This window comes from Panthera pardus, unplaced genomic scaffold (genome assembly GCF_024362965.1).
Source record: "Panthera pardus isolate Hobbes unplaced genomic scaffold, ASM2436296v1 HiC_scaffold_13, whole genome shotgun sequence".
NCBI lineage: Eukaryota > Metazoa > Chordata > Mammalia > Carnivora > Felidae > Panthera > Panthera pardus.
This window is the reverse complement of record NW_026526688.1, coordinates 60,171,908-60,316,086: the sequence shown is the minus strand read 5'-3', so window position 1 is coordinate 60,316,086 and position 144,179 is coordinate 60,171,908. Positions and strand designations below refer to the sequence as shown.

The window sequence follows — 144,179 nt, the reverse complement described above, 5'->3', positions numbered from 1 at the left end:
ATATATATATACTATATATAAATTCTTTTAGATTCTTTATTATATTAAAGAATTATATATAATTCTTATATAATGTATTATATTTTATATAAATTCTTTATAATTTATATATAAATTATTATTCTTTTTAAAAATTGTTTAGTTTTTGAGAGAGAGCACAAATGGGGGCAGGGGCAGAGAGAGAGGGGAACAGAGGGTCCAAAGAGGGGTCCATGCTGACAGCAGAGAATCTGATGCAGGGCTCGAACTCACAAACCACGAGATCATGACCTGAGCCGAGGCTGGTAGTTTAACCAACTGAGCCACCAAGGCGTCCCTAAATTATTATTCTTATTCTACATATATGTAAAAATTGAATATATATAAAAATATACATGCGGTTGTGGTTATTTCATTATGTTGCAGTTAGAACAGCATGTGCCTGTGTCATTGAGACTGGTCATTAAGCACCTTTCGAGCAGGGCCAGTGCACCTCTCTTCAGAAGTTCCATGGGCACTTAACAAGGTACTCAGCTCATGACTGGTCTTGAAGAACTGTTTACTGAATTGCCTTTCAGATTGAATCCATCCGCCAATACCTATAACAGACACAAATTGCCTTGATGTTATTACTGAATTAAACAAGAGAAAATCTTACTCTTTAGACATCAAAAAGATTTCCCAAAGTCATAAAGGACAGAAGAATCGGAAATTCTGTGGCCAATACCAATTCTTTTTCTCTGTTCTTTTGGACCATTTATTTCAAAAATGTTTCTAAAGTCAATATACTTCTATACCTGGTTTTGAATAGTATTCCATCCATAATCTGAAGCAGGCATTCAATCCATCCATTTTTGCAGTAAATTTTGTAGATTTAATAAAGCATGTGTGGAGAAAATCTCCTAGTCTTTTTATTCCATAACTATGATTTTCTTTAATTTCTTTTTCAATAGATAGGTGAATTCTTCACTTTTCTCTAGTTTAGCTGTCTCTTTTGGTTTTCTTCAGTAAATTTTTCTGCATTTGTATTCTAAAAGACAAAGAAATAGAAAAAAAAAGTCAAAAATAAAACAGATGTTTCTAGGACAATACATTTGATATTTATGAAACAAATCTTCAGTATCTTGGGCCATTAGTTTTACCATTTAGGACACTGAAGTAGCCCATCGAATTGGATCTTGGGGTTCCCAAACAAAGTGCAAACATCTATATTTTATACAAGCATGATTATTTGCCTTTCCTCTCTGTCTCCTCAGCTATTATTTCCTTAACCCATTGTGCTGAAAATCAGTGTTCCGGGATTCCAAGTCTGTGGGATTGAGTCTAAGAAAAAAAGTCTGTTTGAAACTAATATTCAACTGAGATAGATATCATTTATAAGACCGGACAAATTTTGGCATAATCACAAAAACTGCTCAGGAGTGTAGCATGCTGCCCTTCCTGAAGAAGAAATAGAACTTTTGCCCGGTGATTCCCAGAAGAAGTCTCATTAGTCTGAATGGGGTAAATAGAAGCAGTCATTGCGTCTAATATTTTAATATCTGGAGTACCGTATGCAAGAAAGAATGCTGCCAGAGCCAATATGCGTGACAAACTTTCCTTTCCAGAACTCGGGGTGTGTCCTTATTTAGCTCTCCTTCACTGTCTACCTCCTCAATACGGAATCAGTGGACTCAAGAATTCCTGAGAACAGATTAAGTAACGTTAGCTCCTGACAGGAGTAGCATGGCCTAACTACAGGTGAAAGGATACCCTTGGAGATGCAGATAACACCTTAGAAACAGAAGCTTCCTTCAGCACAAAATAGAGTATGGAGACTAAGAAAATATTTTCATCATATATGACAAGGAATATTATGTTTTAAATATGCATACCTCTTAGCAATGAATAAGCAAAAGGAAAATACTACAGCACTAGTAAGGGACATGAAAGAAATTAATAAGGAAGAGATGCAAATGAATTCTAAATTTTGAAAGGATACGCATGTTACTGGTGTTCAAAGAATAAAGATTAAAACCCCTTGTCGAGAGGAACTTCAGAAAGAAAAAGTAGGAACTGTCATCCACTGATGAAGGTAATCATTAGAGCTGAATGGTCGCAAGGAGCTGGTTCTCGAGTCCAGCCTAAGTCAATGACTCACTAACTGTGTAACTTAGCACAGCGTTTTTCACATAACAGTTTGATAAATTGATAACATATTACTATTATTGCTTGTATTCATATTAAAATAAGGACAAAATTGTTATAGCCTTTTAAATAAGAATGTATCAGTATATATGAAAAGTCCTAAAATTCATCATCTTTGATCCAGGAGTTACTTCTTTAAGTAAATAGAAAAGGATAGGATGATTCATAGCACAGGTTATAATAGCAAAGTAATTAAAATATAATAAAAAATAATATTAATGAATTATATATTCTATATATTATAGAATGTAATGCAAATACTAAAAGGAAAAGTTTATTTCTAGCTCATTGAAATAGAAAGTTCTCCAAAACAGACTGTATAATGGGGAAAAATAATAAAGCCACATGTACATTTTAAAATTGTGAGTATATTTATAAATATGTATACACTGAAATATTTGGAAAGACAGTCACCAGAAAGTTGATAGAAGTAACTTTGGTGGGGGGTAAAATTTTAGTGATTTTTCACTTTTTTGATACTTTTCTAAATAACCTAAGTTTACTAGATGTGTTTGGCCTGTGTCATCTTTTTCTTTTAAGCTGTTTAAAATTTAGGAAACAATGTGCTATTATAGAAGTATACTTAATAGCACAGAAAAAGAATGCCCATTATATATTGATAGGTGGAGAAACAGGTTAAAATATAGAAAGGGATTTTCATTTTTTCATAATTTTAAAAAATATTTTAAAGTTTATTTATTTTGAGAGAGACAAAGACAGTTTGAGTGGGAGAGGGGCAGAAAGAGGAGAGAGAGGATCCCAAGCCGACAGCACAGAGCCCAATGGGGCTCAGATTCATGAACCCAGGAGATCATGACCTGAGCTGAAACCAAGAGTCAGACGCTTAACTGACTGAGCCACCCAGGTGCCCCTAGAAAAGGATTTTCTTGTAAAAAAATACACTATATGAACAAAAATGACTGAAAGATTATATGCCAAAATTTTAATAGTGATTATCTGTGGGAGGTGAGTATAGACTTTTCTTCTTTTTCTTATCTATTTTTCCATATTTCAAAAGGAAATAAGCAAATAATAGCATGGCCAGATTATAGATTACACAGTTACAAAATTGTTTTAAGAGATTTTTAATAATACAAAAGGGAAAATGACTACAAAGAAATGCACCAATATGTTAACAGCACTTAACTCTGTGAAGATCCCATTAGTAGGTTTTTCCTCATTACACATTTCTTCATTTTACAATTATTCCAAAAGGAGAATAAATTATTTTATCTTTGTAATTCATGGATGGTATTTAGAGCATACTTGATTTGTAGCTATTAATTTTTTTAGGAAAATTAGTTTTTCCTTCTCTGAACACAAGATTATCAATGTGTACAATGCTGGATATTGTTAATGAAGCTCTTGCAGGGAAAGGGTCTTAGGACCCCCACCTGACTAAGCCCTGCTAATCAAGAATGTACCTGGTATTTTCTCATCTTCCGCACATAATTTTCTGGAGGTGGCAGACTTCTTTCTCTTAAAATCCTTACTGATCTGTTACCTCCTATCAAAGAGTTTCCAAAGACGTAATAGAAATGATGTAATTTCTGGATTTCTCGTTGTCCTCTGGCATCTTAGGATTTAGCTGTAGGAAATAAAAAAAAAAGTATTAAAATATGCTGACAATGCTATTTATGAGTCTCATTCAGAGAACATTCATAAAAAAGATTTTGACAGATACCGTTACAACTCATATTACCCTAATTATAAACATGTTAGAGATTGGGATATAGAAACTGAAATTATTTGAGCCATATTTAAATATCTTGGAAGGATCTAAATCAGCATCTGTTATTTGTATTTTCACTTTATTACAATCAGCAAGGCATTATGGGTATATCCCATAGAATGAGTCCATGGTGAGCTTATGCCCTTCTTTTCTTCCAGGGCATCAAAACCACCAGAGAAAACACCAGCTCCTTGGCATTTTTGATAACAAGTGGCATAAACTCAAGAACAAACTACATGAACAGTCTGTTAAGAGCATTGGATTTAGAAACAGAATCTCTGAAAACCACCTCAGAATTAAGGCAGAAATAACTGACTAAAAGAATTTAATCAAATTCCAGGTACTATCATAGAATGGACTCTGGAAACAAGGCATTATCAATTTTCAGAACCACTCTTAGTCTGCAGCAATACTGCACACAACCAAAAGGACTATATCCTTTTTCCACATTGATGTCAAAGCAGTTCTTTAAAAATGTAAACCTGATCATGTCTCTCATGTGGTTTGAACATTTCAGTGGCTTCCTGTTGCTCTTTGGTTATTCAAACTCCTCATTAAGGCCTACAGAAACCTGCATGATCCAGACTCATCTCACATCACTCTCTGTACCCCGAGCTCGTTGACCACTTCCTGTCATGGTGTCTCTCTCCTGCCCCACCCCTCGCTACCTCACACCCAACTAATCAGCTTCATCTTTCAGATGTGGCTTGAAAATGCCCCAGTCCTTCTAGCCAACCCTCTTCACACCCTTTGCATTAAATTGTAGTATTCATAATTTTAAAGAAGTATCTCTGTATTGGTTTGTTTAATATCTGCTTTGCTAGACTGTGAGCACTGCAAGAGCAAGAATGTATCTTTCATGTTCCCTGTTGTATTCCCAGAACCCAACACAAAGCTGGGCCCATAGTAGGTCTCAATGTGTAGGTTAGATGTTGAATGAGTGTGTCAGAGACCTGAAATACCAAGCTGGCTGCCACTTCCCAAGCTATAAGAAATCCTAATTGGGTGCAACTGATTTTTAATTTTTCCTACACTGATTTTCCTGCATCAGTTTGAAATCCAAGAAGATAACAAGATGACACAACTATACTGGCCCATGATAACTTACTGACAAAATAATTATTAGATTATTTGAACATTTAAAACTTATTTCACTTAATAAATACCATTACTAGACAATATTTTAGAGCAAATAACTAATGTAATTAGAAATTGGGACAAACAATGAAGGCATTGGTCTTATATAGTAATACAACAGGAATTTTTCACCAAAAAAAACAAAGAACTAAAAGGAACTTTAGTTCTAACATGTAAAGTAATTTGTTGTAGCAATCTAAGAAAAATAAAAAGCTAACGATCTCACCTAGGCAAAACAGTTTTTACTCTAATAGATCGATTGAAATTTCATTTTTCATACTATAGAAACTAGGTTCTTCCCAGTTCTGCTGTGAAAGGTGCTGGGACTGTGTACGGTGGCAGAGAGAGAGAAGAAGAGTATAAATTAGACTTCATTAATGTCAGATGAGTCATTCTTTTCTTATACATATAATTCTATAATAAATAAGAATGGTGAAAATGTTTACTAGAAATTATTTATATTTACCACCACTGTTGTGCTTAGTCCTTTCAAAATCATCACTGAGAGGTCTAGAGGAATCCCAGTGTGCAAGTTAACCAAATTCTTCCTTCTTAAAAAAAGATAGAGGCACCTGGGTGCCTTAGTCAGGTAAGCACCTGGCTCTTGATACAGGTTCAGGTCATGATCTCACGATCATGAGATCAGGCCTGCATTGGGCTCCACAGTGAGCATAGAGCCTGCTTGTGATTCTCTCTCCTTCTCTATCTGCCCCTCCCCCCCCCCTCAGAAATAAATAAATAAACACTTTAAAAGAAAAAGAGAATAAAATTAGCTGGGTCATCACTGAGGGAAAAAAACAAAAAGCATACAGTATAACACACATGTAATTTTTTAGTCTAACCTATGTACTTATTTAATGGGTCTCTATCCTTAATTTTATAATTATGAATAATTTATAATTATTAAAAAGCAAAACATGTTTTTAAAAAACTTAATGCACCTCTTGAAGAAATAAGAAGTGGCTGGAATATCTGTCGAATTGTCTCTGTGGTAATAAAAAGCATGTATTAAGAATTTATTTGTGTGTGGGACTGAAGTAGGTACCAAATAATGTTGAAGAGTATATAGCCCCACCCATAAAATATCATATTTCTGACACTGAGAGACCCTTCTTGATTATTTTAGCTTACTTATTGGTGGGAGTTTGTGTATGTGTGTTTGTAAAATATTTCAAGCACAGAGAAGAGATTAGAGAAAAATGATACCTGTGAACCTACTATTCACTCATTCCAAGCTATTTATTGAATGCCTGCTATGTGCCACGTACTCTTCCAGGCTCAGAATACGTCAGTGAACAAAACAGATTAAAAAAAATTTTTAATGTTTCTGTGAAGTTTATTTACTAACAAAAACTTACAGAAGACAAAGAAATATAAAGACAAAATATATTCTATTCCAGATGATAAAGCGTGAAGGAAAAAAAATAAAGCAGGGAGATAGGATAGTGAGTTCTGGGAAGCACAGATGGTATCATTCTAAGCAAGATGGTCAGGAAAAGCCTTGCTAAGAAAGTATTTGAGCAATGGGTTAAAGGTTGTTTGAGTCAGAACATTTCAGACAAATATAACAGCAAGTAGAAAGGTTGAGAGGTGGGAGAGCAACTGTTGTTTTCGAGAAATGCAACGGCCAAGGCATGGAAAAAACTTAAGTGTCCATCAACAGATGAACGAAAAAGAAAATGCAGCGCATACACACAGTAGAATATTACTCAGTCATAAAAAAGAAGGAAATCCTGCCATTTGTGACAACATGGTTAGACCTTGAGACTAATATGATCAGTGAAATAAGCCAGACAAAGACAAAAACAAAAAACAAAAAACAAGCTCATAGAAACAGAGCAGAATGGTGGTTGCTGGGGGGGCTAAGGGATGGAAAAAGTGGAAAGATGTTGGTCAAAGTGTACAAACTTCTAGATTTAAGATGAATATGTTCTGGGGATCTAACAAACGTCTTGGTAACTACAGTTAACAATATTGTATTGTATACTCAAAAGTAGTTAGAAGAGTGGGTCTTAAAGACTCTCACCACAAAAGGTAATTACGAGGTGATAGATGTGTTAACTAACTTATTACAGTGATCCTTTTGCAATGTATACGTGCATCCCATCATCAGGTTTTACACCTAAAACTTGTACAAAGTTATATGTCAATTATATCCTAAGAAGCTTGGGAGTGGGGGTGGAGGTGGGGACAAAACAGAAAGGAGGCCAGCATGGACAGAGCCAGAGACCTTGGGAGAGATTAGTAGGAAATGAGGCCTAAGAAGTAAAGGAGAGTAGGTTGGAGCATAGAGCAAAAGATCCCAGTGGTCCTTTTGTTCTGACTGACTTGAAACTCCTTGGAAGGCTTTGAGCAAAGGAGAGAAATAATCTGATTTTCCTTCTATGGCATTACTCTGGCTGCTGTGTTGAGAGCTTACTGAAGGAGACCAAGGCAGAAGTAAAAGGCCAATTAGGGGCTAGTGCAATAATCAAGAAATGATGGTATATTGTACAGGATATGAAGGGTAGGCAAAAGCAAGAAAAGGAAATACTCTGTGCGAATTTTGGGGGAGGAGAAATGAGGTTGGCTGAAAGACTGGGTGTGGTATGAGAAATATAAAAAGGACTCAAGGATGATTCCAAGAATTCTGTCCTGAGAAACTGGAAGAAAAGAGAAGATGAAGATAGAAAACACTGAGGGATGACCAGGTTCCCACAAGAAGTTCACGAGTTTGGCATTTACACATTGAGTTTGGGATGTCTATGAGATATCCGATTAAAATCAGGAGTTCAAGGGGCACCTGGGGAGATTTTGACTCCGGTCATGAGTGAGCAGTTCATGGATTCGAGCCCCGTGCCGGTTCAGTGCTGGCAGTGCAGAGCCTGCTTTGAATTCTCTCTCTCTGCCCCTCCCAAGCTCACGCTCTCTTGCTCTCTCTAAAAATAAACTTAAAAAAATTAAAAGAATCAGGAGTTCAAAAGGCTTGAGTCAACAATTTGGGGAATTTACAGCAAAAAATCTGAAGATACGAATTCAAGACTTGCTGATGTGATAGCAAAAAAAAAAAAAAAAAGATATTTAAAACCATGATACTAGGTGACCCATGGGATGACCACTGGCTTTGTCAAATGTTAATAGTTTTCTAGGTTTACTTCAGATCTTCTTTGTTTTAAAGAAATAAATATTGCAGATATATTTTAAGCCTCCTAGTTACCTCTGAGAAACCCTTTCTTCTCTCTTCTAAAAAGGAATTGCCATCTTGTATTTATCATGTCCGTGCAGATTTATATATCGCTGCTAAATAGACTGCACATAAATGGCATCATAACAGGTACATTATTCTCTAAATTTCCGTGTGGCATTAACCATATGATTTTGAGATTCATACATTTGATATTTGTGTGCAGTTATTTATCTTTACTGTGCAGTGTTTCACTGTATTAATTTCCCACAATTTTCTTCTCATTACCCTCCTGCTGGATATCTAGTTTACTTCAACAAAGAATGCTGCAATGATCATTAGTGCAACTTTTCCTTATTTAAATATACAAGAGTTTCTCTAGTTAAACTGCAGGTTGTAGAGAATGCACATCTTTAGCTACACTAGGTTTTACCAATTTCTATTCCCAGGTCAATGTTTAAACAATGTTTCTATTGCTTCCCTACATTGATTCCATTGCCACACATCCTTGGCATCACTAAGTCAGAACTTTTACCAAAATGAAGGATGTTGAATAACAGCCAAATGTAATTGTAATCTTAATTAAATTTAATTTCCTTGATTAACAATGAAGCTAAACATCTTTTCACAGTTTTACTGGCTATTACCACACTTGCTCTTCTATTAATTAACTGTTTCTATTCTTTTGCCCTTTTTCTTCTGTCTCATTCATCATTTTCTTATGAATTTTAGGAATTCTTTGCACTAAGTCCTTTATAGTAATCTCATGCTGACTATATACAATTTTAATATCTCCTAATTTTTGTATTAAAGTATTTAATATTAATAATGTCAAATGTATCACATTTTTCTTAATGATGAAAATTTTATATAGCATTTGAATGCTGTGAATACCTCTACCCTGAGGTCATAAAAATATTTTCCTATATTTTCTTCCACAAATGCAACTATTGTCTTTCACACTTAGATTTCTATCAACTTAAAACTTATTTTGTTGCATGGTGTCATGTAGGAATATGCTTTCATTTTTAAAAAGAAAAGATGTAATATTTGCAAAATAATGTGTTATTTTCACAGTGATTAATTTTGTCATATCTGCCATATATATGCAACTGATAGGATTGAGTTTGCTTCCAAATGCACCAATCTCCTTGTGAGACCACTAATGTCCACACTGTCTCTGCACCATGCACATTTCAGCCTTCCTTGTCTCATCACCATTAACTGCTTGAAAGACCCATTCCCTAGAATAATGGTTAATATTTGGACTACCTAAGCCACCTTTAAAACTAGTTCCATGAGGACGGACTTCTCTGTTCATCTCATTCTTCACCCAACATTTACACTTACAAGGTTACCATCCATTATTACCAGACTCCAATGTTCCTATGACTCTACTTCTATAACCTCACTAAACCTTTCACCGTATCTTCTAGACTTTGGAGACTGCCATCAGTAATTCCTTCTATGCATAAATTATTCTTTGAATATTCCCTTTGCCCAACTTTTCTTGACTAAAATCTGACTCTTGGGGCACCTGTGTGGCTCACTTCGTTAAGCATCAACTTTGGCTCAGGTCATGGTCTCATGGTTCATGGGTTTGAGCCCCGTGTTGGGCTCTGTACTGACAGCTCAGAGCCTGGAGCCTGCTTCAGATTCTGTGTCTCCCTCTCTCTCTGCCTCTTCCCTGCTCACTCTCTGTGTCTCTCTCTCTCACTCTCCCCAAAATAAATAAACATTAATTTTTTCTTAAACCTGACTCTTCCCTGGGGAACTGCTTGCTTCCTTTGCTTCTTCTTCAAGTCTGGCTAGTTTTTCTTCATTTCCTCCCTTACTATTGGGCCCAGAGGCAATTTAATCCACTCCTTTCTCCTCCTTTCTGTTTTAGGACTGCTATTTCCCTTTCCATTTCATTGAAATATATGCCTCTGATAATTCCCAATACGTTTGGCATATAAAAATGTAGGACACATTTGAATTTCAGATAAAGAGTGGATACATTTTAGCATAAATATCTCTCATACAGCCTTACTCCAGTGTCGACTCCAACAACTCTTCCTTACTGAATTATCCTCCTCACTACTCCCTTTCTTTCACTAAAGATATAAACCTAACTTAATGCCTTTCTCTTATTTTTTTCTCTCATTGTTCCTGATGATTTCAAGATGCACATTGATGATTCATTTCACATCTAGCTTTCAAATTCTATATCCTGGCTACCACCATGCCTCAGCCACTCACTCCCTTTAATTATACCCTTAACTTCTCATACCCATTATTGAGAATAAAGGTAAAAGAAATATCTCTATATGTGAGGGATGAAGGAAAGTTGTTTAAAGAAATTTTTAATGTTTTCTAAATCATAATAATCAATTTTGTATAAAGTAAAATTCACCAAAATTGTGATTAAAACTTATCTTCCAATGTGAATTTTAATCATGCATGTACAATATATACAATAAATCCAGCTCATTATACCCAGTGATATATAAGATAAATATCACAAACAAGGCAGTTTTTCTACAAAACTTGCTTAGAAAAGGTAGTTCTGACAAAATATCTCCAGCATAATCTTGTATAATTTCAGCTTTCAGGGAAATGAGTTCTGATTTATCATTTTCTTGATTTTATACTGGTAGTACTTAGAAATACAATTAATATTTGAACACAAAACTCTAATAATAATTTACCATTGTGATGCAAGTGTTTCTTAGATTTTTTTTATATGTTCTTTTTTTTATTTATTTATTTTGAGATATAGAGCAAGCACGGGGCAAGGGCAGAGAGAGAAGAGGGAGAGAAAGTCCCAAGTAGGCTTCATGCTATCAGTGTAGAGCCCAACACAGGGTTTGATCTCACAAAGGTGCCCCACGATGCAAGTGTTTCTAAAAGAACAAAGTTGGAGCTCCTGGGTGGCTCAGTCAGTTAAGCGCCCGACTTCAGCCCAGGTCATGATCTCAAGGTTCATGGGTTTGAGCCCTGCATCGGGCTCTGTGCTGAGAGTTCAGAGCCTGGAGCCTGCTTCTGATTCTGTGTGTGTCTCTCTCTCTGCCCCTCCCCTGCTTACGCTCTGTCTCTCTGTCTCTCAAAAATAAATAAATGTAAAAAGATAAACATAAAAATAAAAGAACAAAGTTAACATTTACTGCAAAACAAATAATTCTTAAACAGGATTGTTGCAAATCAGGATGTTTAAATAAAATGTATATTATAGCTATTAAATCACAATGTAAAAATCTATTGAGTCAATTGAAGTAGAATTTTATTTCTTTTTTAAAAAAATGTTTATTTTTTTTTTGAGAGAGAGAGAGAGAGCACATTAATGAATGGGTGAGGGGGAGAGAGAGAGGGAGACCAAGAATCCCAAGCAGGCTTCACGCTGTCAGCACAGAGCCTGACATGGGGCTCACCCCCAAAATCAAGAGTTGGATGCTTAACCAACTGAACCACCAAGGTGCCCCAAAGTAGAATTTATTTCAACTCAATTGAATACATTTGAGAGACGTCAAGAGATGTCTATGTAATCTGGAAAAAACAGGTATTTATTCTGAACCACAGTAAGAACTATACCTATTTTTCCATGGAACAAAGGAAATAAGTAGCCAAGTTTATAAAAATTCTCTAAATTTAATCATCAGTATTAATAGAATTAAATAGTAAGAAAGTAACTTCTGTATCATTGATTAGTTGAAACTTAAAAGAACCTTCATATATTTCATTTAAATCCCAAATAAAAATTTTCTACATAAACAGTCTGATCTAGTCTGTCAATCACAATCCCTTGAGGTCTACTTAAATACAAGCTGGTTTCTCCAAATATGCTTTAGCAAAATTTTACTTTTTGTACGAAATACAGTAAAGATATTATTACAAGATATCTTCTCTGCCTGGCTGTGGAGACAGACAGACACAAATCCAAATCTTTTCTCTACCACAAAGTTGGTATGTGATTTAAGACAACCTCCCTAGATCTCATCTGTAAAATGAAGTTGATAATAATATGAGTAGGCCTGTTTTGAAAACCAAATAAGAATATCATGTGAAGGGCAAAGCACAATACCTGACAGAATGGGTGCTTAATAAATGTTAGCTCCCTTTCTCGTGTTCTCACGAGAAATAAACAAAATGAACAATAAACAAATAAAACAAGAGGAAGGCAAGAAAGGTGCAATAAGTATGGAAGCTAATTAGCAGGACTAATGCTGCCAAAAGACAAACTTTAAAAAGTCGAATCTATTTTCTAAAAAATGATTATCCTTTTCTGTTAATCCTTTTCTGACATGAATGAGATCAACTTTAAAAAGTTGTCAGTACCTTTGGGTGACCATTTCTTCTGTGTAAGAAATGGTCTGGATGTGGTCCTCAAGGGCATGGGTCTTTCAAAGTCACTATCCCCTTATAAAGTCAAGACTTCTGATATTTCTACATCAAATCATCACTCAATCCTAGATTTAGCCCTGTGAAGAAGAAGAAAATATATTCCAATTGTAATTAATGTCTGAGTGATAGTCATATTTTATGTTTTATAAGGATATAAAAATTATTTCGTAAGTTTATGTCTATATCTCATTTTGAATGCTTAAAATAAAACAGAATAGGTCCTGGCATATTTTTCATATTGGAACTAATGTTATAAGAGAGTAAAGTATCTTTGAACTTAGTTGCTGGTGTTATTATATTTTTCTATTACTCAGAAAACAGAACCAGATAGGTGAATGAGAAGTCAGCCATGGCTCCAGTATGGCAGGTAATGGAGTCAGAAATCAATATCATGCAGAAGGTCATGCTCAGGGAAGTGGAATGAGGCCCAAACTGTCCATCTTCCTCCTTCAGATAATACTCTAACCTGACACTCCTTTTCAATTTTCATAGGAACAAACCTTTACTAAAATGATCAACAGCAAGTTTTATAACATATGCAAAATATCTGATTTATGAGATACATAATAAATGATAACACCTATCATAGTGTTCTAGGGGTAGCTCCTATAGTTTAATTTAAACTCCTTTTTATTTTTTTTCTAATAGTTGGCATTATCTCATAGTCACAAGGCCTTCAATGGAACCATTTACCTTTTGTGAAAATGCAGATTTTCCATAGAAAATATCTGTGAAGAAAGCTTCCTACCCAATTGTAGTTAAGTGATGAATCATTGCCATTATTCGTCAGACACAATTCTCACCCACTCATCAAAAAATGAATAAAAGACTTATTTATACAATTATTTAAAACATACTTCTATTGTATTCAATTTCATAATAAATTCCACAAAATATTACCAGTTCAGTAAGTAAGCCAGTGAAACTCACATTCCAATTATATCTAGACTTTAAGTGTCTTAGGATGAAAAATTTACATTTCTTTAACTGGAAAAAAAATGAAACAAAAAAATAAACTGTAAATGGGAGAAGACATTTGAAAATGATATATCAGATAAAGGGTTAATAACCAAAGTATATAAAGAATTTATACAACACCAAGGAAACAATCTGATTTACAAGTGGGAAGAGATAGGGCACCTGGGTGGCTCAGTTGGTTAAGTGTCCGACTCTTGTCCCACACTGGGCTCCACAGTGAGCGTGAAGCTTACTTAAAAAAAAATGTAAAGAGAACCTGAACAGACATTTATGCAAATAAAATACACAGGTGTCCAACAGACGCAAGAAAAGATGTTCAACATCACTTATCACAAGGGAAATGCAAATCAAAACCACAATGAGATATCACCTGACACCAGTCAGTATAACTAGTATGAAAAAGACAAGAGGTTACAAGTGTTGGTGAGGATAAAGAGAAAAAGGAACACTCAAAGTAGTATTGGTGCGAATGTAAATTTGTGTAGCCACTATGGAAAAGAGCATGGAGGGTCCTCAAAAAATTAAAAATAGAAGTACCATATGATTCAATAATTCCATTGCTGGATATTTACCTGAAGAAAATGAAAACACTAATTCAAAAAGGTATATAGACTCTTATGTTTATTTCAGCATGATTTGCAATAGTCAAGATATGGAAGTAACCTAGGTATCCACCGGTAAATGTATAAAGAAGATATGGTATACATATACAACAAAATATATACTCAGCCATAAAAAGGAATGAAATCTTATCATTTGTGACATAATGGGTAGACAAGAGGGCATTATGCTAAGTGAAATAAGTCAGAGAGAGAAAGACAGGTATGATATGATTTCACTTACATGTGGAATCTAAAAATTAAAACAAATAAAAACAAAAAACCCAGAAGCATAAACAGACTCATAAATACAGAGAACAAACTGGTAGTTGCCAAAATGGGGTGGGAGAATGGGCGAAATACAAGAAGGGTATTAAGAGGTACAAACTTGCAGGTACAAAGTGAGTAAGTCATGGAGATGAAAAGTACAACACAGGGAATATAGTCAATAATATTGTAGGGGCGTCTGGGTGGCTCATTTGGTTAAGCAGCCGATTGTTGATTTTGGCTTAGGTCATGGTCTACGCTGAGCCCTACACTGGGCCCTGTGAGATTCGTGAGATTGAGCCCTACACTGGGCTCTATGCGGACAGCATGGAGAGGGCTTAAGATTCTCTCTCTCCCTGTCTGCTGCGCCCCAGCTCTGTCTAAATAAATAAATTTAAAAAACAATAATATTGTGCTTCCTCTTCTGCCACTCCTGGTGCTGCTTGTGTGCTCGTTCGGTGCAGACCTGCTACCTCTTTTGTGAAGCGGCAGCTGAGGAGACTCCGGCGGTCGCCATGGTGGACGAAAAGCCCAAGGAAGGAGTCAAGACTGAAAACAAAGATCATATTAATTTGAAGGTGGTGGGGCAGGATTGGTTCTGTGGTGCAGTTTAAGATTAAGAGGCATACACCACTTAGTAAACTAATCAAAGCCTGTTGTGAACGACAGGGTTTGTCCATGAGGCAGAACAGATTCTGATTTGATGGGCAGCCAATCAATGAAACAGACGTACCTGCACAGTTGGAAATGGAGGTTGAAAATACAACTGATGTGTTCCAGCAGCCGACAGGAGATGTCTACTAAAAACGGAACATGCTACTTGACTCCAGAACTCTGTTGCTCCAGATCAAGAAGACATTCTCAATTAGAAAACCACAATTTTGTTCTACCACATCCTGACTGCTACAGCATAGTTTTCTCTCTTCTTTCATTTTCCCCTTCCCCATTCCTTTATTGTACGTAAAGTGTGTATGTGCACAAGAATTTTGCATTTTTTTAACTAAATGGCCAATAGTATGTTTTGATCAACATCAAATGGAGATGGGATGGGGAAAAATACTGGTTCTGTGAAAATACCTCCTTTCTCCATTAGTGGCATGCTTGCTTATTCAGCTCTTACCTTTATATTGCAGTAAGTTATTTTGCTCTCACTGGTTAACAAAAAAAGAACAACATAAAAATCCTTGCATACCTTGTTCGATTGGAGAATTTTAATGTTTTTCAATTATCATTGTAAAACCAAGGACAGTTTTATAACTTTTTTATACATAGCTGTTACATGTAGGGCAATCTGTCTTTAAGTAGGGATAAATTACTCTAAAAGAAATGGATCCTAGATAGTTTTCCCTTCAAGTCAAACGTCTTGTTGTTTCCATAAACTTCTTGTTTAAAATGAAAAAAAATAATAATGTTGTAACGACATCATATAATGACAGATGGTAACTACACTTATCATGCAAGTGTAATGTAAGTAATATAAGTATCATGTAAGAGCATTATGTAATGTTGTTGCAGTTCGTGAGATCCAGCCTTGCCTCCGGCTTTGTGCTAACAGTGTGGAGCCTGCTTGGGATTCTCTCTCTCTCTTTCTCTCTCTCCCCCTCTTCCCCTCCCCTGTTCACACTCTCTCTGTCTCTCAAAATACATAAATGAACTTAAAAAATAATGCATAAACACAATTTACATAAATTATTTATTATTTGATGTGGATATATATCAATAGTATTTTTGTTTCTTCAAAGAAATTGTACGATTATCTGGAATTCTTAGGAATATGTACTATTTTATATGTAGTTGAAGTGCTTTTTCTTGTTGAGTACTTGTATACACGATGGGACTATCTTTCCTAGAAACGTGTCGTTTGGTCATGGCAATTTTTAAGATGCATATAAAAAAAAAGCAATTTCTGGAAAAGCAAAGTATTATGCCTTTTAACTTTGGCCTTATTGAATTTAAAATGTGAATTTCCATGTGGTTGACCTACCATTTTTTAGAAATGTTGAAATTGTTTTGTCCCAAATAGAAGTAATAATTCTACTCTTAGCTCCTTGAAACAGAGGCAAGTGTTGAAGGAAAATCCCACAAAGGCAGTGCATTCTGAAAAGATCCGCTGCTTCACTTGGTGTTGGTGGTTTCTTCAAGTTCTAGAAAAACATGAATTTAAAGAGTAGCAACCTCCAGATAGACAATGTAAAAATTCAGATACACAATGATTGCATCTTAAAGTATTTTATCCATAGTTTTTCCATCTGACCAATTCATTTTCTCAGTTATTTTAAGAAAGAATGTAATAAGCATATAATTTATTTTTCTGAGCAGTAGAACTAGCCATTTTGCCTGAAGGAAGATTTTTCAAAATAAATAGAGCCTTGGCATTCACCATATCTAATATTTTCATTGTTTAAAATGGTGGAGGATGGTTACCCATCGAAGGTATGTCTACTATGTATTTATTTATTCATTTATTTACAGTCGATGTATTTATTATGATGTATTTATTTACAATCTCAAAGCAGCAATAAAAAGAGGGTGATGAAGCTTCATATTGTCACAACTGTTTCAATATGGAAGACTAGGACTGAGTAGGAGGTATAATCTGTATACTAGCAGAAACAAACAAAAAAACAAACAAAAATTTGGGTTTGTATCCCAACTCTGCCATCAATTAGCTGTTTGACTCCTATTCATCTATAAAGCAGAACAACAAGACCATCTAACGTGCTAAATGGCTGTAAAGATTAATGATAATGTGAATAAAGTATCTGGTATTAACATATAATAAAGACTCAATAAAAGTTAAGGTTATTAATAGCAACATCACCATTATTATTGGTCTTCTTAACAGAAAACATGGGTTCTGAGCAACAGAGTACATGTATCTTAATCACCACCATAATCGCTGCCTCCAGTAACACTCCTCCCCAACAGCTTTTATAAAAGCTAAATCTCCTGTGGGATGTTACCACCTATGTCTTGAAATTGGCCTATGAAATTTCAGCATCAATGATAATCAGCTGACTCAAGAATAAAATGACACTTATTGTTTGGTCAGGGAATAAAGAGGTGACAAGCTCACCACAGGAAAAAAATCTTAACTTGTTTTGAAAAGAGCCCTACATGCTTTCATTAGAATATGATCAATGTAGTTATCTCAATGCTTATTGATCAAACATGTAACAAACACATATTATCTGTTTAATGATGAGAGTACACCTATGGCTCATATTCATAAGCACTGTCACATGTTTAAAAGTAAAATTAGATACTAATTTTTGAAAAAATGAAAGAAAAAAGAAAGAAAGAAAGAAAGAAAGAAAGAGAAGAAAGAAAGAAAGAAAGAAAGAAAGAAAGAAAGAAAGAAAGAAAGAAAAGAAAAGGAGGGCTGGAAGGAGGGAGGAAGGAAGGAAAGAAGGAAGGAAGAAAAAGAATCTCACCTGTGTGTTATGATTTTTGGTGCATGTATTTAAGCTTTCATGGTCTTCTACATCATATAACATTTTTTATAGAGTTTTGGTATCACAGAGCATGAAACAGCATGACACTTATGTCAGCTCCTTCTGGCCAGAGACTCTGAAGCAAGGAAAAAGTTTGATGTATCTGAAATAGAATATATCTTAAAGTCCTAGTGATTACAAGACATGGTATTCAAAGCTTAAGTGATATTTAATCCTAGAAAAAGGAGTTTTTTCCCAGTAAAATATCAATATTAAAATTTAATCTTTAAAAATTTTTAAAGAAAATTTTGAAGAAATGCCTAAGAAGTGAAAAGAACAGTTAGAAAATATTTAATGGAAATGAGAATGCACTGCATTTGACTAGATTCTAAGTGCCATTTTAATATTAACAATTTCTCCTCCTGATCTGTATACTCACTAACAAATCTGGATAAGCCATGCCCAGTTTGCAAGCCTCTGAATGATTAACCTATAAATTCTTTAGTGCTATCAGGTCAGACATTTTTCAGTGGCCACTGAAGCAAATGAGATAAATACCATGTATTTACCCAATGTTCAACAGCTATCTTCTTGTGGGTTGGTAATTATGAACTACTACTACTAAAAATTATTATCACTACAATGTCTGTACTTTGGGGAGTGTTGGAAAAGAGCAAGAAATTCAAAAGTTCAGCAAGATAATGAGACAACAGAGGGAGGTAGCTATACAGACTTAAGACAGTTTGCTCAGTCTTTGGCAGGGTATCACAGTCTCAGCCAAAAACTTTGCTTCTCCTAAAAACTTAAGATGTCAATTAGACATATCACTTAACATCATCATTCATTATAAAATGGTTTTTTAGTGTCTACATATTATGTAGGGTTTATAGGAATTTTATTCTAAGCTTGATTAACACATTTTCACAGAGTTTTGAGTAGAATGGTAACAAGACATTATATTTATGCTTTTAAAAGATCACTCTGATTACTGTCTAGAAAGTAAATCATAGGAGATCAAGAACAGAAGCAGAAATACAAGTAGGTTAATGTATGTTAGCCTACTGCATTTGTCCATGCATGAGATGACAGAGTCTTAAAGTCACAGTAATGGAGATGGTGAAAAGGTGGCAGGTGCAAGATACATAATGACAGGATTTACTGGTGGATGGCATGTGGGGTATGAGGAAAAGAGTGAAGTCAAGGACACCTCCAAGGTGTTTGTCTAGATAGCTATAAGAATAGAGATGCCGTTAACTGACATGGGGAACACTTCAATGGAATTGGTTTTGGGTAAGGGTCTGTTTAAGCCACGGTAAGCTTGTAGTGCCTATTAAAATCCACATGGAGATGTCTGATATAAGAGAAACTAAGTATATTGCTTGTAAGCATATTGACTCCAGAGTCATATGACCCTGACTGCATCATCCCATCATACCTACTCTTCCAAAAAGAATGATCTGTTGAAAGGAAAACAATGTCAGATAGTATGTTTCAAGAAACCGGAAGGGTAAAATAACCATTGACTTAGGTCATATTCTTCATGAGAGATTACCAAAGAACCAATTGTTTAAGTTCAATTTACTAGCTGCATAGATATTTTTCCTCTTCAGAATACTGGAAAAGTCCTGTCTTCTTGGGATAAAATTCCTTGTGGTCATCCATATATTTTGAGATCTTATAATTATCATAGTCATTGTCTTCAATTTTACTGTGTATTTTAATCTAAGTGGTTTTTTGGGGTTTTTTTTTGTTGTTGTTTTTTGCAGAAAATGATTAGGTCTTGTAATCAATAAATTTAGCAAGATTCTTTCTACCACAGAGCTATGTGCCTTGATGGAGAACACATCCCAAAGATGTAAGTTTATGTAATCAGTAAGAACACGAATGCCAGGAAGGAAATGTCTATCTTCTAGATGGAACAAATCATTAAAAGTATATTACCAAATGCTGAACTTTAGTAATTCAAAATAAATGTGTTATTACCTGTTTCTGCATGTCTCCCAAGTTTAGTTTCAAATAACCATACAGAACTATTTCCATTTCCTGTGACTTCTGGAAATAATCTATTATGTAGGCAAACAAGGCATGTTGCAGTTGTTTCTCATTCTCAAAAATGAAACACACAAGTAAATCTTCTGGTTCAAATAAAAATGCATATTACAAACCTCTAGTTAAAATAAATACGAGGTGGAAAGTAATGTTCATGATCATTTGGCTGCAGAAAAAAAGAATCAGTTAATTCAAGTTAAAATAGACTTTCACCCCTTTTGCTTGGACTGTTCATTGCTGGGATTATTCAAATATAAGAAGAAAATTTTAAATGCATTTATTTCTAATAAAACCAGCCGTTAAGAAATTACTGGTCTTAGTAGTAGTATAATTGCTTTGTATTTCCCCACACTGGCCTCTTATGTATTAAGAAAGAAAGGGGGGATGGTGAAGAAAGGAGAGACTGAAGACTTAAACTATTGGTTCTCTGGTTAATTTTTCCCATATTGTATCTTTCATCTCTTCTGGGAGATTTACCCTAACTTAACCATTTCAAAAAACATTGGTGAACATAACAACTTGAGGCACAGTATCCATGAATTGGGTTTTTTTCCCATAGTATCCATGAATTCTAAGGATATCGACTCTATTCCCAAAGGCTGTAAATATTGATTTTCTTCTAAAAAGCATGAATGATAAAAATGTTTAAAAAGTCTGTTTGACAAGGTGTTATACCCCTTTCAGAGACAATTAGGGAATAAGGATAATATTCTGTAAGAAATAGCTCCCATTCTGGTGACAGACAATTGGAAAATTCTGTATGAATACTGACATCAGTGCTGTGTCCTAAATGTTGAATCAACGTAATACGAAGTGCCAGAAGTTCAGGGTAATTAAAATACATATTTTCTGCATCCTGCAGGAAAAGAAAGTCAATGTTAATCTTAGAGATAAATATACAGTAATCAGTAATTTTTCTAAAGATTACAATTGTGTACAATTGTCATATTAAAATAATACAAACAGTTAAGAATTTCAATATGTTAAAATATATTTTTCTGCTATATATATTTTTCTATAGAAATGTTAGATAAATACTCATTAGCTAATTTCCTATTGATAATACTTGTTATTATTCCTATTAGTAGAGATTTTAATTATAATCTAAAGCAGCAAAATAAAAAATCAATAATTGATCAAATTTTAAAATTATTGAATATTTTTTCTCAGGTTCTATGAGAGGAGAATTTCATAGGCTTTACAAAATAAATTTAATTGTTACCTTAAAAAGTCTATTATAAATTTGGCTTCTTTTGAATGAAATCATGCAGTAATTTTCCACAATATAGAAATAAAGATTTTGCCCTTTCTAGAAGTTGACATTGAAAGCACAAGTGATGAATAATGAATTTCCATCAATCAAAAAAATTCAAGACTCAACAAACTTTAAGCAAATCTTACCATGATGAATAAAAATACAAAACACATAACACAATTATAAAACTAATAGCAGCTTAAGAGAAATTCCACAGTTCAATTGGACTATACAAACTTTCTTCTAACTTAAGAAAAAAATGTACAGAACTAACCACAGTCAAGGGGCCAAGATGACAAAGCAACATGAATATTCTCTGCTTCTCTCATCCCTGAAATGTGACTACATTAGCAACAAACTATTTTCCACACCTAGAAAATTGATCTGAAGATTAACACAAAAATCTGCATAACTTGAGCCATAGAACTCTACAGGTATGTGCCATGGAGAGGTGAACTGGGGGAGAGAGAAGCTGTGGAGGGTAGGGAGTTGTTTTTGTTTGCAGAGAGAGGACAGAGATGGGGAGAGTACAGGAAAAGCACTCCCCCCGAAAGCAGCTAGAGAGAAAGAGAAAGAGTGGAGAGGGTTTCAATACCATTAGGACTCTATAAACAGGGGAGTGCAGAGTCAGAAATTCTGCAGCTCGATACCAGGCAGTCCTCTGGTGGGAAGGGTAAATCCCCAGGAGCAGATAGCGAGGTCCGAGGGGTCCTCAGGTCACATGGGGAGAGGCAGTTCCCCTGCTGGGAAGACATTTGGTAGAGATCCTGAGGCCTTCCCACGGGAAAAGGTCCCATGGACACTGGAGAGCAGCCATGTTTGCTGGTGTTGGAACAAGGACTCTAGGGTGTGGTGAAACATGGCACCAGTTGTGTGTTGTGATTTGCCATCATGATCACATGAATTTTTCTGGGGTGGGCTGGCACCCAGACACAGTCTCTGAGCCTCTGCAGCAGTGCGGTCATGCAAATGTTCCCCAGGAGCAAGCCAGCACCTGGACATTGCTCAGGAAGACCCTCACCCAGAAGTCAGAGTGGGCCCAAGCCACAGGCCCTAAGAAGTGAATGGTTTGGAAACACAGCCCCATCTGAGATCAAATTCAGGAGAGAGGTGATGACTAGCAGGCTGACAGCTTGGTCATGGACAGTGTAGAAACAGGGAGTGGATGGAGGCCAGGGACAAAGAAGGGATGCCTGATGGCCAGTTGGTGAGAACACAGAGTTCAGATGCTAGAGACTGGGAAGCTGGGTGACACCATTTTTGCCTCTCCCACACCTGCACGTACACGCACATGAAGGCCACACTGATCCACCCCAGTAAACTGAGCAGCACCATCTAGTGGAGAACAGAGCCATTATACCAAGCCCCATCCAACTGTGCCAACCAAGCACTGGAGAATGACCACATGTCTCTCCACCTGCTTACTATATGGATTATAAAGTGCTTCACAGTTTGACTTCTAGAGGAAACAATGTAATTGCATTCAGATTTCATTCTGTTCTGTGGTCCATCTACTCATTTTTTTTCTTTTTCTTTTCTTATTCGTGGATACAGAAAGAGAAAACAAAATATTTTTATTTTCTTCTTGTATAAAAAATTTAATTCTTTTACTATAATTTTTATGTTTTTATAAATTTTTATTCTATTTTACTTCATATTATTTTATTCTATTTTTAGTATACCTTTTTAAATTTTTTAATGTTTTTTTACTTTTTCTTTTTTTTCTTTTCTTTTCTTTCCCTTTTTTCTCCATTCTATCAAGCTTCTTTCAACAACCAGACCAAAACATGCCTAGGATCTAGCTTCTTTTATTTGATTGTGTTGTTCTTAATTTTTCAATTTTAATTTTTATTTTATTTCATCCAAAATTACAAAAAGAAGGAATTCACCCCAAAAGAAAGAACAGGAAGAAATGACAGTCAATGATTTAATCAACACAGATATAGTCAAGATGTCTGGACTAGAATATAGAATCACGATGATAAGAATACTAGCTGGGGTGGAAAGAAGAATAGAATACCTTTCTGCAGAGATAAAAGAAGTAAAATCTTACCAGGATGAAATTAAAAATGCTATAACTGAGATGAAGGCTTGAATGCTTGCCATGGTAGCAAGGATGGACAAAGCAGAGCAGTGAGTCAGTGATATAGAAGACAAAATTTTGGACAAAAAAATTAAGCAGAAAAAAAGAGGGAGACTAAGGCAAAAGAGCACGATATAAGAATTAGAGAACCCAGTTACTCATTAAAAAGGAATAACATCCAAATCATAGGAGAACTCAGAAGATGAAGAAAGAAAAAAAGGGGTAGAAGGTTTCTGTGAGGAAATCATAACAGAAACCTTTCCTAACCTGGGGAAAAACACAGACATTAAAATCCAAGAGGCACAGAGAACTCCCATTAGATTCAACAAAAACTGACAATCAACAAGGCATATCATAGTCAAATTCACAAAATACACAGGCAAGGAAAGCATTATGAAAGCAGGAAGGGAAAAAAAGTCCTTAACCTGTGAGGAAAGGCAGATCAGGTTTGCAGCAGACCTATCCACAGAAACTTGGCAGGTCAGAAAGGAGTGGCAGGATATATTCAACATGCTGAATTGGAAAAATATGCAGCCAAGAATTCTTTATCCAGCAAGGCTGTCATTCAAAATAGGAGAGACAAAGAGTTTCCCAGCCAAACAAAAAATAAAGGAGTTCATGACCACTAAACCAGCCCTGTAAGAAATTTTAAAGGGGACTCTGAGGGGAGAAATGATGAAATAAAACAAAAACAACCAAAAGCGACAAAGACTAGAAAGGACCAGAGAACACCACCAGACACTCTAACTCTCCAGGCAACACAATGGCAATAAATTCATATCTTTCAGTACTCATTCTAAATGTCAATGGACTAATGCTCCAATCAAAAGACATAGGGTAACAGAATGGATAAGAAAACAATATCTATCTGTATGCTGTTTACAAGAGACCCATTTTATACCTAAAGACACCTTCAGATTGAAAGTAAGGGGATGGAGAACCATCTGTCATGCTAATGGTCACCAGAAGAAAGCCAGAGTAACCATACTTATATCAGAAAACCTAGATTTTAAAATAAGGACTGTGACAAGAAATGAATAAGGGCATTGTATCATAATTAAGGGGTCTATCCACCAAGATCTAACAACTGTAAACATTTACACCCCCAGGGAACTCCAAAATATATAAATCAATTAATCACAAACATAAACTCATTGACAAGAATAACATAATAGTAGGGGACTTCAACACCCCGCTTACAGCAAAAGATATATCATCTAAACAGAAAAGCAACAAGGAAACAATGACTTTGAATGACACACTGGACCAGATGGACTTAACAGATATATTCAGAACATTTCATCCTAAAGCAACAGAATACATATTCTTCCCGAGTGCACATGAAACATTCTCCAGAACACATCACGTATTGGGATACAAATCAGCCCTCAACAAGCACAAAATGATTGAGATCATACCGTGCATATTTTCAGACCACAATGCTATGAAACTTGAAATCAGCTGTAAGAAAAAGTTTGGAAAGAAAACAAATACTTGGAAAGTAAAGTACATCTTTTTTCTTAATTTTTTTTTAACATTTATTTTTGAGACAGAGAGAGACAGAGCATGAACGGGGGAGGGGCAGAGAGAGGGAGACACAGAATCTGAAACAGGATCCAGACTCTGAGCTGTCAGCACAGAGCCCGACGCAGGGCTCGAACTCACGGACTGTGAGATCATGACCTGAGCCGAAGTCGGCCACTTAACCGACTGAGCCACCCAGGCACCCCGGAAATTAAAGTACATCTTACTAAAGAATGAATGGGTTAACTGAGAAGTTAAAGAGGAAATTAAAAAGTACATGGAAGCCAATGAAAATGATAACACCACAACCGAAAACCTCTGGGATGCAGCAAAGGTAGTTAGAAGAGGGAAGTATACAACAATTCAGGCCTTCCTAAAAAAGGAAGAAAGGTCTAAGATATACAACCTAATCTTACACCTTAAAGAGCAAGAAAAAGAACAGCAAATAAAATCCAAAATGAGCAGAAGACGGGAAATCAATGCTATTGAAACCAAAAACAACAACAATAACAACAACAAAAAGAGCAAAAACAACAACAACAACAACAACAACAACAAAAAACAGTAGAACAGATCAATGAAACCAGAAGCTGGTTTTTTGAAAGAACTAACAAAATTGATAAACCCTAGCCAGTTCAATCAAAAAGAAAAAAGAAAGGACCCAAATAAAATCAAGAAGGAAAGAGGAGAAACCACAACAAACACTGCAGAAATATAAACAATAATAAGAGAATATTATGAAAAATTATAGGCCAACAAATTGGTCAATCTGGAAGAAATGGAAAAATTCCTAGAAACATATACACGACCAAAATTGAAACAGGAACAAAATAGAAAATTTGAACAGACCCATAACCAGTAAAGACATTGAATTAATAATCAAAAATCTCCCAACAAACAAGAGTGCAGGGCCAGATGGCTTTCTAGGGGAATTCTATCAAGCATTTAAAAAATAGTTAACACATATCCTTGTGAAGCTGTTCTAAAAAATAGAAATGGAAGGAAAATTTCCAAACTCATTCTATGAAGCCATCATTATCTTGATTCCAAAAAGAACTACAGATCAATTTTCTTGATTAACATGGATCCAAAAATTCCCAAGATACCAGCGAACTGAATTCAACTATACATTAAAAGAATTATTCACCATGATCAAGAGAGATTTATACCTGGGATGAAAGGCTGGTTCAAGATCCATAAATCAATGAATATGATACATCATATTAATAAAAGATAAGAATAAATAAATAAATAAATAAATAAATAAAAGGACAAGAACCACATGATCTTCTCAATAGGTACAGAGAAAGTATTTGATAAAATACAGCATCTTTCTTGATACAAACCCTCTAGAAAGTAGGAATAGGATAATACCTCAAGGTCATAAAAGGCATATACAAAAGACCCACTGCTAATATCCTCAATGGGGAAAAACTGAGAGCTTTCCCCCTAAGGTCAGGAACACGACAGGGATGTCCACTCTCGCCACTGTTATTCAACAAAGTTTTGGAAATCCTAGCCTCAACAATAAGACAACACAAAGAAATAAAAGGCATCCAAATTGGCAAGGAGGAAGTCAAACTTTCACTCTCTGCAGACGACATTATCCTCTATATGGAAAACCCAAAGGATTCCACCAAAAAACCATTAGAACTGATCCATGAATTCAGCAAAGTCTCAGGATATAAAATCATTGCCCAGAAATTGGTTGCATTTCTATAAATCAATAACGAAGCAGCAGAAAAAGACATCAAGGGTGCAATGGTGCAAGAAATTGCTCCCAAAGCCATAAAATACTTAGGCTAACCAAATACTTCACCTAACCAAAGAGGTGAAAAATCTATACAATGGAAACTATAGAAAGCTTATGGCAGAAAAATTTTTAATGTTTACTTTTGAGAGAGAGAGAAAGACAGAATACAAGTGGGGGAGGGGCAGAAAGAGAGGGAAACACAAAATCTAAAGCAGGCTGCAGGCTCTGAGCTGTCAGCACAGAGCCTGACGCGGGGCTTGAACTCATGAATCACGAGATCATGACCTGAGCACATGTTGGACACTTAAGCAACTGAGCCACCCAAGCTCCCCTCATGAAAAACTGAAGAAGACACACACACAAAAAGGAAAACTATTCTATGCTCATGGATTGGAAGAACAAATATTGTTAAAATGTCCATACTACCCAAAGCAATCTACATATTCAATGCAATCACTATCAAAATAACATCAGCATTCTTCACAGAGCTAGAAAAAAAATATCCTACAATTTTTATGGAACCAGAAAATACCTTGAATAGCCAAAGCAATCCTGAAAAAAGAAGATCAAAGCCGGAGGCATCACAATTCCAGACTTCAAGACAGTATGGTACTGGCACAAAAACAGACACTTACATCAATGGAATAGCATACAGAACCCAGAAATGGGCCTACAAATGTATGCCAACTAATCTTTGACAAAACAGGAAAGAATATCCAATGGAATACAGCCTCTTCAGCAAATGATGTTGACAAAACTGGACAACAACATGCAGAATATTGAATCTAGACGACTTTCTTACACCATACACAAAAATAAACTCAAAATTGATGAATGACCTAAATGTAAGACAGGATGCTATCAAAATCCTAGAGGAGAAAGCAGGCAGAAACCTCTTTGATCTTGACCTCAGCAACTTCTTACCCAAAACATCTCTGGAGGCAAGGGAAACAAAAGCAAAAATGAAATATTGGGACCTCACCAAGATTAAAAGCTTCTGCACAGTGAAGGAAACAATCAGCAAAACTAAAAGGCAACTGACAGAATGGGAGAAGATATTTGCAAAGAACATATCAGATAAAGGGTTAGTATCCAAAATCTATAAAGAACTTATCAAACTCAACACCTAAAAAATAAATAATCCAGTGAAGAAATGGGCAAAAGACATGGATAGACACTTTTTCAAAGAACACATCCAGATGGCTAATGGACACATGAAAAATGATCAACATCACTCATCATCAGGGAAATACAAATCAAAACCATAATGAGATACTACCTCACCCCTGTAAGCCACCCAGGCACCCCTACATCACATTTTTTTTTAAAATAACCAAACTGGTACTGGGAAGTCTTAACATGTTTAAAATATATGAATTCAATCTAAAGGCGCCATTTTGACATTAACCTCTAATGGGTCTTAATTTGTTTTCTAATAAAATATTTTCTCTGCAGACACAAACTACCACCACTATTCTGCCCTAAGTCTAACCTTTAAGTTTAACTTAGCTCTTTGTAGTCAGTTTTTTTTCTTAAATGGTCCCTAAACATATGCACTCATGTTTTTTTTCCTCATCACTTCATCTCTGTACAAGCACCAAACCATCTTCTACTTATGATCCGTGGTTTCTTTTTACAATCTAGCCCCCAGCAACAGTCAGTCACAAGATGGTAGAGTGAGAAGACCTAGAAAGGCAGACAGGTACACTACTCCCCTGATGGAACCACTGGTAGCAGCCTCTTTACACGTCTGATTCCTACCAGAAATGTTGCTGAAACAACTGTTTCAATATACTCCAAATTAAATCATTAACTTTAGTTCCTCAAATATTTGTCTGATATATCTGACATAGTTTAATGGCATCCTAATCCATTCAGTCAACCAGATGAGAAGCCTACCTCCTCTCCTACAAGATTCATACTGAATTCATTATCGGATCTTGTCAATTGTATCTCCTAAATATTGTTCATACCCATCTCTTCTTTCTACACTTAGCATCCCTGCCTTTGTTAAGGATTTTGTTTTATAACTTCTGACTTGACTATTTTAAGGGGCTCCCAACTAGTCTGTGTCTCCAGTATTACTTTTTACTCCAGCCACTACATAATTGAAAGTTTCATTCCAAAAGAGAAATCTAGACTTTTTACCCACTTACTTTACTGCTTCTGATGGATCTCCACCAAGTAGTTGATAAAGTTCAACTGCCTATGTGATATCTTCCTCAATAATTCTAAATACATATAACTGCCACCTCCATGTTCACAAAGACTATTGTATTACATGTATTTATCTCACAAGGATGCTTTAAGAATTAAATGATATATTACCTGTAAGACATTTAGCACAGTACCTAGCATATTATAAGTTCCCAATAAAAATTGTTATTATTATTGTCAGTTGGAAGTATAGTATGGCAGTTAAGAGAGTGCCTTTTCAAGAGAGACTGCTTGAGTTCAAATTCCTCAAAAAAAAAAAAAAAAGCTTTATACTTACTAGCTGAATGATCTTGGGCAACTTATCTAATTTCTCTGGGTCTAATTTCTACATCTATACAATGCAAATAACAATGACATCTATCTCAGAGGCTTATTTTAGTAATTAAAGGAAATAATTTCTATAAAGTACTTAGCACACATCAAGGATAAACTTGTAACTAGTTTTTACTGTACTCCTCCTTTAATGTAAATATCTACTTATCTCAGTCTTCCCACTTGACCAGTGCTTCCTGCTGTGCATGACATAGAGTGAGCATTCAACCAGGATGTACTGAGTTTAAGTATGAATATATGAGAGAATGAATGCAGGAAGGAAGAAAGGAAGGAAGTATTTAGGAAGCTTAATTGGACAGTGACATATACGTTTGTCCATTAGACAAGAACTTGGAATGTAAATTTTTAAATGTATTCAAATAGGGGCATCTGGGTGGCTCAGTTGGTTGAGCATCCAACTCTTAATTTCAGCTCAGGTCAGGATACCAGGGTTGTGGGATAGAGCCCTGCATCAGGTTCTGCACTGGAGTCTGCTTAAGATTCTCTCTCTCCCTCTACCCTTCTCCCCCTACACGTGCTCTCTGTCTCTCTAAAATGAAATGAAATGAAATGAAATGAAATGAAATGAAATAAAATAAAATAAAAGTATTCTAATAATTCAATAGCATAGACCCGGGCAAGTATGGTAGATAGAAAAAGAAAATAAATTTGAGAGACCCTGTGAAGGCTACATCAATAATATGTTAGTATTGTTTGTATAAAGAGGTGGAAAATTCACTGAAAGATAACAACTTTATCATAACAAAGTGAAAGATATAAAAGATCTACAGAAAATCTCATGTAGCAATTTCCTTCTATTGTTATATCATACATGATTTGAAAAAAATGGAACAGCTCCGGCCTTTCAGTACTATGCTGTAGAAACACTAGTGGCAGTTTACTTATAAAACTCATATTTTCTAGTGAAGGAAGAATTGTTACACGGTACAGAGCTAAGAATGCACCACATGCATGCACACAGACACACACACATTCTCTCTGTAATGCACTAAGGCAATACTTCCTCATATTTTCTTTTTCTCTTATGCTTTATATTCGTCAATTCACTTCATAACAAACCTGAAAAGTGATGTAGAGATTTCTTTCATGGAAACATATCAGAAGCCATGGAGGCTAAGGAGAAAAGAAGCCAGAGCTGATGACTGTAACAACTTATGGTTCAGAAGCTAGGAGAAAAACAATAAAAATCTGAAATATTTAATATATGAACCCAGCAAAAAAAGCCAACACTAGCTAAATATATCATTTGTTAAACTGAGTTTTATTTTTTCTTCAGTGTTAATTGACTGCATATCCAACCCGCATAAAATCAGCTAAGGTCAGGGCATGATCATACATTCTTTTATAGGGGACTAAATATGTATGTAGAATTTTGTGAAGAAGGCAAGTCATTGCAATGAAAGAGTCTGCCTTCTTTGGTTTCTAGGACACTGTTCATCTGCACTAGCTATAATAAAGGCTTGTTATCAACTCCAGCGTCACAAGGGTATGTGGTACAAGCATTATCGATCTATTTGAGTAGGAAGTTAGATTTGGTTTCATATTGGTACATCCACATAAGCAATAAGAACTAATTTGGCTTTACAACCTAATAAGGACTTTGACCCTTTGCAATATGATGAAGATGATAGAGTTAGGGCCTTCATTCAACAGGAAGATATAACAAAGATCAAAATGGATATTTTGAGGGAGAGGGTAGAGGGAGAGAGAGAAAAGCAAAAACTGGCTTTCAGAAAATTCTCAGGCTACGGAAGCCTTGCCTCACCTGCCATGAGACTTCCTGAACCACCCACAAATCACTGTTGAATTCAACAATCACTGTTGAAATCATAACAAGTTATGAAGAGGTGAACATTTCCCTTAACCCAGTTACTGATTCAAGTAAAAATTACAGACCCAAACATTTCCCAAGATGTCCATATCTTCCTTTCTTTTAATAAAAATCCAAGACAGGGTAGCCCCATTCCTCCTAGGTCTTCCTTTTTGCAACAAGAACACCTAGACATAACACAAAAAACAAGAATAGGAAACTTGAGACTTGAGAAATGACATGACAATGAGTTCCCTGAATTTTCTTATTCTCTTATCTATCCAAAGGAGATGAGGAGGGGCTAATCACCACTGCACTTCACCCTCTCCAGGTGTCATTGGGCTTCTAACTGCCCTCTGGCCTAGTGCCAATAAGAATAAATAAGGCAGTGTGTGAGATGGGGCTGATCAGAACCCTGCCTTCACCCCCTTCCCTGGTGTGTGTGTATCAGGGAGCCAGGGGTGCTGAATCTCTACCCTCAACCCACATTAGTAGGAAGGAATTAATTGGGGCAAGAGAGAACTAATCACCTCTGTCTACAAACATTTCCCGTGACAGCTGAGCTTCCATCCTCACCCTAAAACAACAGAGCAGTGTGAATCAGCCCTGTTTCTCTTCTCCCTGGTATCAACATGGCCCAGCGGGAAGCTCAGTATACACCCCCATTCAAAGGTAAGGAACAAGACCATGAAGGCACAGTTCCACTTTCACCAGGAAGATGTCACAACGACTGCTGCCAGGGAAGCTGAACTTCAACAATGTTGCTATCTGCATGGAGGCAATGTCAGCTTGTGCTCCTTTAGCTAGAGTGATGCCAACAGGTGTAAAAGAAAGCTGAACCCCCACCCACCTCATCACGCTCTACACTTCAACTCATCTTCTAAATTAAACAGGACCTAGAGTCTCATAGCAAATTATATAAAATGTCCAAATGTCCAAAGGATACAATAAAAAATCATTGATCATATCAATAATTAGGGAAATCAAACCTTGAATGAGAAAAAAACACTGATGCCAATACCAAAGTAAAGCTGATGTTGAAATTAAGTGACAAGGATTTTAAAGCATCTGTCATTAAAATTTTCCAACAAGCAAATGCACATCCTCTTGAAACAAATAAAAAATGGAAAATCCCAACAGAGACATAGAAGTTACAAAAAATGAAATAGGAATTATAGAACGGAAAAATTCAATAAAAGAAATTTTTAAAAATTGCTGGATGAGTTTAATGGTAGAGCAGAGATGACATATGATGGAATCAGTGAACTTTACAACAGATAAATAGAATTTATGAATCTGAAAAACAAAAAGAAAGTAGTCTGAAAAAAAAATGAACAGAGTTTTAGGGACCTGTGAAGCAATGCAAAAAAGTTAACATTCATATAATTGGAGTATCAAAGGAGAGGAAACCTGGGTAGGGCTGAGAATATACTCAAAGAAATAATGGCTGAAAACTTCCCAAATTTAGAGAAAGAGTATACCTACAGAGTGAAAAACGTAAGTGGACCCTAAATTTTAAAAAACATGCAAAGAAAACACCATAAATTCCTAAAAACTAAAGACAAAGAAAAAAATCTTGAAAGCAAACAGAAAGAAACAACACATAACCAATAGCAGAAATACCGATTCAAATTACACTGGGTTTCTCATCTGAAACCATGAAGGCCAGAAGTGGCACACTTTTCAAGAACTGACAATTTTAAAAACCTGCCAATCATAAATTCTACCTCTAGTGAAGATATTTTTTAGAAATGAGGAGAAAATAAAAACTGTCCACTGAACCAAAATTAAGATAATTTTCACTAGCAAATCTATTCTTCAAGAATGGGTAAAGGAAGAGGCACCTGGGTGGCTCAGTTGGTTAAGTGTCTGACTTTGGCTCAGGTCATGATCTCACAGTTCATGAGTTCAAATCCCACATCAGGCTCTGTGCTCTCCGCACAGAGCTTGAAGCCTGCTTTGAGTTCTGTGTCTCCCTCTCTCTCTGCCCCTCTGCATGCTCATGCATGTTCTCTCTCAAAAATAAACATTAGAAAAAATTAGAAAAAGAAAAGAATGGTAAAGAAAGTCCTTTAAACAGAAAGGAAAGGATTATAAAAGAAAGCCTGCACCTTCAAAAAGGAAAAAAATAAAATCAGAATGGGTAAAAATAGAGTTAAGTATAATAATTCTTCTCATGAGATTCTTACATCATATTTAATGATTAAAACAAATTTTAACATTCTGATGTGGTGCTCGATGTATGTAGACAAACATCCTAAGATAGCTATATTCAAAAAGGAGGAAGACTAAAGGGATCTAAGTAAAAGTAGCATAGTAAAACTTGATACCAGTAGACTGTGATAAGTCATCCATGTATATTGCAACCACTAAGAAAACTGTGCAAAGTGATATACTCAAAACCACTATAAGTAAATCAATATGGAATCCAAAGATTTTTAGGTAATTCACAGGAAGGCAAAAAAAAAAAAAAAAAAAAAAAAAAAAAAAGAGAAACAGAACAAGAAACAGAGGAAACATAAATATTAATAGCAGCTTTACTTCTAATAGCCAAAAGCTGGAAACAACCCAAATGTCCTTCAGTGGGTTAAATGGTTAAACAAACTGGTACAACCAACCATACTATCGAATACTATTCAGCAATAAAAAGGAACACACTATCGACACATGTAACAACCCGGATTAATCTCAAGGTAATTATGCTGAGTGAAAAAAGCCAATCTCAAAAGGTTACGTATTGTAAGATTCCACTTCTACAGGTCTTGAAATGACAAAAATTATGGAATTAGAGAACAGCTGGAGGTTGGTGGAGGTTACAGTTGGGGGCAGGAGTGTGGAATTAGATGGGACTCAGGGAGAAGCAGGAGGGAGTTGAGAGGGGAGTGGTTTTGATTATAAAAGAGCAGGAAGATTCCTTTTGGTAACAGAAGTGTTCTGTATCTCGCTATAATGATGGTCACACAAAACTACACATGCAATAAAACTGCTTAGAACTAAATACACAGGAATGAGTGCATGCAAAACTGATGGAATCTGAGTAATGGGTTATATTTATATCAGTTTCCTAATTTTGATATTGTACTATAATTATGCAAAATGTTACCATTTGGGAAACTAGGTAAAGGCTTCATAGGATCTCTCTGTATTATTTCTTTTTTTATTGAGATATAATTGACACAATATATTAGTATACCTAAATGTTTTGGTATTTGTATATTTTGTGTATATTTGTATATTTGTGAAATGATCACAATAAATCTAGTTAACATCCATCACCATACATAATTACAAATTTCTTTCTTGTGATGAGAACTTTTAAGATTTACTCTCTTGGCAACTTTCAAATATACAATACAGCATTATTAACTATAATCGCCTTGCTTTACATTATATCCTATGATTTATTTTTTTTAATTTTTATTTATTTTTGGAGAGACAGAGCGTGAGCAGGGGAGGACCAGAGAGAGGGAGGCAGACACAGAGTCTGAAGCAAGCTCCAGGCTCCAAGCTGTCAGCACAGAGCCTGACGCGAGGATCAAACTCACAAACTGCAAGATCATGACCTGAGCTGAAGTCAGATGCCTAACCAACTGAGCCACCCAGGCACCCCTATCCTATAACTTACTTATTCTACAAGTGAAAGTTTGTAACTTTTTACCCCCTTTACCCATTTTACCCACCCCACCTCCCACTTCTGGTAACAACCAATCTCTTCACTGCTATGAGTTCAATTTTTGTTTTATTTTATAGATTCAACGTATAAGTGAGATCATATGGTCTTCATCTTTCTCCGACTTATTTGACTTAGCATAATGACTGACCTGAAGTTCCATCAGTGTTGTGGCCAATGACAAAATCTCATTCATTTTTACAGCTGAATAATATTCATATATATATCTCACATTTTTACTTATCCATTCATCCATCAATGGACACTTAGATTCCATCCATGTCTTGGTTATTGTAAATAATGCTTCAGTGAACATCTTTTATCTTTTTCATATATCTTTTTCAGTTAGCATTTTCATTTCCTTCAGATAAATGTTCAGAAATGAGATTCCTGGGTCATATGGTAGTTCTATTTTTTATTTTGTGAGGGACTCCCATAGTATTTTCCACAGTGGCTGCACCATTCCCAAAATAGTGCACAAGGGTTCCTTATTCTCCACATCTGCCAACACTTGAATAACCATCTTCCCAGACATGAGGTGATACCTCTTGTAGTTTTGATTTGCATTTCCCTGCTGATAAGTGATGTTTAGCATCTTCTCATGTGTCTGTTGACCACCTGTATGTGTTCTTTGGATAAATGTCTATTCAGGTCATCTGCCCATTTTAATTGGATTATCTGGAGGGTTTTGGGTGTTGAGTTGCATGAATTCCTTATACATTTTGGATATTAACCCCTTATCTGATTTATCCTTTGCAAATATTTTTTCTTCATTGGCATGTTGCCTTTTTATTTTGTTGATGGTCTACATTGCTATGCAGAAGCTTTTTAACTTTATATAGTCCCACCTGTTTATTTTGCTTTTGTTGCCTTTGCTTTTGGTGTCAAATCCAAAATATCATTGTCAATATCAATGTTGTCAAGGAACTTGCCTAGTTTTCTTCAAGAATTTTTATGGATTCATCTTATTTTTGTGTCTTTACTCCATTTTGAATTAATTTTTGTGTAAGGTGTAAGATATTGGTCCAGTTTCATTCTTTTGCATGTGGCTGTCCATTTTTCCCAGCAACATTTATTGTAGAGATATTCCCTTCACCATTGTCTATTCTTGGCTCCTTTGTCATAAATGAATTAACCATATATGCACAGGTATATACATATATTTTTAATATGGAATAGTTCACAAATTTGCATGTCATCCTGGAGCATGTGCTAATCTTCTCTGTATCCTTCCTGTTTCAGTGTACATGCTGCTGAAGTGAGCATGGTATATTATTTCCAGCATTTGCATCTTTAATTTTCTCAACATAAAAATTTTTACAAGTGTCTCTTCCAGAAGACCCTTTATAGACCTAATGCCAATATGATGTTTTCCTCTCATGGGAAAAAATGGGAATAAATTACGGTGGTAATAATGATTCTCCAGTAAATCTTAGCAGGGTGTCTATACATATTTCTCAGAGAGAAAAATTTCACATTATCTCAAGAAATGGAACATAAAATGTTTTCAGAGTTCCTATATAAATTCTCTCTTCAAAAGTTGCTCCATGTTACTTTTTAAAGTTATTGCTAAAAGTCAAAAAGGAAGCAAAGGAAGCTGACCATTAGACCTACCTTAAAGAGGTTAGGTATAACTTCCTCTTTTACTAGAATGCCAGTTTATAGGAAATAATCTTATTCTATCCCTAAAACTTAGGGAGCCAGTTTGGTTCAGTCATGGAAAAAAAAATCTTCATGTATTCATCAGACTTATGAAACCACAAGTGAGAGGTGGAAACCAACGTGACAATTTATTAATATTGTGTATCAGTGTTTCTAGGAGAGATCAGTAGTGGTCTACTGACCATGGAGTGGTCAATAGAAACGGCTTTGGTTTCTATGTATTTTGGTGTCCAGAGATTGTTACATTGCAAGTTTTAAATAATGTGAATGGGTCTAAATCAAGGAAACTAGAGACCCCTAACATGGCATATCCAATAATGGGACATGTCCAGGTAACAGAGTATTCTTTTATCTCCAGACAAAATGAAGCACAGGTGTTTTTCTAAACCAATGTAATATAAACCAATGTAATATAAATAATTTCATACAAAAGATCATCTTCAGGAAGACATCTGGATAGAAGGAGAGAACAGACCTTTTGCTCTGAGGATAAAATACTGAAGTTTAGGGTCTAAAATAGTTTCTAAAACTGTGATCTGAGGCTTAAGGCTAGGGAGTGAAAGTGATTATATGTGAACTATTTATTATATACAAAATGTATATGTGTGTGCAAATAGTCTGAAAGATGCATAGACTTAACACAAAGAGACAAATGGTAAGTTGACTACACCCATTTTATTTCTTTGTGGTTTTTAAGTCATTTATATACAATTAAAATCAAGCCAAATCACAAGTTAAGTGTTGTTTTAAAACATCACAGGATTCATGCCAGAACTCTCATTTATATTTTTAAAAAAAATAGTTCAAGTTTACTACAAGCCACCATTTTAAAAACCACATATATAAGTCATATAATCACATTTAAGTTAATTAAAGAAAATATATTTCAACTTCAGCATACTGTAGTAGCTTATTCTAGCCTTAATAGACTTTTATAAATTATGACATTGAGGCAAAAAATGTTGAGAACGTAATATTTGTTTAGGCCTCACAGAGTAAAAATTGTTCTTCAGTCACAAACAAAATCTACACATTTTCTCAATCAATCCACAAACTAGCTGAAACATAGGCATTATTATTCAACTATATAAAGAAGCCAAGATTCAAAGACATTAAATAACTTTTCCAAGGGTACTCATGAAAGACACGCCGGGTTTGATTATAATTCTGATTCCAAATTGTTACTTCCACTTCATTATACATGTATTTATGACCAAAAATATGAGGATCACAAAATATGACTTGAAAAATGCCCACGGAAATATTTTAAGTGATCTGGATAGTCTTTGTTTTTAAACTTGGTTAAGTTTTTCAAAAAAGGTTTCACTCAATTGTTCAAATGCTAAGACCACATTGTCATCTTCATTTTCACATAGTTCACGCAAGGAAACACTGTAAATGGAAATACACAGCATTTTAGTGAGAGTCAGTACTATAAGAAGGACTTTCTCCATGTGGGAAGAATTAAGAAAATCCCATTACATGATGAAATGTTAGAAAAATATGAAGAATGATGATAAGAAACATGTTTATCTTAAAAAAAAAACTTGAATGGAAAAAATAACAAAATAAAGATAACAAAACAGTTCCCGTACAGTTCCTCTTCATGTCAATTACCAAGAGGATTTTAAAGGCCAACAAATTTCATGTAAACCTATCCCTCTTCCCTTCAAAAGCAACAACACAAATTCCCTTCCTTTCTCCATACACCTCTTTAGAGGCTATTTTGTGATTTTTTTTTTTTTTTGGCTACCTTGTCCAATATATACTGAAACCCACAAGTAACTACTGCTAAGAAGGGAAAAATATTACTTCCTTTACCTAGATATGTAAGAAAATTAAAAAAAAAACAGGGTGTAATAAACAGAATAATGGTCTTCCAGAGATATTTATGTTCTAATCCTCAGAAATCTAGGGCCATGTTAGTTTACATGGCAATGGAGAATTAAGGTTGCAGATGGAATTGAAGTTGCTGATCAGGTGACTTTGAGATGGAAAAATTATTCTGGATTTTCTGGGTTAGCCCATTATAGTCTCAAAGGTTCTTGTAAGCAGGAGAGGGAGGCAGGAGAGAGCTCATCTCAGTGTAAGACTTTCCCCACCATTGCTGGCTTTGAAGAGGGAAGGGGACCATGATAAAAATAATGCCAGCAGCCTCTGGAGCCTGGAAAAGACAATAGAGCAGATTGTCCTAAAGCCTCCAGAAAGAAATGAGCTTTGCCAATATCTTGATTTTAACCCAGTTAGACCCATTTTGGATTTCAGGCTTCCAGAACTGTAAGATAATAAATTTGTGTTGGTTTAAACCACTAAATTTGTGGTAATTTGTTATAGCAGCAATAAGAAATGAATATGCAGGTGAAAAGAAAGGAGAGAGGAAATCCACAAATGAACCGTGCAGCTGCAGTGATAAAGTACTGAACACAATCAGGATCTGACATTTTATCAACCTCTTGTAATTCCTATTACCTTGGTTTCACTAGAGTTCCAGAATTTTTCCTAATGTCTTCATTGACCTACTACAAACAATGACCAGATCTGTATCTGTATCACTGAATTTCCTCCTAGTTACAGACCTATAATTATGACACCGACCATTTCCTCTTGAATGATTTCCCACAGATATTATGTGACATATATAAATTCTAACTCATTATTTTTGGTTCTTAGTCCTCCTCCAACCTCATCCTCACTTCTATGTTTCTTATGTATCATTAACTAAAATAGAAACCTTGTTATCTTCACCAACTACATGGCCTTTATTGACAGTTTCTTTGAATACTATCTCATAAATACTTCTCTAATCATCATTAGTTCTATTTCCTTAATTCAGACCCACACCCACTCTCACCTGCATGGCTGTTATAGCCTTTGAGTTTCTGCCACATATATAAGCCATACACATCTCTGTCACACATATAAACCATAGACCCATATCATACTCATGTCTATGCACTGTCTACACATTATTCAAAATATTAAACCCAAACTCCATAATATGAGAATTAAGACCCTTCTCAATGTATCCAAATTGTCTTTAAAGCTCCTTTAAGCAACTCAGCATCTTCCCCCATCCCTATTACAACTCCCATATTCCCCATGCCATTATAGTGAGATCGAAGCCAATATCTGACATATCAGGCCCTTTCTCATTTCTGTACTTTGAAAACACTATTTCCTCCACCCCCTTAATATACCTTAAGACTTAGTGAAAAAAATTACTTCATTTGAAAATCTTTCTCTGAATCCAAGGTCAAGTTAGTTGCCCCCTTATCTGTCACCCTAGCACTTATTACCTTTTTAATATCTACAAGTAAGTTTCCTCACACTACACTGTAAGATTATGTTTAAAGAAGGGATAGATTTAATGATTAGCTGTATCTGAAATGCTTAAACATATTCCTCAAATCAGTAATGTTTCAATAATTTTTAAAGAAAAAAATGAATGATATTTCTAGGATCAGATTTTGAGACAGCTCCAAAGTCTCTGGAGTTTCTTGAGATGCTCTTGAATAACTATGAGCTACTCAAGAAATACACTACATAGAGATACTCAAGAAACTAGAGCAGTTCCCTCTGCTCTAGCATCCTCATAGTTTCATTCTCTGTATAAAACATCCAAACAGGTCTAACTAATCTTGTATCAAAAAAATAAAAAAACAATGACCTAATTAGCAACAACTTCATGAAGATGAAGAGATTCATGGCAAATTACATGTATTCATATATGTGAAGAAATATAATTTTTAAAGCAAGTGATAGAAAAGGGAAAACCCATAAAGTATTAAGGTACATGCAGAACAGAGGCTTTAGGAAGATGTATATTTAACCAGGAAATACATGATGGGCTTAAGGATGGATCTTCTAATAGAGCCTTAGGATGGGGGTATCCATATAAAGTTTGGAATTGTTTGGGCCCCCACAGAGCTCTGTTAAAGATGAAAACAGGAAGCCAATATGAGAGATTAGTGTCAGATGAAGCCTGGGCAAAACACTGTATAAAGCAAGAGAATCCAGAATATGTAAATTGATACATAACCAGGGACCAATGGAGCCCTAAGGGGCCCTGTGAAGTATCATGTATCTGACAAACACTGGTTATGAAAACAGAATACTAGCATCTAGGAATTCCTGAGGTTTTGGAATATCCTCCTATTATGCAGTGCCTGAGGCTAGGGTTCTGGTCTGAATTAAATCTTACGTCAAATGGGCTTTGGAATTAATTCTATTATAGAATCAGTGCAACAGGGTGTTGAAGAGAAGCTCTGCAAATTGTTTGGGGAGTTGAAAGGCGTGACATCTAAGAAGCTCAGTGTCACTTCTAAGTATAAGGTCAACAGGGGTGCCTGGGTGGCTCAGTCAGTTAAGGATCTGACTACTGATTTCAGCTCAGATCGCGATCTCGTGGTTCATGAGTCTGAGCCCTGCATGGGCTCTGCACTGACAATGCAAAGCCTGCTTGGGATTCTCTCTCTCCTTCTCTCTCTGCTCCTCCCCTATTCATGCTCAAGCACTCTCTCTCTCAAATTAAATAAACTTAAAAAAAGTATGAGGTCAACAAACTCAATTTAATTACCATTAAAATTTTGGAAAATATGAAATCAATATTTAAAGTATATAACATACCTGATAGATCGAATGGTGAGTGCAAAATCTTTCAACAACTCATAAGCAGTTCCTTCATTCATCCTAAACAAAATATCATTTTGAAAATTAATAGTATAAAAACATTAAAGAACTTATTTGATACTGAAATTTTGGATTTGTCAATAAGAGATTACTTTCATCTGTCAAGACATGTTTATTAGAATGCCACAATCCTTAAGGATAATTCAATCAACAGGAGTGATAATTATGAATTCAAATATCACAAGTACAATACGCATAGGAGACTGACCATTTCAGGAGAAAACCAAAGTAGGAAAGTTAAGCTCAGAAGAGTGAATGGGGGCTGGAGAATCAAAAGGGAAGAATCAGACTATTTACTAATGTCACAACTACTTTTATTCATGACAATGAGTCATATTTTTAAAAATATTTAAATATTTAAAAATATTTTTAAAAATGATCAGAAATACATCCGAGGGGGAAGAAGGCAGCAGGGTAGGAAGACCCGAAGCCTGCTTCATCCCATGAATACAACTAGATAACTATCAAAACATCCTAAATACACCAGAATCAACCTGAAGACTGACAAAAAAAATTCCACAACTAAAGGTAGACAAGAGGCCACATCAAAAAAGGTAAGAAGCACAGAGACACGGTTTGGGAGAGAAACATACTGTGGCTGCTGCAATGGGGAGGGAGCCACAGGCATGGAGAAGGACAAGAGACAGACTAGCACATAGGGGATTGTACAAGGAGATGTTTCCCCATACCAACTGGCTTGGAAAATGAGACGGTCTAAATTTCATGAGTTCTTACAACCAGCAGGGCCTAAATAAAGCCTGAAGTTTTAAAGGTCAGTAGCGGTGGCACAGATAGAGCCCAAAGGCATCGGGGCTGCTCTTGGAGAGAAGACAGGGCAAACAGCCCACAGATGCACAGCATGAAAACAGTTACCTGAAGAGTGGCTGCAGCACACAGTGGGGAGGTTATTTGCTCTTCTCAGAGTATGTTTCAGAGAGGCAGTGTTCACAAGAGACCCCTCTGGGAACAAAGAAACTGGCCAGCATAATTTCCTCCCCCATCCCTCAGCATAGGCAAAGGGCCACCTGCAGGAACCAGCACCATGCTAACAGCTGACACTCGCTACCTAACTTGCTCACACCAAGCCTCATCCCCACACACACTCTGTTGGAACCACCCTTCCCAGTCATTCTTGCCTCACTCCCAGTGCTGCAGGTACCCTCCCAAAGAAGACCAGCCCAAACCTGTGCCTGTACCATGTCTACCAACATAGGAGCTCTTCTACATCAGGTCATTACCGTAAAAAACAGGGGAAGTAGCTGAGTTTCCTAACATAGAGCAGGCACAGAGACTTAGACAAAATGAGAAGACAGAGGAATTTGTCCCAAATGAAAAAACAGGACAAGGCCATGGCCTTGAAACAGATATAAGTAACATGTCTGATAGAGAATTTAAAGAAATGATCCTAAAGATACCCATTGGACTTAAGAATGGAAGACATGAGTGAGAACCTTAACACAGAGATAAGTTATAATATATCAGAGATAAAGGGCTCAATAAACAAAAACACAAACATGCATGATGGAATGAACAGCAGGATGGAAGAAGCAGAGGAACAAATTAATGATCTAGAAAACACAGTATTAGAAAGTAATCAAGCTGAACAAAAGAAAAAAAAAGGATTATGCAAAACAAGAACAGACTTGGGGAACTTAGTGACTCTATCAAACATAAAAACATTCATATTATAGAAGTCCCAGGAGAAAGAAAAGGAGACAAATGATTTATTTAAAGAAATAATAGCTGAAAACCTCCCTAATCAGGTGAATGAAATAGATATCCAGATCCAAGAGGCACAAAGAACTCCCAACAAAATCAACAAAAGCAGATAAACACCAAGACACAACTAAAATGGCAAAATATAGTGATAAGGAAAACAATTTAAAAGCAGCAAAACAAAATAAAACAGTTACACACAAGGGAAATCCCATTAGGCTATCAGGGTCTTTTTCAGCAGAAACTTTCCAAGCAAGAAGGGAGTGGCATGATATATTCAAAATGCTGAATAGGAAAAATCTGTAGTCAAGGATACTCTATCCAGCAAGTCTATCATTCAAAATAGAAGATATAAAGAGTTTCCTAGACAAAAACTAAAGCAGTTCATGACCACTAAACCAGCCCTCCAAGAAATATTAAAGAGGATGCTAAGGAAAAATGAAACACCAAAATTGACAGTATGAAAGTGGGAAACACAAAATCAGTATAAATGAATCTTTTTTGTAAAATACCAGCCAAAGAACTCACAAAATTAAAGTATGAAAATAAGACACCATGTACCTAAAGCATGGGGAGGAGAGGAGTAAAGAATGGGTTCAAATTAACTGACCATCTACTTAAGATAGATGGCTATATTCAGAAGATATAACCTAATGGTAACCAAAAATCAAAACCACTAATTAATATGCAAAGAATAAAGAGAAAGAAAGCCAAATATATCACTAAAGAAATCCATCAAATCATGAAAAAGAAAATGACAAGAAAGAACCAGAGAAAATTTTCAGAAAGAACCACAAAACAAGTAATAAAATAGCAATAAATATATATCTATCAATAATTACACTGAATATAAATGGACTAAATACTTGAATCAATGACACAGGGTGACAGAATGGATTTTTTTTTTTTAAAGACTCATCTATACACTGCTTATAAGAGCATTTTTAGTCCTGAAGACACCTGCAGATTGAAAGTGAGAGGATGGACATTTATCATACAAATGAATATCAAAAGAAAGCCAGAGTATCAATACTTATAATGAACAAACTCAACTTTAAAACAAAGACTGTAACAAGAAGTAAAGCACCCAAATACATAAAACAGTTAATAATGAACATAAAGGAATTAATTGATAACAATACAATAAGAGTAGGGGGCATTAACACCCCCACTTACATCAATGGACAGATCAACTAAACAGAAAATTGTCAAGGAAATAATGGCTTTGAATTACACACTGGATCAGCTGAACTTAACAGATATATCTAGAACATTCTATCCTAAAACATCAGAATACACATTCCTTTCAAGTACACATGGAACATTCTGGAGAATAGATCATGTATTAGGCCATAAAACAAGCCTCAACTAATTCAAAAAAGATTAAATTGTACCATACATCTTTTCTGACCACAATGTTATGAAACTAGACATAAACCAGAAGAAAAAATTTGCAATGACCGCAAAGAGATGGAGGTTAAGTAACATACTACTACACACTGAATGTGTCAAATAGGAAATCAAAGAAGAAATAAAAAATACATGGAAACAAATGAAAATGAAAATACATAGGTCTAAAACCTTTGGGATGCAGCAAAAGCAGTCCTAAGAGGGAAGTTTATAGAAAAACAGGCCTACTCAAGAAGAAAGAAAAATCTCAAATAAAAAAACCAAAAAACAAAAAACTAATCTTACACTCAAAGGAGTTAAAAAAAAGAACAATAAGCAAAACCTAAAGCCAGCAGAAGGAAGGATATAATAAAGATTAGAGCATAAATAAATGATATAGAAACTAAAAAAAAAAAAAATAGGTCAATGAAATCAGAAGCTGGGTCTTTGAAAAAAATGAATAAAATTGATAAATCACTCTCCAGAATTATCAAAAAAAGGAGAAAGGACACAACTAATAAAATCACAAATGAGCGGGGAGAAATAAAAACCAACACTAACAAAAATACAAATAATTATAACAGTATATTATGGAAAACTATATGCCAGCAAATTAGACAACCTAGAGGAAATGAATAAATTCCTAGAAACATGAAACCTACCAAAACCAAAACAGGAAGAAACAGAAAATATGAGCAGACTGACTACCAGTAACAAAATTAAATCAGTGATCAAAAAACTCCCAACAAACCAAAGTCCAATACCAGATGTCTTCACAGGCAAACTGTACCAAAAATTTAAAGAAGAGTTAAAACCTATTCATCTCAAACTATTCCAAAAAAATACAAGAGTAAGGAAAACTCCTAAATTCACTCTATGAGGCCAGTATTACTGTCATACCAAAAACAAGTAGAGACACCACAAAAAAAAGGCCAATATCTCTAATGAATATGGATCAAAAAAACCTTCAACAAACTACAAGCAAACTAAATCCAACAATACATTTAAAATAAATTTCATATTAAAAATAAATAAAATAAAATTTTAAGATTAAAATAAATAAATAAATAAACAAACAAATAAATAAATAAATAAATAAATGTAAAAATATATAAAAAAGCAATACATTAAAAAATGTTTCACCATGAAAAAAATAATAAAATAATAAAAAACCATTAACCACAATCAAGTGGGATTTATTCCTGAGTTGCAAGTGTGGTTCAATATTTATAAATCAACCATATGACATATCACATCAATAAGAGAAAGAATAAGAACCATATGATCATTTCAATAGACACACAAAAAAAGCATTTGACAAAGTACAACATCCATTCATAATAAAAACCCTGAACAAAGTAGGTTTAGAGGGAACGTACCTCAACATAATAAAGTCTATTTAGGAAAAACCCACAGCTAACATCATCATCAAAGGGGAAAAACTGAGAGCTTGTCCTCTATGGTCAGGAACAAGACAGAATGTCCACTTTCACCGCTTTTATTCAATATAGTCCTGGAAGTCCTATCCACAGCAATCAGACAACGAAAATAAACAAAAGGCATACAAATTGGTATGGAAGGAGTAAAACTTTCACTATTTGTAGATCGTATGACACTATATATAGAAGGCCAGAAAGATTCCACTAAAAAACAGCTAGAGCTGATAAATGAATTCAGTAAAGTCACAAGATACAAAAATCACCGTACAGAAATCTGTCGCATTTCTATACACAGGGAGGAAGCAGCAGAAAGAGAAATTAATAAATCAACCCCATTTAGAATTGCACCAGAAAACAATAAGATACCTAGAAATAAACGTAACCAAAGAGATAAAAGACCTGTATTCTGAAAACTATAAAATGTTAATGAAAGAAATTGAAGATGACACAAAGAAGTGGAAAGACATTCCATACTTGTGGGTTGGAAAAACACATAGTGTTAAAATGTCTTTACTACCCAAAGTAAGCTAAACATTTAAAGCAATCCCTATCAAAATACCACCAGCATTTTAACGGAGTTAGAACAAACAATCCTAAAATTAGTATGGAACCATGAGAGACCCTGAAGAGCCAAAGCAAACTTGAAAAAGAAAAGCAAAACTAGAGGCATCATAATTCCAGACTTCAGGTTATATTACAAAGCTGTGGTAATCAACACAGTATGGTACTGGTACAAAAGTAGATCAATAGAACAGAATAGAAATCCCATCAATAAATCCACAATTATATGATCAATTAGTCTTCAACAAAGCAGGAAAGAATATCCAATGGAAAAACAATGGTCTCCTCAACAAATGGATAACAAATGATGTTGGGAAAACTAGACAGCAATATGCAGAAGAACGAAACTGGAAAACTTTCTTACACCATATACAAAAGTAAATTCAAGATGGATTAAAGACCTAAATGTGAGACCTGAAACCATAAAAATCCTAGAAGAGAACACAGGCAATAACTTCTTTGACATTGGCCATAGCAACTTTTTTCTAGATAGGTCTCCCGAGGCAAGGGAAACAAAAACAAACATAAATCATTAGGACTACATCAAAAATAAGTAGCTTCAGGGTGTCTGGATGGCTCAGTCAGTAGAGTGTGAGACTTTTGATCTCAGGGTCATGAGATGAAGCCCCACACTGGACATGAAGCCTACTTCAAAAAAAAAAAAAGTAGTTTTTGCACAGTGAAGGAATCAACAAAACTAAAAGGCAACCTATAAAATGGGAGAAGATATTTGCAGATGACATATCCCATAATGGATTGTATCCAAAATATATGAAGAACTTACAAAAATCAACACATACACACACACACACATATCCAATTAAAAATGGCAGAAGACATAATGGACATTTCTCCAAGGAGGACATACAGATGGCCAAAAGACAAACAAGGGGATGCTCATCATCCCTTGCCATCAGGGAAATGCAAATCAAAACTACAATGGGATATAACCTCACACCTGTCAGAATGGCTACAATCAAAAGCACAAAAAACAAGTGTTGTCAAGGATGTGAAAAAAGGGGAAGCTTCTTACACTGTTGGTGGGAGTATGAACTGATGCAGCCACTGTGGAAAACTGTATGGAAGCTCCTCAAAACGTTAAAAGTAGAACTACCCTGCAATGCAGCAATTGCTTTACTGGGTATTTATCCAAAGCATACAAAAACACTAATTCAAAGGGATACATGCACTCCTATGTTTATAGCAGTATTATTTACAATAGCCAAGATATGGAAGCAGCCCAGGTGTCCATCAATTGATGAATGGATAAAGAAGTGGTTTATATATATAATGGAACATTATTCAGCCATAAAAAAGAAAAAATGCCATTTGTGATGACATGGGTGGAGCTCAAGAGTAGAATACTAAGTGAAATAAGTCATCCAGAGAAAGACAAATACCACATGATGTTACTCATCTGAGTAATTTAATAACAAAACAAATAAGCATAGGGAAAAAGAGAGATAGAGGCAAATAAAGAAGCAGACTCTTAACTATAGAGAACAAGCAGATGTTATCAGAGGGGGTGGGGGTGCAGGGATGGGTGAAATAAGTGATGGGATTAAGGAGTGCACCTGTTGTGATAAGCACCAAGTGATCAAAATAAAAACTTTAAAAATATAATAAAATACATCTGCATGAGTGATCTATGAAATATAAAAAAAGTTGATCAACATTTCTCAAGTGTCTGGAGTTTTAAATACTTTAATTCAATAAATACTGTTCAGAATTTTATATAAAATGCCTATTGAATTACTGACTGGTATGACAGAATGTTCCTCCCACATCCACCTGCTCAATGTCTGGGCCAATTTTTCTTCTCCCAGGTAAATCCAAGATGGTTTACCCCTCCTTACTGTTTTTGAAAATGTATTCCCTGCCAAAGAGCTAACACAACTGTCATATGCTCAATCCTCAGATGTGTGAGTTACATACCTTTTTATATACTTCTCTCAGATAATGGTGAGCATGGCACTGTTTGTTATTATTTTTCAGTTTTAAAATATCTCATGATGAATAAAATAGGATAGTAATAAATAAAAACACATCTGTGAGTATGCACAAATATTTATATCTGTAGTGTACATCCTTAGGTCAAGTGAGTCAGCCTAAGTCCCAAAAGTATGTTGGTAAACCACAAAAATAACACAGAGTTTGTTATTCCCTCTTGCCATTAATCTACAGGAAAAAAATTCCAGTATATTTAGCATGATTAACCTGTACTTAAAATTGTAAAAGACTTTGCCTAAAATTCATTAGGTTCATCTGTTAGACAGCAACACAAAGATGGATACGTAAATAGAACCAAAGGTAGAGGTAGAAATGAAAGAGAAAAATGTAAACACAGACATGAATGCAGACATGGAGACAGAAATAAAGGTAGAAGTAGAAATGATTAAAGAACAAGAGAGAGTGGGGGGATAGGTGAGGATAGACAAAACATACCTGTTGTCCTGGACTAGTCCTGTCAAGGAACCATGTTTATAGAAATCAAGTGCATAAGCATTAAGTGGCATTCTTCTTCCTTGGTTATCAAATATCTTTGACCACAGCACAGGAGCCTGAGTGTGATTGATACCAATTGTGCGCAGAATAACCTAAAGAAATACAACTTTTACTGTTATTTATGTATAAAGGAAGTTAATGCTTTCTTATATTGTGCTTTGTAGTTCTTTTCCTTAATCAACATTTTTGAAGCATACTCTTCATGGTGAAGGAAGAGGGTGTCTTTCATACACACTGGTTTGTTGCTGTCCTAAGTACACCCAGATAATAGTACCTATGAACACTGTTAACCTCACAGCATACTCTTGGCAATTTCAACCTTCTAACCAGTAGAATAATAACAAGACTCACTAGGAAATAAAAGCTAATTAAAATTTTTTTCATTATCCTAATTTGTACAGGAGATACTTTGTAAAGAGAGTATCAGAGAACTGGTGCCTTGTTTAAGAGAAGAGTTCAATTGAACTCTAACAATTGTTAGAACACAATTACCAGAATAAAAAGGAAAGGGAGAAAGATGTAGGGGGATAAGAGAAGAAGGAGGAGAAGGAAAAGGAGAAGGAGAAGGAGGAGAAAGAGAAGGAAAAGAAGGAGGAGGGGGAGGAGGAGGAGGAGGAAGAGGAGGAGGAGGACGAAGAGGAAGAAGAAAGAAAGAAAGAAAGAAAGAAAGAAAGAAAGAAAGAAAGAAAGAAGACGACAATGAGGAGGAGGAGGAGGAACAGGAGGGGAGGAAGGAGATGAAGAAGGAAAAATAAAGAAGGAGGAGGAGGAGGAGGAGAGGGAGGAGGAGGAAGAAGAAAGGAGAAGGAGAAGAAACAGAAGAAAGGGAAGGAAGAGAAGGAAGAGGAGGAGGTGGAGGGAAAGGAGGAGGAAAAGGAAGAAAAAGAAGAGGAAGAAGAAGAAGGAGGAGGACGAGGAGAAGAAGGGGAGGAGGAGGACGAGGAGGAGAAGTAAGAGAAAGAGGAAGAGGATGAAGAAGGGGAGGAGAAGGAGGAAGGGGAGGAAGAGGAGGGTGAGGAGGAGGGTGAGGAGGAGGAGGAAGAGGAGACAGAGGAGAAGGAAGTAAACACGCCAATAGCTTTTGATGTCTGCTCATTTTTTGAAAACTGTATAGGGTCAACAGGAAATCTAATATATTAATCAGTAAAACTACTTTCTAAAATAATATGGTAGTAGCTTGGGAAGCTCTTTTATTATTAAGAGTTTTGGAATATTCTTGGGGCACCTGGGTGGCTCAGTCGGTTAAGCATCAGATTCTTGATTTTAGCCCAGGTCATGATCTCATGGTTCATGAGTTTGAGCCTGCCATCAAGGCTCTGTGGTGATGGTTCAGAGCCTGTTTGGGATTCTCTCTTACCCTCTCTCTCAGCCTTCCCCCAACTTGTTCTCTATCTCTCTCCCAAAATAAATAAATAATTTTAAAAAAAGAGTTCTTGGATATTCTTATTCCATTATGATCCAGAAGACAGTTTTGACTGCAAAAATCCAGAAGATTTACATTCAAGGGAAAATGCTGCACATGTATACCAGAAATTTGCAGCAGCCCTGTTTGTAACAGTAAAGACTAGAAAAAAACACAAACAGCTTTTAATAGGAAAATAGATCAATGGGTTTTTTATATTCACACTCTGAAATATTATGAAGTAATAAAAATAAAATTGAGTTTCACATGACAATATGAATGAAACTTAGGGCAACAGCGTTGAGTGCAAAAAAGAAAACAAAACAGCAAAAAACAACATTCTGGAAACTATGGAAACTTTTCATAAAATCAAAAGCAGCAAATATAAAAAGTGACTTTACAATATTATATTTTTAAAAGGAGCATTAAAAACACAAAAGCATTTTAAAAGGAGCATTAAAATTTTGGATAATTGCCACCGGGGGAAAGGGGAGAAGCAAGGGAATAAAATGGAAGAGGAGCACGTAGATCCTGAGTCCATGGGTGTTCATTTTAGTTTTATGCTTTATACCTTATCTCTATGCTATTTAAAGACATTGAGCATAAATATTTAGTATTAAACTAAAATCTAACAAACAATAAAAGCTAAATATGCTTTGAGAGGTTATAACTTACACTAGGAAAGTAAATTTGCATAAAGTGAGTTGGGTAAGGCAAAGGGCATGTTGCCATCATGAAATACGCTGAAAATATCCATCAGTTCAAGATGCTACAAAATAGAAGAAATAAAACTGGCCTCCTCTCTCTAGTACACCACCAGGAACAACAATGAGTCTGAATTAGTTCATGCTCTGTACCTTAAAGATCTCTTCTAATTGACGGTGACTGTGTGGCAATAAGACACAGACATTATACCCTATTATAACTGTATTCATGCCCTCCAAAACCCCAAGGAAAATTTTGCATATGGCAAGGAAACAGAAGTTAATGGTACATACTGATCGTAAGTTAGATTGATCATAAAATAGAGAAAAGGGAAAATTATGTCTTGTTAAAATGTCTGGTTTTCAATGTTATTAGCTATAAACTTCTTACGGAAGTAATTAATTGTTTATGATTCTAGAAATAAAATACAGGGGAAAGAAACAAGCTTCATAAAATCTTACAAGCTAAAGTTCAATCCTCTATTATTTCCATGCCAGAATTTCACATTCCTCCACAATCTGTAAGACACCACTCACATGAGGGTAAAGCCCTATAGCACTAGCCTCAAAGAGCTTCACATAATACCAAGAGCAGTAGTTTCTAATTCATTTTTGAACTATATACCTTTTCGGTAAAAAAAAAAAATCCTTTCCCATCTCTTCTTTCATTAATGTTTTTCTCTCATCTTATAAAACAGAAAGTCTCCTCAAACTTACTATGGTACATTTCCTTGGGGTTTGAAAACGTACAGACTACCAACAAAGAGCAATACGGCTTTCTTATCAAGAAAATGGATGACTTTACAGACTAAGTTAAAAATACTTTTTTTCTTTTAAATTAGGTTGTTTCCAACTATTTGAATTCAACAAAATTAAAGTGGATCTAATTAAGCTATTCATTAAGAGCACATTCAAAATATATTTGTGATAATAGATTGCTAGGTGATTTGGCACAAACTCGGAAGGAATTAGAAGAATTGTATACCACTGTTATAACAAAAGTTGCTCCGTTCTGAGCTACTTATCTATTTGAATAAGGTTTCTCAGAATTCAAATTAAGATTTAATTCTGGAACTCCGTCTCATTCTAAAAATAAGTAAATATTCATCCTCAGTTGTATGGACTAATTTTAAAAGAAATAGCTTCGTCCATCCCATTCGTATATACATTTCTAATACAATATTAATTTTATTCTTAGCAATGCTTCTCAAAATTTGTATTATATTTAAGTTTCTGTAATAAACAGGAAATAACCATTAAACTGAAATTGCATACTATTTAAGCTAAGAAACGTGTCAGGTAGGGTGACTTCATGTTTAAAAATATATTACATTAAGGTAAAATTATGTAGGGGAAGGTACAATCTAAATACAAGAGAAAAGATCTATGCCATATTTGAGATTGTTAAAAATTTTATTCTTGACTGCTTTTAGCTGTACAATTATGGTTATTCAAATGCTTCAGTATTCATATTCTTTTTTATGTATTAAAATGATATGATGGCTTTATTTTAATTTAGCAATGTTTATCTAAAGCTGGAAATTATATCATCAGAAATTATTTGAATTTATGATTAAAATGCATGTGTCGACTTAAAATGCACAAGGGTCTATTTAGGTTTTCAAAATTCTTTTAAGTGATACTGGACTATTTTACATAATAGGGGACTATCTGATTTTGGACTAGGATGGAGTTTTGACACTAGCGTTAAACCATAATATCAAATGTAACAAAAGTTTTTTTCTTCTCAAACCTTGTGTTAAAATATAAATTAAATTTCTACGAGTTTATTCCAACATTAAATGGGTTGTCCAGCATATTCCCAAGGTGTCTAGTTCTTTGCACTGCATTTTGGACACTAGTGATCTTGAATATATATGGCATTGACAGCATCTATAACAATACTGGGAAAGCTTGAAGATAGTTTTATATGCTCTTTTCATGGCAAACTTGCACCAATCTACAAAGAGAGAAGGGAAGTGGTATTACTGGGAATTCTGCATAATGGAGCAGGGTCCCTCAGGCCAACATTGAAAAGCTGAAATCATACTGGCCTCAAAAGTGACATTTCCTGGATAATTCTGATCATACACCTGAAATTTTTTTTCAATCTGAGAAATTTGAATCCTTTCTAAATAGCCTAGAATATAAGTCCAATTCTTTCTCCTTTTTAAAAACACTTTTAAATGTTTGTTTATTTTTGAGACAGAGAGAGAGAGAAAGTGCAGGGGAGGGGCACAGACAGAAGGAGACACAGAATCCAAAGCAGGCTCCAGGCCCTGAGCTATCAGCACAGAGCCCGATGCGGGGCTCGAACTCAAGCACTGGAAGATCATGACCTGAGCTGAAGTCAGATGCTTAACCGACCGAGCCACCCAGGTGCTCCAATCCAACTCTTTCTTAAGGATCTTTTATTTATAAACCCCATTTCCACTTACATGGTTTGGAGTATTTGGCTGAAACAAATCACCATCAGAGTTTCCAGAGAGGCAAGCAAATGGAGAAATAGCTACTCTTCCTTCCTTGCAGTTCATCAAGTGAGACACAAGTTGGGAATCCTCACATTCTTTTCCTGTGAAATCTTGCCATAACAGGTTGGGATAGATTAATTTTTAAAAATCAGACAAACTGTTAAGCTTTATGCACCTATACTAGACCATGCTGCATATGGAGTCCTTCAACTTTCCAGGACTGACATCAGACTGAGATACATCACATAAAGTGAGTGGTACATCTGACATAAAGTGAACAGCACAGAATTCATTCAATAAATGTTAGCTATCAATATAATTATCAATATAACATTTTGCATACTTCAGTTCCTTGACCACCAAGTAATAAAAGACTACATTTAAATTGCATAATCTTTTAACATAGAATTACTGTTATTACCTTGGTGCTTTTTCCTACTGAACTCAGACATGGCCTCAGAATCCTTCCAAGACTGGGTGTTCCAAGAGACCACGATTAGTAGGTTTGAGAATGGTATGTGAGAAGAAATATTCTTTCCATTCTTACTCTTAAAAAGCACCAGATTATGCATTCAGTGTTCACTCTAATTTGCAATGAAGGCAGAATATTCATGCACTCCTATTTTGTCTCCTCTGGGATGCTTACAATGCTTCACTGTTGTCTGCTTTTGTTCATGCTGCTCCCACTTTAATAGGGCCCAGGAAGCTATGGGCCCTGCTTCCTTAACTTTTTCCCAGTTGAGGAGTTACGGTATAGTGAAACTAGGAAATTACTACTCATGGCTCAACTCTTTTCCTTTATCCCAGTCAGTTTTTCCTGTTTACTTTCCCCTAGAAGATTTCTATCCAATAGCTTATGAAAAATAACAGCAAAGATTAATGTGTATACTATGTGCTTAGCACTGTTTTAAGCTATTCACATATATTAACTGAATTACTTAAAGATCACCCAGACTAGGTAGGTAATGTTATTTTCTTTTTTATATATTTTTTGAGAAAATGGAGGCATGAATATGAACTCATTTGCCCAAGGTCTCACTGCTAATAGCAGCAGAGCCAGAGTTTGGACCCAGGCAATCTGCCAAGAGTCTATGTTCATGAACACTACACATATTTCCTCTCAAGAAAACAAGTGACAGAATAGTCTCTTGTTTCTCTTCATCTTACAGATGTCCTTAATGCATGTGCCAGGCTTGCCCCAAAAGCAACCTTTAATCAAGATGGGTTTACAAATGACTCTATTTAATTTTATTCTCCATTACCCTTCTGACTTGTAATAATCAAGAGCTTCTTTCTTTGGAAAGTAGAAAGAATCCCCTTATTTTAAGGCAGACTGATATTTCCCAGGCTCTACCCTTCCTCTGGGAAAAATATTCTTAGAAAAATTACTTTTTCTTTCTAATCCACAATGGGGCTAGGATATACTTACTTATTTTTGACAATGGGAGTTGATATTCCTGTTTCATATCAGCCAATTTAGAAACACTTAGTAGGAAGGAGGCGAAGTCTTTTGTAACGTTCATGTTATACTCATGTAAAGCATCATTAAAATCCTCAGGAAGATCCTCAAGGAACACCTAAGTCAGCAAGAAGATCATTAAGAACACCTAAAGGCCAACTATTTTTCAGAAAGATCTATATATCTTTCTCAAAAACTGAAACTCTGGAAGAATGGCAAAGAACACCGCAATATAATTCTGTAGTTACCTATTTATTCAACAATGTAACTGCTTCATTCCTTCATTTGTGAAATAAAGGTAAAGTTCATTTTTTGTTTCTACATGCATTTATAAAAACCAATACCCTCACTCTCAAAAATCTGCTTTCACACTACTTAATCGACACCCTCTTTATAAAAATTTTTTTAAGTTTTTATTTAAATTCTAGTTAGTTAACGTAAAGTGTTATATTAGTTTCAGGTGTGCAATTTAGTAATTCAACTCTTTTGTAAAATACCGGGTGTTCATCACAAGTGCAGTCCCTAGTCCCCATCATCTGTTGCACCCATCCCTCCACACACCTGCCCTCTGGTAACCATCAGTGTGTTCTGTATAGTTTGGAGTCTGTTTCTCCAAACTCTTTCTCTTTCCCCCCTTTGACACTTCTTTTACATTAGACTTCTGAATATTTCAAAGAATCTAGTAACATGTTTCGAGAGCAAACAACAACAAAAAGTACACTTGCATGCCTGGAATAACTCTCACTTGGTTGGGAAGGTTTTCAAAACCTCACCGGATTCATTTTGTCAATATTTTGTTAATTATTCTTGCACCTACATTCATAAAAGAGATGCATCTATAGTTTTCCTTGTTATAATGTCCTTGTAGGGTTTTGGTATGAATTTTAGGTTTTTCTCCCCCAAAAAAGTGTGTATCCTCTAGAAGAGTTTGTGAAAAATTGGTGGTATTCATTGAATGTTTGAAAGATTCTCCAATGAAATCACCTGGGCCTGTTTTTGTTTGTTCATTTGTTTTGTTTTCATGGAGATTTTTAAAAACAATTGATCACATTTCTTTGGTACCAGACACTGAGGACTTTTTATATCTTCCTTGGTCAGTTTGGTAAAGTTGCATTTTCTAGGAATTTTCCCTTTTTGTACAAATAGCCAGATGTCTTGGCATAAATCATTCATAATATCCCCCTTTTGTTCTTTTTGATGACCGAAGTAAGATCTGTTGTAATGTCCCATTTTCCTTCCTGATATTTGTAAAATTTACCTTAAGTTAGATTTTCTATTTCATTTGTTTGGTTTCCCAGCTTCTTGAGTTGAAAATTAAATCATTGAATTTTTTTTCAGCTTCTATTCTTTCCTACAATATGATTATAAGGCTATAAATTTCCCTACAATCACTGAATGAATTGCATCTTGTATGTGTATGCTTCTTTCACTATTTAATTAAAATATTTTATAATTTCCATTTTATTTTTGTCCTATATGTATTTTTCTTATTTTAATTTTTTAATTTTCTTTTTTAAGGAATTTAATTTATGCCCAAGATGTATTTTATCATAGTAAACATTACAAGTACAATTTTTTTTTTAAATTTTTTTTAACGTTTATTTATTTTGAGACAGAGACAGACAGAGCATGAACGGGGGAGGGGCAGAGAGAGAGGGAGACACAGAACCGGAAGCAGGCTCCAGGCTCTGAGCCATCAGCCCAGAGCCCGATGCGGGGCTCGAACTCACTGAATGTGAGATCGTGACCTGAGCTGAAGTCGGAAGCTTAACCGACTGAGCCACCCAGGCGCCCCAAATTTTTTTTTTAAATCAAATAGTGTTAAAAGGCTTACAACTACATCAGGTCTCTGTATTATACCCATGCTTTCAGTCTCAGAACCATGTTAACTCTTTTGCTATTTCTTCTGATGTCCTACATGTATTTGGAAATGAATCTGTTAATTTTCAGACACTTAAGGTGTTTCTGATTCTTCTGGTATTGATCTGGCATTTTCTGACCTGGCATTTACTTTCAAACTTTCTTGGACTATATAGCTAAGATGTGATTTGTATAAACAGCATATAATTGTGGGGTTTTTTTTCCTTAATACAATCTAAAAATGTTAGTATTTTACGTGATGCATTTAGCACATATATATTCAATGTAGTTACTTACACAGTTGAGTTTATATATACTATTTTAGTATTCGGTTTCTATCTTGACTATATATTATATATTATTTTCTCTGTTCTTGTCTTTTTTTTTATCAGTTTTTCTTCTATCATCATTTATTTGTGCATTATTTTGCTAATCTTTACGCCCAGAGATTACAAAATACATCTTTAATTTACATGACTCTTAATACTGCAAGAACCTTAAAATATTCAAATATATTTACTCTTCCCAACACCTGCATTATAAATGTCATGCATTTTAGTTATGTATATATATTATAAATTTATTATAACATATTACAATTATTTTTAGGTACAGTAGATATTATCTACCCACACATTATCCTTTCTAGTGCACTTCATGCCCTGTTATATTTTCAAGTTTCCCAAGTTTAGATTTTTTGTTTACCTAAGGCATATATTTCTTTTAGCACATACACAAAAACTATTAGAACTGATAAGCAATATTAGCAAAGTTGCAGGATACAAAATCAACATAAAAAAATTTGTGTTTCTGTACATTAAGTATTTGAAAAGAAAATTAGGGCAATCTCATTTACAATAGCATCAAAGGAATAAAATATTTAGGAATAAGCTTAACCAAGGAGATGAAAGGTCTCTACACTAAAAGCTATAAAACACTGAAAGAAATTATAGGGGACACAAATAATGGAAAGGCATGCCATGTTCATAAATTGAAAGAATAATTACTATTAAGATGACAAAACTATCCAAAGTGACCTACAGATTCATTATAATTCTTACCAAAATCCCATGGCATTTTTTACAGAAATAGAAAAATAATCCCAAAATTCATACAGAATCATAAAACACCCTGAATAGTCAAAATGACCTTGAGGGGAAAATAAAACAAAGCCAGAGGCATCACCATTTCTAATTTCAGAATATACATCAAAGCCACAGTATCAAAACAGTATGGTACCAGCATAATGAAAGACATATAGACTAATGGAACAGAATAGAGTCCAGAAATAAATCCATGTATATGGTCGGCAGCTCTTTCACAAGGGTGCCAAGAACACACAGTGGGGAAAGGATAGTTTCTTCAGGCAAAATTTGATATACACATATAAAAGAATGAAACTGACCTTTACCATACACTGTACATAAAAATAAACTCAAATGGATTAAAGGCTTAAAGAAGACCTGAAACTATAAAATTCATAGAAGAAAATATAAGGACATGGGTCTTGGAATTTTTTGTTTGTTTGTTTTGTTTTTTATGACACAAGAAGCATTGGCAACAAAAATGAAAATAAACAAGTAGGACTATATCAAACTAGAAAGCTTCTGTACAGCAAATAATAATAATAATAATGATAATGATAAAGCAAAAAGGAATTTCCAGAATGAGAGAAAATATTTCTAAGCCATCTCTCCGATAAGGGGATAATATCCAAAATATATAAGAATATTCTATAACTTAAGAGCAAAAAAAAAAAGGGGGGGTAAAGGACATGAATAGACACTTCCCCAAAGAAAACATGCAAATGGCCACCATATATATTAAGTCACTCAACTTTTAATGATGGGTATTATCAAAAAATCAAAAGATAAGTGTTGAGGGGAATATAGAAAAGTTAGAATTCCTATACACTCTTGGTTGCAATGTAAAGCGGTGCAGCCACTATGGAAAAAATTTGAAGGTTTCTTCAAAAATTAAAAATAGAACCATATGATCCAGTCATCCCATTTTGAAGTATATATCCAAAATAATTGAAATAAAGATTTTGAAGAGATGTATGTACCCCCATGTTTACTGCAACATTATTCACAACAGGCAAGATATGGAAACAACCCAAGGTCCATCAACCGATGAGTAGATAATTTAATATGGAATATACCTACAGTAGAATATTATTCCATCTTAAAAAGGGAGGAAATCTGGGGCACCTGGGCGGCTCAGTCAGTTAAACATCAAACTCTTGATTTCGACTCAGGTCATGATCTTATGGTTTGTGAAATTGAGCCCCATGTCAGGCTCTGTGCTGAGAGCACAAAGCCTACTTGGGCTCCCTCTTTCTGCCCCTCCCCTGCTCTCTCTCTCTCAAAATAAATAAAAAACATTAAAAAAAAAAAAAGAAGGAAAATTTTCTATTTGCAATAACATGGATGAACCTAGAGGATATTATGCCAAGTAAAATAAGCCAGTTGTAGAAGGACAAATACTTCATGATTTCACGTATTTGGAAATTATACCTTATAAATTTTTATATTCCATTTATATCTTAAATAGTCAAACTCACAGAAGCAGAGAACAGAACGGTGATTGCAAGGGCCTAAAGAAATGGGGAATTGTTTTTCATTGGATATGACATTTCTGTTATACAAGATAAGTAAATTCTAGAGATCTGCTGTACAACAAACTACCTATAGTTAACAATACAATACTGTGCACTTTAAAATACAAGAGGATAAACATCATGTTAAGTGTTCCTACCAAAAAAACAAACAAACAAACAAAAAACACCCCACACACTAGGAAGTTTGGGGATGTGATGAATGTATTTAGTACTTTGGTTATAGTAATGATATCATGGGTATATGCATATGTCCAAACACATTAAGATGTATACATTAATCGTGTGCAATTCTTTGTATGTCAATTATACTTCAATAACAATAAAGCTAAAAAAATAAGGTAGATATATGCATATCTTCCTGATATGTTATCAATTCAATCACAATATATTTACCCTATTTTAAACTATATTTAAAATATATGTACATATTTCTGTATGAAAATAGAGTAGGATGAAATTTTTGCCCATCTTCTTCTAGCTTCCATTATTTTGGTTAAAAAGTTGGCCTTCAATCTTATTGCTTTTTTTCAAGGAAATGTCTATCTCAGCTCTAGCCACTTTATGATTTTCTCTCTTTTTTTGACTTTGAGTAGTTTTTGTTTAATATTTCTTTATATTCAACCTTCTTGAATTTGACTTATAAGCTTTTGAAACTATGGAGTGCTATCTTTTATCAGCTTTGAAAAACTCCAAGTTATTAGTTTTGAATACTCTTCTGCCATTTTTCTCCCTCCTCTTCTTTTTTTTTTTAAATTTTTTTTTCAACGTTTTTTATTTATTTTTGGGACAGAGAGAGACAGAGCATGAAGGGGGGGAGGGGCAGAGAGAGAGGGAGACACAGAATCGGAAACAGGCTCCAGGCTCCGAGCCATCAGCCCAGAGCCCGACGTGGGGCTCGAACTCACGGACCGCGAGATCGTGACCTGGCTGAAGTCGGACGCTTAACCGACTGCGCCACCCAGGCGCCCCTCTCCCTCCTCTTCTTAGGGGACTCCCATTACATAACATTAAACATTTTGAATGTGATCCATAATTCTCTTATGCTATTTGCCTTTATTTAAATTTTTTCTCTTTGTTACCATTTGGATACTTTCTATTGAGCTGTCAGCTCATTGATTCTTTCTTCTGACATATATATTCTGATCAGATATATTTTTCAATTCTTAAGTCTCCATTTAATTAGCTGAGAAAGGGTGCCTGGGTGGCTCAGTTGGTTAAGCATCCAGCTCTTGACTTCAGCTCGGGTCCTTATCTCACAGTTGTGAGATCAAGTTCGGCATCAGACTCTACACAGAGCGTGAAGCCTGCTTGGGATTCTCTCTCTTCCTCTCTCTCTGCCCCTCCCCAGCTCATGCACTCTCTACATAAATAAACAAATATTAAAAAATTATCAGATAAAATTCTAATTATATGGTGAAAATCTCCATCTTTCTGAATTTTGTCTATCACTTCTCCTATTTTCTTTAACATATTAACCATACTTATATTCTTTGTCTCTTAACTCCAGTATCTGAATCATCTCTGTGTGTACTACTATTGCCTGCTTTTCTTCCTGCCATCTGGCCATATGTTCTTGCTTATTCACTTTTTTAGTTTTGTAGCTTTTTTTTTCACCAGAAATTGTTTATTAAAGGACCTGGTAGGCTGATGTCATCTTCCACCAGAGTGAGTTCTCCCCCTTTTGTATTTGGTTAAATGAGTGAAGATGTGATCACTTTGATCCAAGTAGAGATTAAAGTGATATTGTTGGTATTACTAATATTGTTTTCCAGTTTTATTAAATTTCAGTCTATATCCAATTTATCTCTGTTCCTGAGTCATGACCCTCTTGGAACTTTGAGTATAAGACTGGTGGGCCTAGTTTTCTCAGTCCTAAGACTGCCAAAGATTTACCTCTTTCCTACAGAACTTCCTAACCCTTTATATCCTTCAGCTCTAAAAGCCTTCAAAATGTTTTGAGGGGGATACAAGCCTATGAATAAATGCAGAACCTTCCTTTGCATGGGTTTTCTTTTTTTTTTTTTTTTAACGTTTATTTATTTTTGAGACAGAGAGAGACACAGCATGAACAGGGGAGGGGCAGAGAGAGAGGGAGACACAGAATCAGAAGCAAGCTCCAGGCTCTGAGGTGTCAGCACAGAGCCCGACGCGGGGCTCTGTGCTCGCGGACCGCAAGATCGTGACCTGAGCTGAAGTCGGACGCTTAACCGACTGAGCCACCCAGGCGCCCCTGCGTGGGTTTTCTTTAATAAATTCCACAAGACTACAAAAAAATTTTGTGTAGTAACCCAACATTTCATGCAGATCTGGGACTCAGTATAAACATCCTCAGTAAACTCATAGAAATACGATGTCTCTCAAGTTTTTGTCACTTTAGCCCCATGTGATCACTAAAAGCTTTCATAATTTTTTTAATCTCACAGAAGAGGCTCTGTATATGCTAAGAACATTTTCAAACCGTGTCCAGAATCAACAAATTCTTTGGGAGAAAAACCATGGTTAGAGATCCCTATCACACCTTGAATAAGTTCTTGCCATTGTATAATTTTAGCCAATCATTGTTTCCACAGCTCTCTGTTGCAATACAAATGATGACCATTTACTATACCCTACTTGGAAGTGCACAAATTTCCAATAAACTTTAAGAAAAGCGAGAGAGAGTGACAGTGAGAGAGAGAGGAGGTCTTCATGCAAAACCTTCTTTTATTGTGGATTTTTATGATGTCTTTGTGAGAATTCAGATATTGACTTTCCCAAGTTTAATATAAATCATTTAAACAAAACGAGCAATACTTCAAGCGTATACATGTGATGAAAAAAATGTGAAGATGATAGACCAGTAACTAAAGATGTGTTCACTGATCAAGACAACATTGTGTGAGGCCTAAGATTTGTATTTGTGGAATTAGACAATATAGATTAACTCATCTCTTTTTGTTCCTTGTCACCTTTTACTAAGATTATGTAGTATAACCGGACTATCCCACTTTCTCAGATTCTTATAGAGTAAATTGGTAATAGTATTTGATGTTGATTTAAAAATAGCAAATCATGATCAAATAATATTTTTCAAATAAAATCGGCAAGCAGTTTTTTGTTTCTATTCTGTATGAGTCAAGGAATGATTTCTTCAATGACTATTCTAATATTTTTTTCAATGAGGACATTAGAGTTCACAACATATATTTCCTAACATAGCCCTATCTCAACATAAAAAGACCCTATGAGAACTACAGATTCAATGATAGGGACTTTTCTTTAAGTTCATTAAAGTTCCTTCAATGTATAATTATCTACATGGTTTCTTTAGCTGCTGAATGCTGTAATTTGACACTATCATACAAGCAAATGGAAAACATGAACAAAATTCTCGATCTTATTTTTCTTAAGGCAATTGATCTTTTGATAGGTTTATAGGGAGAAGCTTATGAATTTGAGGTTAAATTTAATAGTCATTACAGAAAGAAAAATTATTATTCCACAAAACAAATGAAACCTATGTTGATAAAAATCCTACTGCTGCTGAATCACTTATGATAGGGTCTATTTAATTATACTAATTATTTAATGTTATCAGAAGCATACATTTTACCTTTGATTGATAAAACTTGAGAGTGGTATCTTGGAACTTCGCTGGAAGCAGTCTTCTTCCAAATAGATTTGCCAATACTAACACTAGCTTTTCCATAACATCTTGAGAAAAATGTTTTGAGCCTATATAAAACAAAGTGTCTTGTTACAAATGTAAAAACCGGTATCAATCCCATTTTTAACACTTAAATTGTATGTTCTATTGCATTTCATTTCATGAAAACTGAAAATCTGTGACAAATATAGCAACCAAGGAATGACTCCGTCTGCTGACAGTTTACATCTGTGCCTTCTTTTTCACTCTTGCTACTCCCACTCTAATTCATACCCTAGCCATTCCAACCACAAATTGCCTCATCTCCTTACCTGGATTCTACTCCCCAAATTCGGGCTATGATCAGTTTTCCTGAAGCATTTTATGATCATGTTTCTCACCTATTCAAAAATCTCTGATTGTATCTAATGCCTCATAAACAAAATCCAATCTCCTTAGTCTAGCATTTAAGGCTTTCCAAAGTACAGCCCACAAATCACCTCCCAGCTTTACCTCCCTGTCTTACCTTCTCGCCACTCATACTAAGATACCATCAACTTGACTTACGTTCTATTCTTCACAACACATGAGCACTATACAGTAGTGATTAAAAAGGTGTTGCATTTAATAACTTGGGCTCCAGAATCAGACTCTTCCTATTTCAATCTTGGCTCTGACACTTAGTAATTTGTGTGACCATGGCAATTTATTTAACTTCTCTGTGTCTGAGTTTCCTCATTTACAAAATAGTGATAGCCATATTATGTGCCTCATAAAGTTATCAAATTTTCTATCTCCATGTTTATAATAGCATACACCCTCATACCCCACCCCACCCACACACACATAACAATAAACACAACTGTATTTCCGCTTGCAGGAAATTATTTCTCCTGTTGCAGAGCTTTTGAGGGGACAGAATTTCCTGAGTATCCTTGTTTCACAGAACAATGCATGGTCAGAGCATAGTAACTAAACCTGATAACTGTTGTTATCAATTCATGATAGAAGATAAAGAAACGCTCCGAAAGGCACAGCATTTGCCAGGCATTAGGAACTATAACAAATGTAAGCACAAAAAGGAAAATATTTCTTTTAGGGACGCTGTTTAAAGGTCCATGGTTTAATTATAAAAACCAAAAAGGTTTTAATAAAAAATGTGTTAAATGGAGTATTAGGTGGACATTAAAATGGAATTCACAAAAAATTTACAGGATATTGGCAAAAATATATTTTGGGGAAAGCAAGATTCTAGATTATGCAATTAAAGTAATATCAGTTATTTAAATATACTATATAGTTACAGTCTCAGAAAATATGATTGGAAGAAAATATACACAAACACGGATGGTGAATTTCCTATTTAACATAATGCTTTCCTATATCCTTTTTCTATGAAGAGCATGTGTAACATTTAATTAGAAAAAATATTTATTAAAAAACCATACATTATTTAATAAGTTCTGAATCCTGGAGTCCAGAAATCACTAAAGTTCATAAGAAATTGACATTTTAAAATAGGTGTCACAAAATATGGCTGTCTTCCATACAATTAGTAGGTATATAAAACTTCATTTTATCTAGTTTGGCATCTCTAAATTATCTAAATATTTGTAGAAAAAAATACTCCTCAAGTGTTGGCTTCATATAGTCTCTGTTACTATTTTTAGATTATATACCCAAAACATCAAGCTTACCTTTCCTAGTTGGCTGACAAAGATTACGGAAAAGGCCTTTTACAAGAAAACTGACAAACACAAGATTAGAAGGCTCATGATAATGCAAATGTGATACAAGTCCAGCAAACCCCATCAGTTTACCTTCTTGATCTAAATAGCCCTAAAGAACAAAAATAATTTATTAGTTTGAGTCAACTCACCACAGACATGAATTAATAACGAACTGATTATCAGTTTAAAATAGTACTTAATGCCAATGTAAGAGGGATTGGTAATCATTACCTCGCCAAGTTTTGGTAATTATATCAAGTGTAAGAAATATTAGTCAATGGATAGGACCTTCTAAAGACTATAACTAATTTGGCATGATAAAAATTAAAGATAGTTCCATTCCTTTTCAAAAAAATAAAACAAACAAAAACAAAAACAAAAAAACAAAAACAAAGGGCAGCCATACCTGTTTCATAAGAAACTGCAAAGAAAACAAGAAGTAAAGTTTTAACATCTCCGTGACTCTGGGCTGTTTGAAGGACAACAATGAATGCTTTAGCACTGACAGCACCTTGAAAGAATAATTTACACCATGTTAGTTCTATGAAATTCATTTGTAAATAATAATATGGGTATATTGTAATTCAATTTTTTTTTCCTGTATATTAGGATGTTTTGACATCTTAAAAAAACTTCTCTGGCTGATGAGAGACTGCTCCTCCCAGTGCTGGCTAATTTCTAAACATAATAACAATTTGCCTAAAAGCATGCCTATCATAGGCAAACCAACCAATCCCAAGCACATACCCCTAACTACTTCCTTCAGTGACTCGCATCCACAGAGTCAAAATTTCTTGTATCCTAAATCATCCCAGGGCCAGGTACCAGGCCACAAGAGGCCACCTGTACCGCCCACACAAAGCTCACTAGAATTATTCAAACCAGCCAATGCTAAACTGCTTATCCTGCCCTGTCTTGCTTTTCCTATAGAAACTCTGATAAAAGCAGGCACCCAAACCTTCCCGCTGCTCTTATCCTCTGCCTCCTGACCAGCCTGCTGTCTTTTGTACAGAGTCCTGCAGAGAGTGCCGTGGTTCCTGTCGTTAACACTTACAGTACTTTATTTTCCTGAGCTCCACCTCTGACTCCTCTTGTGGCTGCACCTGACTGACCATCACACAAAAGAATACAAAACAACAGGATAGGTATTACCCAAGACTCAGTCACATTTCATATTGTTTGCTTTACCATCTTCTGGCATGGTACATCCTTCTTTTAACAACCAGAACGTATCAAACAGAATCATCAGAAATGAAACGTACTGCCAAATAATCTGACAATAAATGTGAATCCAGTTTAAGAGTTTACAGCTCTTGGTTTGTTCTGCGAGAAAACAAGATATGCTGTGGCACGTCCTGCAGTACTGTTGCAAAAATAATGGAACTATCTTGATTAGAACCGAAGTAGTAAAAAGATTGCTTGGTTTCCAATATAAAACAGCATTGAGGTAGCAGTTCAGATATCTTTTATGTGCCCACTAAAATGTCTATGAGGTTCCAACAAAAGGAAAACTTCCCAACATCACCAAAATTTAAGCCTGGCCACCATTAAGCCTGAGAGCTTATAGAACCTAGGAAGAATCTGCAATCATTTTAAGGCCAGTGGATTCTGTGAAAAGAAGGGGGGTGGGGAACGTAGAGAGGAGAGAAAGAAGGGAGAAAGGAAGGGAGGTATAGTGGACATCACCTTTACTCTAGGACAATTCTTTCTCAGGGTGCCAAAAATGCCCTTCCTGCTACCTCTTCTGTTGCTCTACATTTAGAATTAGATGGCAATAGCAAGAAAACAGCAGACGACTAAGAGGGTGAGCAATTCATGGTGGTTCACTGTAATCTTAGAGATGTAGACACATAACTAAAGTCTGATTAGGACAGTAAGGACTCTGACAGCAATGCATAATGTAGTTTGTAGTGGTGAATGACATCCACGTGATCAATGTGGCAGCGAGACTGGCAGGAATAGATCAATAAACTTTCAGTCCAGAAGAGATACATAAGTTAAAAATCTACTAAATACTGACATTTGGGCCAAAAGCCATTCATCTAGCTTCAGATTTAAAAGGGTATTTGGGGGTGCGTGGGTGGGTGAGTCGGTTAAGCAGCCAACTCTTGATTTCAGTTCAGGTCATGATCTCACAGTGGTGAGATCGAGGCCCACATTGGGCTCTGTGCTGGGCATGGAGCCTGCTTAAGATTCTCTTCTCCCTCTTCTTCTGCCCCTCCCCTGCCAACACTCTAAATAAATAAATAAATAGATAGATATTCGAATAGCAATTAGGTGGTGAGAGAGAAGCCAGAGTAAAATCATGTATTTTATTCCTTGGCAATCCATAAGATTTATTTCTTTTTTCTTTTCCTGAAATTTATTGTCAAATTGGTTTCCATACAACACCCAGTGCTCATCCCAACAAGTGCCCTCTTCAATGCCCATCACCCACTTTCCCCTCCCTCCCACCCCCCCATCAACCCTCAGTTTATTCTCAGTTTTTAAGAGTCTCTTATGGTTTGCCTCCCTCCCTAACTTTTTTTTCCCTTCCCCTCCCCCATGGTCTTCTGTTAAGTTTCTCAGGATCCACATAAGAGTGAAAACATATGGTATCTGTCTTTCTCTGTATGACTTATTTCACTTAGCATAACACTCCCCAGTTCCAACCACGTTGCTACAAAAGTCTATATTTCATTCCTTCTCATTGCCAAGTAGTATTCCATTGTACATATAACCACAATTTCCTTTATCCATTCATCAGTTGATGGACACTTAGGCTCTTTCCATAAGATTGAAACAAACATACCTGCATTCAAAAGTGACAAAAACCCACAATAGATCAACTCTTTATAAGAAAATTGATCATCTTTCTAAAATTATTGTCATGCTAACAATACTTATTAAATGTGTGCACAAGCTGAGGTGCCTGGATGGCTCAGGCAGTTAAGCCTCTGACTTTGGCTCAGGTCATGATGTCACAGCTCATGGGTTCAAGCCCCATATCGGGCTCTGTGCTGACAGCTCAGAGCCTGGAGCCTGCTTCGGATTCTGTGTCTCCCTCTGTCTCTACCCCTCCCCTGCTCATGCTCTGTCTCTCAAAAATAAATAAGAATTAAAAATAAATAAATAAATAAATAAATAAATAAATAAATGTCTGCACAGAAATTAGGACAAACGTCTTTAGCCACAGGGTAAATGAGAAAATTTCAATGAGAAATATAGAGAAAACAAATAAAAACATGAGAGAGAGAGAGAGAGAGAAAGAGAGAGAGAGATTTGATGCTATATAAAAAGAGATATATGCTATATATAAATGAATAAGGATCACAGTGGAGCAGACAGGAGATACATTTACAATTTAGAAGGGGTGGTAACAGTAGTCTTCACTGAGAGTATTGTTAGAACAAAACCTTGAATAAGGTAAAGCAGGGAGACTATGCACGCAAAGTCATGGTCCTCAGACTGTAATGTACCTGAAGTATCTATGGAGCAGTAGTGGGCTCATGTGGGGGGGAAGAGAAGGGTGAGGTCAACAAGAAAATCAGGGACCAGGTTCTGTAGAACCATCAGGAAAACACTGGTTCTTACTCTTAAACAAAACCAAACAACAACAAAAAGGTACCATAAAGGAAAAAAAGGTCGACCTATAAAAATTGTTTTCTTCATGCAGCAACAAAATTTTTTGAAAAATTATTTGGCATCCTCGGATGTCCTAAGACAAGACCGCTACAAGACAAGGCACAACAACATAAAGTAAGTGGACAATTATAAACTGACATTTAAAAAAATAATATTTTATTAAAATGTGAAAGAGTGACATAAGAAATAGTGAAGAATTTCAGGAGAACTAATATTCCATAGCAGATTTAATATCCACATGTGTATTACTAAAGAGCAGAACTGAAACTCTGGAGAGCAGCATTATCAATGTGAAAGATAAATTTCACATGATTTATCATAATGAAGAAAAACATAGCATTAGAGAACCAAAAAAGGATTTTTGATTTAAAAATTAAAACTTTTCCTGAAAAAGTTGAACAAATTAAAACAGAAGCAAATATCAAAGATCTAATTTAAGAAACCTCTTTTGTATTCCAAAACTACTTGAGCATTGCACAATGCAAATACATTTAGCAATACTGAATTGCACACTTAAAAATGGTTAAGAGGATACATTTTATGTTATTTGTATTTTACCACAATTTAAAAAATCTGAACATGAAGGGGAGCCTGGGTTGCTCAGTCAATTAAGCGTCCGACTCTTGTTTTCGGCTCAGGTCATGATTTTGGGGTTCGTGAGTTTGTGCCCCTCATTAGGCTCCATGCTGACAATGCAGAGCCTGCTGGGGATTCTGTCTCCCTCTCTCTCTCTGCTCATCCCCTGTTCGCTCTCTATCCTTCTTTCTCAAAATAAATAGATAAACATTAAAATTGTTTTTTAAACCTGAACATAAAGTTTCAAAGCTCTTAACATTTAATAACAAAAACATCACTTTAAAAACTGATTCACAGAACAGAAAATCTTGAGGAAAAGAATTTGAAACATAAGGATTTTTTTAAATATTCATATAATTACATAGACAGAAAAAATCAAACTAACTACAAGAAAACAGGAATTAGCATGGCTCCACTAGGGGAGACGAAAAAAATCTACTCCTCTGTAACAGTAAATGCCAGAAGAAAAGAAGCTATCTTAGTTTGATGTGATGAGTAAAGAGAATACTCTAAGAATTTTATGTCCACATTTGAGCCTTTTATGTATAAAGATTAGATAGATCTTCTCAAATATGCCAAGGCAAAGAAAATAAACCAATTCAATAAACTTTCTAAAAAATATTTTTAAAAGGTTACTAAAAATGTGTTTTTCTTTCCTACACAGAAGTAACATTTAGGAATGCAGAAATGGGGAAGTTTTGGTCTAAAATCATATGTGCCTGCTTTGTAAGACCATCAACAACACAAGAGCCAACTCATCACAGAAGTCCTAAAAGAACCCTCACATTGACAAACACATTGACAAACACTGATTTCATTGGGCATATACAAAAACAGGGAAGAATGGGTGTCTTTAACAATGCATCTTCATAAGGATGAAAATCAAATTGGTTTAATTATGAATTTTAAACCTCTCATTGTGGCACTGGACTTAAAATATTTACCTGAGCAAATAAACTTCAGGAAAAGTTTACAACCATATTCTGAAGTCCAATTAAATATATCAGTATTTGAAACCAAATGCATACCTATGCCAAAATACCAAAATGATAATATCACTCACTGTCTTTGGATGATAAAACCTTTTCCTTCTTTCAAACTTTTGCATTATCTAAATGTTCTTTGACGACTTTGGGTTACTACTTTTTTACAAAAAAAAATAAACTTTTATTATGAAATAACAACGAATCCTGTTCCTTTTGAAAACCAGAATCTAACCCACATCTTTTAAAATCTATAGGCAGCATGCTTAGTACTGTAGGATAATGCTGATCACACATGAAAAAGGTAATTTTTAATTCCATATGTCCATCCAGCCATGAATTCTATAATTGATAGAGGAGACAAATAAAACTAATTATTATTCTCCCATTCCACTCCCAACCTTATACTATTTAAGACATTGCAAAACATAAAAAAAACTGATGAAACAGAAGAGTTACTGCTACAGACTTCTAATCAAGAGCAAACCCAATCACAGCGCAGCTAGTAATGAAGACAATACCTCAGAAAATGTCAAGCACGGTACCTTTGCCTTAGCATCTTCTGGGTCATCTCCCTTGGAAGCCAGCAGCATGAGTCGCAGGACCAGGGTTATGCTGAGAGGAAACTGTCCTCTCAGTTCAGGAACATTGGATTTAATGAGTTTTCCTATTTTGGGCAATGGAATATCAAAGAAATATACATCTCCCATCAGGTCTTGACCTCGTCTTCCAGCACGTCCAGACATCTGGAAACAAAATTACAAAGTAAAACCTCCCTGAAAGATGGCAGAGTAGGAGGAGGACCCTGACCTTGTCTCATCTCTTAAACACAGCTAGATCAACATCAAATCATCTGAACACCTAGGAAATCAATCTGAGGATTAAGAGATCAATCCCCATAATTTGAGGGAGAGAACATGGCAGGTACACAACGTGGAGAAGTGAATTGGGGGAGAGAAAAGCCGCCGTGCCCCAGAGAGGAGGGAGCCCTTTTCACAGAGGAGAAAAAGAGAAGGAGACAGGGAGCAGAGAGTATCAGGTTCACAAAAGAAAATCACTACCCCTGAAAAGTAGCCAGAGAGAAAGAGTGGGGGAAAAAAGGAGTGAAAACATACACACAGGAGTGCACAAGAAAATTGTTCCCCAAAACCACTGACAGGGAAAAAGGAGAGGGTTTCAATACCACCGTTTTTTTTTATAAACAGCAGAGTAGAGAATCTGAAGTTCAGGAGGTCGGCACCTGCTGGTGCTGCAGCGAGGAAGCAGGGGGGAGCCCAGGGAGAAGGGAGAAGTGATTTCCTTATACGAAGTGCATTTGGTAGAGGTGATACAGCCTCTCCATGGGCAAAAGATCTGGTGGGCGCTACTGAGCTGCCCCATGGCCTGTATAGGAACAAAGACTCTGGCTGAGGACAGCAAACCCTGGCATCAGCTGTGTGTTGTGATTTACCATAAACTTCAAGCTGCTGCTGCTGTGTGGTTATGCAACTGTTTTATGGGGTAAGCCAGGCCTGGCCATAGCACAGTGAGACCCTCTCCTACAGTATAAGCGTAGGTTGAGCCCCAGAAGTCTCTGAAGTATATGATTTTGAAACACAGCCACAGCTGAGACAAAACAGAGGAGAGCTATACCACCTGACAGGTGGACAGCTCAGACACAGACAGGGTGAAGGTAGGGATCTGACAGAAGCTGGAGACACAGGAGGAATGATTATTTATGTGTCTGGGAGGGTGTGAACTTCCCACTCCAGAGACTAGAGAATGGGACAAAGCCATTTTCACAAATAGCCCACCAGCATTGGTTGACTTCAGTGAGCTAAACTGTGCCACTGGGTAGAGAATGGAAGTGTTACACCAAGCCCCACCCCCGCACCCTCCAGGCACATCTCCATTTAGGCAAATCCGCCTAAGAATTAGAGCAGCAGGCCCTTCCCCAAGAAGACCAATAATGATCCAATAAAAAGATGTACAGTATAAGAATGGATAAAAATAAAGAAGATCCATCTATATGCTGCCTACAGGAGACTCATTTTAGACTAAAGACACTGGCAGCTTGAAAGTGAGGGTATGGAGAACCATATATCAGGCTAATGGATGCCAAAATAAAGCTAGAGTAGCCATACTTATATCAGACAAACTAAATTTTAAAACAGACTGTAACAAGAGATGAAGAAGGGCATTATATCATAATTAAGGGGTCTATACACCAAGAAGATCTAACAATTGTAAATTTTGTGCTCCCAACATGAAAGTACCCAAATATACCAATCAATTAATCACAAACATAAAGAAACACACTGACAATAATATGATAACAGTAGGGAACTTTAACACCCCACTTATAGCAATAGACAGATTACCTAGGCAGAAGATCAACAAGGAAACAATGGCTTTGGATGATTCACTGAACCAGATGGATTTAACAGATATATTCAGAACATTCCATCCTAAAACAGAATACAAATTCTTTTCAAGTGCACATGGAACATTCTCCAGAATAGATCACATACTAGGTCACAAATCAGCCTCAACAAGTACAAAAAAACTGAGATCATACCATGCATATTTTCAGACCACAACGCTTTGAAACTGGAAGTCAACCACAAGAAAAAATTTGGGAAGACCACAAATACATGGAGATTAAAGAACATCCAACTAAACAATGAATGGGTTATCCAGAAAATTAAAGCAGAAATTATAAAGTACATGGAAGCAAATGAAAATAAAACCATGACAGTCTAAAACCTTTGGGATACAGCAAAGGCATTCCTGTGAGGGAAGGAAGTATACTGCAATATGGGTCTACCACAAGAAGTAAGAAGGTCTCAAACACACAACCTAAACTTACATCTAATGGAGCTAGAAAAGGAACAGCAAATAAAGCAATAAAGCATAAAGTTAGCAGAAGAATGGAAATAATAAAGACTAGAGCAAAAATAAATGATATGGAAACAAACAAAAAGAACACCTAGTAGAACAGATCAATGAAACTAAGAGCTAATTCTTCAAAAGAATTAGTAAAACTGACAAGCCCCTAGCTAGACTTATCAGAAAGAAGAGGGAAAGGACCCAAATAAATAAAATCACAAATGAAAGGTGAGAGATCACAATCAACACCACAGAAATACAAACAATGATAAGAGAATACTATGAAAAAATTATATGCCAATAAACTGGGCAATCTAGAAGAAATGGATAAATTCCTAGAAACATACAAACTACAAAATCTGAAACAGAAAGAAATAGAACAGACCCATAACAGCAAAGAAATTGAAATAGCAGTCAAAAAATCCAAACAAAAGTCTAGGGCCAGATGGCTTCCCCGGGGAATTCTACCAGCAGACATTTAAAGCAGAGTTAATACCTATTTTCTCAAACTGTTCCAAAAAATTGAAATGGAAGGAAAACTTCCACACTTATTCTATGAGGCGAGTATTAACTTGATTCCAAAAACCAGACAAAGACCCCACTGAAAAGGAGAATTACAAGCCAATATCCCTGATGAAAATGGATGCAGAAATTCTCAGCAAGATGCTAGCAAATCAAATCCAACAGGACACAAAAAGAATTATTCACCACGGTCAAATCCAACAGGACACAAAAAGAATTATTCACCACGGTCAAGTGGGATTTATTTCTGGGCTGCAGGGGTGGTTCAATATTTGCAAATCAATCAATATGATACAACACATTAATAAAAGAAAGGATAAGAACCCTATGATCCTTTCAATAGATGTAGAAAAAACATTTGACAAAATACTGCATCCATTCTGTTTTTTTCTTTTTTACAGCATCCATTCTTGATAAATACACTTAACAAAGTAGGTATAGATGTAACATATATCAACATCATAAAGGACATAAATGAAAGACCCACGCGTAATATCCTCAATGGGGAAAAACTGAGAGCCTTTCTCCTATAGTCAGGAACAAGACAAGGATGTCCACTCTCACCATTACAATTTAACATAGTACTGGAAATCTTAGCCTCAGCAATCAGACAACAAAAAGAAATAAAAGGCATCCAAATTGGTAGGGAAGAAGTCAAACTTTCACTATTTGCAGATGACATGATACTCTATGTAGAAAGCTGAAAGTCTCCACCAAAAAATTGCTAGAACTAATACATGAATTCAGCAAAGTCACAGGATATAAAACCAACATACAGAATTATTTTGCATTTCTATACACCAATAACAAAGCAACAGAAAAATAAATCAAGGAATTTATCCCATTTGCAATTACACCAAAAACAATGAGATACCTAGGAATAAACCCAACCAAAGAGGTAAAAGATCTATACTCTGAAAACTATACAACACTTATAAAAGACATTGAAGAGGATATAAAGAAATGGAAAAGCATTCCATGCTTATGGACTGGAAAAACATTGTTAAAATGTCTATACATTTTATGCAGTCTACACATTTAATCCAATCCCCATCAAAATATTGCCAGCATTTTTCACAGAGCTAGAACAATCCTAAAATTTGTATGGAACCACAAATGACCCTGAATAGCCAAAGCAATCCTGAAAAAGAAAACCAAAACTGAAAGCATCACAAATCTGGATTTTAAGCTATCTTTTAAAGCTGTAGTCGTTAAGACAATATGATCATTAACTCCATTTTACAATGTAGAAATAAGGACATGGGGAGTAGAAGAAACTTGTCTATAGTTAAACACCAGAAAGTGAAAGGTCCTGAATTCACACCCTGGTAATTGGATTCCCAAGTTCAATTTCTGAAATATTATAACACCCTTGCTCCAGAACCCTAACTCTGTGATTCCCAAAGATGATGTGGGAGAGGAGAGCTCATGCAGACACAGGAGCAGGAGAAGAAATCAGGAGAACGGGGGTAGAGGTTGGTAAAGTGGTGGGCAATAACAGGGGTGTTATATTGGGTAGGAACAAAGTCTATAAGGGAATAGAAAGTAAGTGCTTAGAGGGGAAAAACTTGAATATTGGCTGATATATCGAAATTTGATGCCACTGGCAGAAAGAATCATCAAATGTTCCTGAGTATGGAAGCCTATAAAGACAAACTATACTGTGTGCGGGGCATAGGAGAGTAAGGAGAATCGAAAATCTAGAGAACTGTTTTAATAATACAAAGCCAAGTGCCTGGGTGGCTCAGTCAGTTAAGCATCTGACTCTTGATTTCAGCTCAGTTCGTGATCTCATGGTTTGTGATATTGAGCCCTGCGTCACTCTATGGAGCCCTGTGTCGGGCTCTGCACTATAGCGGGGAGCCTGCTTGGGATTCTCTCTCCCCTCTCTCTGTCCCTTCCCCACTCTTTCTCTCTCTCTCAAAATAAATAAAGAAACATTTAAAAAATAATAATACAAGGCCAAGAATATATGATGAGAGATAGTGAAAACAGAAATTGCAAGGCAAAAATCGAATACCACTACATGTAGGTGAAAGCAGAAATTGCAAGGCAAAAATCGAATACCACTACATGTAGGAGAATAATGAAATGGGCTTGGTAAAAGATTGTGTATTGGGAGAAAAAAAGAGAGAAGTGTTAGCTCCAGAGGCAAAATCATATGCACAGGAAATGAATGAGTAAATGTTTATCCGGCACCTTTGATGTGTACCTTTTGTAGAAATTACTTCATTTAATTTTTACAAATGCTATGGGATAATAATTATTACCCCTATTTTGGAGATAGGAAAAAAGGATCAGGTGGGTCAGATATCTCACCTAAGGTCACATATCTGGTTAGTGATGGCCACACCATTCCTAGCTCACAGGCTTTCCCCTATACCACAGCTAAAAATGACAGTCAGGCATGAATGAATGTCAAGGTGTGCTAGCACACAAATTGCAATATGTTTGTAAACTAACAGCTCACATTTTTTACTATTTTATGGTCCTATTTTCATGATGCAATAGTGAATGTATGCATATTGAAATACCTGTCTGTAATTTAAAGCATCCAGGTAGACTGAGTTTTGAGCAAAAACCACAGATTTACAAGGCATGTTGATGCCTAAAGCAAGTGTCCCAGTAGCTGTCACCACCTAGAGAGAGAAAAAAAAATTATGTCGTAAAATAGCATTTCACTAGAATGCCATATAGTTACTGAAAGTCTTCGAAGTTCAGCTGAACCACAGTTGGAAAATGGTATTTTCCCAAGTGAACCAAGTGGCTAGAGATACTAGCCACGTTGGTAATCTTGTTATTTCACAAACACATCCAGTACATTCTCAGCCCAGGACCATACCAGTCACTGCTCTGCACGTAATATTCTTCTCCCAAATATTCACCTGGTTTGTTCAGTTCTATGCTCAAATGTCAAAGAGAAATTTCTGGTCTACCACACCCAAAATAACCACCCACACTATCCTACATTATTTCTCCTCATAGCATTAATGACTACTAGTATAATAGTAATAGTATTTGTTTATTTCTCCTATACCAGACTCCAAGCCCTATTCACCATTGTATCTCCACACTGAGAAGAATAAATGACAGGTGTTCAGTAACTATTTCTTAATAATAACTAAAAAGGGAATTTCCTTATGACACAGTAATAATACTTTTATAAACCCACTTCTGGGCAATTGCCTACTTCATCCACTATAACTTATTCGTGAAGTTTATTTCTTTGGAAAGAACATATTTTATCATAATACTAAAACAAAGTTTCATTTTTCCCTCTGAATTGCCTTGATAACTGACCAAACAAAGGGGTAGGATAAACTTTAAAGTTTCTTAAATGATCAACTTTTGCTCATTTTCTCATATAATGTTGGGTATTTTAAATGGCTTCTTTTTCTCTTTACATTGACTGTCATATATGCTACAGTTTATTTTTAATATTTAAGTATTTGGAATAATTTTCTCTATTCTGCAACTGAATATATCTGTGACAATGAAAAACACATTTATTAAGAATTTTTCTAAAGTTCTTCAATTAAAAAAAGTGGGCAGAGTAAAAACATTAAATTTATGCTGTAACTAGAAAAAAACACCTTTTTAAAAATGTGTTCTTTATAACAAAGCTATCACTATTTCCATAGTGTCTTTTCTACAGTGATCCAATTATTCATTTATTAAAATAATAGTAATTAAGACACTACCACTTAACATATAGTATTTTAGACACAAGACATACTGATCAAAATAAGTGTGCCTATTTTCCTGAATTTATAATCCTGGAGAAAATTTTGTGTCCAGTTATTGGCTTTTAAAGCATATAAATAGCTTATTATTAGTTAAGAGAGAAATTAAGCAAAGTTGTTAATGACATAGTTTTGTTTTTATCCAGATTAAAAAAATTACCCTTTAATTTTTCTCAACATCTAGTTCAAGATTAAAAGATACTCCTTACAGTAGTACTCTCTCCTCTCAACCCTCCTCCTCTTGCTCTGTCTCCCTCCCTCTCTCTCACTGTGTCTCTGTATCTCTGTGTCTCTGTCTTTCTCTCTCACACACACACAAATGTAATATCCATCATACAAAAATTTTAATATGGATAATTTTTAAAACTCACAGGCTATTTTTAAATATTACTCAAGATGTAAACAAAGAAATTATATAAATCCTCCTTGTGGATTTATCCAGATTATCCCCATGCACCCTCATGGAATGTACTAAGTAAAACATAATAAGAGTTGGTTTTCAAGCTATTTAAAGTAATCTTCCTTTTGTCCATTTCTAGTGATAGGAGAGAGAGCATTTAGGAGTGACTCATTTAGGAATGATTCATTGCCAAGGTATGCAATGGGGCACTGAGGAAGCAATGCATTCTTGCTCTTATTTCAGCTATTAAATTGCGAAAAGATTTGGTCAAAATCCTATCATAAGCGTCCTCCAAGCCCAGGAAAGAATGTCTGTAGCCAAAATTATATGAACAGCTGACAAAATTCCCTAGATATTATAAATGAAACAGAAAGGGGTTGTTCCAAGATCATAATAGGTATGCTTCATTACAGAAATATTTAGAAAAGTATCTGTTTAGAGAATATTTTAATCTCTTGAAAAAGAGAAAAGCTAAATGATAAACTTCAAACCCCCTCCCTCAATTAAATGAGATGGAAGAATATGCAGTGACATTATGGGCTATTTAAAAAAAGATATAATTAGATGAGAAAAAAGTGGTCCATTTTTCATGGACACTCACTTTCCTACACACATAGCTTCACTTTTTGGAATGAAAACATCTACCTACCCTAATAAATCCTTTCCGAAAAAGAATCTCAACTAACTGTTTTTCTTTGAAGTTTAAAGAGCTGTGATGATATCCAATACCCCTTCTTGCCAAAGCCTTCAGTTCTTCACCTTTTCTTGTGAATTTTACTCGATCAAACACCATCTGCAAAGTCTGAAAGAAGCAAGAGTGTTAGGGATTTTGATCATTTCTTATCTAAGTTTAATTTAAATGAAAATAAAATAGTTAAATGAAAATAACAGTCATACTATGCAGTCGTTTGACGAAACGAAGCACGTGCTTGAAATGGACTCTACGTGAGTACAAACAACATTTTATGGCAGCAGCAGTAACTATAGGAAATATTCCAAAATCTTGAACAGACTGTCTCTCACTTTCTCACCCCACCACTCAGGTGAAAAGTCCTGACGACACAGTAGATAAAACACCCAGAGGAAGTGTGAGTGCATGACCTGAGGGAGCCTTGCAAGCTCTCCCCAGGGAGAAAGAGAAACTTCTCCAGAATGGCCGGGCAGGTTCCTCACCCCATATGGTGGGGGAGTGCTTACTTCTCACTGCAAATCCATCACAAATGGCCTTAAAAATGTCAATTCCCTAAGAAGGAAATCCACTTGTATAGAGTTATATGTACAAAGATAAATACTGCTTATGAGAGGGAGAAAAAGAAAAACAAAAAACAAAAAAAAAAACAAAAACAAAAACAACATAAGTGTCCAAAAGCCAAAGACACTTCAGTTGTATAGTCATCCATGCAATGGAATATTGAGAAAGAATTCAAATGACGATGTAAATTCATGGTTATTAAAAAAAGAGAGAGACCATGAAGTTTACAAAAAAAAAAAGAAAAAGAAAAAAAAAGGTATATAATAGAACTGTGTGTGTAGGCGCCTGGGTGGCTCAGCCAGTTAAGCATCCACAACTCTTGGTTTTGGCTCAGGTCACGATCTCACGGTTTCATGGGTACAAGCCCCACGTTGGGCTCTGCACTGACAGTGCGCAGCCTGCTTGGGATTCTCTCCCTCCCCCTCTCACTGCTCCTCCCCATTCACCCTGTCTCTGTCTCTCTCAAAATAAATAAACTTTAAAAGAAAAAAAAAGACCTGTGTGTGTGTGTGTGTGTGTGTGTGTAGTCACAAATGAAAGGTTCATCCAGAAGATAAGTGATTACCTCTGATTGATGGCATTGCTTTGTTATATTAATTTGTATTTTCAAATTCATCTACCTTAAGCATGAATTATTTGCATTAAAAAAGGGTTTTTTTGTTAATATATATTTTTATTATGTTTTTATTTTTATTTTTTTTAATATGTGAAATTTATTGTCAAATTGGTTTCCATACAACACCCAGTGCTCATCCCAAAAGGTGCCCTCTTCAATACCCATCACCCACCCTCCACTCCCTCCCACCCCCCATCAACCCTCAGTTTGTTCTCAGTTTTTAACAGTCTCTTATGCTTTGGCTCTCTCCCACTCTAACCTCTTTTTTTTTTTTTCCTTCCCCTCCCCCCATGGGTTTCTGTTAAGTTTCTCAGGATCCACATAAGAGTGAAAACATATGGTATCTGTCTTTCTCTGTATGGCTTATTTCACTTAGCATCACACTCTCCAGTTCCATCCACGTAGCTACAAAGGGCCATATTTCACTCTTTCGCATTGCCACATAGTACTCCATTGTGTATATAAACCACAATTTCTTTATCCATTCATTAGTTGATGGACATTTAGGCTCTTTCCACAATTTGGCTATTGTTGAGAGTGCTGCTATAAATATTGGGGTACAAGTGCCCCTATGCATCAGTACTCCTGTATCCCTTGGGTCAATTCCCAGCAGTAGCACTTGTACCCCAATGTTTAAAAAAGTTTTAATGAAAAAATTGACATACCACTTTTAGATATAACAATGTCTTTTTAGTGGTATGTTTTAACTACAATATCCAAAGCTTCTGATTTTGACAAATTCTGTGTACATTATTTAAAGAGCATTGAACCATATGTACCCAAATATTCAAATGAAGCATGTGGGATTGAAGTCTAGATTTCAGGCTGTGAAAACCCTTTTTGTGAAAGAAAAAATAATAAAAGGGCAGACCCTCTCAGGGGCTAATTGTTAACAAACAAGAAATAATCTATAAATCCTGATCTTATCCTTTTTAGACATGCTTTGCAAAGCCCTCAAGAGTTATATGTAACTGGAAGTTCACACACAAAGATTTCTATTCTCGTAGAGATTGCATTTAGTTATTGCATTCAATACTGTCTATAACTGAGAAATAACAGCTGATGAGCGAAATCATTTCCTGGAGGAGCATTTCATTCTAAGAGCTGACCTCTGTGTCTATTGCTTTTTGGTTAGCATAGGTACACTCCTGAGGGATTTCCAGGTTCTTCTCTAAAGTCCTGAGTAGATTAGTATGTTCAGCTTCGTGTATTAGTCTTTGATCCATTTTTCTGGGATTTTTCTGGCTTTTCTCATCTCTGTGCATAAAAATAAATTTTAATCAATGAATAGTCAGATTTGCTTACCATAGTGAGCCCATGACTTCCCAGACCCCCTCATCACCCAGACAGTCACTCCTATATACATCTGTACTATTTTGACTCAAACTTCCTCCTCTAATGCACTTCCTCATTAGCTTCTGGGCCTTGTGATCCCATAGCAAAATAATTTCCCTGTACACCCATATTTTCCCTGAGTGTTCCCTTACCTTCTTGCTGCAAGTAGCCTTCTTACCACATCCAGTTCTCCCCAGAGGACTTTGATTCCTCTTGCTAAATTGGTGATCATTTTCTCTTTCTCATCTTTCATTACTCTAGGCTTGGAGGTAACATGGGCATACCCCTTGCTCCACATTGCCAATTTCAGGCCATTCTCCTTTCCTTCTTGTAGTAGAGGCTACAAGCTCTCTGAGTTTGGTTGGTAAGGAAGGGCTCTCAGTTACACTGTTCCCTGGAGAATTGTTCTCAACTGACAAGAGCTTCCTGGACAAGAGCTTACAACCTCTCCTCAGAGTGAGGAAGTTGCCCATAGCCAGTAATTGACTGACATGAAGTACAAAAATCAGCCACCTTGACCCAAGTTGGGCAATTTTGTGATGCTCTCAGATCTCCCTATTGGATCAGGCTCAGGCAATGTTGCAGCAAGACCCATATCTATGCATATTTTCTTCACTTTCCCTTTTTATGCTTCCTTCACTTTCTTACAGGGCCCTCATGAGCTCAACCTTTCAATAAATCACTTACACCGATACCCTCCTTCAAGATTCGCTACTAGGGAATCTTGCCTAAGATATGGTCGCATAAACCTTTGCCATGTCATCAGACTGTATTATCCATTACGTCTCAATGTAACAGCCTTTTACAGATACCCAGATCACTTACCCTTTCTTTGATTTTTTTTTTCAGTTTTCCCCTTAACTGTGAATATAAGACAACTCCAAATATGAGAAGATGAGCTCACGTGTAACCCATCACTAAGAGGTCTCACCTCCAGCTAACATAACCCTTAACTCAAGAATATAACTATGGAAAGGCCTGGCCCTAATGTTTGCAGAGCATGAGGCAGAGTACTAGTGGAGGCCCACATATTGTGGTTTAACTATTTATAAGTTTTAAATCAAGGTAACAAACTATCAAATAAAATATATTCTCTTCTCCTACTTTGACAAATATAACTCCATAACAATGCAGAATTTAAAAGGGTGAGAATGAGCTCCAGGTGGCCAAGTCCCCTAAGATCCACTGACACCTAATATTATTGGAATAGATACAAAGAGAGGAGGACCAGAGTAGTACTCTCCAAAACACAAGGACCAAGGCAGAGGCCCCCTCTCACTCTCCATATAAATGATGGTGCTGAACAAAGTGTTAAAACATTCTTTGTATTTTTATAGTGTGAATTGTTGGTCACTAATCCAATTTGAAATGATGTCTCCTAGTGCCCTGAAGAAAAGTTGTCTAAAGATCAGTACCAAAAAGGCTTATACTTCCTACACTGTCTCTGGGCTCTTCACCTTCCATTACTTCCAAGGAAATAATACAACAGGCAGAAAGAATAGAGGCAGAAAGTTCAGCAGCGAATTATAGCTTGCCCTAGAATTTGAGAACTCTGAATCAGAGAAGCTCTAAAATCTGTGTCAGCTTTGAAGAAGTATCTGCGTTTGATTGCTCAGACTTATTTAAAAATATTTATGAAATGACTATTACCTGTCAACCAACATGCTGAGCACTAGAGATAAAAAGAGGGAAATGCTAATAATGTAGGAAAAAGAAAGACAAGTGAAAATAACACCAATACACTATAATTGATCTACTAATTATTAAAAGTGTAGCAAGAACACAGAAAAAAAGAGTACTAAATTCAACTGGAGAATTAGGGAAAGATTCAGAGAAGAGATAGCAAAATTATGAGTGTAAGCTTTGGGGGCAATCACAAAGGAGTGCAATTAGGCAGATGGGTCAGATCATGGAAAAACACAGATGCAGAAGAACAGGTCATGTAAGGAGAACCATACATACTGAATATTGCTGGAAGGGAGTGGTAGAAAGTAAAGCTGAAAAAGTTAGGGCAAGACCTAAAACCTGTTGGCATACCAACAACAGTCAAAAAATTTAGACTTTATCATCTAAGCAAGGAAAAAAGAATATTGAACATGGAATAATTTAACCAATTTGAATGTTAGCAAGGGCCATTGTTAGCTATACTGGAGAGTAGTGACCTCTCAGGCTCTGGAGTCTAAAAAGAAGACCTCTATCGTCATTCAAGGAAGACATAATGAGCATCTAAATCAGGCAGCAAGTAAAGCAGAGAGAATAATAGGGAGAGAATCTTGGACCTAGAGTTGTCAGGATTAGACATGAGAACAAGAAAGAGGAGTCAAAAATAAATTTCTACCAGGGCACCTGGGTGGCTTAGTCAGTTAAACACCAACTTCAGCTCAGATCATGATCTCATGGTCTGTGAGTTTGAGCCCCATGTCAGGCTCTGTGCCGACAGCTCAGAGCCTGGAGCCTGCTTCAGATTTTGTGTCTCCCTCTCTCTCTGCCCCGCCCCCCGCCCCCCTCCCCCACTCATGCTCTGTCTCTCTCTGTCTCTGAAAAATGAATAAACCTTAAAAAAATTTTAAAAAAAATTCTACCAAGCATAAAATTGGCATTTCAATGCATTCTAAAACTCACCTTATATTCACTTATGTGACTGTGATGGTAAATCAGTGACACCTCCATGTTGTGACCCAAGACAACATGTGTTGATTTTGTTCTGAGAACTGAGAGCTGTAGTCACATATGCTTAGTTTGAGAGATGATTATGTCAGGTACATAATCCACCTATGCTCATAGGCTGTGGTCCTACCTCTCTGAAGTCCTAAATGAGACTCATCTATGCAACTGAGGAATACATATATAAATATTATGGCCACTTATCTTCACCTGATTCTCCCACCCAAATTTACACAATTGGCAAATAAGTCCAAGCAATAATTAGAACTTCTTTGTTGCACGTTCAAAGTATGTTTCCGACTGGACTTATGAAGTATTTTAACCTTTTTAGCCACTAATTTGTTTAGTTAAATACTTACATTGTCTTTTGTTTCTCGATGGATTTTTTAACTTTTCGAAGTTTGTTGGTCACATCATGGGCTTCTTTATCAGCTTTGAGAGACCTTTTTTCCGCTTGCTTTTGCTCCAGGGAAGTTCTCACGCTTAAAGCCCTCTCTTCTACATCTCCTAAGTTAAATCTACAAACAAATGAAAAGACTCCTTGCCTTGAAAACAATATCATTATCAAGATTCAAATAAATTTCCATCTACTGTTAACATCCTGACATATACTTGTCAAGTTTTTAATTCCACTAATCTTTAGGTCTACCTCCTAAACAGAATCAAAGGCCCTTAGCATTCTGTAAATATATGTAAGTTCAGATTTCACAAATCTTCTGTGAATTTTAGAGACTCCTTTATTTTTCTCTTTGTTTTTTTCCCCAGTTTTATTGAAGTAAAATTGGCATGTGACATTGTATAAGTTTAAGGTGTTCAGTAAGATGATTTCATACACGTGGATATCACAAAGTAATTACCATAATAAGGTTTGGTAACACGTCCATCACTTCACATAGTTACTTTTTGTGTGTTAGTGTGGTGAGAAGATTTAAGATCTACTCGTTTAGCTATTCTAAAGTACACAATACAGTACTGTTAGCTATAGTCACCATGTTGTACATTAGATTCCCAGAACTTAATCATATTATAAAAGTTAATTTATACCCTTTGACCAACATCTCTTCATTTCTCTCACCCGCTGTGTGCCCCCAGTCCGTGGCAACCACCAATCTACTCTGTTTGTATGGGTTCAGCTTTTTTAGATTCTATATATACAGTGAGATCATACAGTAAAAATTTGCTCTTAGGCAGTAATGGAGATAATCTCGGGCTCTCACCCTAACCTTCTGGATTGTAGTTACTTCTTTCCAGAAACCAGATAAACCTCCGGTGTTGCTGGCCTTTACAATCCAGAAATGTTTCCAGGCTCTGGGCTTTTTACCTTTTGAAACGTAAATACCTAGGGACCTGGTGGTCCAGACTTCCTGCTACTGTAGGACTTAAACTAGCAACCTAGTGCAGGTTGTAACGATTTGGCCCTTTCAGACCTGATATATTAACTAGGAAAATAGGTAAAAGACCAAATTCACATGGTATGTGAAGAGTAATATGTTTCTAGGGGAAGTAAAATTAAAAAAAAAAAAAAATTCCTTATCTTTACATCACATGCATTTCCCTGAGTCAGGAAGTTAGGACCTTTGATAAGAAGACTGAAATGTCCATGGAAGTTTTAATCTCCTCTCAATATTTTATTGGCAAAATGCTGCGGCTGGCAGTAGCCAATAGCCATCATTACTATACTAACCACAGCTTCTTACAGCAAATCGTAAGTTGGCTCTAATCAATAAAGCTTTCTAAATGTGAGGCAAAGAGTTTTTGTAAAGTCTTTAAAGAGCTAGCATGAAGAGAAAATCTTGTTAGCTATTGAAAAGTAAATAAATTGGCATACTGGTGAAGTAAAGATTTAAAAAAAAGGCAGTCTATACCACATGGCAGGAAATTTTATACAGTAGACAATGAAACAATAAAGTTAGTAAACACTTAGACCTGCTATTTTCAGACACTACTCTAACTGTCTTATATATATTTACTCATTTTGTATTCACAATGATCCTATGAGGAAAGCACTGTTACTATCCCGGTTTCACTACTGAAAAAATGGACACATAAGTGATCTGCCCAAGACTCCACATTTGTATGTGGCTGAGTCTGGCCTCCAAGTCCATGTTCTTAACTATGCAATCATGTTGTTTCTCTTTTATATTAATGCAACTTACATGATCTAGGTAAACATCTGTATGAAATGACATCATTTTCATCACAGTACTTCACTGTTAAAAATCTAAATCACTTGGAAATAATTTTTTCCTCTCAAATCTCTCTGATAACCTATTTGAAATGAATGTGCTCATGACTGGACTTCAGCCAATAATACTGTGTAGTGCTACACTTAGGACTTTCATAATTTATTTGTATTTAATTCTCACCCCAACCCTATGCATTGCTATTTTTCTCACCTTATTTTGCAAATGAGGAAACTAAGTTTGAAAGTCATCAGGTAGCTGTTTCGAAGTGCCATACTAATTGACAACAGAGGTAGGATCCAGACTTGAGCCTGACTGTGAAATGCATGTTTTTAAGCACACTGATACTGTCATTAACATTAAACATGCTTCACACTTTTTTTTTTCTAGAGACCAGACTGGAGACGTTGACAGGTACAACTATTATTTGAAAAGCTCTCAGATGCACAGATTGAGCCCTAAAGTATCCTGATTTGTTGATGATCTGGAGTTACTTATGAGTAAATTAAACTGCATAAGACCAAGGATTTTCATAGTACATTTTCTAAAGAGCCCAAAATTCCATAGACATGCCAAGATTCAATTCCTCAAGCAAAATTAAATCCGTGATATTTTTGTGAAATATGTTCCTTTTTTTTTAAACATTGATGGATTTTAATGAATCAAAATTAAACAGAATTATTTAACAAAAAATAGCATAGGCAAAGTTAATGGACAGGTGCTAGACTCAGAGAAGATAACTGCCAAATTAGTAACTGACAATTAATTAATTAGAATTCCTGAAAATAATACTCTGGTTTCTCTTCAGATCGTATAAATCTTTCGCCTTTTAGAATTCCTGAAAATAGTAAAAAAAAAAAAAGCTACAAAACCCAAAAGAAAAATTACTTGAATAGCACATGAGCAAAAACTTGAAAGACTACTTACTTGAAAGAAATGCTCAAAGTCAATCCCGATCAGAGTAATGCAAATTACAACAGTAGCAAGACATGATTTTACACAATCAGAATGACAACAATTAGAAAAACCGATCCCACAAGCTTGTGACGATAGGTCACAATAGAACCTCATGAACTACTGATGGGACATAAGCTAAGAAACCACATTAGGGGTAAGTCAACTTACCCCATTAGTTTGTCCACACTACAAAATATGGTGATTGTGCTCCTAGGTATAGGTTCCAAAGAAGCTTTTACAGGTGCATAAAACACTATATATTCTATTATACACTGCCCTTTGTTTTTTTTAATTGTGGTACAATTAATATACAAGATTATATTAGTTTCAGATGGGCAACAAAATGATTCAATATTGGCATATATTATGAAATGATTGCAATAATTCTAGTTAATATCTGTTACCATACATAGTTACAGAATTTGTTCACTTGTGATGAGAACTTTTAACAACTAATCTCTTAGCAACCTTCATATATGCAGTACAATATTCTTAATATAGTAGCTATGCTGTACATTACATCTCCATGATTTATTTATTTTATATGTGGAAGTAAGTCTTGACTCCCTTAACACATTAGGTGAAAATATTTTACTTTTTAAATATTTTAAGCCTGTATGTGTACATGAACAATAAATATAGTTATTTTTGGATTTCTATTTTACAGTTAGGCTCCCAGAAATATCCCAGATGCACAGAATTGTGTTTGTTTCTAACTGAAATCTATAGCCACACTCTAAAGTAAAGTAGGTGAACTGTGTAACTTCTTAGTAGTTTGAAAATTTATTTTCCTTGTCCCAATAACAAAGGTCAAAGGAACCACTGTACTGTAATCTCCAAAAGTTCCAAACACAACAATACATTTAATTATCATTATTATTTTAAATATATATCACCAGTAATGATTAATTACTATGTCTATTTAGGTGTAAACAATTTCATTAAACTTTGCCACTTAAGCGAGATTATGTTGCCTTATTATTTATTTATTTATTTATTTATATCTATGGCTTCTTTAAAGCTTCCATGGCTTAAAATAGTCTGAAATTATCTAAAGTAAATAAAGCATTTTTTCTGATCCCAAACTGTGTGATCCAAGTTAATATCCAATTAATAAATATATTTTCATATAATTTATACTTCACCAAAACTGGATGATTACATTCAATTTTAAGCTATTTCATGCTACAGCACATAAAATTTAGCAAGATAGCAGTGTCTCAAAGTTACAGTTCCCATAACCATAAATTAAAAACAATAAAATACCCCATGAATAAAGATGCTAACATATAGTAAGGATACTTTAATTTTATATGGGATACTTGTGTACATAAACATTCAATTTATTTTGCAAAGAACCTCATTATTTACTGGAGATGTATAAGACTGAAATAAAAATATAATAGTTTACAATAAAAATATAACAAAAAAAGGAGTAGAAAACTATTTAAAGATGGCAATTTGTAATAACACAAGTAAAAAAATTTTTTCAAGAACTGAACTAGAAAGATGCTAAATGTGCATTCTGCTAACAAATGAGCACCAAAAAGAGTAATGAACAGCTTATTACAACAGTGGGTTTTGTAACTTTCCTCACCTTAAAAGAATAAGCCTGATACAAATTATAAAAAATAAAATTAAATTAGATGACTTACAAAAAAAATAATGCCGGTAACTTTTCCATTTTCCTTAGCTTCTCAACGAGCAGTGGAAACATTTTTACTGTGTTTCCTGAACTAAATACTGAATCAGGACTAAGATTCCTCAGAACCATTTTGGCCTGTAGCAATGAATAAAAAATTTTATTAGTTTTAAATGCTGCATAATAAAAAAAGGAATTACTACTTTTGGCTAAAATATTTTCATGGTTATCTAATCTATGTTTCTGAGCTTTTTAAAATAAAATATAATACCAAAGTAAGTATAAAAATATAAAATTTTGTAAAGAAACCATCAAAGAAGTACGTAAATCAATGCACTAAAAGAACAACGACAAAAAGAGGAATATATATGTATATATACACGCACACATATATGCAATTTAACATGCAATTATTTAAGTCGACACAAATCAGTCAGAAAGAGGTTGTTGAGTAAATGCTGCTGGTTATACTGTGGCTGAAGGTAGGGTAAATCAGTTTCTCTCCATGTCATGTATAAAAATCACTTTCAAATACATTCTGAATGTTTTTAAATGACAAAATAAATGGAAGTAAATGGAAGTTAATTATGTTTCTGAATGGGAGATGATCTAACTCAAAACATAATGTAAAAAACTCACATGGGAAAAGTCTAATATATGTCACTCCCCAAAAATCAAAAACCACAATGTGTGACAATAAGACAAACTTCAAAATATAAAAACCATCATCAACTTACTTAATATAAATATGTAAAACTTACATGATCCCAACTTAAGGTTTTAATATACAAATAGTTCCTACAAGTTGAAATAAAAATCATGAAAGAAAAAAATTACAACTGGAATGCCTGGGTGGTTCAGTCAGTTAAGCATCCAACTCTTGATTCTGGCTCAGGTCATGATCTCACAGTTTGTGAGATCAAGCCACCCATCAGGCTTTGTGCTGACAGCATGGAGCCTGCTTGGTATTCTCGTCCTGTCTCTCTGCTCCTCCCTCTCTCTCTCTCTCTCTCTCTCAAAATAAATGAACTTAAAAAAAAAAAAAAAATCCCAAAACAGCAGAAGATAGAGGAGTAAAGAATCTTCTCATTTACTGTTACTGTGATTTCAATCTCTCTGCTGTCATCAAGAACACTGACTCTGTGGATAATGACCCCTCTGTTCTTATCTATTATAACACCAAACAGGAATTCCTGGCTTCTGGTACATGTTTTAGAAAGCACCAAGTATTAAACAAAGACCAATTTCCTTTTCCTCTTTCTATTCTATCTCCGAATCACTAGACTTCCAACTTACAATCCTAAAATGAAATTTTGAATGAAATTCAAAAATGAATTTTTTCATTCCTAAATTTTTTCATTCCTAAAATGAAAATTGAAGACTAAAATAATAACAATAATAGTAGTGGTGATAATGACACCAAGGTAACTCAAGAAAACAAGGAACTTATTGTTTTGCCAAAAAACATGTGAAAATTACCTCCTCAGCATGGCCATTTTTAATCCAACTTGTTAATTCTGCCTTTAAGCTCTCTTCGTATTTTCTCGCATCCAACTTTTTAATGACTATTTTATTCTTACAATGAATGGATTTCTCTGGATCCAACTCCTTGAAAAGAAATGCCACAAAGTTAAATAAAATCATGCAAGAAAATCCAAAGATGTTTCTCAATTATACATTTCACTAAAAGAATTACAAGCTTCTTGAGAGTATAAACTATTAAATGTCTTTTTATCCCCCCAAAGTTTCCAGTACATAAACCTAATAGGATAGATGAACTCTTCAAAGGAAAGAATGCAGAGCAAAACCAAGTAGAAGATGAAAACAGACAGCAATTAGGGCATAAAGAGAGAAGGGGATCACAATGAAAGAAGATGAAGGAATATGAATCCAAGATGTAAAAGGAGACTAAGATATTGTAGCACCCCAGAAATTGAAAGAAGAAATATTTTCAAGAATTCAATGGCATTGCACCCCTGTTAAAGTAACACACACAATATTAGGAAGAAGAATGTCTGAGAAGGGGCAGTTGTATTTTGGAGAGTGTATGTATGATTTTAAAAGATTAGATGCACATGATCAGAAAGGGTGAGAATTTGTCTTTATGAACAGCAATGTTACCATCCACTATAATAAAATTAATTCAGATTAATTGTGTAATTATTACTTACTTGGGCCCTGGGCCAGCTTTCCCAGAATTGAAACATGGTATCATAAAGCTGGATGGTTTCTCGAGGGGAAAGGGTAAGGTCAGAAGGAAATCCATACTTTTCAATCTACATTTAAAATAAAATTAACAATTTTAATATTCTTTTATTTTATCTTATGTTCTGTCCTTTGCCTCATGAACCTGGGTAAAACCTCCAAACATGAGAGACCCTATTTTGGAACTAAAACTTTATTCTGTTTTTGAAACAGTAACTACAACGGACTATTGAACTGGGCAAAGGAATAGGACTGAAAACAGGACTGTTGCATGTGCATTCTTGATAAAAACTAGACACTCTGAAAAAGATATTTTCCTAGTAACTGACATAATGTACTCAGAAAACCAATAAATTATAAAATGTCATCACATCTTCCAATCATAATTTTGGAAAACAACTTGTGTAAGTTTCCTGATAGGGAAAGATAGGATAAAATAGGCAGAGAGGGAATGATTAGGACCTGAGGTACCAGGGTAGGAAAAAACACATATTTTGGAACAATACTAGGAGGGTCTGACCACAGCAAACCCCCCTCAGGGGTAAGTGTCCTCTTAAGAATGTAATAAACACCACCCACTCCCCCTCAGGTTTCCCTCAGGAATTTGACAAAAGACCTAACTAAAAATAAGTAGTAAACCATAAAATGCATAACCTAAAAGGAATGACATGGCCATAGACCACCCCTCATACAATGGAAATGAGCCAATCACGAAGGGACAAGCCAGCACCTAGACTTATCAAGCCAATGAGGGTAGGACCTGAGAAGGAACTAGGGGGAAGGGAAGGGAGGGCCGACCCGAACCCTATAAAACAAGGACTCTAGCCTATAGTTCTCAGGCATTCACTTTCAAATGTCGCCTCTCTGTAGAGAGCTTTCCTACTACTCCTCCTTTCTGATCTTACACTCTAATAAACTTTTGCCTGCAGCTCATTTTGTGTCCACCTCTTCATTCTTCGAAGCCACAAGACAAGGAACCTGGGGAGTTGAAGCAAAAAATCCTGCAACACCAGGCCTTGCTAATAAAGACCTCTGGCATTTACTTTTCAATGGGACAAAATTTGGGTTGCTACCCAAATCTGTGCTTCCCAGTTTGCAATTCTAAGACCCAAATAAATACTTTTGTTTCAGTTCAGTTCTTCCTCTTTTTTTCAGTCAGCAGCCTCAGAGTCACTATCATGAACGCAAAGACTTTCAAAACAGCACTAAACCAAAAAGTTCAAATGATGGTCAGTGCTACATGCAAACAAAATACTAACCAAGAGTGTGCTTGATTTAGCAAAATTGGGGGAAAAAAAAATTCAAAAAGTGGGCTTATTGTTTCCCAAACCTTTCAATTGGGCTAATTCTCTATAGATGCTTCCACGTTTCGAATCAAGAATACTGGGAAGCTAAAAAATTGGTGGACTGTTTAGACAAGAAAACACAACCTGTACCCTGCAGGTTGAAATTGATTCAATTAGTAACATGATTCTTTGCTTTAGAGTACCAACCCAGGCTAAAGGGGACAAGTCTTACTTGCTTAAGTTCTAAGATAAGAACTTGGTTAACTTTAACACGAAGACTTTCAGATCACCTTCAGGACAGTCAAGAAAGCTTCTTCCCCAGCTCAGTCCCTTGGTTCTGCTTTAAGCCTTTTGGATAATGCAGGGCATTAATTTTTCCACAAGTATTTTAAAGCATAAATCAAAAATTCCTGTTTCTGAAAAAGCTTGCATTGTAGTATTTTCTGCTGGTGTCAGCCACTATTGGTAACAAAATTGCCTGTCAAACCATGATCCCTGAAATGCCAGTAGGTATTCTTTAAAAGAAAGGGGAGTGTCTTTTCACGGGTGTTCTATTAAATAGGCTTCTAGAAGGTTTGCCATTGGAAATGTCAAATCTCAAAGAAGGGACAATCATATACAGATTTCTCCAAACTTATGTGACGATAGGGCATTTGTTTTAGTAAGTAGCTGTTAAGTTTTAAAAGCTAGGTTTGGAAATTCTGGGCAATAAAGCCATGCCAAACACACACATTTGGAAAACAACAACAACAACAACAACAACAACTGGTAGAATGGAAAGTACAGTAGAGTTTGAATTAGAAGATTTAGTTTCAATTCTACTTAAAAAGGCCAGTTTAGTTCTTCATCCATAATATAGGAATTAAAATATCTGTACTTCTGCCTGATAGAGTGGTAAAATCAAATAAGATACACATATCGGCATGATTTTTAAACTTTTAAAACTAGTAGATACGTAAGTCCTGAAGATCTAATGCACAGTATAGTCATTATAGATAACAATACTGTATTATAAACATGAAACATGCTAAGAGACTAGATATTAATTACTGCCACCACAAAATAAAATCTTAATTATGTGACCTGACAGGGGTGTTAGCTAAAGCTACAAGGGCAATCATATTGTAACATATAAATGTGTCCAATCAGCATGTTGTACACCTTAAGCTTTCACAATGGTACATGTCAAATATATTTGTTAAAAAATCAATTAGTCTTGAATTAAGCTTGTGAAAAAACTTTAGGATGCAAATCATTCCATGGAATTATCACTTAGCATCTCTCAGTTGGACTATTAAAAGCTAGCTAGATAGTAACGACTGCATTATGTCAACATAATAACTGAATATGTTATTTTGGAATGTTAGCATTTTGTTCTTTTATTAACACTACTTGAAGGTGGTGGGGCACCTGAATGGCTCATTTGGTTTAAGCATTGGACTTTTTATTTTAGCTCAGGCATGATCTCACCGTTTGGTTTATGGGATCGAGTCCTGTGTCAGGCTCTATGCTGACAGCACAAAGCCTGCTTGGGATTCTCTCTCCCCCCCTTTCTCTCTGCTCCTTTCCTGCTCTCTCTCTCTCTCTCTCTCTCTCTGTCTCAAAATAAATAAACTTAAAAAAAATACTACTTGAAAATGGCAACTTTTTGCCTACTAAAATACATATATGTAAAATAAATTCAAAATGTGTCACAATTTTTAAGATATAAATCTTATTTCTGTCACTAGAATGTTTATGATTTCTTAAGTCTCTTATTTAACCTTTGTACAGAGCGTGGCTTTCTTCATTTCCAAAATGGACAATAATTCTGCCTATGCCATAGATTTGTTGTAAGAATTAAGTTCGGGGCGCCTGGGTGGCTCAGTCGGTTAAGCGGCCGACTTCGGCTCAGGTCATGATCTCGCGGTCAGTGAGTTCAAGCCCCGCGTCGGGCTCTATGCTGACAGCTCAGAGCCCGGAGCCTATTTCAGATTCTGTGTCTCCCTCTCTCTGACCCTCCCCCGTTCATGCTCTGTCTCTCTCTGTCTCAAAAATAAATAAACGTTAAAAAAAAAAATTAAAAGAATTAAGTTAGATTACGTAATAGGTCTAGTGAAATACTTGGCACGTGGTTGATGCCTCAACTGTCAATGACCAACTTATAAGTCTTAATTTTTTAAAACTAGTTAAATAACTCTGTGGCTAGAAGCTGGGAATTCAATTCAATTTTTCTCCACTACACAGTGAAAGAACTGGCAAAACCTGAGCCAGCCTAGACACAGAAGGAAGAAAACTAAAGGGTCACAGATTTGTCCCATCCTTCCCTTGTAAATACAATAGTATTATACCATGATGTTATTTTTGCAAACTACATTGTCCCTAACGCCACAGTTGATGGTAGGCATTGATCTGTACTGAGCAAAAAGAGGCAACAGTTCTTTCAAGGACTTCCTGGGGCTGACAGCTCTCCAGGAGTGAGCAGCTGTTCCTGTGTGACATGGTAATTGGTGGCAAAGGCCAAGCTCTGCTTTTTGCCAGAAATAAGCCTCACATGGATGGAAGGGCAATCCTTCACCTCAGTTGGATTAAGGCCAGTTTACTCATCCTGTTCCACCCCTTCCCTTCTGAAATGATTTCTATGATAGAGCTGTAGGGGCAACAATCAAGGTGGATGGCTCTTCTCTTTATGTTGCCGCAATTTATTATGCTTTTTCTCACCACTCAGTTCTTTCATATTAATCTGAAGTTTACTATACAAGATCAGGAATTCTTTACTTGTTTGGAAAAATCTACCTGTTTTTCACTGATGCTCCTTTAAGGAAACATACTATAAAACATATGCTGCACACACAGCTGTCAACACACATTTAATAATGCTCGGGCCTTTGAGTACATCCTCCACGACTGCTACAAAAGTCCCGAAGTCAAGAAGACTCATACAACAGCATGACCTTTGCAGAAGTCACACAGGGTCAGAGCACACTGTAGCAGTTCTGTTGCTTTCCAGTTACTCCATTAATAGCTACTGAGAATAGAGGAAAGGCACTTGGACCAAAATGCCATTCTTGCTAGGTACTCCAAATCACTGTGCTCATTGCTACTTAAATATAACCTGCCTTGAACCATCCTGCACAAAATAAATAATTTTTTAAATACTATGCTGTTATAAAAATGCCAAGTGATGACAGGGAAAGAAAAAAGGAGACAGAGAGAAAGAGAAAAGGAGAGAGAGGCAGAGACAGAAAAAGAAGTCTATTATTTATGTGTGGGTTATCATCCATATTCTAAGTCTGGGGTGTGAGTTAAGTCACAGGAGTTTTGTCCATAGTTCAGTTTTATTTAGAGTTTGGATTGGGCCATTGCCACACAAAAGAGAAACTTTTGTAATAAAATTTATAAGAAAATTACCAGGATTAGGATTCATTCAGTTGCTTTTAGAAGCCATTGCAATATTGCCCAAAAGCTATAGTGAGTCTCATGCATTCACTCATTCAAGGATTTATTCAACAGATTACTCAGAATACTGTGATGACAGGGCAAACTCTGTACTCTATCTTGATTGCAACCTGCCCCCAACACTTATTCATGGTGCAAGAATGAGTTAGCTGAATTATCTATGCCTCACCTTCCTCATTTGTAAGTGGGAATATTAACAAGACATCCATCCTAAAACTATTGTGATGTTTCCAAGACACAAAATATGGACAATTATTAGAACACAAATTCAATGCTCAATTTAGGTTGGCTGTCTTTATGTACCATACATTTATTAAGCACCTTTTATATACAGTTTGTTAGGAACTCATAAGGACACAAAATTTGTCTTCAAGGAGTTATTCTAGTAAGATAAAGGAGACATGTATAGAAGTAACTTTAGCAGTAAGCTGATCATGACTGCTGTCATACAAGAAATACAGACAAGATGCTATAGAAGTAGAAGATTACATCCAGCTAAGGAGGTCACAGAAGGACTCTGAAGATGTTTCACATTAGAAGAGTCATAAAAGATGAACAGGATCTGGACAACTGGCATTTAGCATCTAGAGTGAAACACTCCAGGAGCAATATAAATTATGAGGTAAAATATAAATCTTACCTCCAGGTAAGATACATCAGATTTTGGGGTGAGGTCAGAGAAGCCATAGGAAGCCAAGCTAAGGAGCTGTGCATTCAGTAACTTCCAAAGGACACTCATCAAAGCTTGGCAAGATCATAATTATGTTTTAGGAGGCTTAACTGACAACTTGGATTTTGGAAGGAAGACAGATTTTGGAAGGAAGACAAACTACTAATTATCACTCTGAGAGGCAATTAAGCTTGAATGGGGCCATTCCTAAGAATAGAATGAGAAAGGAAGAGAATTATGAAAGGAAAATTAAGAAATCTTCCTCCACAGACACCCCAATACCCCAAATGATGTCCCCAAACCTCTACTTTATTAATTTGCTACCAAAAAAATCATGTTGTGACTGGTATGTGAGCAAAACATCCTTTCCTTATTTAACCTAACTCAGTGATCAGATTCTCACATATACTAGGAACTGTCCACATATAGTTGTACACTAAGAGTCAGTGTCACAGAAGTGGATGCAGAGACATGCATGTTGAGAAGAAGGAAAATGAACAAAGAAAATCTCTAAGAATAAATAAAATTAACCAAAAAACTTCAGGTTAAAATTTTTCACCATTTTCAAGCGTTGTGAATCCAGACACCACTGAGGGTTCATTGAAGACTACAAAGTTATTTTTGTTACTTTTAAAAAAACTAAGGTTAGAAATATTATTCAACCCTGAGAAAGGAGGATATCCTGCTGTTTGAAACAACATGATGCACCTTGATCACATTATAAGTTATACAGAGATAAGTCAGAGAAAGACAAGTAACTGCGTGGTATCACTTACATGTGGAATCTGAAAAAGTCAAACTCGTAAAAAACACAGTAAAATGACGGTTATCGGGGGATGTACGGTAGGGTGGGTGGTAAGATCAGTGTTGTTTAATGGTACAAACTTGCAATGAGTAAATAAGACATAGAAATTTAATGTACAATATAATAAATATGGATAATAATATTGTACTATAATTATGTAATGTGATAGAGGTGCTAAATATTGTTATAACATTTATTTTACAATATAGAAGTACATCAAAATAACATGTTATACACCTTAAATTTATGCTACCTGTCAAATATATACAATAAACAAAGTAAAAAAGAAAACTAAGGTAAAATATCTGATATAAAGTATGTAGTCTATAATTCTGGTAAGAATCATGTAGGCAGCTTTTCAATTATAATATATATACAAGTAATTTATATTACTCATAACAGATATGGCTAAAGTATTACTTACATGATCTGTTGTTAGTGCAGCACATGGGTGAAAATGATCAAAATAGATGTCATCATGTGTTATTGAACATATATGCTTCTCTAAATCATTGTATCTCTCTCCATAGAGCACTAACAATGAAGAACAAGAATTTCCAAATCAATGGACACATAAGGACTGAACTGATTTTAGAGCAAAAGAAAAATTCCAAACATACCAAGTCTAACTTTATATGATTCCTTCATTCGAAACTGATATTTGTGAGAACTGGCACAATAGCCAGCATTTCTATTTTTTCCCATTGTATTATTGTCTTCTTGTTTCCAGTAGCGTTTTACTGATTGTAGCCACCTTAAAAGATAAATTTACGTATCATGTAAGCAGTAATATAGTAGTACTTCTTGTGACATTAAATATTTTAAATAAAGAAAATCTCATATGCTGGGGTGCCTGAGTGGCTCAGTCGGTTAAGCGTCAGACTTCGGCTTAGGTCACGATCTCACAGTTTGTGAGTTCGAGCCCCGCGTCGGGCTCTGTGCTGACAGCTCAGAGCCTGGAGCCTGCTTTGGATTCTGGGTCTCCCCTTCTCTCTGCCCCTCCCATGCTCATAATCTTTCTCTGTTTCTCAATAATAAATAAACATTTTTAAAATTTTCATATGCCTTAAAAATTGTACTTAAAGGAATAGGCCCTGGAGGTATACTACCTGAGACTGAATCCCAGCCTCCTTACTGCTATCTGTGGTTCTTGGTTGAATCACTGACACTCTCTGTGCCTCATTTTCCACATTTTCCACAAAGAACACAGATCTATCACTTAAAGTGAACTTTTTTAGGGATATGAAAGAAATTTTCTACTCAATTGCAGATCTGCCTGGGACATTCCTTGATTTTCTTTTATTAAGTGTGGCCTTTCTCAGCACCTGCTAGGAGGTGCTATTGATGTTCTGTTCCTTAAATAGTCGGAGATAAGTTAATAAACTCACCAGAATGTTATGAAACTCGTCAGAACCCATATAGAAAGTATAAAATTTTAAATACAAAGCATTTATATAAATTGGAACATAAGGCCTACTCAGTAAGATGTTCAGGGTTACTTATGGTAGCTGAAAGAGCCAAAAAGGGACATCGGATCATGACAAGGAGATGCTCCCAGACTTCTGCTCCAATTTCTCCACCAAGACAATGGACCTATTAAAGCAAAAAATTTCTCCTTTGAAAAGCTTACTTAAAAATAGCAAATTAAAACAGGACGTAAGAGCTTGGATCATCATACACACTTTCCTGTTACCTTTAACTGCCCATACAAAGTTTTTATAAATATCCCCAAATCCAGATAATAGAAAAATTTGACATGTATTTTCTTGGTTTTTAAAAATATTTATTTACTTACTTTTGAGAGAGAGGGAGAAAGAAAGAGAGAGAGAGGTAGGGAGGAGGAGAGAAAGAGAGGGAGAGACAGAGAGAGAGAATTCCAATCAGGCTCCACACTGTTAGTGCCATCAGCACAGAGTACAACAGGGGCCTCCATCCCACGAAACGTGAGATCATGACCAGAGCCGAAATCAAGAGTTCAACGTTTAACCAACTGAGCTACCCACGCACCCCTACACAAATTTTCTTTAATCCTCATAACCAATCCATCAATAATTCCTCTTTCTCTTATTCCGGAAATTTCTTTCAATTCTATGCATTTCTCTGCATGTCTACTGCCAGCCAAGTCATCATCACATCTCAGTGCACTACCACAATATCCTCCTGACTATTATCCTAGCTTCCTTTAATGCCCCCAGCATTCTTCATATCATTAGCCAGAATGATAGGTCTAAAAGATAAATTCGATCAGGCCATGTCTCTAATTAAATTTCTTCAGTATCTTCCTTTACACATGAAACAAGATATTAATTCCTATTATAAAAATGTAAATATCTTCTATTTGCCCCTATAAATCTCCATTGTTTTCCATCCTGCTCTCTGTGGCCAAAAAAAAAATGACCTATAGAGATTGCTTTAAAAGAACTCCAATATTTTCAGGTTTCACTGGACTCGGCCAATGGACAGCCTTGGCAAGGGATCAGAAGAAGGGAGGAGAATGAGCATGAGGTCTTTGTTCCACTGGATCCTTTCCTTAATGGTTACCTTGAACTACCTATGTCCCTCAACTAAGATAAATACTCACAGTGTGGCTAGCTCAATCAGAATCTCCTTCTGAGTCTAAGTAACTGCTTCTTTGCCTTGCCCCTTAAAGCACAGGGGTAAGTTACCAGCCTAGGCTACTGTATTAATCTTTATAGTTTCCCTCACACACATTTTTGGAAAACTCTCTTCTTGAATTGTTGTGTTTTTACTGTGCCATTTGTTTCCTGTTGGGTCCATGACTGATAAAATAACTTACATAACTGTCATTATTATTAGAGACCAAAATTCTTTGCTTTAGAGATCAAAGTTTGGATTTTGAAATCTCTGTCCAGGAAAACATGGTGGTTAATTGTGCTCCCCTGAAACAGTAGTCACCAATAGCAGGTATCTTTGCCACATAGAGTTCCGCAGCATATACTAATAACCCCTATTGAATCACAACAGGAAAACAGAGCCAAAAGACATATGATTCACTGGGGAAACCATTTAAAAGGCAGCACCTCCCCCACCCCCGCCACCACCAAACCTGAACTCTACACAAAGGGACAGATGTCTTGAAGCACCAAATATCTTCATTATAACACTTATGCACACTAGGAAATCAACCTAGAGAAATAATACCAAACCTACCTCATCAAATATAACATATCTGATCCTTTTCACCCATGCTTGGCGATGAGGAGATAACAGCAGAATTTCAAAGCAGGCAGGCACTGTAATAAGTACCTAAAAATAACATTGCATAAACAAACATTTTGAGTACTTACTATGTGCAGACTTTGTTATAAGAATATAGAGTTATAACTCCTAAATGTACCTGCTAATAACTAGGATATAGTATTACTTTTGAGAATGTTTCTTTAAAATTGTGATATATTAGGTTGAACCTTATGAAACTATAATTCTTATGCATCAAAGTGGCAAAATATCAGTTTGAAGTTTAAAATTCTTATCTATAAGCATTCAAAGCAATACAAACAGAGTTAATCATCACAGGTTTATTTCCTCAAAATCAGACCCTGAGATAGTTTTGTTTGAAGAATTTCTATTTTCAAACATGGGGAGAAGCAGGATTGGGCTGAGGAAGGAGCTAACCTTCAAAACAAGCCTGAAGAAACCCTGGCCAACCTGGCTCAGAATTCTGGAGTGAATACTGGTTGTCAGAAATAGTCCACATCAGGCCAAAATGTCCCGGTGTTCATACTCTAGCCTAACTCAGCCACAGGACACAGACTGTGGAGGCAGAGCTGGAGGAACTGACAGCTAGTATTTGTCTTGACCACCCTCGCCACATTTGGGCAGCAAAACTGTCCTTGAGAGGCAGTCTGGGTAGCATATCTTCATGCCTGCTCTGCTGTGTTCTACGATCATCTTTTCACTTTTTGTTCAGTCTTACTTGTTTATTTATGAATTCGTTAAGGAGGAAAACTATCTATGATTTACTTAGTGTCAGGTATTCTATCAATAACACAACATTTTTGAAATTATGATGAGTATCCTACTCATCAAGAACAGTAAGAGTTTCCTAATTAGCAAGACAAAGTAATTCTTGTTAGAAATCAGTGTTTGTGAATTTTTAATAACATTGGATTCTTCAGATCATTTTGAATCCATTTATAAATCAAGATGATGCAGGAAACAATAACTGAAAGATGAAATCAAAATTTAAGCATCCTCAGAGAAAGACGACTGCTAGTTCTCACTCTTTGGAATATAACAATATTAAATTTTCTGTAAAGTCATTCATCTCTTGTAAATTCAAAAAAAATATTTCCACAAGGCTTTGTGCAGATGTGGAATCTGTAGTATAAGAAACATATATTAGTACTATTAAGTAATTTAATAATAAATGCATTAATTAATATATCCTACCTGACAGTTTAGGGCATCATGACGATAATCCCTTGTAAAAACACCACATAGAGCTTCACCATTTGGCAGATTTTTGGTAAAACGACTCTGAACAGTTGCTGCCACTTGATTAACAAGGGCCTGATTGATAAAGGATTGATAAAGGAAGAGATTCAATAATCACATAATAAAGCACAGGTGAAACCTCAGAGAACAACAGGAACAGTCTAAAAATATGTATGACTACAAGTACAGAAGCTTAACAGCCCCTTTCTTATACCCATCTACTCTAAATACACTCACATATTCTCTTTGAGATATTTGACTAAGCATGTGAACCTCATTGATAAACCTCAACTTAAAGTAAAATGGGAAAAAAATGGCTTAATCAGAAAAAACAGGAAATGTTGCTCACACATAAGAAAGAAAATAGCTGAATACCTTTGACAAAGGCTTAGAAAGAAGCTGTGAGTCTACTATAAAAGAAAGATCAAGTGAAGGATAGTCAGATTTGTAGTTCTCATATTTGGGGACTTCCTTCAGATACCTAAAGTTTAAATATAGATATATGAATACTTTGGATCAAGTAGGTAGCCTGGCTAGTGGAACTGAGTATGTGGAAATCTATGAACATCTATTTCACACTTATGCACACGCCCCCCCCCCCAAAATCCACATAGATTAAAACATAAAGGTTAAAACATACACATAAAGACACTAAAAGTGAACATTTTCATATATTTTCATATATCTGAGCCCACACACGGAAATACTAAATGAAAACATTGATAAGCCTGACTACACAAAGATATGAACAGATTATTATCATTTATATGACCCAATATAGTAAAAAGCCAAAATAAAAGTATATTTATTATAACATATAAAGAATAATATACTTAGTATACAAAACTCTAACAACCTAATAAAAAGAAAAGCCCACTTCTTCCTTAAAAATCAAAACATGGGCAAATGCATCCACAAGTAGTTCATGAATAAAGAAATGTCAATGTCCAGGGGCGCCTGGGTGGCTCAGTTGGTTGAACGTCCAATTTCTGCTCAGGTCATGATCTCACAGTTCGTGAGCTCGAGCCCCACATCGGGCTCTGTGCTGACAGCTCAGAGCCTGGAGCCTGCTTGGGATTCTCTGTCTCCCTCTCTCTCTGCCCCTCCCCTGCTCGCACTCTGTCTCTCTCTCTGTCTCTCTGTCAAGAATAAGTAAACATTAAAAAAATTACAAAAACAAAATGTCAATGTCCAAAAAAAATCACATAAAGATACCCAAAGGACTAGTGATCACAGAAATGCAAATTGAAATCTGAGAGAAGTTTTCACCTGTCAGTATCACAGAAACTTTATTTTTATGGCAGATACTTTTCAAGTGATAATAGAAATGTTGGAGAAGAAAAGAGACTATACACTGCCATACGTGCCAGTGGAAATAAAAATGGATTTAAACTTTTAAGAGAGTAATTTGGCAATATGTACAGTGTTGACTTACTAAAATTCCATCTCTGGTTAGCTTAATTTTTCTTGATAAATATTATTAATTCCTGCAATGAGCACTTAATGTTTTAATAGCCATGAAAAACCAAAAAGCTACAATAAAAAATAATAGGGCCTGATTTCAATAAACCGTACTGATCAATCTCGTTCTCAGGCTGACCACAAGTCACTAAACTTTACACATTTTCCTAGAAACTGAAATGGAATTTGAATTCACTTTAATCTATAGAATTAAAGTTATCTCAACTAAATTTGCCTTTCCTAAGAGTAATCACATTACAAGCAAAGGGTCATGAATGAAGAAATACAAACATACTTGCCATAAATCAAACTTTCTCCTGAACGACAAAGATCATACTTTCTGTTTTTAAGCTCAACATTAGGCAGTAATAGACATAAAAGAAAAATGGCAAAACAATCTGGCTTGAGAAACAGGCCAGTCACAAATGCCCAACAGCAGATTAGATCAATCTCATAAATTCTGGAAAGGCAGTATTAGATTCCTAAGAGACTCAACATTGCCCAGCAAAGTGTGGGTGCTTCTCTCAATTCAAATATAATACTGAATGACAAAATCCCAAGACCAGACTTTTTCCTCACAATGGCTCTAAGAAAAGTGTTATTTTGGCCTCTGAAACTGGCAGGGGAAAATGCGGGTCAAAAAACAAAGTGAAAGTTCTGGAAACAGAGAATAAATCGGTGGGTACCAGAGGGTAGGGGTAAGAGGGGATGGATGAAATGAGTGAAGGTGGACAAAAGGTACGAATTTCCAGTTTTAAAATAAGTAGTAGATATGTAATGTAGAGCATGGTGACTATGTTTAACAATACTGTACTGCATAGCTGAATGTTACTAAGAGTATATATAGATCTTAAAAGTTCTCATCACTAAAATAGTTTGTAGCTATATGAGGTGATGGGCGTTAACTAAACTCACCGTGGCAATCATTTCACAATATACACACATACCGAATTATGTTTGGTACACCTTAAATAACACAATAATGTTATATGCCAATTATAGATTAAGAAAACTGGAAAATAAATAAATAACAAAAAGTGAAATAGATTCATCACGTGACTAGATGCATTATTTTAAAAGAGGAGGTTCAGGAATGAAAGAGAAAATTCAAGTCACGTGAGTGCTACCTTTGTTGGTGCAACATACACGACCACCCCTTCATTGCTCTCCTTCAGCACTTTCTCCATGCAGTAGTAGGAAGCATAGGTTTTGCCCGAGGACGTTGGGGCAACAATCACTGCTGACTCATTATTATCCACAACATCGAGGAGTTCACGCTGCAGGGTTCAGAACACCATTCATGTGGATAACAGGAAGAGCATGTTACCAAAACAAATATATGAATGCACTTCCAATATTTTTCTGAACTTCAAATGGAATAACTGGGAGTTGAAAACACATGAAGAAACATAACAGGAAAGTCTGAAGAACTCACGGCATTCTCTCAGAAGAGAGAATTGTTACGCTTTTGAGCATCCAGAGGTAGGTTTGTGTGTGAAAAATGGAGACTGAGACTGAAGAAAGTATCTTGTCATTGGGAAGATTTTTTTTTCTAAGTATTTTTCATTGACTAAGTACAGCTCTTCTCCAAAGGCTTTGAGAAATGAAGTTCTAAGAAGTAACCAGTATGTATTTTTTATGATGGTGAAAAGGCAGCTGAGGAGAAAAAAATCAACCATTCATAATTTTACCAGTTATCTTTTACTTTGTATATAGAAGAATACCAGATCCCTCCTTTGGAGGGTATGTGAAATTTTCAGTTTATGCTTTTATTCATCAAAATGATGAATAATCAAAGAATCATATGATGGGCAGAAGATGGAAAAACATCCCAAACCTCAGGCTGCACATTCTTCATCTAGGTCCACTCTGGGCCACACCTCAAAATAAAGTGTACATCAAAAGAATTGAAATGTGTGGAGGATTAATGGAGAGCACCTGGCTGCTTTGTGTCCTGCACTAAAGTAAGGAACTAGTCCTCTCATTACTGAAAAGGAGGGGGGAGTTTTTTAAGATATCCCACCATCATCAATATAAGATAAAGTCATATTCTGTTTTTTTAATATGATTATTTATTGTCAAATTGGTTTCCATACAACACCCAGTGCCCATCCCAACAAGTGCCCTCCGCAATGCCCATCACCCACTTTCCCCTCCTGCCCCACCCCCCATCAACCTTCAGTTTGTTCTCAGTATTTAAGAGTCTCTTATGGTTTGCCTCCTTCCCTCTCTGTAACATTTTTTTTTTCACCTTCCCTTCCCCCACCGTCTTCTGTTAAGTTTCTCAGGATCCACATAAGGGTGAAAACATAGGGTATCTGTCTTTCTCTGTATGACTTATTTCACTTAGCATAACACTCTTCAGTTCCACCCATGTTGCTACAAAAGACCGTATTTCGTTCTTTCTCATTGCCAAGCAGTATTCCATTGTATATATAAACCACAACTTCTTAAGATAAAGTCATATTCTGAACTGGAAGTCTGTTTGATTGAACCTATGAAATTGCACTTTTATAGGTAAACATGTTCAATTTATCAGCAATTTTTTTAGTCCAATCTATGCAGAACCACACCATTTAATTCTAAGTTTTATATCCATCAATTTTACATTTATTTATAGAAGAATGACTACTATGGTGACATGTGTAGCATGTAAATATGTAAACAATTGCTGTACTATTTAAACTACCAAAATTGGGCACATTTACATGTGAAATCCTATTGACACAGGGAAAACACAGAGATTGCTCCGCAATGATACAACTGGATGACACACAGACAACTTTAAAAATATATATGTGAATTCATCAAAGTACCTCCTAGGCAATGGTCAATATACAAAAAAATGAATGAAAAGAAAATTTCACTTTAAGCGAAAAAGAATTTACCAATGACATTTTCAATGACGAAATAATTTTAAACGACAGGACTCAATATTAAGTTCATGCCAAATATAAGATGTAAAGCCACAATAATGAAAAGTTTCTGAGATAACATTTAATAATAAATACAAATAAAATAAAATTTTTGTTTCATTCAATTATTACCTGCCACGTGTCAGGAATAAAATCCTGAACTCTGGGATCTGGATCTTTTCTCTCATCTCGTATCAAATAATGGCCCATGTATTGTAGTTGAAACCGAACTGGTCCCATGCCAACTGAATATTTATCCATTTTCTTCTCCTTTATGTCATCTCCTACAACCTATATTAATTCAAAAGTCCATTTGGAAAGTGATTTTAAACTATAACATTGTTTAAATAATTAAAATATTTATTACTGAGCACTTTTTATGAGAAAAGTATTTTACCACATCTTCAGTTTTGTAATATTTATTGAACAAGTTATTTATCACCGAAGTCATTATCTTAACTGTGAGTATATTGATAAACATCAAGATTTTCAAATATCCATTATGGTATTTATAGCTACAATCTAATATATTTAAAGACAATTAAATAATTACTATATAGTTTTTAAACTGTTTGCTAGAATTAAACACAGGATTAGTTTTAAGGCTTTGCAGAAATTACCTGGCAGTTAGTCTGTTTGTCCAGACAAGCATTTGTATCAATTTTCTAATTCTAGATTATCTCAAGTACAGGCAGGTGAATCACTAGTAAATGACTTTGAACTTGGAGGAAATACTGTCAGTATAAAAAAAAAAAAATCTAGAAGAGGTGACTTAATTTGCAAGATACTTTATGTATACCCAATAACTATTCTATTAAAATGGAGCTATTCTGAAAATTACCTGGGTTGGATATAAAGAACTTGTCAAATCATCAAATCCTAAGTACTTCAGACATCTGGCTATGAGTTGCTGATCTGCCTCCTGCAAAAGTTCTGGGTATCTTTCCATCAAGGAGTGGATCCTTTTCATCATTTGAACAGCTATACTTAAATCTTTTGTGCTTTCACCTTAGCAAACAATAAACAACATACAAAGATCATCAAAAGTAATGTTTGATTATCCAAGATTAGTCATCCAGGCTATCAATCTGACCTAGTTAACTTCACTATCTTAACATTAACAAAGGTTCTGGAATAAAGAGGACTAGGAAAAATGTAATAAAAGTGCAGCTATACCCACTTCATCATCTCCATGGGTAGCCGGGAAATAGCTGTGCAAGTAACAGAGACAAAGAAAAATCTTATAGTTCATGATAGAAAGAAGATTGTTAAAGTTCAAGGTTGTATAAGAGTTCTGGGGAACAACAAATCTTTTCTCCACCTATTATTTTCATGTGTGCTCTACCGTGGTCAAAGAAAAATATTTAGATGACTTTAAAGATCTGGTTAAAAACTTTGCAACATTTATTGAATTCTACTATTGACCACAGATAACTATTTGGTGTAATCATTTATTTGGTGTAATCATTGGAGGCTGTCAATTCAATCGGTCTGTTACAACTGCCAGATACAGACTTTGCTAATTCTTCTTCATTTCTTTATAGTTATAAATATCTTTTTTATTCCTCCACACTTCTAATCTTTCCATACTTACCATGTTAGGGCTGTTTTTAATTTCGCCTTTTCTCCAATAAGCTTATATGTTAGCTATCTAACAAATATTACCAAACACCCACTGAATACTGTAAGAGACTACAAAACAAATTCAATATAGAATTCTTACCCTCAGGAGAGTAAGCCACTGAATTCTGATCTTTCTTAGTAGCAATCAACTGCAAATTCTGATACAACATGTTGTTTAGGGAGAAATATATAAGCCAAATCTTATGCTTCTCACTGTGACAGAATCCACAATGAAAGGCTGACTATGTTAAAGGAGATTGAAGTTAGCAGAACAAGAGGAGAAGGAAAAAAAAAAAAGAACCTGGTAACCATGTGTTAAATGGATTCAAGTGTGGAGATGCTCAAACCGGACAGATCACGTAGGTTTACTAGGAAGAATTGTCAGTTTGGAGCTATTATGGCACATGATCATTCACCTGTTATCAATTTATATGTCTCTACCCAGTTTTATTTCTCCTTTATCTTCCTCTTCTTGTCTCTTCTTTTTTATTCTACCACATTCTACAGAAATTGCAAAGTAGAGTACATGCAAGCAATAGCAACATTTGGAAGAATTCAAACATGCTCAGCAAACATAATCCTTAGTTTTACCCAGCAAGAAAATGTTTGCACTTCAGATATCAAAGATGAGTGACAGATTCTCCCAGGGAGCCTCACCGTCATGGTTGGTTCCCTTGACTATGCGCACAACTTTGGAAGTAGTTATTCTTAAGCCTATCTTTGACTGATTGGATTTGAATTTGTTTAGGAATGTGCTGTATATTTGCTACTTAGACTCTCTCTGAGATTTCACTGCTCACTGATAAAAGAAGTAATAAGACTTAGAGGGATTTTGTAAGGATAAAATCACATAATGCATCTAAGGCTTCTAACACAAATTTCCAGTTAATAAATGACATCCATTATCATTACCTTATTTTATTAATTCTCCAGTTATCAAAGCAAAAAATATAGAGTCACATACCTTTACCGCGACACTGTTCTTTCCACGCTTTCAAGCAGGCAGTTAACGCGACCACTTCAACTCGAAATTTCACAGAGTTACTTTTACATGATTTTAAAAAATCCTCCAGGTTCTTTATTCCAGAGATTAAGTTCTCTTTCATTTCCTCTTCAATAGAAAATGACACAGCATTCCATTTTTTCTCCTCTTTTTGTTCTTCCTTAGCAAGTAACCTCTTCTTATTCTCTCTAGTAATTATTTCAGCCTTGGTCTCCTGACCAAAAAGGAAAACAAAAAAACAAAAAACATACCATAAAAGAAGTTGGAAATATCCCAAGATTAAATTTCACATATGGGAGAATATTTTTAAGTCTATATTGATTATTTTGACAACCATCCCATTCTTGAATAGGAACAACTTTAATTTCAGTATCTGTTTCCTTTTTTTTTCCTAGTATCTGTTTCTTAAAGCCTCTGTTAATTGAAAATTTATGACAATTAAATTTAAGACTAAAAAGCCTCTCCACAAATAATTTTGCAGATTTCACGTGGTGTAGATCAGAAACATCAGGCCATTGTTTTTTCATGTCTCCTGCATTTATTTGTTCCTGCTGCTCTCCCTGTAATGGATTAAATACAATATGGACCCACTTTACTATACTTTCACCAACCCAATTTATTAATCTGCAAAAAACAAATTGGAGAATTGTAGGGGCACCTGGGTGGCTCAGTCGGTTAAGCATCCGACTTCAGCTCAGATCATGACGATCTAAGGGTTCATGAGTTTCAGCCCCGCGTCGGGCTCTGTGCTGACAGCTGAGAGCCTGGAGCCTGGTTCGGATTATATGTCTCCCTCTCTCTGCCCCTTCCCTGCTCTTGTGTTCTCTCTCTCTCTCTTCTCTCTCTCAAAAATAAATAAATATTTTTAAAAATTCAAATTGGAAAATGTATTGACAAGAAAATTCTGATAAACCTCCCACTACTCAGGTTAGTCATGAAACTAATATCTAAACTTTGCCTATAATAAAGTCAATATTAGTTGCCACACTTCTCAATACTTAATTCTAATAAATATTATTTGAGGTGTCCCAATGTTTTCATCTACCAAGTGGGTTACTCAGCATGGTTCTTTCTCAATAAGAGTGACCTTTGGCCCTTTGCCATACACAATGCTTATTATATCTTGAATATGCAGACTTACTGAACAGTTGCTACAAAAGCACATTTACACAATGTTGAGGGTGTTTAGTCCCAATGAGAGAATTTATTTAATTACTAATGACATAAAAGAAAAAAAAATGGGATTTTTTTCCAGCCTTCATATCTTATAGTATGTAATAAAAATTTTTGCAAACTCTCTACTTTATAACATCTCTCAAAAAAACAAAACAAAAAACACAGAACCTTCTTGCTAGCCCTAAATGAGAGAGAAAAAGTTGTAATTGGATTATCTCACTAACAATAAAATTGGCTATGAAAATAAAAAGGAGGTTGTCAACACAAGGAGAAACACAATGACCACTTAACTGGGCTTGAAGAGGCTGCTTTTTGACTATTAAAGCAAAAGTCCCTATTTCTGCTTGAACTTCTTAAATAATTTCAGCTTTACTGAGATATTATGAAACAATAAAATTGTAAAATATTTACATCATGGTGATTTAATATGTGTATACATTGTAGAAGAATTCCCCCCATTGGGAATTATCTCACATATTTACATTTTAAGGGGGGTGAGAACATTTAAAATCTACTGTCTTAGCAAATTTCATTGATGCATTACAGTGTTATCAACTACAGTCACTATATTTTACATTAGCTTCTCAGACATTATTCATCGTACAGCTAAAAGTTTGTATCCTTTTACCAACCTCTACCTATTGTTCCCAGCCAGTCTGTGGCAACCATTTTTCTATTCTCTGCTTCTAATGAATTTAACTTTTTTTTTTATTTCACATATAAGTGATGATATGCATTATCTGTCTTTCTCTGTCTGGCTTACTTCACTCAGCATCCCCAGGTTTATCCATGTTGTCATAAATGGCAAGAATTCCTTCTTATGGCTGAACAATCTTCTTTTGTGTATGTATATATCACATCCTCTTTATCTAATCGTCCATTGACGAATGTTTACACTGTTTCCACATCTTGGCTATTGTAAATAATGCTGCCATGAACATGGATGTGCAGATAACTCTTCTATAGTCTGTTTTCATTTCCTATGATATATACCCAGAAGTGGATTGGTACTTCCTATGTAGTTCTATTTTTAATTTAGTAACCTCCATATTGTTTTCATAGTAGCTGTACCATTTACATTTCCACACACAGTACACAAGAGTTCTCCCTTCTCCAAATCCTTGCCAACACTTGTTACCTCCTTTTTCATGACAGCCATTCCGATAGGTCTGAGATGACATCTCATTGTGGTTTTGACTTGCATTTCCCTGATGACTGGTAATGTTGAGCACCTTTTCATGTACCTGTTGGCTATTCATATATCTTCTTTGAAAAAAAATTCTTTTCAGTACTCAGCCCATTTTTAATCAGATTGTTTGTTTTGCTATTAATATGTTCTTTAGATATTTTAGATATTAACCCCTTATTAGAGATAGATTTTGCAAATATCTTCTCATAGAGCAGACTGCCTTTTCATTTCAGTGATGGTTTCCTTTGGCATAGAGAAACTTTTAGTTTGATGTAACCTCAGTTATTTATTTTTGCTTTTGTTCCCTTTGCTTTTGATGTCAAATACAAAAAAAAAAAAAAAATCATTGCTAAGAACAATGCCAAGGCACTTACCCCATTTTCTTCTAGGAGTTTCATGGTTTTAGGTCTTTTATTCAAGCCTTTATTTTGAGTTGATTTTTGTGCATGTTATATGGTAGGAGTCTACTTTCATTCTTTTGCAGGCAGATGTCCAATTTTCCCAGCACCATTTATTAAACTGTCTTTCCCCCCATTATATATTCTTGCCTCCTTTTTCTTGAAACAACCATATATGTGTGGGTTTCTTTCTGGGCTCTCTATTCTGTTCTATTGATCTATGTGTCTGTTTTTGTGCCAATATCATGCTGTTTTGTAGTATATCTTGTGTATATATTGTGATACTTCCAGTTTTGTTCTTTTTTTCAAAATTACTTTGACTATTTGTGGTCTTTTATGGTTCCATACAAATTTTAGGATTATTTGTTCTAGTTCTGTGAAAAATGTTGTTGGTAGTTTGATAGGGAATGCATTAAATCTGTATATTGTTTTGAGTAGTATGGACATTTTGACAACAATAATTCTTCTAATAGAAGAGCATGGAGTATCTTTCCATTTTTTTGTCACTTTCAATTTCTTTCATTGATGTTTTATAGTTTTCAGAGCACAGGTGTTTTACTTCCTTGGTAAAATTTATGTCTAGATATTTTGATGCAATTATAAATGAAATATTAATATTAGTATTAGTATTAGTGTGCATTCAGCCATTCTATGTCTTTTGATTGGAGAATTTAGGCCATTTATATTTAAATTAACTGTTAGTAGGTATTGACTTACTATTGCCACTAATTTTTTTCTGACTTTATTCTTCTCTTCTCTTTTTCTCTTCCTTTGTGATTTGATAGTTTTCTCTAGAACAATGCTTATAGTCCTCTTTCCCTGTTTTTAAAGTATGCAAATCAGCCTCTTTTGGAGAAAGATAGGGAATGAGCAGTTTGGTATGCTGCCTCTGTGCTGAGGCCTGGGGAGATAGCCAGGCTAAAGTCTTGTGGGTCTTGTGGATGCAAGCTTTGTTGGCATTTCAAAGCTAGATGTTTTAGGGAGGCTCATTCCTCGGGTGGAACTAAAATGTTGGGGTGCTAGACCCAAAATTTTGGTCCCAATCCTTTCCTCCTGAGGGAAAAACTGAAGACTTGTGAGTTCTCTCCCAATTGTGTCCCTGCACCAGTGGTGGTGTTTTTGGCGACAACGTGTCTCAGCCTCTTCTACCTGTTTCATTGTGGGTTTTTTCTCATTTGTTCAATGTGTAGGAGTTCTTTCCCTAGTTTCTGGATTGTCTTCATGGAGAATTCTTCTGTATGTCTCTGTAAATTCATTATGTCTATAGGAGGAGGTGACTTCAGGAAATTCCTATATTGTCATCATAGACCAGAACTCCCAAAGAACTATATTTTTAATTTTACTTCAACATTTCTAAATCCAAGCCTTTAGTAACTTAATATCTTATATTCTTTTCCAAATACATATATATATTTTATTATGCACAGTGGATCATATATAACCTTTTACATGGAGGTTAGACTTTCTTAGCAAATAAATAATAAGTAATCCAACGATCATATATAAAAAGAAAAAGCATAGCATGGAAAGAAACTACCAAAGGAATTGAGCAAATATCAACTTAAGGAAAAAAAAAGTTTTAAATGTGATAGAATTAATAGAACCTACATGTGCCTTTTTGTTCTTGGGTACACTGAAATTACTCTTTGGCTTGACAGCTTGAGTTACAACAACTTTTGGAGAGACTGATTCTAATGAGCTCCCATAAAATCGTTGAAAAACATGATACTTCTGCACAGACCTAAGAAAACGAGGATCTCTAGATTTTTCTGAAAAAGAAAAGACTTGAAATGTAAAACTATTATTTTTTTTCAATAACATTCTCACTAATTCTTCATACCATCCCACGCACACATGTACTTTTTAGTTTGGAATAGTAATTTAGTCTGATTTACTTTTGTTAAAGAGGAAATCTTAAGTCAGGCTAAATCTTGTCTATGGAATAATTCCTTACCTTATTTAAAGGACAGAAGTGACAAAACACTCTTTCACTGTCTACCCCCCAAAGCAAATATCAGGATGCTACAAAGAATGACAGATTCTAGGCATTACCTCTGTTATGTTCCCTGTGAATGAGTTTAAGAAGAAGGTAGGGGCAAAATCTAGAATATATCCATCTTAGATATTCTGGCTTCTGGCATCACTTGATAGGAAAATCCTTACTCCAACCATAGCTGCAGAGCCAACAACTTAGCAACTGAAGAATACTTTCACTATGGAAAAATCCAATGACACAGGGAATCCCAACAATCAAGGTATGACTTGCTCCCACACCCAAAACAAACTACAATTTAGACAATAATTAAGCTGGCTAATTTTTCTGTGTCTGTATCTACATGTATCAAATTAAACCACTTTGAAGGATATTAATGGTTAATCTAAAAGACCCCCCCCACATCTTTCAGGATCTTAGTAGCCATTTATAAACGCAGACTGACAAGTATTTCATATGAGCGAGCTTACTATGCACACTCCTCAATTCTTCTGTAAGTTTTGTCAACTTGAAGAAGGGTGGAGGTTAAGCGTCAGGATAGACAAAAGTGAGATGAAGACAAGGGAACCAATGAGACAAGATCCCTAATTCGATCTCTATGGATCTACTGTTAGTGATTTCATGGGCCTCTTTTTGCAGTTCTAACCGTCCTCAGCAGGAAGGTACATAAAATGCTAGAACTTGGTACACGTAATCAACTGGGTGATGTAAAAGCAGCTGAAATTGCTTGAAAGACTATGGCCTTGGTGTTTTGAACTTCAAGGAATACACAGGCATTTTAACTATAAACCATATTTCTTTAAAACAGCTTCTAATTTTTATGGGGACAAATGCAGGATTGGTTCACTTCCTAGGACATCTGCATACCTGTGTACCTATGACTATCAGTAAACGAAGTGGGACTTCTTCATTACCATCTTTACTGTCATACATCTAAATACCTTGTAGACTATCATTATTCAAGAAATATAACTTATAGGGTGCCTGGGTAGCTCAGTCAGTTAAGTGTCTGACTCTTGATTTCAGCTCAGGTCATGATCTCACACTTGCGAAATCGAACCCTGAGTCTGCTTAAGATTCTCTCTCTGCCTCTCACTCTGTCTTTCTCCCAGTTGCGTGCACATGCATATGAGCTCTCTCTCAAAAAAAATTAAAGAAAAAAAAAGAAGTATAACTGTGGCTCCTAACCTGATAATTTTTCATTACAAAATAAAAAGCAGAGACTGAAATTGATTTTAATTTATTTCACCAGAGTCACAGTACTCACCATCAAATTGACACTTTGTCCTGTCATAATCATCACTAAGCGGTCTGTGAGAATGCCAATGCACAAGTTCATCAAATTCCTTTTGTTTAACCAGTGAAGTTACAACAGGATCATCGCTATGATACAAAAAGAAATATATGCGTATTTTAAATTTCATGCTTCCAAACAGAACACAGCACAGATTTTATTTTTTTAGATTTTATTTTTTAATATTTTTAAAAAATCACAGCCACCTTTCCTCTTTCTGTAAGATGATGTGGGTGTTAGAATCCAAAAAGCAGTTTATTAGGTGCCTAAGAACCCAGAATCTAGTCAACATGTCTAACAGTACCATCAACATCAACAAATATTCATTATTGATCCATTAATTAAAAACATCCAGCTGGAGTACTTTTTTAAAAGTGTTTATTTATTTATTTTGAGAGAGAAAAAGAGAGCTGCACATGTGCACATGCATTGGCAGGGGAAGGCAGAGAGAGGGAGATAAAGAATCCCAAGCAGACTCTGCACAGCCCACATAGCCAGTTGCAAGGCTTGATCTCACCAACTGTGAGATCATGATCTGAGCCAAAGTCAGGAGTCAAACACTTGACCGACTGGGCCACCCAGGCAACCCCAGCGGGAGTAATTTTACTCTAAGATTAAAACCATGTTGATTTGGGGGCACCTGGGTGGCTCAGTGTGACAGACTTCAGCTCAGGTCATGATCTCGTGGTTCGTGAGTTCAAGCCCTGCGTTGGGCTCTGTGCTGACGGCACAGAGCCTGGACTCTGCTTCGGATCCTCTGACTCCCTCTTTCTCTGCCCCCTCCCTGTTCATGCTGTGTCTCTCTTTCTCTCTCAAAAAGAAATAAACATTAAAAAAATTTTTTTAAACCATGTTGATTTTAACCTAGTTAAGATCAAAGACACTGATAAATTTGCTATTAAACTCATTCGGTATTACAAACACATATTGCATCTAATATATTCCATTTAATCTGTTGCACTTCATAGAATTGCAACATTTATTGTAAATCATTTGTCCACCCAATCATTTATTGAGATATTTTTGTTCTTATACCTCTTTAAGAAAGGCAAATCTTTCAAAATGTCACCAACAAACTTATCAACCAATTCACATGACATTGGAATAAAACCCAAGTTAGGAATATTTTCCTTGGAAGTATCTGTAAACAAGTTAAAAAAAAAAAATTAAGACATTGTCAAATGTGAAACTTTCATACAGGAATATTATACATCATTTTGTAAAGTTTTACATTAAAACCCATTTTTCATTGATTTTATTTACATTTATCAATTCCAGACCTTCCCATACAGCTATTACCCACATTAAAACATTTTGGAACATAGCAGAGTATAACGAAATAGGCAGCATTTAGGCACATAGGTAAGTAAGTAGAAAAATACCTGTGTCCTCTTTATTCCTTTTATTTTCCCCCATTATAAGGAATTTGAATATGGAACTCTTACTCAGATATCTACCCTATAAATACTTTTAAGAAAATGAAATAAAAAAGAAGTTAGGGGAAATGAAATTTGGTATCATTACAGTATTTTCTTACATGCTCTTTGATATCCATGTATAGATATATATGTGTATATGTATTTCTATATATACACATAAACTTGATAGATACCGTACGTAACACACATATATCCTATATATAATATTTGGCTAATAAATGCTTTTTTATTACTATCTGGTTCATAATTCTAGGTAAGCTGCTATTGCTGTGCATGTTAATCCCTTGGTGTTCACTGTTCTGTGTTTGCCTGACATCTTCCTCCTCCAAGTCTCTGCCAGAGCACTTTTCTTCTTACAGCCATGTGAAGAAGGCCAGAAGTGCTGAGTCTCCACTGCCCCAGAGATAACCCTCAGCCAAAAACATGACAAGAATTTCACAGTAAATGCCCCAGTCTCTTCAGGTGAGACATCTCTGAGGTGGTTTGTACACCATTCTAAGATTCTCAGTGAAATCTACCTGTAGTTACCCACAGTGGAAACCAGTAGCCTGTCCTACATTGGTTTTGTTCTCTTCCCGATCTTACCTAACCACTTCCTTATTTGCTCTTCCTGGGATCAATAAATTACTTGCACTCAATAGTCTGTGTCTGGTGAGGGGTGCCTGGGTAGCTCAGTTGGTTGAGCGTCTGACTTCAGCTCAGGTCATGATCCCACAGTTCATGGGTTTGAGCCCTTCTTTGGGCTCTCTGCTGACAGCTCAGATCCTGGAGCCTTCTTTGGACTCTTTGTCTCCTGCTCTCTCTGCCCCTTCCCCACACGCACTCTGTTTCTCTCTCTCTCGAAAATAATAAACACTTAAAAATTGTTTTAAAAATTTTAAGTCTTGGGGCGCCTGGGTGGCTTGGTCGGTTAAGCGTCCGACTTCGGCTCAGGTCATGATCTCACGGTCCATGGGTTCGAGCCCCGCATTGGGCTCTGTGCTGACAGCTCAGAGCCTGGAGCCTGTTTCAGATTCTGTGTCTCCCTCTGTCTCTGCCCCTCCCCTGTTCATGCTCTGTCTCTCCCTGTCTCAAAAATAAATAAACGTTAAAAAAAATAAAAAATTAAAAAAAATAAATAAATAAAAAAATTTTAAGTCTTGGTGAAACTCATCTGGATATAAAAGTATATATATTCTTCCCCCATATTTGGAAATATATCAACACATCCCAAATTCCCATTAGCTTTCCTTCTCATATTCCTTAGGGGGACATTTTATTCTTCCTGAAATTCAATCGTATGGAAACATCTTCTGTGATGCTATGATGATGGATAAATTAGTTTTTGTATTTCTTACAATGGTGAATTATTTCTTCATTCTTAAATGATTTTTTAAGAATTATATGTAATTTCACTATATTCTGATTTCTATCATTGTTATAGGGTAGTGTATCATAGACTAATTTTTGTTCTTTAACTCTTGTTAAGATATTTATTTTTTTGTATTCTACAGTGTTACTATATTGTATCCAGTGTGTGTTTTTATCTATGAGTGTATACGTGCTTATGTTTAATTTAGCCCACTTGGGATTCATCATACATCCTTATATGTGCAATTCTTGTCTTTCATCCATCCAGGCAATACCCAGCCACGATCTCCTCAAATATTGTCTAACCCACATTGGTTCATTCTTTCCTTGTGAATCTCCAAATGAATGAAAGGCTTGACTTCTTCATTATATCTTCTTTTTTGACATAACTTTTTTTACTGTTTCATCTCTTATTTCTTTTTTTTTCTTAGGTTTTTTCCAGCTTTATTGAGATGTAACTGACATATAATATTGTATAAGCTTAAGGTATATAACATGGTCATCTCTATTTTGAAGTGTAATTCTTTTGATCTATTTCTAGTTCACACATTCTCTTTAGCAATATCCAATCAGCTTTTTAACCTATCCATTGACAATATTTTCATTTCTACAACTTTGGTTACTTTATTTCTCATGTTTCAAATTTCATATTTTATTTTTTTAAGCATTTTAAGTATGTATATAGTATATTCTACTTTTGATAATTACAAAATTATTCTAGTTCCATAGCTTATTGTTTCTCTTAGCAGTTTATTTCCTCTGTTGTTTTACAAATTTGTATTTGTACTCAGTATTGTCAGAGTATGAGTAAAACATGTATCCTGTAAAACCAGGCCTCATGATGTTTTTCCCCTACAGAGAATGCACCAGATTCTTCTGATCACCTTAATTATCTGGCTTAGTGTTATCTTGACCCTACTTACAAGGTAATTGAAACCCAAGATTCTTGGGAAGATGGACTTATAATTAAAAATTATAAGAGTAATTCATTTTGAATTACCCAGAGATCAGCCTCTCCCCTTTATTTTTGACTCCTGGAATTTCCCTTCTATTTTTTTGAGTTTAGCTGTGATAATACAAAAAGATGTTTGGTGTGTCTGACCAGCATTTCAATGGTTTCCCGAAAGAGATTTTTCACCTGATTTATACCGCCATATTGATAGAAATGAAACTCACATATAACTGGCATTTTTTTAACTGGCAACAATTAGTTACGAGCAAAACATATATATACACACACACACATATATATATATGTGTGTGTGTGTGTGTGTGTGTGTATACATATAACCCCAATATATATATATATACAAATATATATATATATATATATATATATAACCCCAATGATACATTGAGAGGTAACTTATTATTAAAATGCATAGTGCCAGAAAATAATTTAGACCTGTGTAGCATTTAGTTAGTGGTGCATTCAAAACATTTTCAGAGACTTGAACTGTCATTTCAAATTAATTTATAGATTTATTACCTTTGATTGGTGATGGACTCTTTTCAAGAAAAGAAAGTTTTGTTGTTCTCAGAGGAAATGGCTTTCCAACAGAAAACTTTCTGACCAACTTTGACACAGTATTCCAGAGATGTTCATAATCCTTCATAATGACATCTCCCAAATTCAAATGTAGGCCTATATAATATTTAAAAGTACTAAACATTAAAAGTCATTCCTATATATAGAGAAGCACACATTTTTACTAAATTCATAGAGTTCTGAAATATTTCTCAAACAGTGAAATTTTCAGTGAGTTCCACACGATACCTAAATGAATATGGTCCCTAATGTGACTATAGATTTTTAAATTATCTTGTTTTCCTATTTGATAGCTAAGTATTAAGATTACAACTGTCTTAACTAACAATAACTGTGGATATCAATTTTATAAGGTTAAAAAAGGTGATGCCACATATAACTTCTACAACCAATGAAACTGAACAAAGCTCATTTTTCAGCGATGAGAAAATTTGTAGAGGGTTGCTAAAATTAAATGCAGTTAACTCATTCCAATGTTTACTATGTGTAGGAACCAAATTCTAGAGGTCAAATAAGTTTCAATAGTGTACAATGGGCTATAGCTCTCTTAAAACATGTTTTCCCCCCCTCTGGCTATTAAGAAACAGCAAAAATTTATTCTAAGAAAATAATTCAAGAAAGAAAAATAAATCTTAATTTTTTATTTTTTTTCCAAATATATAAATCAGCTTTATCTTTGGGAAAAAATTAAAATTCCCTAAATATCTCATAGTAATAGGTTGATTATATTAATTAAAGTAAATATTTTTTAAATGTTATACATATATTTAAATGAAAAATTCAACTACTAAAATGATCCAGAAATGCTAAATACCCAAACACATATTTTTTCTAAGAATACTTGTGGAGTACATTAAGTTAAAATGTTTAAAAATATAACATTCACTCTGATTGCAACTAAATAAAACTTATATACATGTATAAACAAAGATTGGGAGGAAAATAATTGTTATGTTATATGTTGGACATATAGGAAAATTATTTTGAAATTTTAAGTTCTTTATAATGTTTATCTCTGGGTGAAAGTACAGTTATTATAATATATTAAGACGGTACCTTCAACATTTTCATTTTCATAGTAAAAAGCAATATTCTTCAACAAAAGCTCATCACTTAAGTCGCAAAGGTGAATTAAATTCAGATTCCAAAATTCAAAAATGTTTATATTACTTAGGATGAAATATTCACACCACTTTTTCTGAAAATTAGAAATAAAACCAAGTCACTGACAATTGCTATACTAGCAATAAACTATTATACAACTTCAAACACATCAATAATCCAATGAAAGGCAAGTTGGCAAGGTTCCTCCAATTCTTATTAATGTAAGACCTTTTGAGCTGGATAATGATGAATGCTTTATATCTAAAAAGACTGGATCATAAAATAAAACCAAACTGACCAAAAAATTAATTCAACATTGTTCCTTATTCTGAATCATAGAAACCTGTGTTGGACTCAATACAATTTTTTTTTCTCACACTAATCCACAGATATAGTTCCAATGCTACAGAAATACTTCTGCTTTCAAATGCGCCTCTGTTCTTTACTGAGGTTTTAATGTTTTCCGGTTTTACTTTCAGGTCAAAAGAGGATTTAAAATATGGCATTTGTTCAGGGGAAGATGCTGAATCCTCAAACTCAAAGACTCCGCTCCATCTACTTTGGTGTGCTCTTGTGGAGTTTATGACAGTGAGGTTATCTTCATGTCTAACACAGGCAGAATGTCTTCACTGGCCACACTTAGTTCAGAGCTAAGTAGACATGAGTAGACAACCTCAGCGAGTGAAAGCCTAGTCATCTTTTCAGCCAATGATAGCGTTTGGGGAATAAAGTTCAGTAGGGGGAAAACCGAGTGTTCTCTGCTCCACAATCCCTTAATGATAAAACCAAACACTTTCCGAACATGAACAATTTATTTATCTATGTTGATGTGGAAACTGATCCCAGAAGTATCCAATAGAAACGTAACATGGGCAAGCAGCATATATCTCATTCTAAATTTTCTAGAAGTCACATTTAAAAAAAAAAAGGCAAAATTATTTTATTGATCTAACATGACATATCCAAAATGTTATCATTTCAATGTGTAATCCATGTAAAAATATCAACAGAATAGTTTATGTGTTTTTCATACTAAATTCTTTTGAAATCTGGTGTTTCTTTTAAACTTAGAGCACACCTCAATTCAGACTACCCACATTTCAAATGCTCAATATCCACTTGTGGCTATAGGATACTGCTTTGAAAACCTAGTTTTGACCAAATAAGTTAGGGAGACTGCCCAAGGTTCATGAGAAATCATAAATATCAAAGTAGGAGCCTCCTGCCTAAAATGTAATTTAAACAATAATAAAATACTAAAAAGACCTCCACAGAGCCATAGAGCAGTGGTTCTCAAACTTCAGCATAAGCCTCACATGGAAAGATTTTCAGATAAAACACAGATTACTAGGCATCATTCCCAGAGATTGATTCAGTAGGTTTGGGGTAGAGCCTAAGAATTTGCATTTCTAAGAAGTTCCCAGGTGATGCTGATGCTGTTGGTCAAGGGAACCATACTTGGAAAACCACTGTCATGTAAGGTTCTCTCCACCTAATCCTTTCACAAAATACTACTAAGTACACAGTAACGTGTGAAAATAGTATAGCAAATATTCCTCATTTTATACACTTCCTACAAGAGGTGACTCCATGTGGTCTCCAAGTGTCAAGATGTGAGTAAACATTAAACTCTCCCTTCAGTTTGCTTAGCTGCTTTCTCAGAGGCCTCAGAACATGCCTTTCTTTGTGAACATTTCAGGGGCTACCTGAATTTACACTTCCAGTCACTGGGTGCTACCAAAATGAAGCATGGAGAAGAGAAAGGAACAGAGGGATGCTTGACTGTGGGATAATCAGGTGTTTCCCCACATCAAGAGAGCAGAGGATGGTGGGAAGGGCACAGATTTGGAGGCTGGAGAGAAATGAAGTTAGCTCCAACTTGATCACTCAGTTGTGCTAATGGGCCACTTAACCTTTCTGAGCCCAAGTTTTTCATTTGTAAAATGAAGATATAAGAGTAGTAGTATTATATGTTAATAGGCTAGGTAAAGTACACACATAAATCTGGTGCAAAATAACTGGTAGCTATTCCTATCTTGCCCAGAAGTCCATGCCATCCTAATTAAAGAATGATGGTTTCTAACAGCTACAACCACAATGTCCTGCAGAGCCATCTTAGAACATTCCACAATTTAGACAGACTTTGTAATATCCTTTTCACCTAATGACCATTGTCCATAAAAAAAATTGCTTATAAAACTCTATAAATGAGGGGCACCTGGGTGGCTCAGTCGGATAAGTATCCAACACTTGATTTCAGCTCAGGTCATGGTATCACAGTCCTTGAGATCGAGTTCCCTGTGGGGCTGTGCGCTGACAGCGTGGAACCTTCTTGGGATTCTCTCTCTCTGTCTCTCTCTGTCTCTCTCTCTCTCAAAATAAATACGTAAACATTTAAAACTTACCTAGAGAAAAACTCCCCAATGGGATTTGGGATATAGGAAAATATTTTCTCCCCAAAGCATCAGCAGAACTACATAATATTGTGTTCACCACAACACAAAACCTTGTAACACTTCTGTTAGAACAGTTGTAAATGCCCATAAATACAAACCTAGATAAACAATCATGAATATTTGTTTCTTAGCTTTAATTGTTGATCCTACATCCCTATTATGCTATTTCAATAAATATAATCTAAGCACTACAAAGTAAAATCCAATTCAATTACTTCCTAGTCACACTCAGATCAATTCCCTTCATGAGTCTCCACTGCATCTCCCATGCCAGACTTTGACAGGAGTGTTACCTAAGTGTCATCCTCATTTCAGTAAAAAAAAAAAAAAAAAAAAAAAAAAAAAAAAGTGCCTACCACTCAGTATGGCTGTCTCCAGTTATACCTCACTCTTTAGTATTCTATACAGGCAATAGTCCCAGATCTCTTCTATAGAGATTAAATGGTCAAATGGCCATGGATTGGCCTCTAGTTGGTTCCATGGAGTTCCTAGTCTACTGAAATATAGTCTCCAAATTTAGAGGGTTTTTTTCCATGTCATTTCCCATTTAAATCCCCTCATCTGGCTTCTGAGAACTCTGAAGAATCACAGGTTCTCCTTCCCTCTCGATCAACTACCATGACTCATTTAGAGCCTACAGGAACTTTCAGATGCCTTCCCTCAGGAGGCATAGGGAAGATTTCCCACACTTTCATGTCTAGACAACACACTGCATTTTCCAGACAAGCTCCCTGGCATACATAGCCACAGGTATCCTAGGTGAGGCTAGCTTTCTCCCAGTCTCTTTCCTGGGAACTAAATCAGTTTCTTTGTATACACAGACCCCTGAAACTTTAGGAAGATTCTATCATGCCCTTCCCACCCCGCTTATGGTGATTCTATTCATTTATTCCCCAACTCTCTCCCCCTCCCCAACTCATGGACACTTTATGAGGGAGATGTAGTGGGGGCAGAAGATGGTAATTGTCTTTTTCAATAATATTTGTTATACATAGACCAACAATTATTATTTTTCCCCAATCCCTAAAGAATCCCTAACTACATTTCAGAGTTATATCAACCTGGATACAAGGAAGCTGGGGTCTTCATCCACCAACTCCTCATCTGTCATTGGTGGAAGGCATGAGAAACATTAATACCCCAGCATTTCAGATCAAGAAAACAAAACCTTCAGGCAGAGAGTTGCACTTATAGTAAGACGGAGAAATAGGTAAGTGGGAGACATAGATAAGGAAACAACAATAGCATCTGCCACACTCCCTGATGAATACTTCCTCACTCCCACCTGTTGACCCATGCCTTTATCTTTGTCTAATGATCATTCACAATTCTTTATTGATCATATCAGGACCTCCAGTTCTACAGCTCCTCTACTTTCTCCTCATCCAATAGAGTCCATTTGGTTTGTCTCCAGGAAACTTTGTTTCCTAGTCTATCATTTTTACTACCTTCTTGCAAAGATACTAAAGTCTCTTTTCCTTTTTTATTTTCCATCAAACTGTATAGATCCACTAATAGCATTTTTGTGCCTAAATTATCTTGTCCCTTTTTTCCATACCATCCAATTAGTTGCTTTCCTTGTGCCTATGGCCATGTTGTTGCGACTACAGAAAAACAAAATCATACAATAATACAAAGTGATGCCACTATAATTGTTTTGTCAAAAACTTCAAATAAGCATTCAAAAGTGCTAGGCAGGACAGAATGATATCTCTGTTTCTCAGTATAGTTTACTCCCCTAAGTTCCCCAATAAATATTTCCAAAATATTTCCTGGTTCTAAACTTCTGGGCTTGCTTCCTTGCCACAACATTCAGCATATGACTTTGTCTCCTACTTCACAAAGAAAATTGAACCAGCACATAGGAACAAAGTTATCCTACAACTTCTATCACAGCCAATGTTGCACTGTTCTTTCTTTATTGTCTCCTATAAAAATGGCAATATTGCTCCCTCTGGATAAGAATATACTCTAGATCCTATCCCCTCTCACCTTACTTTCCTTGTATTTTCATCCTATTCTCTTAATTTTATGATCAGCATTTAAACATGCTCTGTCTTTGCCATTTTAAAAACATTCCTAATAGACACACTTTCCTATCCCATTTTATCCTGTGTCACTTTCCTTAATCTCAACCTGTTACATATAAACTTATTTTCACCTTTATTTTCTCCTTTCCACTCACCACTGAACCCACTCTACCATAGATTTTTGCTTCTAGGCTCTCCATTAATATGTCTCTTAATTAAAATCAACAGTGAGTCCTATGTCATTAAACCCAAAGTAGTATTTTTGGTCCTCAACCTCCATAGCATTTGGTACTATTAACCACAACCACCTTTTGAAAATCCCAGTTCCTTTGACCTTCACAACAATCTATTGTCTTAGCTTTCTGCTCTATTCATCTAACCAGCTCCTTCTCAGTGTCTTTTCCTAGTGTCAATCTATCCCTAACCATTTAATATTGGAGTATCTCAGGTCTCTGTCCTAGGCCCTCTTGTCTTTCCTAAAATAATTGTATCCACCGCCATGGCATTAATTAACATCCATAGGCTAGTGATTCCCAATTCTTTACCACCAACTTATTCCACTCCACTAAGCTCTAAACCAGTATTTCAAATTGTCTACTAGATATTTCCATTTGGATATTTCACTGACATCGTAAACTCAATATTCCCAAAGCTGAACTCATAATCTTTCTTCGCAATTATACTTCATACGATGATACTGTCCCCACAAATGCTCTAGCCAGAGATCTAGAGTCATTTGACTCCTCCCTTTTCCTCATGCCCACACTAAACTTAAGTTTATACTTTAAATAATTCTTGAAATTGCCTACTGCTATTCATGCCTACTTACCATTTCCTTAGTCCCTAATATCATTAGCACATATATCAACTGAGGTAACAATCACCCAAATGGTTTCCCCAAATCCATTTTTACCTCTACAATGAACTCTCTGCATTGCAAGCCAAAGAAATTTTTTTTAATGTTTTTTTTGTTTTGTTTTGTTCTGTTTTGAGACAGAGAGAGAGCATGAGCAGGGGAAGGGCAGAGAGAGGGAGACACAGAATCAGAAGCAGGCTCCAGGCTCTGAGGTTTCAGCACAGCGTCCCACGCAGGGCTCTAACTCATGGGCTGTGAGATCATGCCCTGAGCTGAAGTCAGACGCCTAACCGACTGAGCCACCCAGGCGCCCAGAAGAAATTTTTTTTTAATGAAGTGCCATTCATCTCCTTGCAATCATTCAGTTGGTTCTCATTGTGCTTATGATCAAGTTAAATCTCCACATTCTTTTCACAGGACCTATACAGACCTATGTGATTTGTCTCTTACCCATCTCTTCAGCTTTATCACTTTCTCTTTCTATTCTAGTTCTACAAGTTGTATTCCAGTTCCTTGATCATGCCATTGTCAGGATGATCCCACATGCTGTTTCATCTCCTAGAATCCAGTGTCCTTCCTCTCACCAACTTGCCAATCCCTACTCATCCTTCAATGTTTGCATTACTTCACATCTCTTCAATTCTTGGAAGAAGCCATCCTTTTCTAACTGAACTGAGACTTTTTATCATCAGACTCTAAAGTATCCTGTAATTCCTCCTTAATATTAATTTAAAAAAATCAGTATCTGTCTTCCTGCAAAATATAGCTCTATGAAAGTGGTAGGATGAGATGGGTAAATATATTATTTTTCTCACTGTATCCCCAGTGATTCACACAATGCATATGCATTAGATAAATATTTTGGGGCTAGCTTACTAATTGATTGGTTCTAAAATATTTTTCTTGAATATTTTGACTAAAAGTGTCAAGATTCTCTAAAATTTTCCATTTAGGGGCGCCTGGGTGGCTCAGTTGGTTGAATGTCCAACTTTGGCTCAGGTTATGATCTCATGGTTTGTGAGTTTGAGCCCCACATTGGGCTCTGTGCTGACAGCTCGGAGCCTGGAGCTGCTTTGGATTCTGTGTCTTCCTCTCTCTCTGCCCCTCCCTTGCTTGCAGTCTGTCTCTCTCTCAAAAATAAATAAACATTAAAAAAATTTTTTTTAATTTTCCATTTAAATTGATCCACTAATCCCACTTCTGGGCATGAAGTCTAAGTCAACATCCCCAAATCAAAGGAAAAAGGCTTACACTCAAAAACCAGGAGAATAGCAGCAGCATTTATAACAATTAAAACCCTCTTAATATTCCACAATATAAGAATGGGTGAGTAAACCATGGTACATCCGTTACAAAAATAGTGGCCACTAAAAAATTATGCTAACCAAGAGTATGAAAGAAAACTTCGAAAAATATGTGAGAAGAAAATGTCATATATGAATATGAATATATATATTCATTCCAATGTCTCAAACAATAACAAAAAATAACAGAAAGACTTATTCATTTAAAATTAAGAGAATAAAACAAAATATTAATAGTTATTGACTTGAATAGTGGGTACCTGGGTAAGTTTTTCTTTTGTTTTTGCTATTTTCCTACAGTCTACAAATATTGTCTAAGTAATATCTATAATGGACAAAAATAACTATTACATTTATATCTTTAATTCCTCTCAAGAGCAGAATACAATGGTTACCAATCTCACATAATTAATAACACAAAAACCTGATCTTGACAGAAATTGGAAGAAGGAAAATAGAGAGTTTTTTCCTTAGACTGGATATATAGCATGCTGTTTGTTATTATTACCAAACAGAGTTGTTGAAATTAGCAAGAAAATGACTTGGGCCATTAAACCTTTAAAGTCCCCAAAGGGCTGACATTATTCCCTTTTAAATCTGTTTTGAAGGTGACTGTGGTTTCTTTATATCAGACAATTGAAACAAAAAATAAACAAACTAATACAGAGCATATTTACCATTTTCAAGAAAGTCTGAATGTTCTGAGCCCAATGGGAAGTGATGAATCTAGCACAGGCCCTTCGAGAAAGAGGTAAGTGGAGTAGAAAAACCACACTGAGACAATGCAGTTTACACAAATCTTCCATTTCTTGCATCATGTTTAAGCAATTACTTTCCACCTGAATAAAATAAAGAAGGCAAAATAGAGACCACCAGGCTATGAATTGCATGTAGTACCACAACAGTCAGCAGCCACATTTTCCTGTGTAGGAATCACACTTTATTACATTCTTAATTCTATGTTTTTGAGTTTGTTTCTTCATACATAAATTTGAATGCATAGAAAATACAGAATTCAGGTAAGGGGACAGGGAACTGCCAGCTGAAGAGCAGTTTACATAAAACATTCTTTAGTATTTTTAGGTAAGCCTAACTTTAGGTGAGCTGGTCCAGCATCTAAAGAAGCCATGATCCCACAGGGCTTTGTACTGATGGAGCCATACTTTAAATGCCCTATTCTGTCTAAAGCATCATACTTTAAATTTTTTTCATCTTTTTATTTATTTTTGAGAGAGAGAGACAGAGCGACCGAGGAGGGGCAGAGAGAGAGAGGGAGACACAGAATCTGAAGCAGGCTCCAAGCTCTGAACTCTCAGCACAGAGCCTGATGTGGGGCTCGAACCCTCAAGCCATGAGATCACAACCTCAGCGAAAGTTGGATGCTCAACCGACTGAGCCACCTAGGTGTCCCTAAAGCATGAACTTTAAATTTTTTTTTTCAATGTTTATTTATTTTTGAGACAGAGAGAGACAGAGCGTGAGCAGGGGAGGGGCAGAGAGAGGGAGACACAGAATCTGAAACAGACTCCAGACTCTGAGTTATCAGCACAGAGCCCAACACGGGGCTCAAACCCACAAACCATGAGATCATGACCTGGGCCGAAGCTGGACGCTTAACCGACTAGCCACTCAGGAGCCACTAAAGCATCATACTTTAAAAGTTACACTGAACATTACCACAGTGAATAAACCAGGACACATCTAAAAAACTTACCCAATTAGAAAAAGTGTGAAGAAATGGGCATATTTAACATAATGGGACAAGGGTCTCCAAGCCATCTTCAAATGTTTGCAGGGTTGTCAGTAAAGCAAAACTAAGACTTATTTCAGAACGCCCCCAGAAGGCCAAATAGTCTAATAGTTAGAGAAGTTCCAGAGATACACTCGGTCTGGTATCATTTTTGTGAGAATAATTTAAAATGTCGTGCCTAATCATGTAAAAAAATATTTTACTAAAAATATATTCAAGTAGATATTGGAAAACCAAATATAAAGGATGTTAGGTAAAATGCTATAAGTCCTGTTCATTTCTCTGAGAGTGTTCAAAAATGCTACAAAATGTTTCATTTTTCTTTAATAAAAACTTTCAAGCAAGAATGCCCTCGCAGTCAGGTTGTATATAAAATAATGTGTGTACACACATGTGTGTGTACATGTGCATATGTACACATATATATAAGGAGGACTATTTACTGGAGAGTAAATCCATACTGGCCAGCAGATTCTTAAGGGACTCTATCAACCATAAAGAAGTTTAACACCTTCGGTGGGGGGGGAGGGGGCGCACCTGGGTGGCTCAGTCCATTAAGCCTCCAACTTCGGCTCAGGTCATGATCTCACAGTTAGTGAGTTTGAGCCCCTCATTGGGCTCTATGCTGACAGCTCAGAGCGTGGAGCCTGCTTCAGATTCTGTGTCTCCCTCTCTGTCTATCCCCCACTTGCACCCTCTCTCTCTCTCCCTCTCTCTCTCTCTCAAAAGTAAACATTAAAAAAAAACAGTTTTTAATAAATTAAAGTAAAATTTTAAAAAAGTTTAAGACCTTTAGTACTTCTCTAGCAAGGACGGCACTAAGACACTACAATGAGAATGTTCTTTCTAAAGACAGTTTGGTATTATGGAATTTGAACAAAACAGACATGGGTTCAATTCACTCTGCTATTTAATTGAGGAATGTTTCCTGGACTATCTGAACCTCAGGCGTTCCCATATGTGAAGTGAGAATAACAATACCTCCCTTAAAATGCAGTTGTGAGTATATAAAGGCACAAGGCATAGAGCCCAGAACATGATAATGTAAGCTCTCACCATGTGCTAATTTCCTTTCTTATTCCTCCTTCTTCTGGATGATTGGACAAATGTGACTTAAATGGGTACTAAGAAGTACAAAAATCTGTATAGTAAAACACTAGATCATATAACAATATAATAGATATTTCCTGTAAAGAAATTCCAGTTTTTCCCTCTTGGGGGGAAATTTATATGAATAAACTAGGGAAATACATAAAATACCAAAAGGAAGAAAAGGCAGATAGATCTCAATAAAATTTCAAAAGTGGACAGCAATGACGTTTCACAGGAAAGTTATAATAATCACACCTCTTGGATGTCAGTGTTCTGATCAAAGATAGTCTTGTTCCTGTTTTCTAAAAAGTGATGGTACATTCTCAAAGACAACGAGCATGAAGTAACGCAAAGAACACGCCGAATGTCAGATCCTTCTGGCCAGAGTTGCTTAAGCAGAGAAATAGTTTCACATGCCTGTCACAGAAGAAAACTGTAAACATCATGACATCTAAAAAAAATTTTTATTCAAGTGATCTTACCAGAAAAAATCATACAAAGATAGATATAGGGATTACATAAAACTATAAATATTTGTTAAAAACAATAAATAAAATTTTAAGATGAGAGTGCTCGTATCTGTAATATACAGAGAAGTATTAAAAACTGAAAGACAAAAAAAAAGTGATATAATCCTTTTAGAAAGACAATTGATAAGACCTAAGTAAGCAACATATACACTTACCTTTTGACACATCAATTCCATTTTTAAAATCTACTCTGAAGGTATACCTCTAATAATACAAAATTGCACATACATATCATTAGTCATTACAGCATTTATATTTGTATAAATATAAATTTAAATATATAAAACATATTTAAATATAAATAAATATAAATTCCAGAGTAGGAAATTGGTTAAATAAATCACAGTATATCCACACAAGGGAGTGTTATGCAGCTATATAACATAATGAGACAGATTTTTAAAATCCCTTTAAAATGATTTCTAGAACATGCTAAATCTGAAAAGAAAGTCACTAAAGAATATCTACATTATGTGATCCTTTATTTAAGAAAGAAGAGGATATAAGAAAATACACACGTCTGCTTTTTTGTGCAAAAATTAATTATTTAATTAATTAATTTTTAAAAGGAAAGAAAAGAAAGAACACCAGAAGGATAAACCTGAAACTAAAGAGACAAATTACCTACAGAAGTATTTGGGAGTGTGGTGAACAGTAGAAAATGGGATCAGAGTAGCAGGGATAAGAGTAAAGTGTCACTTTTTAGAGTATATCCTTTTGTATATCTCTGATTCTTAGAATCATAAGTATATTTCATATACCTTTCACATACCCTCCAAAATAAACAGGTTAATTTTTAAAAATCTGGATATAGTTGGGGTACCTGGGTGGCTCAGTTGGTTGAGTGTCCAACTTCGGCTCAGGTCATGATCTCACAGTTTGTGAGTTCAAGCCCCGCGTCTGGCTCTGTGCTGACAGCTCAGAGCCTGGAGCCTGCTTCGGATTCTGTGTCTCCCTCTCTCTCTCTGCCCCTCCCCTGCTTGTGCTCTCTCTCTCTCCAAAATAAATAAACATTAATTTTCTTTTTACTTTAAAGATCTGAATATGGGTGGGAGGGACCCAAAATGAAATACAAATATTAACCAACAAACCTACCTGTATTAATAATGAATAACATAACCAAACTGAATGGGGTGAGCAAGAAAAGAACTAACCTAAAAAACTTTGGAAAGCAGTATTTTAACATATTCTATGACTAAGGCTAAAAAGAACTGCACATAAATCCCGTAATCCACCTAGTGAACATGTTTCTCACAAGATGTGGTTAGCAATTCTAAAACTATATGTATATATTAGAATTGATGAAAAATAAGTAAATATATTGTATGTAATGAGAGAGCTGAATTTCTCACAGTTGGAGAAAGAAATTACAAATAAAGAAATGGGAGGGGTAAAATGAAGGATGTGAAGTTGAACTGGAGTAAAAGTCATTGGTGTGAAAGCATGATATTTAAGATAGATGATAGATACATAGATACATAGATAGATTTAAAAAAATAGACAGATGTGTATGCATGGCTTAGCATATATACATATATTTCCTAGCTGTTTCTGCTGAAAAGTCCTTATAGTAATGACATCCCAGTGGAAATGAACAAACATTAATTCCCAGATCTTGGCTTCTAAATTCTACTTTCCAATAAAAGCAACCAGAACTGCTTAGAGAAGTAGTTGATTTCAAGGCTGGGATAGAAAAAATACAAGATAAGAATGGTACATCTTATGGTTTCAAAAAGTGTATAACAGTGCTCAGAAAGACCAGTCTTGATGAGTTTGAAGATAAATATACATCCATGTAGCCATCACCACCATGTATATCATCATCAAGGTCATGAAAGACATCAAGGTCATGAAAGATAAGGAAACACTGAGAAACTACTACAGACTGGAGGAGACTAGATAGAAATAACTAAATGGATGTGGAACCCTAGACAGAATCTTGGAACAGAAAAAGGACATTCATGGAAAAGTAAGTGAACCTCAAATAATGTCTGCAGCTTAGTTAATAGTATTATACTGATGTTAATTTCCTGGTTTTGAAAAATGCACCATGGTTACATAAGATGCTAACATTAGGGAAAGCTGAGTGAGAAGTCTATGGGAACTCAGAACTATTTTTGCAACTTTTTTTATAACTAAAAAATTAGTTCAAATACAAAGTTTTTAAAAGTTTCAGTACCTCGTCCATCATATTTTTCCATTTTAAATTTCCAAAAAGAGATTCTAGTGCTAAAATTCTACATTCTTGCAATTGTTTAATCAGGATTTTATAAGCATTCTCAATCTTCTTTTTATTCTGTAAAAGAAAAGCAAGTCACATAAATTGTCATAAATAAAATATCTAATCACTTTCCAACTACAGAAAATCATATATTGAAGATATAATTGTGAAAATATATTTCCAAGTTAAAAAAATTACACTAATGTAATTACAGATCATCAACAATACTTTTAAAGTCTGTCAAGCAGCACTATGTTGTCTTTGCTGAATTAATTTTTGTCTGGGAACTTAGTGCATTTTATTTTTTAAAAAACTTTGTAAAAAGTATAATGAGCATAACAGAAAATTCACGTAAAGGGGAAAATTCAATGGCTTTTGGTAAAGATACAGAGTTGTGTAACCATCACCATAATCTAATTTTAGAACATTTCCAACATCTCAAAAAAAAAAAAAGTGCACCCATTTAATACATTATATTTTATTGTGAAAAATTTCAAACATACATGTAAATAAGCAATAGCATAATCTCCCCTCAGGTACCTATCATCCAGCCATTATCATCATACACTGTTTTTATTATTTATATTTTAGTTAGTTAATATACAGTGTAATACTGGCTTCAGAATTCAGTGATTCATCACTTATTACACTGAATTTTTATTTGCATTTCATATAGTCCTCAAATAGATAAGTGAAACAACCTCTTTAAAATGAGTACTCACTAACCTAGGAAACATATTATTATACTAGAAATAAAACCTAAAATTTAAAAAAAATCTTCTTTTTCAATTATTTTAATGTTTATTTATTTTTGAGAGAGAGAGAGAGACAGAGTGCGAGCAGGGGAGGGACAGAGAGAAGGAGACACAGAATCCGAAGTAGGCTCCAGGCTCTGAGCTATCAGCACAGAGCTCGGCGGGGCTCAAACTCATGAGTTTTGAGATCATGACCTGAACTGAAGTCAGTCACCCAACTGCTAAGCCAGCCAGGGACCTTTAAAAAAATCTTCTTAAGGACGGACTGGGAAGGATGTTTGTAGAGCACTCTTCAAGCTCAGATTCAGAAACTGTTTTCACAGAATGAAATGAGATCAATTGATTACAGTTCCTCTTCCCAATATAAAAATCAACTCCAGGGCTGATCCTACCCACAGCAGGCAACTAGACTTGGAAATAGTTTAATGACTGGGATTCTAACTATAGCAAAACAAACTATCTTATCAGATTTCATGACAACCATCTGGAGGTTTCCAAATACCAGAAGGAGTATGACAGTATTCCCAAAGAGTAAAAAATGTTAATTGACTCACAAATTATTTTGATGAAATACAGAATTAATATCTCCGTATGAGGATTCACTATAAGTAGTGAAAATTAACCAGAAACTAGATTCATTTATAAAATTAGTAAGTATTTTTAACTCCCTAAATTTCAATGTAGTAATTGTCAAATATACCAATGCAGCAAAATAATAAGATCGAGCAAAGGATTAAAATCTAAATACTCTGAAAATTCTATTAATGCCTTAATATTATGAAATAAGCATTTTGTTTATTTCCCATCCTCATCACCCTTCTCCATTGTTTTCTCATTAAAACTACCGTATTAACAAGGATTTCACCAGTATGTCTTAGCAACAGAGGCATGAGTTTTTACCTCCAAATGAGTGCATTTCTGACCTTCATTAACTTGGAGGCAGTATACCACACAGTAGTTATGCACATAAGGGCTAAAGTCAGACTGCTCCTTTTCAAACCATGCTTTATTATTCATTTACTATTGATAATGAGCAAATTACTTACTCAAGTATCTATTTCCTCATCTGCAAAACACAGATGATACTTACACCTAACTAAAGGGCTGTTGACAAGATTTAAAAAATGACTCATGAGAAGTACCAATCGTTGTTATTACAAGTTCTGAACATATGATTGCATTTGTATTATCATTATTGTTAATTTTCTATACCTCTCTGTGAAAGCTATGATAATTTCCATAGAAGTGGTAGAAATAAAAGTAAGTCAAGTAACTTGGAAAATTCTGTAAAAGTCTAAAAGAAATTTATATTTAGATATCAATTACCTCCTTGAAAAAAGTTTGGTTCGTGTACATGCTTGGCATAAGGTACGCATAAAGTCGAAGAATACTGGATGTTTGCCCTGAGGAAAGCACAACATTGACCTTGATTGCCCAAGACTGAATAATTAAAAAGTTGAAAAGGTGCGTTTGCAGATGGTTCAGGCCTTCATCTGCAACCATCAGGTAATATGGGTAACTGTCTTCTATGAAACTTTTCCATCCTTGTGATAAGCATCCAGAAAATTCTGTTTGAACATCAATGGTGGTATTATGCTGAAGATGAAGAATGAAAGCAGTTCTCAAAGGAAGAAGTTCAGGGAAGCTGAAATATGCATACTCAGCATCCTGTAAGAATGGGATAAAGTATATTTTTTTTGAAATTACCATTTAGTTGGTTTACACGTATCATTAAAGTCATTAGAAGAAAAGGTTCCGATACAGTTTTGTTCTGCTTTATAGTCAGACCTTGACTGTCCTTTCACAAATACATGCCATAAATCACAGTTTGGATTTAAATACAGGCGTCCCCATTAAGCAAGCACATAATGCTCAGGGTTTATCATACTTTCCCTTCGTAGTCTAATTCTTTTCCTCTCCAATTTCACTTCAAAAAGAAAAAGGAGAGAAAAAATATGCAAAAGCAAATGGCGGATATAAATTATCCAGAACAGGAAGCTGAGGTGAACCACTTGGAGAGGACGATCCCAATTTAGTGTGATTGTCCTGAAGCAGCAGAGGTTTTTCTCAACAGATCAAAATTAGTGCAGTAAACTGGACTGGAAACATTAGGTTAGAATACCAGCTCTGTATTCAAAACATCGCTTGCAAGAAGTCAGCAATGTTTAAAAATCTAACAATAGTGTTGACTGCAAAATGACTGAACAGACACATTCCAAAACCCTTAAGGGTAATACCTTGGTTACCTTCAGGGATAAGATAAGGAAAGGGTGGTAGTGGTTATACCTCTGTATTTGATACTGTTAATATTTTATTAATTATATTCATAATCAGAAAAGGAAGAGCAAATACCTTCCCTCAGAGGTATTTACTATGGAACAAAGAATAAATGAAGTAGTATCAATGAGTTTGACATTTTTCCAGGCTCAAAGAAACTGACTACAGAGTTCTAAAAACAGAAGCGCTTCTCCGAGTTGGAAAAGTTGAATCCAACTGAGCTTCTGTAGAGACTGCTCACCCTCCTTCATGAGCGTGTGTGTCTTTATATAAAGTTTAATTGCTGCAAATAAAATATAATCTTAAACGTGGTAATTTCTGAATACAGGGACTATGGGTATTTTTTCTGTTCTTCCCTTTAAACTATGAATTCTTATAGATGTATTTAACGTGTTAATAAGAAAAAAATATAAAATAGTAAGGAATTTTAGGTTTAGGTCTTAAATCACATGTTACCTTGAAGAAAACTATGGCAAATTGTCCTCCTTTACTGATAAGATCCATAAGATAGCATTCAATTACATAAAAGAAGTGGAGCTGCTGCCCCTGCTTTAATGATTTCTCACATATGCATGTAGCAAGTAATGAATCGCCATCAATCAGAAAAAATTCAGATTCAACAAAATCATTGAATAAACTGGAATGTCTAAAATGAAAACAGTTAAAACAAAAATTACATATTGATTAAATAAGGCCCCCAAAGACAGTAGCATTGTCATTATTCGCCCATTATCACTATCATCAGTAGGTGAATTTGCCAAGTAATTATTTTATGTCTGTCTCTACGCTAAGACTTTTCAAATATATCCATATGTATGACTATCCCTCATAGGAAGAAGGTGGGATCATTCCCATCCTGTAGATATAGAAAAAGAGGCTCAAAGAGACAGAGCAAATTATGTAAAACCACATGGCAGAATCTGGATTGGAATCGGGAATTTAACACCTCTATTCTGAATATAGACCTGTGTTAAATTTCCTTCCTGTTTAATCAATACTATTTCTTTATACAACAACAGGTTCATTGATAGCTGTGTACAAACAATGCAAGAGAAAACTGTTTCCATTCACTATCAAACAGCTCTCAAAGTTCTATGTTAAACAATCATATATGTATTTATATATGCATGTGCATATATAATTGTATATATAATATACCATAATATATATACTGAGATAGATACACATTACTTTCATGTCAAATAGATATACAGGAAATATGGTATCCAAATGTACACCTCTTTTTTAATTTATTTATTTAAATTCAAGTTAACATACAGTGTAGTATTGGTTTCAGAAGTAGAACCCCGTGATTCATCTCTTACACAGGACACCTGGTGCTCCTAAAAGTGCCCTCCTTCATGCCCATTAATGCCTTAATCCCTCCATTTAGCCCATCCCCCCACCAGCAACCCTCAGTTTGTTCTCTGTATTTAAGAATCTCTTGTCATTTGCCTCCCTGTCTCTTTTTATCTTATTTTTCTCTCCCTTCCCCTATGTTCATGTTTTGTGTCTTAAACTCCACATGGTGAAATCTTTATTACAATACTCACTTGGCTTTTGGCAATGCACTCATAATTAACTGTGACATTTTTTCTAAAAACATCATGTGTTCTTCTAAACCTAAAAAATAAATTATTTACTTATTATTTGAAAAAGAAGAAATAACAATAAAGTTATTTTAATTCTATTAAATCCATGTAGCTTAAAGAATCATTATTTTGTAATTTATAAATATTTTAAATTGAAAATTACCCATTCTTGCCGCTCTCTGGACCTCGAACCTCAACTGGAAAACATTAAATATAGCAAATTTCCTCTACTTTGGAACCTCTAAGTGGCAGTTATTAATGAAAATGACAGACCTACAAAGAAAGAAGAAAAATTAGAAATTCATTTATTCCATCAAGAAATAGTATTAAATGACTACTGTGTGTTAAGCAAAACATCAGGCAATGGGAATATATGAACAAAGGGCAACATGCTGTTAGTTCTCACGGAGCTTAAAATCCATCAGGAAAGACAAATATTAATCAGATAATCATATGGACAATGGAAAATTTAAACTGTGACAAAGAGGATAAAGGAAGCATCCCTAATGAAGTAATGCTTGAGTTGATTTCTGAAGGATGAAACAAAATTTAATTAAATACAGGGATGGGGGGAGTAGCATTCCAGGCAGAAAAGACCGTGTACAAAAAATACCAAAAAATACCATGTACAAAAGTCTTGTGTGATGAATGAGTGTGGGTGGTTCTAGATCCAGAACAGAAGTCAACAAGGTTGGAATGCAGAGAGTGAGGGAAGAGTTAGCTGTACTAGAGGGTTACAGAAATGTAAGAGCAGGCAGAGCCTTTGAGGGCATGTTTTCATCCTAAAATCCACTGACGGACTTTAAGCACGTAGTGTTATGAGCGGCTTTACATTTTGAAAGATTACTCTGGCTGCAGTAGAGAGAATAGATAAGATGGGATCAAAGTTCCTGTTAGTAAAGCAGAGAGAAAACCACAGTTCAGAAGGGTAATGAGAGTAGTTTGATGTAATACAGTTTGATGGTAGTTTGGGGCCCCTATGGATATTAAATATTTGAAAGGTTAGTTTAACATAATTTTGTAATTATGTATTACATAATTTTGTATTATGTATTATGGATCTGATACGGATGGAGAAGAGGGAAGAGTGAAGGTTGTCAAGGATGATTTTAAGATTCTACCTGATGCAACAGGATGGAGGACGAGGCCATTCCCTGGGCAGGAAACCTTGGAACAAGCCTACATTTCAGGGAAGGATCATGAGTTCATTTGTGGTCACTCTGAGTTTGACTTGAGTTCAAGACTGTAGGACATGTCACGTGAGTAATTAAATATGTAGGTCTAGAGGTCAAACCCAAGGTCTGGGCTAGACCTGAATATGTGAGTAACTTGAATATTATTGTAAATAAGGCCACTGAGGTAGAAGAACTTGCTTGGATAGACAGACACAGTATCATGAAAGAAGAAGAAAGGACTGAAAATACAGTTTTGCAGATCACTAATATTTAATAAATGCCAACAGAGAAGAGGAAGAGTCTGCAAAGGTAATTGAGAAAGAACTGTCAAAGAGGCAGAAGAAAATGCACTTGAGCATTCTGTTACAAAAAACAAATATTGAGACATTCTTCACATATGCCATATAGTGTGTTAGGGCAGTGGAACTTGATAGATAGATGATACACAGATAATAGATAGATTAGATAGATGGATAGATAGATAGATAGATATTCATATTATATGACATTAAAGAACATATAATGATGAGGCACACATTGATATTAAATATTAGGGGCGCCTGGGTGGTTTAGTCGGTTGAGTGTCCAGCTTCGGCTCAGGTCATGATCTCGCTGTTCCCGAGTTAGAGCCCTGCGTCGGGCTCTGTGCTGACAGCTCAGAGCCTAGAGCCTGCTTTGGATTCTGTGTCTCCCTCTCTCTCTGCCCCTCCCCAGCTCGTGCTCTGTCTCTCTCTGTCTCTCAAAAATAAATAAACATAATAAATATTAAAATAACAATGCACGGAGGTTCATGACTGCAAAAAATGAGTAAACTTGAAGAAAAAAGAAATTACTGTGGCTGGAATGGAATGTTTAAGAAACACTTAATGGAGACAGGCAAAAGCAGGGTCTCTCGCTTACCTAGTTATTCCCCCTTTTATCAGATCTAAAGAGCATCTACTCCTCACCAAGCATTGCACTTGCTGCCACATATACAAATATGCATAAAACATGGTCCTCTCCCCTCACAATCTGGTAAGGGTTTAAAGAGAATTAAATCAAAAAGTGTAACATGCTTAGTGACCTAGCAGAAATGGTACAGAAAGCCATTAGAGAATTGAAAGAGTTCTTCAATCAACTGGAGTAGTCAGTCTCTTGTGTTCTGAGGTTTTGAGGACACATTTAAAATATGAGAAAGAATTATGGAAGCATCTTAGAGAAGGTAAGAGATACAGAGGATCACATTTCAAAGAGCAAAACAATACTGGTTTAATGCACAGAGATGTGAAACCACACGACAAGTTTGATTCCACAGGTTGTTCCACATGGCATAAAACAGAATGATTTAATTGGAAATGAAATAGGAAAAGTAGCTATAGCTCACATTATAAGGGGCTTTTGCCCAGGGAAGAATTTTAGAGAATTTCCCCAAAACTCTCTGCCATCCAATTCATACAATTCCCAACCTTACTAACTGCACATTAGCCATACTGTCTTACTTCAGTTCTCCAAATTGTACCAAGTTCAAATATAAAAGATGATTCCATGAGAACTGAGTGAACGGGAGAAAATTAACCCCAAGTATCTTTCAGAAGGGATAGATCCAGAAAAGGTAGGGTCAGATTGAATGAAATAAGGTAATTCATAGGTTCCCGGATGTTCTTAATGTCTCAAGAATTTTTCTCATGGTACTCCTAGGACAAAATAAATACCTAACAGTTTATTTATTAAGGAGTTAGCTCCAAACAAATTAATAAGTCCTAACATAATCATTTGAAAATAAAATACACATAAACAGAAAGAAATAACATCATTTTTAAATTAAATAACAATTACTAATGAGATATATGTGCCTATTGGACACTACAACTTTTCAACAAGAGCCATGGTGGGAGAATAAAACCCTTCTCATTTTGATAATTAAGGGGTTCCTGCCTACCTCCTCTCATATATCATATAGGAAACTTTTCCTATTAAACTTCATCCTGAACTCATGCCAACCTTACACAAAATGTACATAGAATTTGTATCACTATGCCCAGTTCTCTCTCATTTAAGGGAGAGTCATGGTAGGGAAAATAAAGCCTGCTACCCACCACAAAAACCACTGAATAAATGTAGATTTAAAAATCTGAATTATTAGACATGGGGGGTGGTATTAAGAAGAAGCTGGATGAATAAACATGAGTCAAGGCCAGAACAGTCCTATAAAAAGTTTGAATTAGCATTCTCAATCATCACAATATTATCTAATACAATAATAACAGGCTGCTACAGAAAAAACAAAAGTAAATCCTCAAAAAAATTTATACTTTCAGGAAAAAAGTCACATGCAGAGCAATAAAATGGACATGATGAAATCTCAAGTTACAGATCGGAAATCCAGGAAATTCCTTAGAAGGCATGAGAAAAAAACAAAGAGGGGCACCTGGGTGGCTCAGCCAGTTAAGCATCTGACTTCAGCTCAGGTCGTGATCTCATGGCTTGTGACTTCAAGCCCCACAAACAGGCTCTGTGCTGACAGCTCAAAGCCTGGAGTCAGCAATAGCACTGCTAGGAATTTACCCAAGGGATACAGGAGTGATGATGCATAGGGGTACTTGTCCCAATGTTTACAGCAGCACTTTCAACAATAGCCAAATTATGGAAAGAGCCTAAACATCCATCAACTGATGAACAGATAAAGAAGTTGTGGTTTATATACACAATGGAATACTACTTGGCAATGAGAAAGAATGAAATATGGCCTTTTGTAGCAACATGGATGGAAGTGGACAGTGTTATGCTAAGTGAAATAAGTCATACAGGGAGACAGATACTGTATGTTTTCATTCTTATGTGGACCCTGAGAAGCTTAACAGAAGACCATGGGGGAGGAGAAGGGGAAAAAAGAAAGAGAGGAAGGGAGGCAAACCATAGGAGACTCTTAAAAACTGAGAATAAACTGAGGGTTTGGGGAGCCCGGGTGGCTCAGTCGGTTGAGCAACCGGTTTCAGCTCAGGTCATGATCTCGAGGTCTGTGAGTTTGAGCCCCATGTTGGGCTCTGTGCTGACAGCTCAGAGCCTGGAGCCTGCTTCGGATTCTGTGTCCCCCTCTCTCTCTGCCCGTCCCCCACTCCCCTCCCTCATGCTCTGTCTCTTTCTGTCTCAGAAATAAATAAACATTAAAAAAATATATTTAAAAAAATAAACAGGGTTGATGGGGGTGGGAGGGAGGGGAAAGTGGGTGATGGGCATTAAGGAGGGCACCTGTTGGGATGAGCACTGGGTGTTGTGTGGAAACCAATTTAACAATAAATTTCATATTAAATAAATAAATAAGTAAAACATTAAAAACTTAAAAAAAAAAAAAAAGCTTGGAGTCTGCTTCGGATTCTGTGTCTCCCTCTCTCTCTGCTCCTCCCCTGTTCATGCTCTGTCTCTCTCTCTTTCTCTCCTTCAAGAATAAATAAAAACATTAAAAAAAATTTTTTTTAATTGATTAAAATTGTACCTGGCACACAGTTAGAACTGAATAAAATGAGGAGCGTTATTGGATGTTTTGGTAAAAGAAAATATAATGTTTTCAAAGTTCCAAGGGGAAAATATTTTGAACTTATAATTCCGTACCCAGTCATTCAATCCATTAGGAGGGCAGAAAGACAATATTACTAGATATTTAAGAAGTCACCAACCACCTAGCCTGAATGATAATGTTATTTAAAGAGACAGTTCAGAAAATTAGTGGGTAGATATCAGGCAGAAGGACAATCAAGAAACAGTATAACTACATATGATGCAGGAAAATTAAAGGAAGCTATAAAGAAAAATAGGAGGATCCATGATACTCTGAATTTAGAAAAGTATCGATTTCAAACAGCGGTCTTAGTGATAACTACATTTCCAAGTCAACCATATAGATTGCTTCTACAATAAATAACATAATAAATAATTTTGTGACTTGTTTACTTGACTTCCCATTTTTTACTCAACCAGAAACAAATCACAAAAATTAAAGTCATAAACGGGCACCTGGGTGACTGTCGTTTAAGCGGCCAACTCTTAATCTTGGCTCCGGTCACGTTTGTGGGATAGAGCCCTGGTGGGTCTCTGCACTAACAGCAGGAAGCCTGCTTGGAATTCTCTCTCTCCCTCTCTCTCTGCTCCTTGCCCGCTCTCTCTCTCTCCCTCTCTCTCTCTCTCAAAATAAATAAAACATTTTTAAAAATAAAGTCAAAAATATTGTAAACTATGATAAACCATTATAATATAACAATAATATAATTAACCAAATTGGGAAGTTCAGAAAGGGATGAATAGTGGAAAAAGAAGAGCGTATATTAAGTTCCTCATTTTTCATCGCAGAAAGTCTAGAGAGAGCATCTAAAGATAATATATCAAAAATTAAGGGCTTCTGGAATCAAGAAGTTAAATTGCCTTTCTCATATAAGTACTGAACCACTGTGTTGCCAAATAAATATAAATGGGGAAATTTCATTTATACTTATATTACAACTTCTAATGAATTAATAGATCTTGTTATTTTTAGGTGCTAGAACAACAAAAATACAGGCAAATAGCTACTTCCATGTAGAAGTGCATCATTGTTGAAATATTCCAGCAAAGACGAGCCTGGGTGCCTCAGTCAATTGAGCATCTGACTTCGGCTCAGGTCATGATCTCCTGGTTCACGAGTTTGAGCTCCACATCTGGCTCTGTGCTGACAGCTGAGAGCCTGGAGCCTGCTTTGGATTCTGTGTCTCCCTCTCTCTCTGCCCCTCCCTCACTAGTTCTCTGTCTCTGTCTCTCTCTCTCTCAAAAATAAACATTAAAAAAAAAAAAAAGAAAAGAAATACTCCACCAAAAATTTTGACCTGAATTTGATCCAAACTCTAGTAGCAACAATTAATTAACGAGACATTTATAAGATAGAAGAACCTGTTAAATGATACCAGGAAGATTAGAATCTCTACAAGGCCAAAAAAAAAAAAAAAGGGAAGGGAAGGGAAGGGAAGGGAAGGGAAGGGAAGGGAAGGGAAGGGAAGGGAAGGGAAGGGAAGGGACTCCAATTTATTAACAAATTACAAGAGGATGAAAGAGACTACAACAAGCCTAAAGACATATTATCCAATCACAGTAGCGCCAAAACCTTATCTGGGTTCTGATTTAAACAATCTTTAAAAGAAAAGAGAGAAGGGATGGGAAAAAAGAGAAATCATAGATTATTAGAGACAGCCCAATTCAGAAAATAAGGCCCAGGGAATGATGGAACCTCTTGATGGAAAGAGTCAATTTCCTGAAACACTGGAGAAAAGCTGACCAGCAATGGACAGAATTCTAGATGCCCTCCAAGACTCCAGCCACCCTGGTGCACTGCCCTGTATAATATCCTCTCCTTGGGTGTGGGCAGGACCGGAAGATTGAATGGGATAGTCTCTCCCATGATTAGGTCACATTACCTAAGACTCCAACATTCCAGGAGACAGATTCTCCTGATAGCTTTGAAGACATAAGACACAATGCTTTGAGAGGACCACCTGGCCGGGAGCTGAGGGTGGAATCTAAAGGCTGAGAATAACCCACAGCCAAGAGCCAACAAGAAAACAGGGAACCTCACAATCCCACACCTGCAAGGAATTGGATTCTTCCAACAACTGGAAAGAACCTGGACAAGATGGCAGCTCCAGTAGGCACCTTCATTTTAGTCTGGTGAGACGCTGAGTAAAAGCATTCAGTTACTCTGTGTCTAGACTTCTGATTCACGGAAATTTATAAAATACTACATTTTTATTGACTTAACCTCCCAAGTTTGCGGTAATTTCTTATGCAGCAATAGAAAACAAATACATGCCCCTTGACCATTTTTACATTCTTTTAACTGTTATAAGAAATAAATGATTATTGCATGAAGCCACTGAAATGTAGGGGTAGGTAGGAATCGCCTGTAAATTATTCGAATGCAGATTCTGATTCTGCAAGTTTGTAGTTGCGCCCCGATTGTGCGTGGGGTGGGGATGCTAGCTGCCTGCCGCTACCGATGTCTAGGTCATATTGGTTATGCTCAGATCTGACCTCCCTTAGTTTCCCTAAGGCCCCAGATCCCAGCATTCTTTCTTTGAAGAGGTCCCCTTAAAAGCCTGAACGCTCGCCCCTCTCCTTCGGATTCCAGACCCCGCGCTCCCCACCTGCGTCCCTTTCCTCTGCCTCTCCCCACGTCTTGCCTCCCGGCGCCAACGGGAGACCCGTCCGCCACCATTTTCTGGGGGCGCAGCGGGGCGCGTCCGGAGCCGCTCCCGGGCCACCTCCCGCCTGGACCAGAGAGCTGGAACCGTGAGCGACATCTCCACTCCGGGTTTCTCCCTGCAGTGACCCCGGTCGCCTCGGAGCCCGCTCCGCACGCCTCCGCCCCCAACCCGGTTCGCTCCCCGGAGCACCTCCCCCTGCTCCCGCCAACCTCCACCCCGGCGTCCGCACCGGACCTGTGGCGTCGGTGGAGCAGCTGCCGGGCACCTGCAGGGAAGGAAGCGACCGACAGGGGCTCAGAGCGCGGAGCCCTGAGTGGCAACTCGAGGGGGCGCCTGAACCTGGGCTTCTGACCTGCCGAGCCGCCTCGGCCAGTCTTTTGTACCCGGAAAGAAGTTTTGGTTTCGTTTCTCACATCGGTCACGTTTGAGTTTCGTTTTCCTTTATCACGAAATAGGTCCGACGGGTTCCAGAAGAGTGAGTCTGAACATCCTTACCTTCAGTGGGGACCTTAAGACATAGCAGAAACGGTAACCTGGGCTTCGGAATTCGGACAGGAAACAGAGGGGAGTGAGGCCGAGAGATCTGGGACAGCTGGGAGATAAAAATCAAGGAGGGGCAGAGTTTAGAAATAGATCAAGTAGAACACTGTGGAATCTGAAGTTCCACCGTGGGTCTTGCTGCTCCCCTTTGATTCAAAAACAAAAACAGTGGGAAGGAACACCTGAACGTGGAGTTCTAGTAGGAGAAGATAATGATGACTGCTCTGTGCAAACTATATGTGGAGCCAAGAAACACCATTAAAAAATCAAATTGAAAGCGCAGCCGGCTCGCTTT

The 144,179-nt window shown here is 35.7% G+C and overlaps 1 protein-coding gene, 1 non-coding gene and 1 pseudogene across 9 annotated transcripts; 1 reads left to right on the top strand and 2 right to left on the bottom strand.

Moving 5' to 3' along the window:
- The first annotated feature begins 14,843 nt into the window (after positions 1-14,843).
- LOC109262201 (small ubiquitin-related modifier 2-like) lies at positions 14,844-15,272 on the top strand (annotated as a pseudogene).
- Positions 15,273-35,714: 20,442 nt separating this feature from the next.
- LOC128776788 (U6 spliceosomal RNA) lies at positions 35,715-35,816 on the bottom strand. The gene has a single exon (XR_008421959.1). It is a non-coding gene; the product is annotated as a U6 spliceosomal RNA (small nuclear RNA).
- Positions 35,817-36,868: 1,052 nt separating this feature from the next.
- On the bottom strand, positions 36,869-143,741 carry DDX60 (DExD/H-box helicase 60). Of its 8 annotated transcripts, none has more exons than XM_053901140.1 (39): positions 143,579-143,740; positions 137,088-137,209; positions 136,130-136,239; positions 135,928-135,997; positions 134,831-135,020; positions 133,424-133,765; positions 131,301-131,417; positions 128,847-129,008; positions 126,427-126,588; positions 119,056-119,197; positions 117,940-118,095; positions 114,697-114,802; positions 113,635-113,750; positions 111,983-112,143; positions 107,573-107,825; positions 105,827-105,993; positions 105,118-105,276; positions 103,198-103,347; positions 100,565-100,684; positions 99,323-99,418; positions 97,629-97,744; positions 96,772-96,905; positions 96,576-96,685; positions 89,919-90,023; positions 89,227-89,355; positions 87,761-87,885; positions 83,325-83,483; positions 80,076-80,223; positions 77,748-77,900; positions 75,490-75,594; positions 70,111-70,311; positions 64,789-64,893; positions 64,350-64,491; positions 62,620-62,741; positions 54,518-54,665; positions 53,056-53,198; positions 48,452-48,603; positions 40,839-40,901; positions 36,869-37,604 (listed from the first exon to the last, which is right to left on the bottom strand). In XM_053901140.1, the coding sequence occupies exons 3-39, from the start codon at positions 136,131-136,133 to the stop codon at positions 37,505-37,507; spliced, it is 5,133 nt and encodes a 1,710-aa protein (XP_053757115.1). In that variant the 5' UTR covers positions 136,134-136,239; positions 137,088-137,209; positions 143,579-143,740; the 3' UTR covers positions 36,869-37,504. The 8 variants fall into 8 exon arrangements, 6 of the variants coding, with proteins under 6 accessions (XP_053757115.1, XP_053757114.1, XP_053757116.1 ...); XR_008421638.1 differs by lacking the exon at positions 137,088-137,209 and adding an exon at positions 45,386-45,528 and having other exon boundaries at positions 37,558-37,604; positions 143,579-143,741; XM_053901139.1 differs by lacking the exon at positions 137,088-137,209.
- Positions 143,742-144,179: the final 438 nt, after the last annotated feature.

What these genes read in the sequence shown, in the direction of transcription:
- DDX60 (XM_053901140.1), bottom strand. An exon ending in TTGCCATAGTTTTCTTCAAG is followed by an intron (nt 133,766 to 134,830) that starts GTAACATGTGAT and finishes CCATTCTTACAG; the next exon opens with GATGCTGAGTATGCATATTT. An exon ending in TTACCGGCATTATTTTTTTT is followed by an intron (nt 83,484 to 87,760) that starts GTAAGTCATCTA and finishes ATTTGTTTGTAG; the next exon opens with ATTTAACTTAGGAGATGTAG.